At 33.2% G+C, this 121,896-nt stretch overlaps 11 protein-coding genes and 1 pseudogene across 12 annotated transcripts; 5 read left to right on the forward strand and 7 right to left on the reverse strand.

Annotated features, from left to right (window-relative positions):
- Positions 1-13,302: 13,302 nt before the first annotated feature.
- Positions 13,303-17,275, reverse strand: LOC128185601 (ficolin-2-like). Its single transcript, XM_052855190.1, has 4 exons — positions 15,294-17,275; positions 14,863-14,959; positions 14,042-14,206; positions 13,303-13,780 (listed from the first exon to the last, which is right to left on the reverse strand). The coding sequence occupies exons 1-4, from the start codon at positions 15,417-15,419 to the stop codon at positions 13,509-13,511; spliced, it is 660 nt and encodes a 219-aa protein (XP_052711150.1). The 5' UTR covers positions 15,420-17,275; the 3' UTR covers positions 13,303-13,508.
- A 2,113-nt stretch (positions 17,276-19,388) lies between these two features.
- LOC128185787 (DNA ligase 1-like) lies at positions 19,389-23,264 on the forward strand. Its single transcript, XM_052855450.1, has 2 exons — positions 19,389-19,507; positions 20,669-23,264. Exon 2 carries the CDS (start codon positions 20,757-20,759, stop codon positions 23,037-23,039), a length of 2,283 nt encoding a protein of 760 aa, XP_052711410.1. The 5' UTR covers positions 19,389-19,507; positions 20,669-20,756; the 3' UTR covers positions 23,040-23,264.
- An 873-nt stretch (positions 23,265-24,137) lies between these two features.
- LOC128185788 (receptor-type tyrosine-protein phosphatase beta-like) lies at positions 24,138-37,040 on the reverse strand. Its single transcript, XM_052855451.1, has 21 exons — positions 36,952-37,040; positions 35,726-35,838; positions 35,232-35,301; positions 33,705-33,827; positions 33,425-33,559; positions 33,152-33,265; positions 32,853-32,942; positions 32,384-32,542; positions 31,341-31,439; positions 30,901-30,966; positions 29,976-30,069; positions 29,699-29,797; positions 29,446-29,521; positions 28,985-29,063; positions 28,816-28,889; positions 28,479-28,616; positions 26,292-26,399; positions 26,056-26,216; positions 25,746-25,881; positions 24,759-24,828; positions 24,138-24,322 (listed from the first exon to the last, which is right to left on the reverse strand). Exons 2-21 carry the CDS (start codon positions 35,792-35,794, stop codon positions 24,279-24,281), a joined length of 2,004 nt encoding a protein of 667 aa, XP_052711411.1. The 5' UTR covers positions 35,795-35,838; positions 36,952-37,040; the 3' UTR covers positions 24,138-24,278.
- Positions 37,041-40,533: 3,493 nt separating this feature from the next.
- On the forward strand, positions 40,534-42,380 carry LOC128182769 (hepatocyte growth factor-like). Its single transcript, XM_052851519.1, has 3 exons — positions 40,534-41,013; positions 41,381-41,632; positions 41,945-42,380. Exons 1-3 carry the CDS (start codon positions 40,908-40,910, stop codon positions 42,205-42,207), a joined length of 621 nt encoding a protein of 206 aa, XP_052707479.1. The 5' UTR covers positions 40,534-40,907; the 3' UTR covers positions 42,208-42,380.
- A 3,184-nt stretch (positions 42,381-45,564) lies between these two features.
- Positions 45,565-47,393, reverse strand: LOC128183992 (uncharacterized). The gene has a single exon (XM_052853258.1). It carries the CDS (start codon positions 46,958-46,960, stop codon positions 46,064-46,066), a length of 897 nt encoding a protein of 298 aa, XP_052709218.1. The 5' UTR covers positions 46,961-47,393; the 3' UTR covers positions 45,565-46,063.
- A 3,002-nt stretch (positions 47,394-50,395) lies between these two features.
- LOC128183637 (uncharacterized) lies at positions 50,396-73,238 on the forward strand (annotated as a pseudogene).
- A 3,574-nt stretch (positions 73,239-76,812) lies between these two features.
- On the reverse strand, positions 76,813-86,046 carry LOC128183997 (membrane-bound transcription factor site-2 protease-like). The gene is made up of 9 exons (XM_052853262.1): positions 85,654-86,046; positions 84,926-85,195; positions 84,337-84,440; positions 83,615-83,861; positions 82,871-83,051; positions 82,408-82,502; positions 81,235-81,430; positions 79,548-79,623; positions 76,813-79,025 (listed from the first exon to the last, which is right to left on the reverse strand). The coding sequence occupies exons 1-9, from the start codon at positions 85,726-85,728 to the stop codon at positions 78,806-78,808; spliced, it is 1,464 nt and encodes a 487-aa protein (XP_052709222.1). The 5' UTR covers positions 85,729-86,046; the 3' UTR covers positions 76,813-78,805.
- A 51-nt stretch (positions 86,047-86,097) lies between these two features.
- On the forward strand, positions 86,098-94,908 carry LOC128183998 (eukaryotic translation initiation factor 2 subunit 3, Y-linked-like). The gene is made up of 13 exons (XM_052853264.1): positions 86,098-86,229; positions 89,102-89,165; positions 89,601-89,662; positions 89,759-89,824; positions 90,128-90,249; positions 90,602-90,696; positions 91,197-91,355; positions 91,784-91,918; positions 92,268-92,362; positions 92,638-92,782; positions 93,348-93,517; positions 93,681-93,853; positions 94,594-94,908. Exons 1-13 carry the CDS (start codon positions 86,158-86,160, stop codon positions 94,655-94,657), a joined length of 1,422 nt encoding a protein of 473 aa, XP_052709224.1. The 5' UTR covers positions 86,098-86,157; the 3' UTR covers positions 94,658-94,908.
- A 1,092-nt stretch (positions 94,909-96,000) lies between these two features.
- Positions 96,001-106,300, reverse strand: LOC128183474 (vesicle transport protein SFT2B-like). The gene is made up of 7 exons (XM_052852460.1): positions 106,113-106,300; positions 102,670-102,756; positions 99,034-99,116; positions 98,739-98,820; positions 98,448-98,483; positions 98,196-98,284; positions 96,001-97,589 (listed from the first exon to the last, which is right to left on the reverse strand). Exons 1-7 carry the CDS (start codon positions 106,176-106,178, stop codon positions 97,550-97,552), a joined length of 483 nt encoding a protein of 160 aa, XP_052708420.1. The 5' UTR covers positions 106,179-106,300; the 3' UTR covers positions 96,001-97,549.
- Positions 106,301-106,342: 42 nt separating this feature from the next.
- Positions 106,343-111,353, forward strand: LOC128183473 (uncharacterized). Of its 2 annotated transcripts, none has more exons than XM_052852457.1 (4): positions 106,343-106,495; positions 106,752-107,213; positions 107,719-108,062; positions 110,186-111,353. In XM_052852457.1, the coding sequence occupies exons 2-4, from the start codon at positions 106,763-106,765 to the stop codon at positions 110,489-110,491; spliced, it is 1,101 nt and encodes a 366-aa protein (XP_052708417.1). In that variant the 5' UTR covers positions 106,343-106,495; positions 106,752-106,762; the 3' UTR covers positions 110,492-111,353. The 2 variants fall into 2 exon arrangements, with proteins under 2 accessions (XP_052708417.1, XP_052708418.1); XM_052852458.1 differs by lacking the exon at positions 106,343-106,495 and adding an exon at positions 106,510-106,641.
- A 461-nt stretch (positions 111,354-111,814) lies between these two features.
- LOC128182804 (uncharacterized) lies at positions 111,815-115,314 on the reverse strand. The gene is made up of 3 exons (XM_052851556.1): positions 114,981-115,314; positions 114,545-114,740; positions 111,815-114,357 (listed from the first exon to the last, which is right to left on the reverse strand). The coding sequence occupies exons 1-3, from the start codon at positions 115,104-115,106 to the stop codon at positions 113,306-113,308; spliced, it is 1,374 nt and encodes a 457-aa protein (XP_052707516.1). The 5' UTR covers positions 115,107-115,314; the 3' UTR covers positions 111,815-113,305.
- Positions 115,247-120,937, reverse strand: LOC128185486 (uncharacterized). The gene is made up of 6 exons (XM_052855070.1): positions 120,815-120,937; positions 120,250-120,302; positions 119,672-119,743; positions 119,066-119,134; positions 115,394-116,551; positions 115,247-115,258 (listed from the first exon to the last, which is right to left on the reverse strand). Exons 1-6 carry the CDS (start codon positions 120,864-120,866, stop codon positions 115,247-115,249), a joined length of 1,416 nt encoding a protein of 471 aa, XP_052711030.1. The 5' UTR covers positions 120,867-120,937.
- Between the last annotated feature and the right edge of the window lie 959 nt (positions 120,938-121,896).

A 121,896-nucleotide genomic window follows, 5' to 3' on the forward strand; every position in this document is an offset into this window, starting at 1 on the left:
TCTAGGGGATCTGAAATAGACTGATCTAAAAAAAAATTTGTTCGTTTTTAATAGCAGATTGATTATTTTTTATTCTCATACGTGGAGGCACTGTTTTTTTAAATGGAACAACGTAACCTTTTTTGATTGTATCCATATAAACTGATTTGCATCGATAGTTTTGCAAAATGTATAATGCCTACACAAACCTCCTTTAACTCCTTTACCAATATCAGGCAAGTTTTCAATAAACTTATCTTGTTGAACGTATGATTCAAACTAATCAGTAAAGACCGATTCACCCATAAAAAACATACTGATCATCGGAACTACTGCGTTGCTGAGCTTGTGTTGGGGTTGCCTGTTTTAGCTGAGGCTGTGCCTGACGACTTTCCAGTGTCCAAGCGTATGGAGAGGCATCCTTGCGCTTATAGGGACGAAAAGGACAATAAGAAGAAGGCCTGCCGTTGTAACGACGAAAAGTGACCCCTGTAGAATATTGACCCGGGGGTCAAATTTCTAACGAGAAAACTGACCCAGGGTCAGTATTCTATAATAAGTCTTTTGTACAGTAGAAAACAATTCCGGCCCTGTAGATCTACGACTCCCACACGTTGAAAACTGACCCCATCGAATTTTTAAAAACAACATCTAAAAGTTTTTACTTTTATTTTTAACAACGTAACCAGTGCATTGGAGTAGCAATTCTGAGAATGACTGTTTAAATGCATTATAACACGCTTGCTTGCGCTTTCTTTTTATATAATTAACAACGGTTATGATGCAACAACTCGCGTCTGCTCGTTCTGCTGAATAGACCCCGCTTTCATAGAAAATGATTTCGTAGACAGACCTATATAATGAGTGACCTATGTATGTACATGTATTGCATATTTTTTAGAAGAAAAAAAACAAGAAGACATGTGAAATTTCGACGAATAAAGCGGATTTTTTAAAATCAATATCGGTTCTATTTAGGTGTAGTTAATGCCTGACAACTGAACAAAACACAAACAGACTTTTATTACAGGTACACATTCACTTTTTGTGAATTAGGACTTTTGGTCTCAAATTTGTATTGGTGTCTACAAAAACTTTTGGCCTCAATTTTATATTCAAATTTCTTTTATATATTTGATTATTTTATTGATTTTAAGTTTAATACACATGAAACATCACATTAGATGGCTTTAGAAGTCTTAAAGTGATAGTCCTATTGAACATGTTTATGACTACAGATATGAGTGATTGATTCTACTAGATTTTGATCGCTAAGTCTGCGTTTAGATTACAGAGCAATTTATAAATGTAATACTGCCATTGTATTACCATGGGAAACTCAAACTGCTCTCAGGATCGGACAATACCTACATTAAATACTTGTTTGAGAAAAAAAGATTGCAGAGACCAACTACTATACTCCAACCAACACGAAAGGTCGCAAACTGATTTGCTTTGTTCAAATTCTGATATCAAAGCCCCACTCCCCCATAGGAGTAAACTTGTGTTTTCAAGATCCAAACAAAACGTGCAAAAAAACCTTATTCTAATCAAAAAGTACTGATTAACACATCGCTGAATCAAGTTATTGGAGGATGCAATGTTGCAGTGATTCACAAATGACATTATATTTTACTATTTACATTTAATATTTCACATTATAAAATATTGCTTAAGTTATTAAACATTATACGTGTATTAGACCGAATGCTTTTTACCTGACAGATCATACATTTTACCTCAAATTGTAAAGGACTTCCCTTTCCGATTGCTGTATGCAGTATGCAACATGTTGATGATGATTTCAGTTTTTGCTCATCAACAAACATATCTCAATAGATGATATACTTTATCAACACTCAGTTAAGAGTTCACTTTTTCAAGAATATTAATAAAATAACCACTGCTTTTTTTTCTAGATATTCTAGAACGAGTATAAATGTCTGGGACACTTACATGTTTGTGTTAAATCAAAGGAGAGTTTAATGTTAAGTCAGAATATGCCAATATTAATTGCTACATTCCAAATGTCGTTTATACATATAAGTACCGCGGTTGTATTCAATTGGAGTCAAAGTCAGTGCTACATGTAAAGCCCTTTTAAGTGTCATTGTTACTTTGCGATTTGCTATCACTGTTATATACCGAAGTTTTCAAGAACATTTTAATTTTGATAACGATAGAGATCGATTTCAAACTCACACAGATTCATCTATAAAGTATTCCGTTTCTTTTGTTCAATTCTAAATTCAAAGGTTTGGAATCTGTGACGTTTATAGTGTACTATTATATTATATCAAGCGTTTTATCTGTTTAACATATATTCTTCTTAGTAAACCTATTTTAACAAGAAAATAATTGTTCTTAGAAATATCAAAATGGGATGATGCATGCAATCGTCGATTTAAGGAGTGAGGGAATTCAAATTTTTTATATTCACTTATCAAATTGACCGATAATAGGCCTGGAACCCCCCCCCCCTTGGCAAATATAATTATCCCTCGGATCCCCCTCCCCCACCGATTTTTTCTTTCTGTTTTTTTTTCTCCATTAAATAAGGGCGTGTTTTATATTAATTCAGAATGATATTATACCTTTTCAGTCATGGTTTGACAATGTCATTCCTCCCTCCCCCAACCTTTTAGGATTTTTTTCTCCTAGATTTGTGCCTGTTTAAATTATCTATTTAAAATTCAGTTATTATCTATGGTCCGTCTTTTTCTTCTGTTGCCAAGATTTAATGTAAGGGACACAATTTTTATTCAATGTACTTTAATTAACTAAACATGACTATATCTTTCATTTTTTAACTTGAAAAATTAAATGACTGACTAAGATTACGATGATATGCAATAACAGGTGATCGGAAAAGCGTACTCAAGCTGGATATTCGAACAATTTAGTATCAAACAGGCAATGCCCCCCCCCTCCGGCCCAACACAAGCACCACCCCTGTATCCACCCTTAAGACAATATTAATAATTATATATATAGTCGAGATTCTACACGATCATTTTTCTACAACCTTAAAGGAGAATAATGACCCACAGATCATTATTCCTATGATTAAATTCAAGTATTTTACGACGGAGTGGGTCATTTTTCTACGTAGAAAAATGACCTCCGGTCAATATTCTATGGTGGTCACTTTTCGTCGTTACACCTGGAATTTATTAAACCCGTGCATTACGAAATTCATGCTCATTGCGCCGTGATTACATCACATGTATGAAATATTATTACTTATAACATTTATGAATAAGTTTTTTCGTTATGTCACAAATGAGATAATTTTATTATTATGCCCTTAAAATGGATGAATAACACCGGAAATTGTTATATTGTTCTCCCGGAAAATGTTATATTTCAATGGAAATGGTTATGGCCCTCCCGAAACTATTATATCATCCTGGCTTGCATTCATTCTGCATATTAATTATATCGGATTCGAAATTTAGTTAAGCAAACGTAAACAGTTCCTCGAAAATAAAATCTCATGACAGTGTCTTCGGTTAGAGAAACTTACTTTAATTGTTTCATTGAATAATTATGTTCTTTTTGAAAGCATCAATACACATTTTACAAGAAAATTGATTTGTAAGATATGAAGATGCATTAATAATTAGAAATACACATGTTTATATGGTATTTATATTCTTAAACAGATTTTTATTTTAAAAATGTAATATAACATATATTACATGTATTTTCGGGCGACCAAACCAGAATATTTGTCCCTCGGTGACAGGAAAGCCCTAAAGTGTCATGTCGCCCTCTGCCTTAGGCATCGGGCTACATAACACTCTAGGGCTTTCCTGTCACCTCGGGGAAAATATTCTGGTATGTTGCCCTCGAAGCCATGTAATATATGTGTAATATGATTTAATTAACTAAATATTTCAAATTTACAAAAGAAATTTTTGGAAGACGGAATGTGTGAATGTTATACGATAATTGCATCTTAATTTGATTTATCTGCTCAAGTATTTTTTTTGTTTCAAAATTTCTGCGTTACTTTTGAAAGGTCTTTCTTTATTAAAATTGTCTTCAAGGGGCATGGTCACAATCAAAAATTATTTTTCCGATTTTAATGCTTACAATGCTTTAGTGAGGCCTTTTTAATAGGCAACCAAAGTTCGAGTGTCATTTGATGAGATATAAGCGAGTTACAGAGCTTACAATTCTTCGCTATGAAAACAAAGCGTTTGTTTACATTTAGAATGTTGAAGTGAAAATTCCCGTTTTAGACCTAACATAAATGTTTAAATCGTTAGGAACTGTTTATTTATGCTTTGAATGAATAATTAGATAGACAAACCAGCAATAAAAGTTATTTTTTGTTATATTGAACCTATGTAAACAAAACAGGGCATTTTATAAAATTGTGATTGTGTCTAGATTCCAGATTGTTTGGGTTTTGATTTAGTTTACACCAACAGCTATATGATAAACTTTGAAGCTTCTTTCATACAACTCTTTAGATGTCAGTAAAGAAAACAGATTTCACGTTCAATGATTTTTGTTTTGACAAAACAGTTTTCACCATAGCAAGGTATCTGCATCATAGCTACACAGGTTGGCAAATCTGGAACTTGAAACTTTTGTCGCTGTAAATGTCAATAAAACTGAATATAAAATCACCTATTTGTTGAGGTTGCAACTTTTCCGTAGTTCTATACTCTCGGAGGCAGGACGCCCATGTACAACATCGTTTACATGAGTGTCATTAATTGGGTTAAAAATGATGTTCCTTTCGAAAAGATTTTGTTAAAATGTCCTCCATTACAACATGTAGATCTATACGAGTTGGGCATGATTCAAACAAATATGAAACTCGTATATAAGAAGATTCTTGGCTTTCATAAGTATCTTATATAAGTATTTATAATTTTTTAATACTTACTCATACCAGTCCTGGAAATAGCTGTTCACATCTCTCATGACGTAACCATCAGGGACTTTGTAGTTGATATAACCCAGAGGGTTATTCAAATAGGAGTTCCAGAAGCAATAACTGCAATTCTTATTTTACTGCTTCTGGCAATAAAAGACTAATAAAGCGATCTCAGTGAATTCTGCTCTCTATGACTAAATAAATGTCTGGTCATTAGACTTGTAAAGTTACCAACAACTGGTGACATGGAGATAATTCTTTCTGCCGCCTTGGCAAGATCCCGAGCTGTAAATTTTGGAAATCTGTCAAGAAGAACTTTCGTTGAATCATTAGTGTCGGCAATCCGTCTATGTGGTAAACTAAGCAAATATAACCTGGAGTCCCAGAACAGGCCTAGCCACTCTAAGCATTGAACAGGCTGAAAGATATACTTTTTCATATTTAAGAGCAAACCTGCTTGTGTAAGAGTACAAACTTTGATGCATTTGAACAAGTTTGTAAATCTCTACCAAAACTAAGACCATCATCTAAATACAAAACAATGTCAATCCCACTGTTTCTCCAGTATTTCACAATAGGTCTTAGACATTTTGTGAAAATGTACGGAGGAGATGTTAAATTGAACGGTAAAACGTTGAAGTAATAAAACTCATTCTTCTAACTTAATGAAAAGTAGGAAATTTGCTTTATACAAATGTCTATATGGCGATAGCCTGATTTCAGGTCAATTTTAAATAAGAAACAATTTTTATTTAAGAAATTAAGCGCGTCATTCCAATCTTCAAATTTGACTTTTCTCTTCTCTACAAATATGTTTCATTGGCTAAGGTCCAAGATAAGTCTCTTTTTACCAGACCCCTTATTTTCGGCAACACTGAGTGGACTAATTACGCAAAGCTTAAAAAGAAATTTCCTGCACACACCCACTGTCTAGGAGATCTGAAATAGACTGATCTACAAAATTTTGGTTCGTTTTTAATAGCAGATTGATTATTTTTTATTCTCATACGTGTAGGCACTGTTTTAAATGGAACAACGTAACCTTTTTTGATTGTATCCATATAAACTGATTTGCACCGATAGTTTTCCAAAATTAAAAATGCCTACAAAAACCTCCTGTAACTCCTTTACCAATATCAGGCAAGTTTTCAATAAACTTAACTTGCTGAACGTATGATTCAAATGGATCAGTATCGACCGATTCACCCATTAAAAACATACTGATCATCGGAACTACTGCGTTGCTGAGCTTGTGCTGGGGTTGTCTGTTTTAGATGAGGCTATGCCTGACAACTTTCCAGTGTCAGAGCGTATGGAGAGGCATCCTTGCGCTTATAGGGACGAAAAGGACGATAAGAAGAAGGCCTGCCGTTGTAACAACGAAAAGTGACATCTGTAGAATATTGACCCGGGGGTCAAATTTCTACCGAGAGAACTGACCCAGGGTAAGTATTCCATAACAGGTAGGGTTTTCTTTTGTACAGTAGAAAACAATTCCAGTCCTGTAGATCTACGACCCCCACACGTTGAAAACTGACCCCATCAAATTTTTAAAAACAACATCTAAAAGTTTTTACTTGATTTTTAACAACGTAACCAGTGTATTGGAGTAGCAATTCTGAGAATGACTGTTTAAATGCATTATACGCTCGATAGGGCTCACTTTTTACATAACTAACAACGGTTATGATACGACAACTCGTGTCTGCTCGTTCTGCTGAATAGACCCCACTATTAAAGAAAATGATTTCGTAGACAGACCTATATAATGAGTGACCTATGTATGTACATGTATTGCATATTATTTAGAAGGAAAAAAACAAGAGCACAGATTTGAAATTTCGACGAATAAAGCGGATTTTTTAAAATCAATATCTGTTCTATTTAGCTATAGATAATGCCTGACAACTGAACAAAACACTGTCACACCGACAGACTTATGTTACAGGTACACGTTCACTTTTTGTGAATTAGGACTTTTGGTCTTAAATTTGTATTGGTGTCTACAAAAACTTTTGGCCTCAATTCTATATTCAAATTTTCTTTACATATTTGATTATTTTATTGATTTTAAGTTCAATAAACATGAAACATCACACTAGATGGTTTTAGGAGTCTTAAAATTTAGGTCTATTGAGCATGTTTATGACTACAGATATAAGTGATTGATTCTACTAGATTTTGATCATTAAGTCTGCGTTTAGATTACAGTAATTTAAAAATGTAATACTGCCATTGTATTTGCATGGGTTTTTTTTAATGTACTTAACTCAAACTGCCCTCAGGATCGGACAATACCAACATTAAATACTTTTTTTGAGAAAAAAAAATAATTGCAGAGACCAATTAGTATATTCCAACCAACACGAAAGGACGCAAACTAGTTTGCTTTGTTCAAATTCTGATATCAAAGCCCCCCCCCCCCTCCCCCATAGGAGAAAACTTGTGTCCTCAAGATACAAACAGAACGTGCAAGAAACCTTATTCTAATCAAAAAGTACTGATTAACACATCGCTGAATGAAATTATTGAAGGATGCAATGTTGCAGTAATTCACAAATGACATATTTTACTATTTACATGTAATATTTCACATAATATAATATTGCTTAAATTATTAAACATTATACATGTATTAGACCGAATGCTTTGTACCTGACAGATCATACATTTTACCTCAAATAAATTGTAAAGGACTTCCCTTTCCGATTTCTGTATGCAGTATGCAACACGTTGATGATTTCATTTTCTACTTATCAACAAAGATATCTCAAAAGATGATATACTTTATTAACACTCAGTTAAGAGTTCACTTTTTTCAAGAATATTAATAAAATAACTGTTGCTTTTTTTTCTAGATATTCTAGAATGAGAATAAATGTCTGGGTCATTTACATGTTTGTGTTAAATCAAAGGAGAGTTTAATGTTAAGTCAGAATATGCCAATATTAATTGCTACATTCCAAATGTCGTTTATACATGTAAGTACCGCGGTTGTATTCAATCGGAGTCAAAGTCAGTACTACATACAAAGCCCTTTTTAGTGTCATTGTTATTTTGCGATTTGCTATCACTGTTATATACCAAAGTTTGCAAGTACATTTTAATTTTGATTACGATAGAGATCGATTTCAAACTCACACAGAATCATCTAGAAAGTATTCTGTTTCTTTTGTTCAATTCTAAATTCGAAGTTTTGGAATCTGTGACCATTATATTGTACTATTATAGTATATCAAGCATTGTATTTGTTTAACATATATTCTTCTTAGTAAACCTATTTTAACAAGAAAATAATTGTTCTTAGAAATATCAAAATTGGATGATGCATGCAGTCGTCGATTTAAGGAGTGAGGGAATTCAAACTTTTGGAATTCACTTATCAAATTGACCGATAATAGGCCTAAAGCCCCTCCCCCCCCCCTTTGGCAAATATAATTATCCCTCGGATCCCCCTCCCCCACCCATTTTTTTCTTTCTGTTTTTTTTCTGCATACAGAAAGGGCGTGTATTATATTCATTGAGAATGATATCATACCTTTTCAGTCATGGTTTGACATTGTTAACATACGTCATTTCTCCCTCCCCCAATCTTTTAATTTTTTTCTCCTAGATTTGCGCCTGTTTAAATTATCTACTTAAATTTCAGTTATTATCTATGGTACGTCTTTTTTCTTCTGTTGCCAAGATTTAATGTAAGGGACACAATTTTAAGTCAATGTACTTTAATTAACTAAGCACGACTATATCTTTCATTTTTTAATTTGAAAAATTAAATGACTAAGATAACGATGATAAGCAATAACAGGTGATCGGAAACGCGTACTCAAGCTGGTTATTCGAACAATTTAGTATCAAACAGGCAATCCCCCCCCCCCCTAGCACAGCACCAGCACCACCCCTGTATCCACCCTAAAGACAATATTAATAATTATATATAGTCGATATTCTGCACGATCATTTTTCTACAAGCCTTACGGGTGGTGGTCACTTTTTGTCGTTACACCGGGAATCTGTGAAACCCGTGCATTACAAAATTCATGCTCATTGTGCCGTAAATACATCACAATAAATATTACTATTTTTTGACATTTATGAATAAGTTTTTTCGTTACGTCACAAGTGAGTGCCCTGAAAATGGCTGAATAACACCGGAATAGTTATATTATCCTCCCGGAAAAGTTATATTTCACAGGAAATAGTTAAATTGCCTTCCCGAAACTGTTCCTCGAAAATTAAATTGTCATGACAGTGTCTCCTATTCAGAGAAACTAACTTTAATTGTTTTATTTAAATAAATATGTCTCAAAGCATCGATATACATTTTACAAGAAAATTGATTTGTAAGATATGAAGATGCATTAATAATTAAAAATACACATGTTTATATGGTTAATATATTCTTAAACAGATTTTTATTTTGGAAAATGTTAGATAACATATATTACATGCATTCTCAGGCGACCAAACCAGAATATTTGTCCCTCGATGACAAGAAAGCCCTAAAGTGTAATGTCGCCCTCTGCCCTCGGCATCGGGCTACATAACATTCTTGGGCTTTCCTGTCACCTCGAGGCAAATATTCTGGTATGTTCCCTCGGAGCCATGCAATTATGTATAATATGATTTAATTTACCAAATATTTCACAATTTACAAAAGACATTTTTGGAGGACGGAATGTGTGAATGTTATACGATAATTGCATCTTAATTTGATTTGTCTGCACAAATATTTTTCCGTTTCAAAATGTCTGCGTTATTTTTGAAAGGTCTTCCTTTATTAAAATTGTCTTAATAGGGCATGGTCACGATTTTTGTCACAAATTATTTTTTCGATTTTAATGTTTACAATGCTTAAGTGAGGCATTTTTAATAGGCAACAAAAGTTTGAGTGTCATTTGATGAGATATAGGCGAGTTACAGAGCTTACAATTCTTCGCTATGTAAACAAAGCGTTTGTTTACATTCTGAGTGTTGAATTGAAAATTCTAGTTTTAGACCTAAAACAAATGTGTAAATCGTTAGGAACTGTTTATTAATGCTTAAATGAATAATGAGATAGATAAACAAGCATTAAAAGGTTTTTTTTGGGGGTATATTGAACCTATGTAAACAAAAACAGGGCATTTTATAAAATTGTGATTGTGTCTAGATTCCATTTGTTTGGATTTTGATTAAGTTTACACCAACAGCTTTATGATAAACTTTGAAGCTTCTTTCATACAACTCTTTAGATGACAGTAAAGGAAACAGATTTCCAATTCAATTATTTTTATTTTGACAAAACAGTTTTCACCATAGCAAGGTATCTGCATCATAGCTATACAGATTGGCAAATCTGGAACTTGAAACTTCTGTCGCTGTAAAAGTCAATAAAACTGAATATAAAATCACCTATTTTTTGAGGTTGCAACGGTTCCCTAGTTCTATACTCTCGGAAGCAGGACACCCATGGACAACATCGTTTACATGAGTGACATTCATTGGGTTAAAAATGATGTTCCTTTCTGAAAGATTTTGTTAAAATGTCCTTCCATTGCAACATGTAGATCTATACGGGTTGGGCATGATTCAAACAAATATGAATCTCGTACATATCTTGGCTTTCATAAGTATTTTCTATATGTATTTATAAGTATTTAATACTTACTCATACCAGTCCTGGAAATAGCTGTTCACACCTCTCATGACGTAACCATCAGGGACTTTGTATTTGATATAACCCATAGGGTTATTCAAATAGGAGTTTCAGTAGCAGTTTTGGAGGTTCAGTCCTTCAAAAAAAATGCTACTTCTTTAGCATCTTTTAATCACAATTAAAAAATGTTTTTAAATAAATTTTGTTTTGTTAAAGTGTCTAAAAATGAAAGTAGCAAAAATAATCTACCTGACGGAGGAAAACAACATCTGAACTTGAAGGTTCTGTCATAATGCCAATCGTGGTAAATACTACACATGCCATTTATATAGCCTTGGTTTGGACAGATGTAGTGGTCTATGGACATCATTGACATAGCCTGTATAATACATTATATATACATATTATCAAAACATAAACAAAAATTATTTAATGTTTACATATTCGTTATTTTGTTATTACCAAAATCAGGAAAAAAGGATCATCCGTAGACAATTTGGAGATTAATAAAGACCTAACAATAAGTATAAAATACGTCAGTCGGCATATGATCTAGCAGAATATTGTACGTGCTGACAAGGTCGTTGTATTGACCACATAACTTAAGGATTAATGACTTCAATGGAGAATGTCGATATTCTTGTTTCATTAATTTGTTTTGTCACTTAAATCGTTTTAAAAATTATGCATACGTAGAGTATGCCCTTGCGTATCGAAACAACTGAGAGACAAAAACCTTTCATGTGCAGGGTGATGAAGGTATATTGCGATACATTTACATCTACGAAGTATGATTCCCTCTATTTCTCACGCAAACTTATAGTTAATTCATAGCTCTATAGAAACAGCAAGACTGAAATCTACACGCCTCATTTATCGATTGATCGAAATCTACAGCTGCTGAAACTGACAAGAAAATAACAGGACAGATATCGACACGCCCTGTTTATCGATTGGTCCAAACCTATAGTGACCTAGGAAAAATCACGCACTGCATGAAATGACCATGACGATGTCAGACTCAAAATCTCACAGGAGACGATTTGGCTGTTTCTTTTAGCTAACTTACTTACATACATTAACAGTAATTCAGTGAATTTTACATACTTTTCCTAATCAATTTATCAATTAGCTTAAAAAGCAATGTTGTTATAAACAATAAAATGCTTTCTTTGATGATTCATTCGGGTTATGAAGGTAGTGATCATTGCCGAAATTTTGTTTTGTTTTAATAAGTAAGGAAGGTTGACGATTGAACACGTAGAGAATCACGTTTATCATAAAGTTTTGCTTTTAGGTTACCATTAATGTATTTTCTAGTAAAATATATAAGTATAATACAGATGACTATGACTTTTTTGTATCTTTAATCACCATCCCGAGAAATGTCATTTTTCATTTTTCTGTTTTCATAAATGATTTTTCTAACTTTACTTCGGTCATTTCTATTTCTCATTAATGCATACAAAAAGACGTAAGACAAAATCAACACTGCATACATAAAAGGCTATGTAAAAGTAAAGTCATCCTGTGTATAAAAGTGAAATCAATATCGTAAAAACCAGATTGGGATGCAGTCCGATATTCAAATTACCCTAACAGTACTATTACGAAAGCAAAGGCATACCTTGTACCACAAAAAGTATCTTTTATACGCCGTTTCTGTAACTGATTAATCTAATTTTTAAATCTTTTTGAACACGTAAATTGGCTAACGATCATCAATGGCTAATTGTGCTGGCCGATATTATATGTTATATTTTTTTCAAATTGGCAACATGCACAGAGAGAGAGAGAGAGAGAGAGAGAGAGAGAGAGAGAGAAAGAGAGAGAGAGAGAGAGAAAGAGAGAGTAAATTAAAGTACGGCTGTTCTAATCCTAGACTACTCATTCCAATATTAGATGAACCCGTCATGCATATTTAAACGTCTTATCATCAATCAAGATCATATAAGTCTAAATTCAATATATTTGCAAAGCAGTGAGGGGGTTTAAACAACATATTATTTTATTGTAACCACTATGACAAAAATTCTTGATTGGAAATTAGCATGTTCTTAATTGCGTATCGAATTAACTAAGAGCAAGAAAACTCCATATGCAAGTGATGAAGGTATATTGCTACACAAATAAGGAAAGCTGACTATACAAACATACAGTTATCACATTTGTCGTAAAGTTTTGATCTTAGCTAGGTTACCACCAATGTCCCTTTCCAGTAAACTATTCAAATATGAAACAAATGACGCAGGCTCTGTGGTATGTTTTATTTCAAGTTCACTGGGATATGTCGAGATAAGTATAGAAGAAAGAATTGTTAATTGATAATACGTCGTCGATATACTGGAATATTGATTTTTTCACGTACAAATTTTTGAATCAATTCTGCTTCACATGAATACAAAAATAAGTCTGCTAACGATGAGGTGCAATTGGTCCCCATGGGAATTCCAATAGATAGTTGGAAGACCTGATTTCCAAAACCTACAAAGATGTTCTCTATCAGAAACACAAGCATCTTTTTAATGTAAACATTAAAATACTGGTGTGCATAATCCGATTGGCTTTTAACAAAATAATTTTGCAAACGACCGATGTTTAAATCACATGATCCATTTTATTTTCTCTCTCTCTCTCTCTCTCTCTCTCTCTCTCAAATATTAAAAAAAAAATAATGAATATTTTTTTTATTTTATTAGATAAAGAAGTATTGACATTTAGACCACATACTCAGTAATTTTTCTAACATTGTATCAATACAAAATATAAAAAAGGTGTTGCCTGTCTTCAAAAAACACAATCAAATCATAATGGGAACTAATGTACTTTGTTTATAATAGAAGTCTTTTTTCATAAAATGAATGAAAATAACACTCAAAACAAAATTAAACCTTATTTAAATAATGGTATCAAAATATATCAATTATATAAAAACTGTAAAAGATACTTTATAACAAATCAAAAATCATCGCCAGTATTGATGATGTGATCCAGTGTCTAGGCAACTCGTCTTACCATGAACCGAGTTGACTTAAGCGAATAGAACTTAGTCCGCCAATGATGATAAGTTACTCCTACATTGGACAGAGTGGTTTCCCCTGCCAGGTACCGGCCGTTAGGATTTGCACAGTTACAGGCGCTGTGCCACCACCCAGATTTCTTTAAAGCAGCACAGCTACCCGTAAACAAAGAGTCGTTGTCTTCATCCCATGTGGAAAACTTAGTGTTGTTCATATTATTATTAGTGGTTGAACTTGTGAAACAGTCCTCTATAAAAACAATTAATACAGTCCAAAGAACTATTTTTAAAATTCTACAACGAATCGGTTAAATGATTATTGTTTTGTAGTGTTATTCTTTATTTGAATGTCACATCTCAAAACATTATCATTAGAATAAAACAAAAACATACGACATTATATCCACGATTTGAGTCTAAAAAATGAACATATCGACAATAATTGTAAAAATAGAGCATAAAAAACCTGAATCGGGAAAAGTTTTTGACACATGAAAGAAAAAAATCTCACCAACGTTCCCGGAGAATCCTGATATCGTGACGATGTACTTGGTTGATTCGTTTCCTACGTTAAAACTGGTGTATTTGACGTAACGTGTCTGGTTGTCAAAGTCCTCCATGTCCATCCTCATTTCATACCTTCCTTGGCTCAGCAGATGGTGTAGTTTCTCATTACCTGTAATAGCAGCGAAAAAAATAATAAACCTTCAATGATTAGAATTGCAATGAAATATGCAGGAAACTGGAATTGTTTAACCCTACATCCTGATCACTTAAAAATAAGATAACTGATGTTTAACTTTTCATTTTTTGTACATATTTAGTTTTCTTAAAAATTGACCAGTCCTTTAACATTTTAAGTACCAGTCCACATAAAATTCAGACAAAAGGTGATACATGTAGGCTCTCAGATTTTGATGATATTTCACAAACTAGTTTTTGATGGTCCAAATATAGTGTATGTAAAATAAAAATTAAATTCATGAAACGTTACTATGGAAATCAGTTAAAGATAGTTTCCTTAGCAACGGAGTCGAATTTGCTCAATGGTTTCGGTAAACTATCACAATTTCAGATGTTAAAATTTAATCTTGAAGAATCAATTTGATTAAACAAAACCTGATATCTTAAAGACATTATATTATACACTATAATCATCACCAAAATAGATAAAATAGATAAAGGAATTTATTTCTACCGATCCTCAAAAGATAGGTAATTTTCAAATTTTGCTGAATCAGTTTACAATCAGTTCATACATCAGTTTAAAAAATGTAATATAAGACCTTCTAATTAAAGTAATCTGAATTTCAAAAAATGTCAAAATAATACCAAGCCAAAACTCAGATCTCAGATTCCCAAATCCGTTCTTGTACTCAATCCATGGTCTGTAAAAATCCACAGAACCATCTTGTCGTTTCTGAAACACCTTTAAAGAGTAAAAGGTGATACAATATCACGGGAAAATAACACGAGAAATCTATATGATAAACAATATCAAATATTGTGCTACATTTTTGAAATTCACAATAAGTTTTTAGTTGTGATTTACTTGGATTTTCATATGCTTTTCTCTCAGACACAAAACGTATTTTGTGTAATCAAAAATAGTAAATAAAATAGTATCGTGTTGTTAAAAAACTGTTTAATGATAATAAAAATAATAATAATAATAATACTTATTATAATGATAATAATAATGAAAATAATCAAAATAATAGTGACAATGGAGATGATGATGATAATGATTGATCTGGCCGTACTGTCCAGCCGCCGCCATCAGTCTCCATGTCACAGAAAACGGACACGTGACCTAGGAACGGTAGCTTTATTCTGTATAGTCCACTATTTAGACCACAGTTAATGTTGTGAAGGGATGTACAATCCATCGGACTGTCATTTTCTGGAAAGAAATAATTCCGTCAAAAATGAATGATAAAAATGAATGTATTCTCTCAAAGCATTTATTAGTTTTTTTATTCTAATTATCTTTTTTTCTTTATATGTTTATTCTGTTATTCATATATTAACATTTTAAGACCACATCTCGAGCCGTTAAAATGTCTGCAAGAAAATGTGGACACATGAGTTACGGCCTATAATGGAGTAACAAAGATAGAAACCGTCGCTTTTTTCAACTTCAATGGACCTGTATACCACGCGGCTATTTTTTTTTCTCTCTTAAAGATATCACCCTCTTCAAACATTGTTTACCTTTTATTATTTTGACAATAGGCGACCATGTGAAAATTATTATTTGATATAATATTTTCCAAAATATACAAATTAGCCGTAAAGTTGGGTGGTACATTAAACTAAATTTTTTGATGATATTGTCTCCCCACTAATATGGCAAAATATAACGGACAGTTGTTCTGTGCATATTTCAAAGATTCTATCGGGAAAAAATTGGGTAGGTGTTTTCCTTTCCTGGCCGTATGATGAGCCATGTATGACTTTTTGGATAAAAACGATAAAAGGTCAGCCTCGACTTTGCAATTGTGTTTGTCAACTACAACTCAATAACGCATGAACTAGCAGCAGCTAAGAATAAAGTAAAAGGAGACATGTTGATTATCACATATTAAAAGAACCTATTGAATCCAAACTGTATAATGAGCCATCAGCATATTCTGATATTTGAAACCACAGTGCGATGTTATCGGGGCTTATGTTACTCGCCTCACCATAGTCTCGGGGATCTAAATACTTGGGGCGGGGGATGGAAGGGGGGGTTGGTCCTATTCTCAATCACCTGTGGTAGGAACTATAAATTCATATAAGAAAATAAATAAATCGATTATAAAATTTGTCGCTGACATTATCGAAAACTCATGTTGGCGAACTTGTATAGTTTCAGATGTGTAATTGTTGTTAACCTAATGTATATTGGAACTGCATTAGAGAATAATATATTACCTCCCAAAAATAACATCTGAATACCTTTTATGTTGCTTAGAATAAATCAATCTGACACGTGAAGTTATCACTTTCTGTTATATTCCTATGTTTCAGGTTTTTTAAATACGATCTATTTTTTTTCTGAACGACAGTGTTATATCTTACATAAATACCCTTTTTACAAAAAGATTATTTTTTACATAATTTGGTTCTAGTTATTAAAACATAACATTATGCAAAATTACACTTTACTATGAGATTAACAAAATTGAAATATATTTCACAATACAGCCAATTATATAAAACTAACTTTCTCAAATGTACCGAAATGCGAAATCATGTTGAACTTTGTGCAGAGGTGAACTCTTTCTGCTGTTAAGCACACATTCATTTTATGTGATATTCTCATAGGAGGGGGTGATTTAGAAGAAATTTCACTTTTCTAACTTATCGTATTTGAATGTTTATCATTGTAGGTTTCCAGTGATAGATATATTACTCTTAACTATTTCACATTCAGTTAAAATTGATTCCGTGCCAAATCAGCAAACTTCGATATAATACATGTATTGAAAATAGCGTACCACCAAAACAATATCCGAGAGAACTGGGTTTTTTTTAAATCGAGAGAACGAATTAATAATCTGTGGTAACGAGTTAGTAATTTTTACTAACGGATTTTCAATTCCAGAAAACGAGTTGATAATCTGTTGGAACGAGTTGTGTAATTTGAGATCTCGAATTACTTTTTGTTTTGTTTTTTTAAATCAAGATGTCCCTTCAAGGCTTCCGTATCTGATTATATGTATCTCAAAAGTTTTATATTGTCTACTTCTTTTTTATAAAGTTGATAATACTTGGGCATTATTTGAGCTTTGCAATTTTATATTTAAAGGGGCATGGTCACGATTTTGTTCAAATTTTATTTTAATGTTTTTATTATTTACAATGCTTTAAAAATGCATTTCTAATGATCAAATTAAATTTGAGAGTCATTCGTAGAGTTATAAGCAAGATACAGGGCTCACAATTCTTTGTCATGTAAACAAGGCTCGTGCCCTGTTTCTGTTTACATAGGGTCAATATACCAGCTTATTTGTCTATCTTTTTATTTATTTTAAGCATAGATAAACAGTTCCTAATGTTTATCACATTCATTTTAGGTTTAAAACTGATATTTTACCTCAACGTTCAAAATGTAATCAAACGCTTTGTTGACATAGCGAAGAATTTTAAGCTCTGTAACTCGCTTATAACTCAACAAATGCCACTCAAATTTCAGTTGCCTATTAAAAATGCCTTTCGTAAGCATTGTAAATATTGAAATCGGAAAAATAATTTTTGACCAAAATCGTGACCACTTTAATGATGGTCAGCGTTCGCGAACCTCGCAAAATTTTCTCGCACGCAAATAAGACTGTATACCGAACGTGTCAACCATACGTTGGCCTGAATTTTGAAACTCTAACTCATGCTCGCAGTTATGGGAGGCAAAAATTATATAAAGTGGTGACATAATTTTATTCTTGTCAGACCTTCTCCATCCCTGAGGGAACCCATATTTGCTTACGTTTTTTATGAATAAAGTAGTATCGCATAAAATAATTACGCAATTTGTATTGCTAAGTATTCATTGTTAGGTAAGAACGTTAAACACAGTGAGTATAATGTAACCTAACAGAAAAATGTATAGCAGTCTTGTCCATAATGATAGCTTCAAAACAGTAACTACTTAAGTGTAAGAGATTTTTGCTGCATGCATTTGTTACTAACTATAGGACCAATATTCAACAATATGAATATACCTTAAGTTAAACTCTCTGTTTTCTAGAAAAATCAGTCGTGTTTCAGATAAACCCTTATTTTTCTCATTTTTAAACTTTTCTTTGTATATTATTTTATGAAAATCAAATGTTATAAAATTTTGAAATGAAAAAACAAAAAATCGTAGAAAAAAGTTTGCATGAATTTTTATTTAATCCACGAAAATGTGAATCTAAACCCTAAAAAAATATTTTAGGCAAACTGCGAAATGAAATAATCACTTAAGACTAAAAAAAGTATAAACTATATTTATGGGTTAATAGGACGAACCCCAAAAAGTTGAGTGGAATTGAAAAATCAATTGAAATACTGAACTATCACAAAAATATTGGTATGAAAGGTCCTCTGTAAGAGTTATCTTTCTCTATTTTACATGGTCTGAAATATCTTGGTACCAATTTCGTGATAAATATAGTCTTGAAGAAAAATAAAAAACGAAAAAGTCCAGGCTAAATATGTAGATATACAGTGCTGCTTATAAAATTGTTTGAAACTGACAAATTATATTTTTGATAATCGTATTATACTTGCGTATACATTCAACTCCATTAACAGTTAAATTGCCATTTCCTTTTGTATGTACAAACGGTAATAAAAACAGCCTCGGGCATATCAACAGATACATTAGTTGCCCTTACACATGCACGTGTGAAAATGAAAAACATGCCCTTTCCCTTCTCGAAATCCTGTTGATCCCCCATTTGGCCTGCAAATTGCCACTGCTGTTGCTACCTATAATGTTTTGAATAAGATACATTAATTTAATTCTAAACATAATATTGCTTTTTGAATGACTTCTAATGCAAATCCAATCTTTCACTACAAATGTTTCAATTACATTTGGACAGTTAGGATAAATATTCATGAGAGAATTATCACATATAAATTAAAGTTGAAGTTAAGATGCCATGTCTGCTTACCTTTATCATGAGTCATGTGTGCATGTTTGGTTGCTGTTACTGCAGAGATGACCAGTGTACTGTCAATAGCAGGCACATAGTAAACAAATTCGCGTTTTCCGCACATATAGCTGATAATCAATGTTACTAAAAAGCTTGATTTGCTAATAAATTTTTCATACTTTCTAAGCGTTTTGATCATTTCATTCTTATCTCATCTCCCACGTGAAAAGAGTCCAATAAACGGTGCTTAACTATTTTATACCACGATAGAATGTTATCAATCCGGAACAAAATTGCATGGATGTCAGACATGTTGTCCACCTTCAACATAAAATAGCCGCCAAAACCGGGTTAGTATCTATTTGGTGTAACTTTTATGGTATGAAAAACATGTTTGATTCGATTGTAAAATGCTTTCTAAATATTCATGTAACAAATATATGTAACCACACCTCTTCCCTAAAATTGCTGATTTTTTTAAAATGACGAATAGATAACCTTGCCTTTTATACTCGAGGTAAAACCTCATGAATGTATAATTTCAAAAGAAAGAAGGGAAAAAGGACAGAAGGAAAAAATTGTTATTAACTTTGAAAATTAAAGTAGTTCTGATCAAATCTGTCAATCCAATTTTTTCAAAGTGTGATACAGCTTAATTCTAATTTTGGCTAAATATGAAACACAGTTAATTTGAAATACTTAAACTATAGCCTTTGATAAACAAAAAACTTATTATTCCGATAAGAACATTCCTAACGATATATATTTCAACATGTTTCACCTTTCGTCGAGGCCACCTAGGCCCTCACAGTTGAATGTTACGACATTTAAACTCGCATAACCTAGATAAGTATATATCTGTGTAAACAAGATGACAATGGAGCTGATAAGAGAGTAGAATGGCGTACAATTCAATCTACTTTGAAAAGAAAATTGTCGTCATTTTCGTGCGACTTTAAAAACAAAGCATAGGACACTTGCATTTAAAATACCTATAGGTTTCTTTATGTGCAACGTTTCAGCACGCTTAAAATTATGTTTTAAAAATTCCATGGTGAAATAGCAGGGCTTGTTTTACGGTCCCAGGAGGGTGTTTGTTATTCATATGTTGAGAGCAGTTTAAATTCAATACATGGCTCGAATACAAGCAACCTACTACTTTGCGTCAGAATTATATATATATATATATATATATATATATATATATATATATATATATATATATATATATATATATATAACAAATGTCTGAAAGCCTTTTTGACGATATCCAAACGTTATTTTTTCTGATAATTAGCCCTTGTCATGACTTTAATTTTTCTGTTTATTATTCTATAGAATAAATTGTTACTCCCATATCAGTATAATTATCTTAAGGTAGCACGCAAATCTGTAGAGAATCGACCCAATTGCGTTAAAGCCATTTAAATTTTGCACTCAGTGCAAACATTACCGCTCGATTTTTAGATTCTCAAGAACCGACCAACTGAATAGATTTTGTCTTTTGCTAGACTTGTCACTGCGCGACCAAAGTATTGTGTTCATTGGAAACCAAACCCGGAGGTATAAATACAAGGCATACATACTGATATTTCTGGTATGTCGGACACAGAGTCATCTGCAAGGAATTCCGATGATTCAGATGAAGAGGTAGAGGAAGACGAGGACGAGGAAGAAGATGATGAAGAAGAAGAAGAGTCCGAGGAGGTGGAGGAGGAGGACGAAGAAGAAGAAGAAGACATCGACGATGAAAACGCTGATAGTGACACAAACGGTGAGAATGATGAAAACGATGAAAACGATGATAGTGATGATAGTGATGATAGTGATCATGATAAAAGTGACTCAGAAAGTGATTCAGAGAAAACATCAACTGAAAGTGAATCAGACGACGATTCTGATGGTGACAAAAAGAAAATGAGGGGACCAGCGGTTAAAACCAAAACAAAAACACAGCCTGAAGTCATATCAGAGAAAGAAGAAACAAAAGAGTTACAACAGAAAAACAAATCAGACGACGAACAAGGAAGTGAAGAGGAATTGAAAGGCCTAGAGCAAAAAATCGAAACAGAAGACAGCAAAAAGAAAACCAAAATACACCCACAACATGTTGAAGATAAATCAGTCAAAATAGACTCACCGGTGTTAAAACGAAAACGCGACGCGGACGATGATTTTACAAGTAATTCTAAAAGAGACGAACAAAAAAGTAATGATACAGTAGAAGACCTAGCAGCAAAAACCGGAAATAAAGAAAACAAAGAGGAAATCAAAATTAAGGCACAACATGTTGAATCAGTAAGAGAAGAATCACTTGCGTTGCAACAGAAAAGCCATTTACCTAAAGATTCTAACGATAATGACAATTCTAAAAGTGACCAACAAGAAAATGGGAGGAAAGTGATAGGCGATGCGCCTCAAATGGAAAATAAAGAAAGCGAAAAGGAAACTGAAATAAACGTGCAACCTGTTAAATCAGTGAGAACAGTATCACCAGAATTACAACAGAAAAGCCACTCAGCCAAAGGTTCTAAAGGTAATGACACTTTGAAAAGTGACAAACAAGAAATGAAAGACATAGCAGCTAATACTGAAAGTAAAGAGAGTAAAGATTCTAAAGGTAATGACACTTTTAAAAGTGACAAACAAGAAATGAAAGACATAGCAGCTAAAACTGAAAGTAAAGAGAGCAAAAACAAAACCAAAATAATCGCGGCACAACCTGTTGAAGATAAATCATTGAAAAAAGAATTATCAGAGTTACAACGGATTAGCGACTCATCCGACAATTATAAAAGTAACAAACAAGTGATGGAAGTTAAAGTCCCAGCGGCTAAAACTGAAATAAATGAAAGCAAAAAAGAAACTAAAATAAATACACAACCTGTTGAAGCTGAATCAGTACGAAAACAATCCTCCGACCAAGCAAATAAAGCATTACCTACTGAGAAAAAGGAAGCAAAGAGGGAAGATTTTTCGCAAACTACAGGAGTCCCAGGCACATACGTTCAGGTCGACAGGTGTGATGTTATATCAACAAGACGAGTGGGAACACAAACAAAACTGAAACATTATAATGTATGCACATTTACTAGTGGGCTGATAAAAAAGGTAAATATGCAAACGTATACATCAGGCCTGATTTCAAAATCCGACCACAGCACAAATACTATTCAAGAAAGAAGGAAAGACAAGAAGACTCAAACCAAAGATAAAAACGTACTAGAGAGACACCTCATAGTCAAAGATAACGATTCATCGGAGAAAAAGACAACAGATAGTAAAGACACAACTAAAAAATCAGATGAAAATGAAAATGAAACATCCGTTCAATTAAAACGTAGAAAAGTAAAAGTCCCATTATTAAAATTATCACCCGAAGAAGAATCAAATTCAGCCAACTCGACCGAAAGTACGGAGGATAGACCGCCACAGCCTGATTCACTCTCAAAGAAAGCAAAAGACATAAAAAGCATTCAAAAACTTCAAAAAACACCCATTGAATCATCTGGAGTATACACCGATAAGGAATATGATAAAAAGACCAGAAAGGAAAAGGAAAACATTCGTAGAAGGGGGCGGAGAAGACCACAGTTATGCAATTTTTCAAAACGTCATCCATCGAGAGAATATATACCAAAACCCTCCAAGAATAAAACATTACATTTCCGACGTCCAACCTCAGCAGGCCCTGTTTATAAAAGGGAATTGATAAACCCCATACATCGTCCAGGAGACTCAAAGAATAAAATATTACTTGTTCGCCCAAACTCAGCAGGTCCAGTTCATAAAAGGCAGTCTAAACAACCAGAAGGAACTGCTTTATCTATGGCCCAATACAGAATGTTATACCACCACCGCTGGGCAGACATTTCATGCTGAATATCTCAGTTTTAAATGATATATGCACTGAGCTCTAATATATGTGAAGTATTGATGTATTGGTTATTGGAATTTGATCTGCGGCAGACGAAAAATACTCAGAAACAAATTTCTTTTTTGTAATAGAAAAGCGAAACTATATAAATAATATGAGTTATAAAATAAAACTATTTACAAGACGTTTTGAATGTCATTGTATTGTCGAAATGCAACAAAAAGGGTTTAAGAAAAAATACATATGAATTTATTCATTAAAAATTGATAAAAATACACAAATCTTGTTAAAAAAATGGGTTCAACGTATCACAGTTTGTATCGTTCAAATGATATAAACCTTGCTAAGAAATATACAACGGTCATAAAATGAAGTGTCCATTACCACAATTACCTTCCAAGATTCCATGTCAATAAAAACGTAGAGCAGAGGAAGAGAAACACATGTTTTAAAATTGATAGCGGTTATTTCTTAGTTTTTGTGCAATTATATGATTTATATAATCGTTATCTTTTTTGCTTACACAAGCACATTTGAAACAAGCGAATAGCAAAAAAATCAAGACAAATGGCAATAATAGAACTTTCACACACAGTCTCTGCATGAATACCAATCAACATTGATTACACTTAAGGCACGCCATACTAATACAATAGTTCGCATCCCTGCAAATTACTGGTGGCACGTGGTTTATAATTTGACATTTTCGTTTTTGCCGTTAAAATTGCGACAAAAAGTTTATCGTGTTTATAGATTAGTTAAAAAAATATATTGAACATATATAGATTTAAAAACTTTCTTGTCGTTTATGGGTAAAACTGAGTTCTTCTGACAATATAATTCTCTTACTGTTAGCGATTTAGTAGTGAGTGCCAATCCCCAGCTTACCTAAACGAACAGAGTATGCTTATTTAATTTTTCATTTCGGCGGTTATTTTCCGATAGAAAAATATTTGTTTAATATTAAAAATATACATTTAGCATTAAATTCTTGGAGATGCCTAAGTCTATTTAGGATAAGCAAACAATAAGAACAAATAAGCAGAAACAATACACGACAGAAAACATTTTATATTTTGTGATGAAAAGACAAAAACACAAAACAGTTTTATACAATTAATCGTATACCTTACTATATGCTACTAAAAATAAAAGAATAACCAACTTTCACCATTACTATTGACAATAAATCAGTGAGCTTGATAATACACAGAATTGAAACATGAACGTATTCCCGATATTTTTTAAAATTCTCTGCCATTTGTAAGCCTCTCGTACGAATGGTCATCTGCAAAGAAGCATTTGTAGTTATTATTTGTTTAAAACAACCTTAATTTTATTTGATTGTTTCACGACATCAAAAAAACTATAAATAAAAAGGAATGAGGGTTCTAAAAAAGAGAATATAGGTTCTTTATAAGAAATAATTTACACTACGTTTAGGTATAATTTTACCATTAGCAATATATAGTCATAATATAATTATCGTATATCACTTAATTACATGTATAGTGGGTTTTTTTCATTAAGAATAAATGTCAAATACATATCAAAATGGATTGGTTTGTGAAAAACAAGATCCTGATTTTAGTCTTAAACCAACCCAAATTCAGGACATCGATCTTTCGAAAAACACAAGTATAATTTTAACAACGGATTGTATTTACCAAAGACATCGACATTATTGTATATAAATACATTGTATTTTTTCAATCAATACTTACTGTTGAGGGATTCCGAACGGAGATTAGCAAGATATTTATCCAGACAATTGTGAATAAATCTGAATTGTTCCTTATTAGAAAATAAGATTGTAAAATTTTAATGGCACTCTATTCCAAAGTAGATGACTAATGGTATCACTTAGCATAGACGCCCCCTTTCTTTGCCTGAGCCAGAATTAACAAAATATTAAGGCAGTCATTTTTTCTTGTAATTGGTTTATGGTCATGTTTTTGTGAATAAGCCTTACTTATATTATCAAACTTGATTTTCCTGATTTTTTAAATTTACTGTCTGTGTGCTTCCTAAATACTGCTTACTCGTTGATATTTTATTGGACATTGAATATTTCCCCGCCCCAAAACTATGTGCCTGGAAAACGTACGATTTTTTTACGAAGTATTTCAAACAAAACGAAGCACTCATAAAAAGAAATGTCAACATGTTTTGCAAAGAACATGTTCCATCATTAGGTATCTTTCTTAGTTTAAATAATGCTTTTAATGCCTCTTCGGTTCAGATTTTTATTATATAAGTGTAATAAAGTGTTATAAAATGTATGATCTCTTACACTTAAAGACATACAAACTCCTTAATACCGTAAAATTTAAATGAATTTTTGCATGATGAGTAATTTTATTGGTCTTTGCGACAAATCTATCATAATGGGCGTTAACATTTTACTATTTATAACACGTATACTACATATAAATGTAAAAAATCAGATTAAAGATAAAACAATGTTTTGCGGTCCTTTTCAGTAAATGACAAATTATAAATCAATTAATACAATACCTTCTCTAGACAAAGAAGACTCAGATGGAAGCTATATATATTTAATCTTAATTAACCATAAGTCAAGCTGCAAGTGATTTTTACTTTGCCAAAATGTCATTTATAATAATTTGTATTTTGTAGTAAGTTTTAAGGGTAAAATAATTGATGTATTATTTATCATTAAGTCTCATTCAGTAAATAGATTTAATTACCAGGGTCCTGACCATCTGTGGTCTGTTATTTCTGAGAGATAGCACAACATCACGGATGTCAATGGAGTTTTTACTCAAAACTTGGCGTAGAAGCAAATCAAGGGCGATAAAAACACCTGTAAGTCCACTTCCATCGCTTAAAAAAATAAAACGACTCGTCGAGCTGCTGCATACTATTGACACACACGCAAAAATTAATACAAAATGTCATGAATTGAAAAGCAAATAATCTGCACAACCCTGAGGGCAATGCAGAGGGACACCGTAAGTGTTCAAATACAGCATGCACAAAACACACATAAACATTTACCTGCAGTGAACCAGCAAAGGCGCGTTAAATTTCTTGAGACATTCTCTGAAAGACCGCACCGCCATGAGAAAATCCACAAACTCGGCTGTTGCTGACATTACATTTGCTGATGTTCGGATGAAAAACTGAAACTCTGTAACCGTCTTAGTTTCTCCGTTATCCTGGAAAAAAATCTCACGTTCTAACTGAATATTTTAAATCTGCAAATAAAAGTGTGTATTATTGCATGCACTCACGTTAGCGATTAAAATCTCCCTTGACATTCGAGTTTTGAACAAGGATTTAGACTGTTCTTGGACAAGCAGAGATCCAAACCATTTCGATGTTTTACTGCACAGACCATTCTATTAAAGAATGTGTATACATCTTAAATGGCTTGAGAGTTTAAAACACACACAAAAAGAAGTCAATTAGAATTAAAAAAAAAAAAAAAAAAAACTGTGAAGTTGTAATTTAATATTTGTTGATTTTTATTTACACATTCTTGTTTTTTTTCTTTATTTCTAAGCAAATTGCATTCAACCAGACTTAAGTTGCAAAAAGCATGTTCATGAAAATTGCTTTAAATTTTCAATTTCAAGGAGAATCGTGAATCTTTCATTTATGACAGGTAATAAAAAGCTCTGGTAAGACCATGGGTAACGGCTCAATATTTAACAACAATATCGTAACTGATTTAGTCATTGTTATTTTTTATTCATTTATTGTAGTATTTGATGATAAAATTCGATTTTACCGAACATATTAAATAGCTTAAAGTTTCATAACCTATACTCATATAAACCGGGTCTGAAAAGTTCATTCGTTTTTATCGACCTCTTTTCGGTTGAAAAAGCATTATCAGTTCAGTCTAGATTTTGAATTTACTCCAATACACAAATTCTAACTAATAGCATTTTCTATGCCTTAATGTCATAGTGTTAATTTTTTTGTTTCGCACTTCATCACTACAGGCTACGCTTTTATGTAGATTTAACAAACAATTGTATCTGTTTGCTTAAGATTTTTTGTCAGTAGTGCAGTTACCTTTTATAATTGAGGCCCCTATTTAACTTCTTTAATTGAATATAATTTCAGACATCTTTTTTTATAATATCAGCAAAGGAATTCATTCTTTCAAAATACAACATAAATATACATTATGGTATATAAAAATATTATCGCATAGCCCACTAACTCCGTCACTACCCTAACTCCGTCACTTTCGGGAAACTCCTCGCCGTTTGAAATCAAGTACGAGTATGACGTCATTTTTTACATGTCAAAAATCTTTAATCAAATATCAACAATTTGCAACGGTTAAATTTAAGAATGTGTCAAAATATATCAGAATTAAACCTTGTTCATTTTTTGCACCATTAATTGTGTGAAATCAGCTAAAACTTTTTCACAGGAGCAATAAAAAATATCGTTATTTCTGACATGTGGGCCCATTCGATCATTTACGGTGGTCAGTCATTTTTAATGAGGTCAAGATGAAACATTTCACATGTAATACATTTTTGATTACGGTAATTAATACATTTTTTTTCAGTCCGCAATAGCCTTTATGCACTTCTCTTGATGATAACGTCAAATCGCCCATGCCGATACTTTTGCCTTATACAGGGTATAGATTTATCCGATATATCGCTATTTAGAATATGCTACATTTCTAAAATTGTAATAAATAAATAATATAATAAGTAATATATTAATTAATGATATAAAATATTTGAAATATGTAAGAATATAAATCAAACGGCATCCATACATTCTGAAAAGGCCATTTTGATTGTTGTTACATGGACCCATTTTTTATTCTGGCGATTATTTCATTTCGATGAAATAAAATACAATTTAAATTGTATGCACCATTTTTACTTATCGTAACTTGGCCTAAATACAAATGGAGTTTTAACTTAATTGTTAACGTGTTTTCATTCCCTGCCATATCATAGAGCATGTGGGTGACGGAGTTAGGTTCATAAGATATAATAAGCACGCGTGATAAACGTCGTATTCAGAGGGCTTGTTTAAATAAAAATTAAAATATTTTTGTTCATAATTTTATAAATTACATTGTTTCAGATTATATTTAGTGATTGCAAATGATAAAAACCATAGAAAATAATTTACAGAGAAATGCGGGAATTTTTCTGCTTATGGTGACGGAGTTTGGGTACTCGGGGATATTTGAAACCATTTAGAGACGAGATTTGTAAAACTCTGAAACATCAGTACTGCAGTACTCATTAAAAAGTAGAAGCGTTGGAGAAATTAAATGTTGACATGTAGGTATTGAATTGATTCGGTGTGAATTTAAAGCTATTTTTTAAGGTTTAAATGTCTTTAAGTAAAACTTTTAAGATGATTTTACTTTTGGGTCTTTTGGATTTTTTTCTTCGGAGGGGGAGGGAGGGGGCAGTTTTCTACGACTTAACCCTTGATTTTCCGTTTCCGTCACAAAGAGTAACAATGAGTTGCACATCCTGTTCCCAGACCATCCTCCAGAAGTTGAACAGACCGAATGAAAGGATTGGGTCAGCAGCAGCTATGTACTCTCTGTCAGACTCTATCCCCTATGATAAATTATCGGTTACTCGTACATTTTTCCATAACTAAAACACCAGACAATTTATATATTTACATGTTAATTTAAACACCAACTGTTTGGAAGTATTTGAATTAAATTAAACAAAAAACTTTTGTTAAATATTTGAGCCACATTTTTTTTCTGTGATGCATTAACAATATCGTGAATAAACTGAATGAACTCACGGGTATAAAACTTACATTGATGTAATCCGATTCGTTCTCATAAGTTTTCATTAAAATTACTCGACTTCGGTCATCTTAAATGTTTTTTGAAAGGACATATATTAGTGGAACTCAACTTAAAATACAATTCTTAGTGATAAACACAACACATATAAACAAATGTTCGTACAAGCCTGGATGTCGCTGAAAAGTTCTCTCTGCTTTGTTGCTATTTCAGAAGAATAAATCTGACTGGAACTTTTAATCTCCTATACGAATATTAACACTTTACATGATAATTATTCTAAGGTAGCATATTTGCATAAGGTTAAATTATACATGTCTTTGATAGACTAATATGGAGGAAATTTTATAACCACTTTTGTATTTGATGGGTTTTACTTGTCCGTCGATATACAGTTTTATAAAGGAGATACTAACAAAAATAGCCTCTGAATATTTATTGTAGGAAATGTTTATTGTGAAGATAAATAAATCAAACAAGGTATTTTCTGTAAACGTTACGAAAAGTTATTTCTATTAAAATTTTAATGATTAATTTAATTTTCTAATGTTAAACACTCATTTAAAAATAGAATTGGATTACATTTAGACCTGCTAGAAGATTTCTTTAAATGATTGTTAACCTACCTCGAAAATATTTTCTAGCATATTGTACTCACTAGCCAATTTCAGATACGATGAAAACTCTGCAACAGGTATTTTGCTGAATAAAATAATGCAAAACTTAATAAACAGATTTTTTCCTTATTCATTTTTTAAAAGTTCATTTGTGGCTTAATTTGCTGTCACTAAAAACAAAATAACCCTTTACTGTGTCTGTAAAACAAACATACTTACATGCAGTATTCTAATTTTAAGAACAAGTTGATATTCTGTATACCTGTTTTGTCGCGATTTGGCTTCTTTCATTTCTGATATATAGCCATATTCATGGCGACTGACGACACTCTCAAAACTTTTTCTTCGAGACTTTATCGCCCTTTGAAGTAGGATTGTTTTTAATAAGTCATGACTTTTTTATTCATTGGTGTATCGGTTCTTTTATATGTGGACATATTTTACAATTATCGAGATTAAGTTATAACTAAGATGGGTTCTTTGTCCACTTAAAAAAAATACTGAAAATTAAGGTTGATCAACTATACTGTAGATCTCACCGCTGTTTCTTCATCCTTAAGCTCATTATCACAGCCACAACCAAAACCAGACACAAGACTAAGGCTCCCGACACTATATACACATATCTGAAATCTTTCAGGTAAACTATTTCCTTAGAAATTATTATTGTATTTTGAGTAATTTCTATGAAACTTTGATATTAACGTAACATTTTTTAATCGAATTTTTTTATGACACTACGACCGTTCAAAAATGTTTCACTTATATAACACGATTCATCATTAAACAAGACCATTGGATGGTCTATCTTACTCTCATTAACCGTATGTAAAACAGGCTGTAGTTTTTCTTCGATGACGACTCGTTAAAGGGGCATGGTCACGATTTTGGTCAAAATTTTATTTTTCTGTTTTTATTTTTTTACAATGCTTCAAGAATGCATTTCTAATGATCAAATGAATTTTAAGAGTCAATCCTAGAGTTATAAGCAAGATACAGGGCTCACAACTCGTGCCCTGATTTAGTTTACATATGTTAAATATACCAGTAAAAATCTTCTTCAAACTGATTTTTCTATGTTCTTATTCATTTTAAGCATAAACAAAAAGTTCGTAACGTTTAACAAATTATTTTTGGTCTAAAACTGTAATTTTTACTTCAACATTCAAAATGTAAACAAAGGCTTTGTTTACATAGCAAAGAATTGTAAGATCTGTAACTCGCTTATAACTTAACCAATGACACTCACATTTTGGTTGCAAATTAAAAATGCCTTGCTGAAGCATTGTAAACATTAAAATCGAAGAAATAATTTTTAACCAAAATCGTGACCATGCCCCTTTAAAGTTATCTTCGACCAATATCAATATGTATTTATTTTCCTCGTAGTATTTACAAACATTGAAAAGTTAGAAGTCTGACATCTATTGGTTAAAACGTATTAAAATAGATTCAAATACTTACAATCCATTTTGTCTTCTGCTTGTGATGAATTTGCTGTAACGTTTATTTCTTGTGCTATTGTTGTGACTAAAATAAAGCAAATTATGTTTAGTAAGTGCCCTCTTTATACTTATTAATAGCTGTTAAAATTCAATAAATTTTCATTGAAAAACTATAAGTATTTTCATGGGCACTTTAAAATATTTTAAAATCTTGAAATAATTTCATTTTACATTTTTTAGCAAACATTTTCTTGAAAAACAGGACTAACCTTTGCAGTGGTCTAAAACAACCAACAGTTTGTATCTATAAAAAAAACTACTCACATTTGTTTTCTGATGTTGACTATTTAACCATAGCTTTATTTAAAAATGATTTATGACATGGAAGGAGTTGTAACTAAAATTGTCTTAATTTTACGTCATATAAAGTATATAAATCTCGTTCATGGATGTGCCTACAGCTTGGAGATGTTGAAGGGCTAAGAATGATGGTAGGCGTTCGCCTCGTTGATTGTTTTACCAGACCATCTTCTGTTTCCCTATTGTTCGTTGTTGCATCTAAAAAGATAGTTAAAAAAAGAAACTGTTACTCTGAAAATAAATTAAAAAGAAAAACAATATTTCTTTTTGATATCTATATAGAATTCCATACCAACATTTGCAAAATGGAAATTTCGTCATATTAAAAGATGATTCCTTATTCCTTAAGGAGGCATGGTCACGATTTTGGTCAAATTCAATTTTTTGTTTTAATTGTTTACAATGCTTTAGGAATGCAAAAACTCGTGTCGTTCTAAATGTTTAACTATGCATTTCAATGTTGTTTATTTAGAGTCAGCATTGTTCAAACATATTATGAAAAAAGAATCAAATGGTTTATGCCTGATCATTTGACGATTGTATCTATTTGTTTCTTGTTTAGCTTTAATATATGCATGATAAACGTGGATTCTTCCTTGTTCGTGTTGACATAATATATGTCGATTAAATGGATAATACTCTTTATTCGCATTATACGCGATAGAAATAATTTTATTACTTTGACGAAACGACCATTTTCCACTTTAATCAGTAATAGTGTTACAGCACTCACTGTAATAAAGTAATAATAATAAAGAGATGGTTTCAGAGTATTTAAAAGCGCATTCCATTTCGAATTTCGTTTTGTAGTGTACACTTCATTTTATATTTATATATTTTGTACCCTACAAAAGATATGACATAATTGAAAATTTTCGTTGTGTCTGTAAACTCGTTAAAAAACCTACAGCAATTGTTTTCCATGTTATATTCAACTTTAATATTGTGATACTTTTTCCCATATTCTTTTTGTTTCTGAACATCCATATATTAAATGTTCAATATTTTCAATTTGTTCACAACTAACACAGTTTTTCCAACATCTTTATCCCATTTATTTACATTATACTTACATTGTACATTAATACATGTATATTTCATTTTAAGTTCATTTTTTATCACATGTAATTAAGTATAAATACCATTTGTTGTAGTTTCTAAATTTGCAGTTTCGGCAATCACTGAAGATGGTTTAGTGGTGGTCGCACTAGATTCTGGAAGTTCTGTTGTTGGTTTTGAAATAGTAATTGTAGGTGAGGCCCTCTTTATTGTGTACAGATTACTAAGGTAATGCCATGTAGCTTAAACACAAAAGTTAACATGTTTATATAATCATGTACTAAGTATTCAAACTTATATTCTCTTTTGATTCCACTATTATGAAAATAACACCAATAAAAAAACACAAAAAAACATGTATGTGCAGTAGTTATTTCAAACTCATAAACTTGATATATAAATTTTTCGAATTGGGAATGCAAACACAAAAAGGTTACAATGGCAGCTGTATGACATTTCAAATTTTAATTGCGACCATGCGTGTCCATACATATTTAAATTTAGGTTGTTGTACATTTTTTATTTTTTTAACAGAATGTATAAAACATTTACCATTTTCTTTTGACGCTTTAGTGACTAGTATTGTGCCAACGCCCACATTGTTTTGTGTAATTTGATCGCTCGTTACAGTAGTCGATTTTGCTGTTCGAAATAAAAAGATTTAGTTAAGAACAGTTTATATGCAAGAAAGTTACTTTAACAATCCATGTTTATTTGTAATATTTTATTTCATTAATTTTATAACAGAAGCGTTTTCATTAAAACAGATAAAAATATATTTAATCAAACAAGTGTTTGCAATTTATGTATTGATTGACACATTTGTTACGATATTGTGTATCAAAGCATACCCTGGACACAAAGGATGGATGTATCATTCAAGCTGCAAGTGCATGATTCATTTAAACAAACAAGATCATCAACACAATCCTCAGCTACGTCGCACGAAAACCCCAAAGGTTTCTCTTTGAACGAGTAAAGTAAGTACATGATATCATAAACGTTACCTTGGTATATCTTATGTGAAAATTAATAAAAAGAAAATTGGTCTTATTATCTGTTATCGTAATAAAAGAAAATACGTACGTCAAATAAAGGATTTTGGTACTAAACTCGTAACTTACTGTGTGTGCAGCCATACGTTTTCTCCGTATGCACAAAGTTTGTGTTGTTTATTTTGCAAACACATGCAGAACCTTTGCATACAAGACCCTCAAAGCACTGCATGTCATGTTCACACGAAGAATTGTATTGTTTTTCTACAAAACGTGTGAATATCAAAATGGGTAACAAGTACGTTAACAAAGATACGATCAAACTTTTTCGTTTTAATTCATGGCAATGATTTTATCGTCTTCACATATTTTTGGCAAACACATTTACGCATAAAAACAATTAAAATACTTTTTTTGCACCCTTCCTGACCATCAAAGTAAGTGTCTGTGTCTAAACAGGAGCATTTCATCTCAATGCATCGAAATCCTCTGGCGCATTCGTCACTCGAAGTACAGTTCCCATTGTAACCAACTACATTTAGAAAATCATGCATTTTGTTGTAAGAAAATAGTAGAATGATGCTTAACATTTTCATAACCAATTAAGGTCAAGACGTGGTAAACAAGTTAAGCTTACAGTTTAATGAAATGTAAGATAGGAATTCTCTAAAGAATGCTTTCTAACAAAATTATATTAAAAATAGGTGCATCCGAAATGAATTTTCATTGAATTATAACAAAAAATATCAGGTTTAAATCTCTTAGTATTCTTTTCCATTACTTACAAATGAAATATACTCAGAATACAGAAGTCTCTCAAAAACGACATTCTGCGATATATTTACCTGAATAAAGTGAAATGAAAATCCGGATTACTTTGTACATAATATCAAAAAAATATTTAAAAAAAAATATTTATTTTCTATATAGTTCCTTAATGTTAATACATTTGTGATATGATTTTTTTTTCAATAAACTTTATAACAATAGCTTTGTTTAATAAGGTGTATCCAAAATGAATGTTTTGGTAAAGAGGTTGAAAATTTGTGTCTTAAACCGTCACTCTCAAGGACTAATAAAAACAATTTAAAGAAAAAGTCAAGGATTTTCTATTTTTGGACAAATTATATTTATTCAGAATTCTGCAGTCTTTCGTAAAACAGTATCTAAGTGTTGAACAAATTCTTTAATATCCCAGTAATATTAAATTAGATTTGTATATCCGGATTACTTTTTACATGATACGAATGGAACATCAAGAAGCTGTTTTATATTTTACATAGTTCCATTTTCAAAAGGCATTAACTGTATTTCGCTTTTTGCTCAATATTTCGATTACCATAAAAAAAAACTTTGGCCGAAGCTACATTCATTCAATTGAATTTTTAAAAGGCAAGTTTTCTGTTTTGAAACTCTGCTCTAACGCTTCATGTTTCAATAAACATCCAATAATAAAAAGTCTACAGAGTTTTGCAAAGCAAACAAAATGAAAAGTACCCGGATGATAACGTTGATAAATTGTTCGATTAGTACGGAGAATTTCCGAATAAAAGATAAAACATTTTCCATTATAAATTCCTTCAAGAAATGTATTTTTGTTCGTGTCAATTTTTCCATAAATCTTGGAATATTTTGAGGAGACTCGAACACAAGCCCAAACACATTTACTCTTTTTTGAAATATAATTATATTTTGTGATGTTAAAATATTGTCCAAGGCTTTAACCCTATGGTTGAAATTGTGCAATTAAAATGGTTTCCACTTATTTTTAAAAATGTAAATGCTATATATATTTCATACTGGCTTAAAATTTCCTACATGAAACAGCAAATGATTTCCCAAATCAAAAAGCTTTGTTAGTAGATAAATAATATATGACAATGATGATGCAATACTGAAAAAGGGTCGATCAAAGTGTAAAAATTGTTTACGTTACCTCGAATTTGGAACGGTTGGTTGCTCTGTGAAACATTGGTCTCTCCTCTGGCAAAGTGCAGTAAGATATGCTAAAAACATTAGGAAATTGTAAATATATGAATTTGTTAAAGATAATATAAGCTTTCAAAATACAATGTATATATAACTTTCAGCTAAGTTGATATTTCAGATTAAATTTTGTACGGCGTCCGTAATTGTCGCTGTCAAGGAAGTATCGTTTCTATCACAATCCATACGACCCAACCAATAATTGGGGAAACGGGAGGAATGCATAATAAATGTCATGAATGGTTTTAAAGGTTTATCTTTTAACACATTCCCGGAGAGCAATGAGACCCCGGGCGCTATGGCTATAAAACTTGCGAGCAGAGTTCACGTTTTATAATTTAAATAAAAGGGTTCTGGACAAAGAGAAAGATCATCTATCCTATGGCACTAGGGTCCAAACGGATTTCAAAACTCTTCATTGATTCTTTTCAACATTTAACTTACCGAAACTAGCACACTGGTCATATATAGTTGTCTCTGTGTTCCAAGGAATTCCAGGGGAAAATTCTGCATAATTAGCTATCCTAATAGTATATGTAAGGGGGTCTTTTTAGGTTCTGGAAAAATCATTGAAACATTGCAGAAAGTCAAAAAAATATAGTAAATGTACAAATTGTACCGTATTGTTTGGATTTTTTTTTTTACAAAAAAACCATACGGTTTATGTGTTTAAAGTACATACTTAAATTATTTGTACAATAAATGCATAGAAATGTGAGTCATCACAAGCTTTACTTAGACTTCGGGATAGTGATGTTTCAATAATGCATGTATAATATACGATGCTGTAATTAACTATGATAAAATGAATAACGAACAACATTTGTAATGGGTTTTTTTATAATAGAGAGGATAATCTCTAAAAACGTATTTTCATATAGAGGTCAGGCGGTTTTGGTCTTTTTAGATTACTGTGAAATCATTAGATTTTGAGGTGCCTCAATTTCCGGGAATTCGTGGGTACTTCTCATCCATGAATAAACATCCTCCATGAATAAATAAGTTAAAGTTTTAATGTCATATTTTCTAATATTGGTACATATGTTAAGTGAATACATGAAATTACATGAAATCCCCACAAACCTGAGAATTTAAGGAATCCACATAAATTAGCCCCCATGAATTTAATTGATTTTACAATGTATTAATTTGAAAAGAAGAGCTTCGGTAAAGGTCTAGGAAAATATTCAAATTTTTAGGTGGTGTGGGTCATCTGTTGATATCAATGTGGCTGAAGGTATATTATAGTTAAAATACTTATATCGAATTCGTGACTCACAGATTCTTAGTTAAGAAAAAAATCTTGAAATTATACTTATTTGATTGTTTATTTCGATAATAAAGTACGTCACAATATGGAGGTGTCACATGATACCTTAAAGCGGAAATATGTAGAATTTTTCTTTCCACAATAATAGTTTTAGCTTCAAAGCTCATATAAAGATATCTAAGATATAATTTTATAATTAATTATTTGATCAACAATCTGCTCAATTTAAAGATATTCATATATGTTTACCTAATATTGAGCCCTATCACAACTTCCTGGTTCATCAAATAGAAGAAATAATTGAACTGCATTCAATGTTATCAAAATAAGTAATACAACAATCTAACAAATTGTGATCCTAACTTGTTAAAAAAAGACTTCAAACATTTGTGTCTCTTACCTTTCAGTAAACTAGTACTTAAAAACTATCCGTTATTTATCGCCGTTTCAATTACTTATATGTATTGATTTCCTCGACTATGATTTGATTTGAGAGGACCGAAATGTTCTTTAAGGTCCCTAAATATCTCAGTTGTCTGGTCTCCTTCGCGTATTTCTTTTACCATTGAGATTAAAGGTGTTGACAAATCCAGTTTTGCAAACCCAAATTTTTAAAGATGTGTTTTCCCAAACAAGATACACATAAAGTACAGTAGATTATTATGAATGTTTAATCAAGTTGTGTATAGTTGATTGCTTGTTGCTTCATAATTATTAATTATGTATATTACTTAAGGATTACGTTTACTCAGGGTTTGAGATTTCAAAAAACTATTTTTACAAAGTTCAATACCTGAAGTCAAAAGTTGTTTCAAAATCACAAAATAATAATGTCATTAAAAAAATCGATATTGATATCCATGTTTTTTTTTTTAATTGAGGAAGATATGCTACGATAAAGGTAGATTAAAATTGAAACAGAGGAAATTCGGACTTTTTTTATTTTCTTATTTTCCCTAATTTTTGCAAAAGTTAAGTTTCTACATGTTTTTTCCTATTATTTTACATATTTTATTGTATTATCTTGTATATATTTTATATCACTGTCTGGCACGCGATCGGAAAAATCTTTAAAATACCCAAAATTAATTCTATATCAAATATCTCGAAAATTTGATCATTGACCCTATATAATGTTAATTTAAACAGAATACAGACAATAAAAGTAGTTTTAGGCAACCAATGGTTTGGAGCTCCTATTAGTCAGGTTTTTTTAAACTCGATGCAAAATGGGTACAAATTTGAAAATTGATAGAGGAAATTTGGACTAAATTAAATATAAAATATGAGCTTAAAACAATTCATTGAAATATGAAATTAGTAAGGCTATTCGTATTTAATCAGCTTTTAACTAACAATTTCTTTATCATTTCTTATAATTGCAAAATGAAGAAACCCTTGGAAGGGTGGACAATTTTGACAAATTTTTCAATAAACATTAAATGTCACTAGCATAAAAAGTAGGTCATTGACCTAGTTTTTCGAAAATGAAAAACAGCACCATAATAGGAGGGCTACAATGTACAATAAGTAGTTTTTCGTTTCTATTAGTGGAATTTTTTCACTCCTGAGTAAACGTAATCCTTAAGTTTGTTTTATTAAAAATAGTGATACATTTTGAAAATAAAAGTACTGGTGACTAAGTTTACAACGAATTAAATCATATATCAGCAAGCTAACAAAATACATATATATATATATATATATATATATATATATATATATATATATATATATATATATATATATATATTAGAGCAAATGTTTTGAAATACGATACTAACAAACAATTTGTTGGAACCAGAATATCAAGAGCCTGATCGATTAAAATTATCCTTACGCAAGTTCTATGGTCGATCCAATGACCTTGTCAGGAAGTGCAATGTTTCATTAAGACACATACTGACTGATATTTTTCATACTTGTTCGACCATTATTTATACACTGGACTGCCTACGGGTTTCTTCTGTTTTTCATGATCTTGACAATGAGGACATGGAGGGTGCGACCGGTCGGTAGGGGATGCTTACTCCTCCTAGGCACCTGATCCCACCTCTATCTTTTTAGAGGTCCGTGTTGCTCTAGATCTGCTTTGAGTTTGTGTGTCGCTTTATGGATTTTTTAAGATGGTTGACAGTTTGTTATTGTCATTTTTCATGTACATAAAATTAAACAATTTATTGTGAGAAATAATGTACAATGTAATAGCAAACATTACGAGAAAAGCACATTGTTGAATTTCATGACCTATAGTTGTATTTGTGAAGACGGAATGTGTGTGGGTATATAAATAGATTTGTATGTGTGACAACTAGTATTTATGTAGCTTTTGTGGGTTTTTCTTCATACAGAACAGAAATTACAGGATTAAAAAATTCAGTCAGTCAACAACAATATAAACACGCTCTGGTATCATCTGCCATAGATATGGACATTTATTAGGAGTAAATTATTATCATTATGATGCACTGGTTTCATATTCTGTCCGTGCTGTTGCATAGGTAATTAAGTTAATACGAATTCAACCCTCCAGTAATCTGTTCAATTCATGAAACTGATATGTTTTCACAGATCACAAATCATGACTGTTGTAACACTCTTTTATTCGACATCTGTTCATTTTAACATAACTCACAGTTTGTTTGATGTACTTGCGATAAAAAATAAGGAATGTCAACTATTGATTGATCAGAATTAACTCAATGTTAAATGTATGTAAATGTACTTTACAGCCGTGGTTTTAATGAATGTGTGAAAGTTTATAGAGTACATGTGTATATCGTCCAGTTAATGTGTTTAACTACTTAAAAACAAATCTTTACATGACTACACCATCAATTTAAAACTATTTAATTAAAGAATGGTCTCAACGAGAATAGTACAAATTATTAACATACCAATATCAATAATTAGTAAATGGGTGCTTTTAAAGGGACCTGGACACGATTTCAGATGAAATTTTTTTTTTGATCTATGTATAATTTAGTTTTCTTTTGTATTTTGAATGATTCATCAAACTTTGAATGTTAGAAGTCATGTTACAAGCGTGATACAGAGGAGTTATTATGTAAACAAAGCTCGAGTCTTATAAGTATGTTTACAAATACTGTAAACTAAAGAAATTGCCATTTCTTTATCAAAATGACTTGTGGAGACAAGATAGACTGATTCAGTGGGTTCATTAATAATTTCATCACAACAAACAGCAACATTAGATTGAACCTTATACTAATACAAGAAATATGTGACATTAACAGGACTCGAGCTTTGTTAACAAAACAAAGAATTCTACCTCTGTAACTCGCTTGTAATTCAATATTTGACTTTCAAATTTTGTTAAAGCGTTGAAAACACCTATATCTATCAACAATTCCATATATAAAAATTGAAAAAATAAATTTTGAAAATTTTTAGCTCAAATCGTGTCCAAGTCCCTTTAATTTTTTATTTCAATTCATCATATGTTCTGATTGTTTATATATTTACTTTTTACTTGAGCTAGATTACTTATCTAGCAATTTAATGTGAAATATAAATGTTCCAAATTTTGCTATCGGTTATATTATTAAGATGAAAAAAAATCAATTTTATTTCTTATCCTCACAATCTTTGATTTATCTTGGTCAATCTTAAAATATTTTAAATCTTCAACAAACCTTGAAACCTCTAACCAAAAATAGATTTTTATGGACAGTTGTATGAATAAACTAAGTATAAATGTGTGACCTACTCCGCCTCCTCAAAAATCTGTGCATTCTAGAAATGTAATTCTGCGAAATATTGAAGCTGAGTAATTTGTCATAAAATGACAAATATTTTAGAAACTTCAATGGATAACATGTGCGTCAACATCGGTGCACTTGTCTATAAAGTCACGTGTGTTTTTAATATCATGTTAGAGAGAACAAAAACATAAAGGTAGGATACATTATCTATCTATCTATCTATCTATCTATCTATCTATATATATATATATATATGTTTGTAAATCAAATACTTGTAGATGTACTCGTGTATAAGCGGGTTAGATTGTTCTTTACAAGAAAAAATATTTCTTATGCAAATGTATCCTTTATTCGAAAGCATGATTTTATTGTTAAGTTCATAATTTTTTCAGAATTATGAATGAAAGCCACTTGTAACCAGTAACAAGCGGGTTACATGTTACAAATCATTAGGGAAACAAAGTTTATGTTACTCCAACTTGTTCTCGCAATTTCATCAGCTATATTTTGTTTACATTTAGCAAATTTTATTGAATTGTTAAACATATTGTCAAAATTGTAACCATTTTTATATTACAAATGAGTCATTTCTTAGTTTTTAAAAAATAATTTTGCTTTTCTTAGTGCAGAAATGAAGACTATTACCTTTATATTTGCGTGGCTTGGCACTATGTCTTTGTGTAGAGCAGATCAACGCCCAGGTTGTGCATCAACTAATCCGTATAATGTGTTACTAAGTAAGAACAACGACTATACTAGTTCTTTTTTAATTGGGTTTTTCCTTAATTTTCATTCTTTTGGGGTTCTTTCGTGGGGGGCTTTGGGTTTTGGTTTGTTTTGTTTTATTTTGTTTCTTTTGGGGGAGGGGGTGGGGGTTCTATAAACTTTCTTATGGGATCAAGGATTGCAATTTTCTAAACTTAACTATAACAATAGTAAAGTTAACCATAACAATACAATGTTATATTTATGTTTAGAAACTTTGATCTTAAACGTTTATGTAACTGCAAGTGTCCTTTTACATGTACCAATATGCGAAAGGTTTGCAAGAGAACACAGAAGCAAATATGTGACGCAAATTTGTAACAGTGGGTCTATTTTTAGATTACTATTGCAAGACCATAGAGTCGGGGGGAGACTACATAGGAACTATTGCTCGGACCGTGTCTGGTCGGACTTGTCAGAGATGGGAGGTGCAATTCCCCCATAAACACGAGTTCGGGGAAGAACTTCCTGGCTCCGCAGCGGCGCACCGGAACTACTGCCGTAACCCTGGCAACAAGATGGCCGGTGGTCCTTGGTGTTTTACCACTGATCCCTCTATGGAGTGGGAGTACTGCGAAATTCCAATGTGTCGTAAGTATTAAGAATTTTTTTTATTATCAAAGGGTGGAAGTGCTCTTTCCATATGCAATCTAGATTGCCCCTTTTGTATAGCATACATTGCAGAACATTTGACAGTTATAACAATTTACCTTCACACTCTTCACGTACTATATAGTAGTTATTTAAACAATAAAATGCTTTCTTTGGTGATTTATGCGGGATATGAAGATGGCGACATTGCAGAAAAAATAACCTGCGTTAGCGGGTTATATAATTTTTTTCTGCAGTGTTCGCTACTTTCATAACCTTCCTTCATAATACTTTCTGCGTTTTCCTCCCCAGAATATGATTGTTTATACACTAAGAAAGGGAGAGAATACATTGGAAGGAACTCCACCACAAAGTCAGGGAGAGAGTGTCAGCGCTGGGACAGCGTACAGCCCCACAAGATCCCCTCTGTCCTCACCAGTCGGATCAGCGGCCCTTCCTCATGTCACGAGAACTTCTGTCGAAACCATGGCAACGCCGCCAGACCATGGTGCTACACAACGGACCCGGAAGTTGAAATGGAATTTTGCGATATTGATCCCTGTGTTGAAAAGTAGCAAACTTATCAAGTTTTATTTTTTTTAAAATAATTTTAATATGGTCTTTTTGTGACAATGATTGATTAAAAAATGACATAAAACTGAGTAAATATTTCATTTTAATTCTGAAAATAAATCACATCCTAATTTTCATAAATGCATGATTATATTTTTTAAATGTAGTCTTTCATTCAGACAGAAGAATTTATAACAAAAGTTTATTGTTAGTGTTGCTATCAGTGGTAATCTCTTTTTACAAAAACTGTTGTTGACTCAATAAAGTTTTCACAAGTTAATAGATACATGTAAAAAACATTCCTTTGTTGCATTTGAGGTAGACCCAGTGGTTTTCATGTCTGGTCCTTTTTTTAAACAGGATGATACATTTCCGGTTATAGTTTTTTACACATCAATAATCATTTAAGATATATGTATTTGATTTAAAGTATTGAGCAAGTATGATAGGGTGGCTTCAGATATATCAAATATATTGCTATTTTTTTTTCAAAAGAAGAGGGGAAAAAACACTTGGTGGTTAATTACTTACTGAAAGGGGGATACTACTGCATTTTTTTCTACGGTTTTGCCAGCTAAATCTAAAATTTAATATTTATTATACAGTTTTGATTGAGTATATACTTTTAAGAGAAAAAATGACAATAACAAACCGTGAACCATCTCAAAAATCCATAAAACGAAATACAAATTCAAAGCAGAGCAACACGGACGTCCAAAAAGATAGAGGTAGGATCAGGTGCCTAGGAGGAGTGAGCATCCCCTGCTGACCGGTCACACCCGCCGTGTGATCTTTGTCGTAATCGGGAAAAAATCGGGAAAGTCTGTAGACAATTAGGTGATTAATTATGGTCTAACAATTAGTATGAAAAACGTCAGTAAGCATGCGACCCAGTGGAAGATTGTATTTGCTGACAAGGTCGTCGTATCGACCATAAAACGAAAAGATGACTTCAAGTGAGACTGTTGATTGTCCTGTTTTATCAACTTGTTTGTCAGTAGCTTGCTTCGTCTTAAAAACTGTTCATACTAAGAGCATGCCCTTGCGTATCGAATCAACTGAGAGACAAAAACACCATATGCAGGTGATGAAGGCATATTGTTACATACGTAAGGAAAGTTGGCTATTGAAAAATTGAAGTCATCGCGTTTATCATAAAGTTTTGTTGTTAAGGTTACCATCAATGTCCATGTCCAGTAAAATATCCAAATATGAAACAGATGAAGCAGACTCTGTGGTATCTTTTATTTCAAGTTCACTGGGATATATCGAGTCGACATAAGTATGGAAATAACAATTGTTAATTGATAATACGTCGTCGATATACCTGAATGTTGAGTTGAAGGCCACAGCGAGTGATTTATTTTTTTCACGTACAAGTTTAATTTGAATAAATTCTGCTTCATAAGAATACAAAAATAGATCTGATAACAACGGGGCACAATTGGTACCCATGGGAATTCAAACAGATTGTTGGAAAAACTTGATTTCTAAAAAATACATAGATGTTGTCTATCAGAAACTCAAGCATCTTTTTAATGTCAACTTCAGAGTACTTGTGTGTGCAATGAGAATGTTTTTAACAAAATCATTTTTTTAGATTTCCAAGACAAGGTAAGCATTTTTACGACTTCCATTTTTATTGAACAAAAACAACTGTCGATGATATCACAAAGCCTAGATTTTAATTTGTCTTTGGGAATGGTTGTATAAAGCGTTGAAAAATCGTACGTTTTGATGCTATTTATTTTGGTAAGATTTTGTGACCTCAAAGTTTCTAATAATTCTTTAGAGTTTTTTAATATCCACATCTGATTCACACCACTTCTTGAGTATATTGTTGTGCAGTACTCTTGAAGTTTCTCCTTCACTCCAAGTAAGGAGTAACGAGAGAGGTTTGGTAGAACATTTACTGCTATATATCTCTGTTTTTAAGGACTTTTGTAAAGATTTGTAATCCAGTACAAATAAGGTAAATCAAACTCATTTTGTGTACTGGGGATATTAAAGATATCCATTACAGAGACTGTTAGATTATGTTTAATTGGAACAATTAAATTTTTTGCAATGTTTAAAAAAATAATAATAAAAGAAATCTTGTAAAACTAGTATAACTAAATATACAACTCTTAATAAATGTTTAACAAAAACAGTGTGTAAAATTTTGAGAAATTTCCAATAATATGAAATTTGTGAATTTGTTTGGAAGGTTGTGTGAAGAATAAATGTAATATATTTTGTATATTTTCTATAGAAAATCAATAAGACTTTTTTCATTTAACGACTTTTATATATACGATTTTGTTAAATTATAACCTAATATAATGTTTTGGTGCATAATTTTATAAATAATGAGATCATGCTTCATTGTTTTTAAATTTGGCTGTTGAATGTTTGGACCTTTTGTGCTGATGCTCATTGTAGAAAAATAAACGTGCAAAAGTATAAATATCTTGGCCTCTTTAGTAAGTTTTTAAGTTGTTTTAACTGTTCAGAATAAAAAAAGGTTTGGTTGGACACAAATTTCTAATACACTGGGTCTAGCATAAGATTTTGCATCATTTATTTTTCCTAACGTTTTTCATTAAGTGCATGATCTTGGCTTATATTTTTTTCAATATTATCTTAGCTACCAAGTTTGTGTTTTCTGACTTGGTCTACATTGATTTGTCATTCTATAAGTATTATATTTTTTGACGTAAAATCAGATGTAGCCTTTGCTGAACCAATACATATTCATGATGCTTTATTTTTAAAAAAAGAAGAAGAAGAAGAAAGAAAATAGATAGAAATCTGAAGATATTCATTAATTATGTCTTATTTGTATATGTTTTGGTATTAAGGAGAAACATTTGTAACTTATATTACTTTTTATCTCAGAATCCTTGTTCGTTTTTGACATGTTATTTATCATTGTTCTCAATAAACTATAGACTTTGTGTAAAGATTTCAATATCCTTTAAATGGACATTTATGAGTGTTGATTTTTTTTGTTCTTTTCTCTCCTTCGCTTTAAAGCAATCATACGGTATAAATTTTCTGTTCCTTAAGGTATCGATTTAAAAAAAAACAATAAAACTGAAACATACAAAGTAAGCGTATTTGATTGAATCCCATCCGCTTGTTGTTGTTTTTTTTTTTTAGAAAAAAAGTTTACTCCATTGTGTGGTATTTTTAGCCGGACCTTGTCGTTGAATGATAGATTATTGGTACAGTAGCTATTCAACAATTGTTTATTCTGTACTGATCATATTTCAAATACATGTGGTACGATAAAATGGCTCAAACTCCTTGAACAAAATCGCTTCAATATAAAATTGCACGTTCATTATCATAAAAACATAAATTAAGATGAGAACTTGAAATTTGACTATTTTATTGGGTTTTTTAACTTTCATTAAGCAACTTGCTTCGAATTCATGTCAATGCTGTTTTGTTGCACCTTCCTTTTTTGTAAATTTTGGTGAATACAAGATATACTGAGATACATGTACAACATTAATTTAATATCACAGATAGCTTTACAAAACTCACGAATACATACACTAGTATACATGCGTAGGTTTATTTTCAATTCATGTACAATAAAGACAAAGTATATTTAGTCTGACACTTAAACATTTCCAAGCGGTACCCACAAAAAATTGACTCATGAGGCCTTTATAACATAACGAAATGCTGATAAAAGTTTATATGAAATGGTCAGACCAGTTTAGAGGGGTTTGTTGCTGACGACGATGGACGTGACCTTTCGTGAAATCTGTTTATCTAAATCAGGGCGAAATTCGTCAAAATGCACTGTTTTTCTATGAACTCCAAGTAATATTCATAGCTGGGGCTTTGTAGGTGATATCTCTTTTAATTCCTAGACGATCCAAACAATGATTTTGTGGACTTATCGCTTGCGTAGCCCGGCGGAGGAATGTGAACATTTTTATGCCAGAATTCATGGAACTGTGTCAGTCCTCCGGAATCTATCATTTTATCAATGTCAGCTTCAGCTATTGCTCGTTCCATTTCATCTGTCGGGGTGTATTCCCATAAACGCAGAATCGGTTTCTCATTGGACAAATGTAAACAAAGCACACACATTCTCAAGAAATTTGGATCCGCCAAACCATTCTGAACGATTAGTGTTTTGCAAAAGGCTAGTTCAGCGAGGTCAAGGGGTCGAAGGGTATCCATTCCGGTGACCTTTACTGCGACTGCGCACATACAACCGTCTCGCTGACACAGGGCATCCACTTGGCCACTGAGAACACGCACAAAGTTCGAAACCTTTACGTGTCCAGTTAATTTTACTGCTGCAGCTTCGAACCCCTCAAACCAACTACATATCTTTTTCTCAAAGAGACGACAGAGATGGTTACAGAATCCTGAAAGAGAGTCACTTCCAATTTCTTTCACGTGACCAAATGGGTCGGCTGCGCCGTTTCTGTAGAAGAGGGACATCATTGATGCATGAAATTGTCTCCCTTGGTCCTCTCGAGATACTTTGTGGAGGAAATCTTGGTACTTCTGTCGGATTTTCTCGTGCTTGTTAAGATCCAGACGACACGCTTCCTTCCGGAGTAGGAAGGTATCCCAGCATTCCCTCTTGTCGGGGTTGTACGTAGCGCAGACTCTATCCTCTCCCAGCGATTCCACTGTCATGAAAATCTTCATTGTCGAGAAGTCATATATTCTTGACAGCTTTTCGAGACGTTTTTTGATTTCGTCTTCATAACGGAGAATTGAGGACCCCATTATCGACATACTGAATTTCACAACAATCCCCTATACTGTCTCTGGGTTTAATTAAAGATGTCCAACTAAATGTTTCCGCTTTTTAAATAGGATGTCACCCGAACGAACTCCATTCTGTTCAATTTATCAATAACCATGTCTCTCCTATTAGATTTACTGTACAAGTTTCGATTTAGGGGCGCTAGGTATCCAAATAAACACACACGATTCCTCACTCGGTGCACTTGATATTCCACCTGTGGTCCGGAATATAGCGTTATCGATCTGAGTTCATGTTATTCCAATATCTCCCTAGTTCGATCACCGGATGACGGAGCGTGTTCAGACACCTGTACTTTGTCATTTACCTATATCGGTGATCGAATGCGGCTCTCGGGTCCCCTTCCGTGCTTTGACAGACATAGATTAAAATGCTAAGCAGGGGTAGACAGTGTTAGCTGTGACATTTACAGACCCCTCTCCGCGGAGAGAGATTTAAATCCCGGGGTATGCCAAGGAATTCTTAATGGCGTTCATTTTTATTGTTGTTTGGGTTTTTTTAATGAAATCTTGCGTTTTAAATGTTAATGTCAGTTCGATTGCAAAGGTTAGTTCCATCTTGTTAAGCACATGTTTCCATAGAAAGAGGCGTGGTCGATCCGCAGCATTGATTGGAGTCAAAAATTGTTTTTCATAATACATTCAATCAAATTCAATCTCTCATGAATATGATTTCTCATAAGCACACGGTGTGTTCATTCGATCAATATTCTATAATAAATCAATGTACGCATGCAGGTTGTGGTTCAAGAAATCCCATTTCGGGTAGAAAAATTAGATATTTTTAAAAGGTGTAAGAACCTTTGTTACAATTTCAAGGTTTTTTTTTTTTTTTTTACTTTTTAAATTGATTTTATATCTACAAAATCTTCAAACAAAAAGTCTGAATGCATTGATAAAGTGAAGATAACACGAATAAGAAGTTTCCAATGTCAAAATCAAAGAATAAAAGGAGAACATCACAAAGTTATCAAAAGTGGTTTCGAGACTCTCTCGAAAGTTGTGAGCGCTATATTGATCATTTAACAAAGCTACATGTAGATCGGTCGATCATTCAAAGGGAAGGAACGAGGTGTTGGTAAAAGTTGATCGGGGATGGTGGGTAGCAATTCTTTGAATACGGTATTTTTTTTATAAATCAACTTTACTTGGGGTTAATTCCAATTCGACTATTTTGTATTTTTTTTTATATAAAAGTTTTTTATTTCAATCATTTTTTAAATGTTTTTGAAACGATTTTCCAAGGAAGTTGTGTACATCTTAAGGATTTATATTTTCTATTGTTGGTTAGTTGTTTCCAGGACTTCGAATATATTTCCCATATCAGAAATATATACATACGAATTTGTAAGTGTACGTACAGGAATAAAACAGGAAGTTTAAAAGTAGTAACTTTTACTTTTTATTGGCAGGCGTTTGGAGCTGTATACAATTAAGTTTATAATATGATACCTTGCAGATGTCATGCTATCAATATTAAAAAATGTATTATTTATCCACAAATGTTCACATGCATTGCAACAATTAAAAGGTATCAAATTATGTAGTGTAAAGAAAATTGGTGACCATGCCGGAAAATTTAGCGGTTTTTTTTTTTTTAAATAGCGATTTTAATTCCACATTCGACATGACAAATTATTTAATATCAGGGCCCAAAAGCCCTGATCTCAATTTACAGTCGGTCAAAAAATGAAAAATTATCAATACACATGCAATTTTCTAAGTCTCTGTGGTATAATGTTTCTCTATATTCAGGCCTAGGCCTTTAAAAGATGTCAATCACTTATCGTTTCTTATCTTATAGCTATGACGTTTCACTATACAATTCAGTAAATTAATTATACTTCGGTATTTTGACATTTTATCGCACAAAAATATCAACAATATTGGAATCGATCAATATTTTTTTTTAAATCAAACGTCCATTTAATTGTGAATTCAAGTAAAAAATCGTTATAAATAAAATTGTTTATAAATGTTCTTTTTAAAGTTTGGGGCCCCCTTTAACAGAGAATGTAGCATTCATGCAGTTGGAAAATTTGTAAGTAGAATATTTGCATTTTGAAATCACATCGCCACCTCGAAAAGAAAAAGTGTATATATATATATATATATATATATATATATATATATATATATATATATATATATATACTAACTTTGTTATGAATCTTAAATTATGTGTTTTATTTTTAACATATGATATTCATTCTCGTTAGATGAATAAATAGATCTACAAGCATTAGGTGTTCTCCCTATCAAGAAAGAATTTTTTACTTATTTAATATTTATTTCAATGTGATCATGTTAAAAAAATATATCTAACACATTCACAAGTCTTCTTTCAATAAAATTATAGGATAATTTATCCTCTCTCTCTCTCTCTCTCTCTCTCTCTCTCTCTCTCTCTCTCTCTCTCTCTCTCTCTCATCAACCATTGTTTTTCGGCATGGTAAATTATGGAAGGATAAATATGAATGGCTCGCAGGTTTGTTTTAATCAAGAATTTTTGAAAGGGTGTCTGAAGTTTGAAGAGTTTTTATTAAATATCTTTATAGACTAGTTTATATCGCAATAAGCCAAATTAAGAAATTAGGAGGGATGAGGCATTGGGGAAAAATCAACTTTGAGATAATACCAGGACCAACTCAAATAGGTGACATTTTTTAAATCACTATTTTGGTGACTCATACGAAAAATGAGTTATCTTTCTTTCTATCATCCCTATGAACAGTTAAAGAACATATGTTAAATTAAAAGATTTCTAAACTTATCTATATAACAATAAAAAATATATTTTAAAAACTCTAGTAAAATCATCTGCTTTATCAACTAAAAAATTATATTAAAATTAAAACTACTGATGTACATGTAGATCTTGTTAAAATATGGGTAGAATGTAAACAAGAAGAAAATACCTGGTCTCCCCCAGAGAGAGAGAGAGAGAGAGAGAGAGAGAGAGAGAGAGAGAGAGAGAGAGATGTACTTTTAGTACTGTGATTTGGGTAGCTTTTCGTGGTAGTCCTTGGAAGAAATATTATAGTGGTCACAAACTTGCGACTTTCTGGCTTTTTTTTTTAAATTTATATAACCATTTTTCAGGGATAAACTACATATGTAATAAAAAAAACTTTACTTAGCTATTATGAATTGTTTAATAAAGCTACATTGTATACTTAGCCAATTCAAGCCATATAGTTAGCGGGTCTGTTAGAACTATAAAGGTGTTTTTTTTAAATATATATAAAGTTTATTCTGTGTAGGTTTAATCCTTTATGACGTTCAGAGATTTCATGCTTTGTGTAAACTTGGTTAATTTTTCCCCCTCTTTCAACAGGTAGTAGTAAATGGTTACACTCATATCTTTATCTAAAGGGAAAAAACCTTCGGCCCACAACGTGCTTTCTCGCATAACAAAGCGGGCCGCCTCCTTAAATATTTACCTGTGCTGTTTCCGCAAGGTGTCTTACGCCCCGTAAAAAACAATAAGTTAGTTATCGCTTTTTGCTTCCCCAATGATCGATCTACAGGTGTATTAATGGACATTGTCTACCTGACCACTTGGGTGCGTTATTCAATATTACAGATTATATTAGTCGCGCGCGAAAACGGTTTCACGTCAAAACAATTGATTTTTTGTCTCCCCTCGGGGGCGCCTCGCTGAACAGCCGTTAACAGTTCCCAAACATTCATTTGAATATGGCGAAACTGGCCAGGTATGATGTGGGGGATATACGCTAACTGTGAATTTGGAGTGTGTCAGAAAATGTGAATTCACTTGGATTGTCATGTGTAAATCATGCCTCTGGGAGAACGTATTGTTACACCCATAAATTTGGGCAGGTCCCCCATAAAGATTGACCATGGGGACAGGAGGAACCTCCACCAGGCGGTGGCCTCTAACGCCCTCGTGGGCATCCTCCATCAGCTGGCCAGCGTGGTACGGCTAGCAGACGACATCTTCTGTGACATTTCCGAGGAATGCCAGAAAGTGTTCGAAAAGACAGAACGCATCAGTCGAAAGATCTCATTTGTGGAACAGTTTGTCAAAGACTTGGATGCCAAAACGGTCACCATTCGTAAGTTTTACAAAGTTCTATTTATAATCGGGATTCCCAAACAGAAATTAAGTTCACAGAAAATTAGAATAGACAAGGAGGTTAGAGGGGGAAGGGGTTGTGTTTCAGTTACTTTTGGCGTTGGTATTGAGGACTCGATTACCTGTGTGTAATCAGTTTGGCACAATCTCTACGGTGGACAAGCAGTAGTCCAATACACAATAGCAGTGAACAAAATGTACGAGATCTAGATAAGGCGATATAGGCACGGGGCTGGGAATACACAATGCAAAACAGAAACGTCCAGCCTTGTGATAAAAATCTAAATCAGGGACCTGAGTAGACCCGGTAACAAAGCTCACCTCACTTATATTGTAGATAGCCCTGTCATACACTGTCCTGCTGCTTTATCAGCAGATAACGCAAAGTCAATATTGATTTGTGTTTTAGGTAGGGTCATGATTATTAATTTATGGGTATTCAAGAATTCACCCCAATCTGGAAAGGGGGTATGTAAACTGTTGGTTTCATGTCTCTTGTCACCTACACACTATATATCAACTATCAACCAGTTCGAAAGTGCAGAATTCTACCCCTATGATTTCAAATCTTTGATATAGAAGGACTTTTTTATGAAAGAAATCTTTTCTTTTTTTACTGCAATCCTGGAATGCTTAAACCATAGTCTCTTTCCATGCTGTAGCACCTGCTGTTAATTATTTTTCTAAAAAAGCACACCTGTGGTTTAAGGTAAACATCAACAGTAGGAGTCATCAAGAATTACAGCTTGGGTGATACCTGAGCCATTGGGATATGTAATAATGTAGAAAGCTGATGATTATGACCAATAACTTTCTTTTGATCTCGATCTTAAGGACAGGTGTTGCATTGGCCATATATCAGTCCAATGCCAGCAATGGCCTCATTTTCGGTGGACCTCTAAAGTAATTGACATAGACCACCCAGTTGTTTGGTGCAAATCGTACTAATGTCTATTAATAATGGAGACCCATTGAAATCAATTCCTTAAGACAGAGGTTTATCGGGTGGTGCATGCTCCCTGCATTTAGGTTCACAGAGCGAACCGTTCAATGCAAAGACTCGAGATTGGATCAGATTTGAGTAGCATTAGATTTTCAGATATGAAAAAGAAGTGGTGACTAATTTAGCCTTGATCTTCAGAGTTTATCAGCATGATTTAAGTGTATAATGTTTTTTAATCAAGGGCTGGCATGCCCAATCAAGACAACATATTTCACTGGGTTCTGTATATATACACAAAAGAGGCTTAGTCTAAATAGAAGTTAATTAATTTCAAGGTATGCACTTTACAAAATGCCTTGGAGTCAGGTAAAAAAATTTCTGCAAAATGATCTTAGAAGAGGAATATTTAGTGAAATATTTATATACCAAACAAGGCACATTATGATATGAACGGAAGCCCAGTGGAGAGAAAAAGGGAAGATACTTTATAAGGGAACAATCTCATTATGTAGCAAATGACATGCGCTAATATATAGAATCATTCATAGAAAGTCAAAGATTCAATGGAGAGAAAAAACCCAATAACATTGATGGTATCAATTAATGACCTCATATAACAAACATCTTGGCCATGGTGTAGACTTATAAACTGTCTCCTCTTTTGTGATCTTTCAAAATTAAAAGATGTATCTTGTTTAATGGCATTAGATTTAAGAGTCTGTGGTTTAGTGAAAGTGCCACAGATTTGTCAATAAGATGTATTAGTCCTAGAAGAAAAAAAATACCTCTGGTTTTGTCTTTGATGTTGTGGTATGCCACAAGGTAAAATAAATTGTTACGGGAAGTTATAACTTTAAGTCGTAAAAGGAATGGTTGCATCCTATCATTAGCCTCAACTCTAGTAAAACGCCGGAATTGTGTCACCCCCTAGCTGGCAATTATAGCTCATTGTTCACAAAGTCTGCCATATTATTTGCTCTGCCCCAATTTTTATCTCTCCCAAACACCTTAGCAACAAATCCCCAACAATTTTTTTTTATAAATTGAAATTTAAAGTTTTATTTCCTTGTTTGAACTCAATTTTTGTCCGATTTGTGACCTGTTATAGGCTGCCCTAAATTTTGGTTATGTGGAAAGATTGGGTGAGTCATCTAAAAACATGAGGTGCTTGAAGCTCTGAACATTTCCTTTTCACCCCATGTTTCAGGGTTTTGGAGTGTTTTGTCATTTTTGTAAACCAACCCTTTCAATGCTTTGAAATATTGTCCCTCTTAGATATTGAACTCTTGAGCACACTTCTTTTTATGAGAAATTCCTTGAGTAAATATTTTGTCATTGTGAAGGGGCATCTTATATTGTACACATTTAATAATTTGCAAAGGTGTATGTTAAATTTCTCATATTTATATTTCTTTCAAATATTGGCATATTAGATCATAGTTTTTAATGAACACAAATATTTCATATTCAGTTCACAGATAAGTCCTTTTATTAGAGATAGTATGCAGCATAGTCATTAATTTAATTTGAAACCTATAATTCTCAGGTTTTTTAGATAACTCAAAAAATAAAATATCCAACACATATGAGCAGGCCCACTGGGATTCTTGATCTATTTATTTTTACTTGAAATGACAGAAAACTTTTTATTCTTGTATGAACTGTGCTTGTTGAATTGAACTGGATTGAAAGATTAACGCGAAAAACTGCATGATTAATTAGATTTACAAATTTCATTGAGTAATAATAGTTTTCAGAAAAATACGATTAAACTCCACGATCAAGTTTTATATTGTATAAAAACAACATAGTAATATTGCTTCAAAATTTTTAATGAATTGTGGAATTGCCATTTCATTATGTATATCCCATTTGATGAAACATTGAAATTTAAATAAGAACATCTATTCGAAATCTCCCTATAAAAGAATCATCAAAGACTAGCTTACGCATTCAATTACGGTAGAAGTTTATTTTTTACATCTAAGATAGTACATAACATTTACTAACCATGCAACCTCAAATTCAGCTGAGTGGCTTTGTGTTTAATTTACCAAAATTCAATATATACCATACATTTTTTTTATGTAAAAGAGTAGATGAGGTATTTTAATCCACAAAAATGTTCGAAGTTTAATTTTGTATCAAAAGAATATTCAGTTTGAATTGATTTTTCTAGGGATTGGTGCATCAATGGAAACCATTGATATCTTCCATTAAAATTGCTAGCATTCCAAAAATCAGACTCAGATACATGTACAATGTATTTATAATTCAAAAATCATACAGGCATCAAAGATTGAAAAGGTTGATTAATATGCATTCCCAAAATAGAATACTTACATGATGAATAAATTAGTATATGGTTATAAAAATACATGTAACATCTTGACCTGGTTATTCCTGGTCACTAATTGACAGTTACTTTGTCAGTGTCATAATGACAGGATTTGACACTCTCCGTCATTATTTCCTCTTGGTTTGTCACCTTTGACCTATTGTAATCAGGTGACATAATCCTCACACTGTCCATCATCAATAAAAGTTAGAACAGTTGAAGACTTTGGTCAGAATTCTTAAGCTTCTTGTATTAATGGCATAATTCTTGTGGACTAAATGGGTAATTGATTTGGGATCATTTATTTGATGTCTTTTTATCAGGGGCTTATAGTTACAGGATTGATAATAGAAAGTTAAAGTAGCCTGAAGCTGTAATTTTACGATGGTTGTTTATCGAATTGCCTTAAAAATTATCTAGATTATGTTATAACTGAATATAAACTAAAACGAAAAATCTTTAAAGTTGTTAATTAAATTGAATGAGGATGAATTAAATGTGGCTATATATTTCCCCATTAGTTGATTTAATTTTCTCATATTTTTCAAATAATATTTTAATATTTCGGAATTTGTGAGATGAATGGATGGTAATCCATTAGAGCATGGTTAGACTTCATTAATTAACCTCATGACAGCCCAGACTGGCGTTATGATTAAGGAGGACTCTCCTCAGGACACTTTTATCTGTACTTTCTTCCGCTGTGTTTGATACAATATCACCTTTTATTTACATATAAGGTAGATATAATGATATATACACCTGTAAATACCTGACCAGGTATGTCATTCTCTGATTCACACTTTCTGAACAACATCATGTTTGTAATCAAGGGATTAAGGCAGTTTATGAGTGGCCAGGGAACAGGGGAGCCTTGTGTCTGCCCATTAAAAAGGGAAAGCTTTCACAGTGTTTTGTCAAGTTTTTATCAGTTCACCCGAGCATGGCAGAGTGATGAGGATATGTAGTGGAGAGGATTGGAGGCAGTATTTGGAACAAATTCGTGTAATTACCATGATTACTAGCCATTAGAACATTTGAGAAATGAATGTTTTAAGATTTAAGCCCTTTTTAGAACTGACAAGCAGTCATGCACATGAACCCCCCCTCTCTCTCTCTCTCTCTCTCTCTCTCTCCAAAATATATGTAGACAATTCCAGTCCTCAAGTTTGAGAACAGAGTTAAATACAATTGGAGGCAGCTATATACTTATAATTCAGAGCAAATTTTTGTAATTACATGTACTAGCTTTTTTTAGAACCCTCATGCACCCATCTCTCTCTCTCTCTCTCTCTCTCTCTCTCTCTCTCTCTCTCTCTCTCTCTCTCTCTCTCTCTCTCCAATATATTCATACATGTATACACTTTCAATCCATTTGAGAACACGGTATGAAACATATGATACCGATAATATCAACAATAATTTGATATGTTACAGAAAGTTAACTTTTAAATATGTTCATAACCTGATCGTTATCAAATAATTGTTGAATGACGTGTTTGGAGTTGCCCAGTTACACTTAGAGGCATCATCAATCAGTACCCAACACACATGCTAATTAATGTCACCCAAGATAGACAAGATCAAGAAAAGTTCTTTTAAAAAGGAATCCAAAGATTTTGGAATAAGATTGTTGAGAGACTTTTGATCTTCTTAAAGATATTTGAATAATTAGGAATGACATCAAGTTTAAAATCAAATTTTTAAACTAAAAATATACAGACTTTTAGGCTGAGTGCTTCAATGGACACCATGGAAATGCATGTAGATAATGAGTCTGTGAAAAATGATATATAAAGCACACAATCAGATGTATTGCTGTGATCACTGGTTTTAAGGTGGTATGGGACACCTATCGATATTAATGTGGATTAAAAGTAAATTAAAATCAAAACACTTTTTCTGGTTAAAAATTCAAAAATTGTACAACATTTGTCCAAAAATATGTTTTGATAACTTTGGGAAAGTTAAAAATAATAAAAGCACTAGCAGGATTCGAACTCACGACCTACAGATTCATAGTTAACGCTCTTAACCATTAATTGAGCTACGATGTTAAGTAACAAATCTGGGAAAGAAAACATTTGTAAAGGACTATATATGATAAGGGCCTAAAATGGCCCCCTAAAATGAACATCATCATTTCACTGTCATTCTTTGTTTTCTTAGTACAGATATGTATGTGATGTGTTTACATGATATTCATTTTGGTTCAAGTGCCCACAATTTAGAAATATGACATTGTAAAGACAACCTTTTCCCGCCATTTTTTGCATTTTTAGCGTAAAACAGCTTGTTTTCAAGCAGTTTTTCCTTCCGAAAACATAGAGCGCATTCTTGAACAAATAAAATATTTTAATCAGAGATGTATCTAGCCAAGACTGATAAGTGACAAAAAAATTGTCCTTGTTCAAGCATGCGCTCTATATTTCCCATTCGTAAAAAGTTAAGAAAAAAGTCAATTTTTGGCTGATTTTGATTGAATTATAGAAATGGCGTCACTTCTGACGTCATATACTGCCAGTGAGTGCAAATAAATCAAATAAATAGATGAAAAATGTATTTTATATCAACTCTTCTAAAAAATTAGTTAACATTTTATTGTACCCGAAACACTTAAAAAATGGCAAATTATGGGGGCCAAATTGAACTCTTATCATATATAGTTCTTTATACTTAATTTTATTTTTTTTAATAGGAAATTCATTACAATATGGAGTTGTCTCATACCACCTTAAGAACCCTGAATTCAAAATTTGATGACTTACCAGTATTTATTGATAGTTACAATTTATCAAGGTCTGAAACTGTCATAGGAACATATATTTTTTTTATTTTCATTATATACGAAAACTAACTATATCACTGATTCACTCAGGTATACGTCAACAAAAAAGAGTAATATATAAATAGTGCCTGTTTGGGAGGGTAACAGTTGAAATTGGCACCCCGAGGAAACCATTGTCAACCGACGCGAAGCGGAGGTTGACAATGGTTTTCGAGGGGTGTCAATATCAACTGTTATCCTCCCAAACAGGCACTATTTATTTTATTATACTGAATGTCATAATTTTCAAGAATTTGTTACTACTTTTATATAGAAATGACATGAATTCTACGGCGAACCGAGGAAACCATTGTCAACCGACGCGAAGCGGAGGTTGACAATGGTTTTCGAGGGGTGTCAATTTCAACTGTTATCCTCCCAAACAGGCACTATTTATTTTATTATACTGAATGTCATAATTTTAGAGAATTTGTTACTACTTTTATATAGAAATGACATGAATTCTACGGCGAACAGTATGCGCATGATTTACGCGCATGTAACAATTCGTTGTGTTACCCGTTGCTAAGTGTGTTGCTAACGCTGAGGGTAATAGAACGGATTATCAACTGCATCTAAACCAATCAGATTTCAGTATTTAACATGAAAATATAATAATATGAATTGTTACATTTGTAAATGAGGGAGGATGAGGAGAGAGGCGCGAGGAGAGAACCTTGGTTATCTAATGACTATTTTGTAATTGTTCTGCCCACAGCATTAGATATATTACTTGTGTTATGTCTGGACCTGATTGACCCACCTGATTAAGAGCTTTAGTCATTCACAGGGGATTATAAATATATCTCGTAGAATGAAACTTTGTGTAAAGAACTTCTCAGGATATGTTTCTTTAATGCCTGACTTTGAATTCAGGTTGAGAAATGAGCAAGCAAATGTTGGGTTCTAAGCGGATTAAAATCTATTTCCCACTTTGGACCACAAACTTTCTATATGATTGTTATTAATGCAATTGTTCAACTCTCGTGATAGAAAATCCCTCAAGCAGTGTTTAATGTTTTTGTAATAAAATTCCAATTTCAGTGAAAAGGACAGAGTATTATACCATATGAGTGCTTGACAGCCAGATGCAATGAATTTGCACTGATTGAATCTGAAACATGCCACGGAAATAAAGAAATCTACAATCAAATACGAAATCCTTATCAAAATGTCACACTCCTAGCACTCTGATTGGCAGACAGAAAAATTGTTCAGGTGATTTGACATTTGCGTGGACATTCCTTGCTATTTGCTTTTTCACCTGAGCTACAGCACTGAAAGATAAGACTTAATCTGTAGCGATCTCGGGACAAAATCTCATTATCTCGGCCCCGGACAAACAACAAAAGCTCCCCATCCATCTGACCCCTAGTCCAACTCCTCTATTAGTTACCATGACAATATGGAAATTCATATGAGCTATGTTTTTAATTTGACTTAAGACCCCATAAGAAGGGGCTGGACTTCCTAAATAAAGACTGGATCTTGAGTAAATAGTCATGAATGCTGGGTAGGAACTGGTTGTTTAGGTTCAGATTGTTAGAGACTGATAGTACAGGTACTATAGGCTAGTGTAATTTGAGACTTTGTACTCAGTGTGTTTCAGGGGCCATTTCATTAGTCTCTTGTGGTCACAAAGACAACACGTAGTAGAAGGTGTCTGTCAAACTGTAGCATGTGTCAGTTTATGTACTAATTAATTAGTACAGTGATAAATGACAGGAGATACTCAGTGTCAGAATATCAGTGGACCTAGTCAATAGTACTATACAGTCATGTAGATGACCATTTATACCCCTCAAGTGCTTAAGGTTTAGTGTAAACATGGGAATCATTGTTAATGGTTATGGAACATATATGCTTATGATAGAATAGATCATTTAAGGAATTGATGTGACAATCGTTACCCATAATCATCATTACTCCATTTTTATTTTCATCTAGTGGTCTGAAATGAAGAAGAAATAAGTGATTAATTTTATTCGTTTTATTGAACACATTAAAAGAGGATTGTGTCAATCTGTCTATTTGTTCACTGTTCATTGACGAAAACATTTGAATGTTAAAAATTAAATGTTTTAAGTTGTAAGTGATCTTTATAAATGCATTAAGATTGTGAAGTCGCTGGTGATTGCTTTGAAGTTTGAGGTCAAAAGGGCCTTTGAAGTAGCAAAGAACATATATGTCTTGTTTTGTCTGAATTTGAAAAGCCATAAAAGAATTATCAGACGAACATCTTCAAAATACAAGGCATTGAATTTCAAAACAACAAAAAGACGACCCTAATGTCGTGACAGATCAAAAACTTTGTATAGAACAAACCTACGAATATTTTTAACTCCAACGTTATAGCTGACATCCGTGCCAACGAGAGATATTAATATAAGTTGTAGAACTTGTTTATCAATCGTTGTAAAATAAATAAAGTTTAGTTTAAAGTTTAGTTTAGTTTTAGACAATAATATGTCGTCAATTCACCCAAGATTCATGTAAGATATCATGTATATTTTGGACAGGCGGTATATCTATTACAAAGAATGCTGAAATGCGTACAACAAATATTTATAAAAAATTAAGATTTATATAATCTCAGATTGACATAGTTTGGTTTGTTTTAAATGGAGACTGTCCTTTTCAAGATCTTAATTCAAAGAATGTGTTTTTTGTCAGGATGCCCAGATTTAGTGTCAATATATATCTCAACACCTTTTGTCAACAAGAAAAAATCTACTAGTACTTTGGAATGCTCACCTTGATAAAACACATATATATCGATATCAAAAATCTACTTTGGAATGATCAGCTTGCTAAAACATCAATTTAAAGGGATTTAAGTGAACTGTGCTACGTCAACTACAATATATACTAGCTAAGTAATCTTAAAAGGGGTGTCTTGCTCAACATATCTTTCTAAATGTTGCATAACTGTAAAATCCATTAAGACACTGGCTTGTCTTGGTGTACACATGTATTGATGTTGGGTGTACTACCATTAAGGCAGCTAAGCCGTGCATTTACCCTCATGTTTATTTGTCAAACACTGATTTTAAAGAGCAGAAATGGATCATTAAGGCTCTCTAAGTTAATAACAAAAATGTGGAAAGAAAATTTAAAAATATTTAATTAAAGACCCACTGTTGTAAATGGACTTTCATTCCCATTAAACCTTAAATTTCGGAAGACATTGTTAACATTTCGTAATCGTTGACCCTAGTTATCTCGCTGTTTCCTTTCAATTCTTTGTTAGAACAGCGTGCTGGCAGTAAATAAATATTGGCTTCTCCTGACCTAAGGAAACCCTGTTAAGACCCGTTCCAGTATTTACTTAGGAGTATAAACACAATCCTTATTCTCTCTGAGCCTGTTTTAAAGACATATATGCTACACAATGAGAATTTTGAGAGTGAAATTATTACTGATATTGATTTGTTGAAAATTGAATGAGAAATTTTAAAAGATTATATTGAATTTCAGTCTCATAATGTCCTCTCACAAAGAATAAGATGTCATGAAAATTTAGGCTTGAGCTATCATTTGTGGGTTAAGACAAGGGGGTCTACTCTGTCAAAAATTGTTAATGTTAATACACGAGAGCAAAGAGAGGAGACTTCGGGACTATAAACTCTTTACAGAAATATTGTAAACTCGATTGAGAATTGCTAAATGAATATTGAAGGTTATAACTTTTCATTCAGCAGCCAAATTATTTTAAAATGATCCCCTTTAATCATAAATGTTGTAGGGGCCTGAGATTTAGGTCTCCCATTCTATTTTATGATTTGATCAATTTCATATGGAATTAAATTAAACTTTACTTCTAACTAATAACAGGTATGCTTTTTGGGCTCTTAATAATTCAGAACTTATATTTTACTTGATTATACACTTTGGTGCTTTTAATTCATTCGGGTGGAATAAAGCCCCAGCTCATATCAATGGAGAATTACGAAGAGGGAGGTGTGCACTCGCAATCATCAATCAAAGTACTGAAAGTACTGAGAGACGGAGGCATCATTGCGGAGGAGATTAATCTAATAATTCCAAGTATTGAAGTACCGACGGGAGTTGATTTCATCGATTGACATTTATCTTAAAATCAACGATATGTAATTTCGCATGCCAAGTAGAGTCTTATCCGTAATTGAATCACGCATATTTTCATGATATGAATTTTCGGGCTTTTCCGACAATTTTAAGAATTCTAAGAAAAAAATCATATGAATCATGTTGCGTAATATTTTAGGATAGAATAAATTCCATCAAACTATGTTTCAGTAATGTAAATATTTCTGGAAAATTATATGGATCCAAGCAATATTTAACTATAATAATATTTAATGCTTCAGAATGCATTACATTGAATCTATCGATTATTTTCGAGAACAAGGTCTTGTCAGCGGCGATGATCTGTGGTTAGGTCCAAACACAGTTAAAATAATTTTACTTCCGGTTTGCCAGAGTAAATGCATAGGAGAGTTGATAAAAATCAACTACCAAAAATAATAATGGGTTTTTTTTCTTCAAATTTTAAGGTATAGAAGGTTTAGAGTATCAATTAAGAGTTTGCAATATTAAATACTACAGGACAGAAACTACTTTGCTAATAATTCATGCTCTTTTATGGAATATGCAAAAACAAATTACAAACAAAAAATATTTTGTTAGTTAGTACTATACCTAATGATTCACAATATATACTAAAATCAATGATATATAATCAATAAAAACTTCTGAACAGTGAACTTTTTTCATATGAAAAAAAATCGTTCATGCTTAAAAACCCTTAATGTTACATGAAGGTAATACATGCATGATCTCAATCTCGCATAGTTGTTGTTCTTTTCCTTTTGCAGAATGTACGATTCGATTGTAGAGTGATATATTTCTAAGCATTTCAAAAAGTTATGGAAATGAAATACTCATATATAAGAGACGCTACAGCTCATTTTGCTCAATTTTGCTCAAAATTACCGTTGATTTCATCATTTCAGGCAGTCCAAAAAGTAAATATTGCTAGCTCAGCCTTTTGATCAACAGCTTAGCGCATCAACTGTAAACATTTCATCGTGACTTTCTGCAAGGGATGAAAATATTACGAATTTATACAGATTTTACATGTGGTGTAAACAAAATTTTAGAGATATAAATTTAGAATTTCGGAGAAATATTTAACACGCAATTGCGAGTTTTTTTTGCTGTGAAAAGATTCAATCTTTCTGTATATGCACGACTTCTATTCTTTTATCTAACTATGTTTAAAAAGGGAAATATCCAAGATGAAGAGAATTCGCTGTAATATCTCTTTAAAGCTAAATTTAAAATAATATACCGCGGTAGATCTTGTTATACCCCGTACTTCACTTTTAAAAGAAAATATGTACATTCTGTAAAATGTTTTTACACTTTTTTCACGCGAAATTCTCTCATCAGCTTGCAAAAACACACTGACTTCCCAACTTACTTTGAAATCGACAGCGCTGGCCAGACAATGCAGGATTAATCAAGCTTCACAGCACGTGGCCTGGGTACTCTACCTATGCACACACTAAATGTGTGTGTGTGTGTGTGTGGGGGGGGGGGGGTTGCATTAAAGGGTGTAATCTGGATATGTTTAATTTATTTGTTTCACTATCCTTATAGTAGGTAAAGTATACATGCCAAGTAAAGCTAAACTAAAATGTGGCATGCTATGATCACGGTTGTCTGTACTTAATTGGGAGAATACTCAAGTTCACATAGCAGTGGTTCAACTTGTTAAATAATCATTTTATTGGATCGATGCCGGGGGCGGGAGTGTAGCTATACATAGAAAGATATATCTCCACAGGAGATTAATTGATAATTAATGCGCAAGTAATATACGATACAGACTAAAAACCACGCCGTGTTTATCCATTGAATCTTTTAATTATTCAATATTTCGGTCAATACAAGATGGTTCTTGAGGAATCCTCATTATTTGACGTCACGGACAGGAAGCTGTATAAAAAGTATAAATAGCCACTAAACGATTACACACCATTGTCCATTGCTATTCTTAAACTCATGCATATTCATACTTACTTGGAATTTGACATATAAACTAACATTTTCGAGAGAAATTATGTTTATTGATCGCAATATGTATAGTTCTATTTATTGTTATTTCAGATAAGATATTTATTTCAATAATAATACTGAAATATGAATCCCAAACGAATATTGCAATTTTTGCCGCTAGGTGGTGTCCGTCAAATCCACTATCGACGTCACATGTGAGCTGACCGGTAGCAATAGAGGAGGCTCATAGAGCCTCCGTCTAAAAATTAGGAGATTTTTATTCATACACTGTACATAGTGTCTGAATCAAAATCAGACATGTCTAATTAAGGTAGAACTGTACAAAGATGAATGAAAGAAAAGTCTGTACGTATAGAAATATACTCAAAAATCCGTGAGAGAGTTTAATGAGACATCTAACCACCATTGAAATGTTGCAGCTGATAACTACCCCAATTCAGAAGGGCTGCAGAATGCAGGCTGTTATTTTGAGGACACCCTATAATTTTGTCCTATCTCTCTCTTTGTCATTATGTAAATGATCCAACAGAAGCAGTAATTTCATTTATTTATGGCTCTTCATCCAGCAGTGTTGCATGTTCTAGCTGCATCTGATAAAAGGGTCCAAAAGCAGCAGCCAGGGTTATTTGTTATCAACCGAAAAGCTGCATAACAAATATGCTATATTGATAGCATTGAATCTTTTGTGTTCACAACAGTACCATAAGAATTAAAAACAAGAAAGATATTACCGGGTATATGTAAACTCTGCAGTAAAACAAGGAATGCATTACTCAGTACCAAGGAACTTGGTATATAAAATCTTGATTTTTTAGTGAGATATATGCCCTGCAGACTTTGCAATTAAATGAGAGTAGATGGTATACTTATAAGGAAACTCAGTCCTAGAAGATATTGCAACCTTGATTCAAAAGATTAAATTTTATCTTTTCCCATGCAACCTTCATACAATAACAGTTTCTTTTTATGAATATAAATGAATCTTGTTTATAAGGATGAAAAATTCATTCATCTTGGGACTGCACTAAGGTTTTACAGAACTGTATATATTATACATATAGAGTTCCTTAAAATTCATCTAAAGCTGGTTTGAGTTGAAATTTTATTAGGCTCCAAATGTAATGCACAGACAATTTCATGATGAAAAGATTTAATTTTTGGTCATAGAAACTGAGGAATATGATATTGAATGAACTTTAAGAAGCATGTGTACGTTGCTAGCAGCTGGTTGTGAATGGGATCTATTTATGGATCCCAGGGATTACATCGGGAGCCTAGCTGTCATCATCATTTATATACCCAGCAAGGATGCCTCTGTGACAGCAAAGTTTAAAAACACTGAAAATTCAATAAGCTTCATTGAAAAGTGACAAAAGCAGCTCAAATGACAGAGTTATAGGTTCTGCTTCATCTATTATCAATGAGGAGGCCATTACTGATAGTCAAAGCGTGTAATTTCCAATCAAAGCATCACAAAATAATTATTGATCTATTTTGCATAAAAAATAAGGAAACAGGAAAGTTAGACATATGGTGCGTAATGCATTGAAACCATTTACAAGTCCTACAAATTTGAAACTGAAAAGCAGGCAGTTCTGGTTTAAAATTCTCTGTTGCAGTTCTTTCATGAATTTCCTTTGATCTTGTAACAAAAATCAGAAATCTATATGTTAAATGTACAAAAAAATCATTAATTTTAGGGTCATCTTGCAATAATTATAATGTACGTTACATGGCAGCATTCTTTTTCAAGTTTGATTTTGGTTTTTAAAGAAAAACCTTTGATAATTATTACAGAACTCTCTGAGCCAGCAAGTAAGTAGTGACACCCACATATCACACAAGGCTTTCATTCAAAACCAAAGTATAGCCCCTAAAATGTAGTTTGGAATAGGTACAGTAAACCAACTTTTTATGTGACTATACTTTATTTTGTGAATTTCCAGTGATACATAATTATTATGTTTTTGAGAACTTAATATTTGCAATGTTTATCATATCAAATAAATGAAAAACATTTAAGGTCCAGTTTGCTTTAAGAAATATTGGTGATTTTTTTTCCATAAAAAAGTTGGTTTATGGCTTCTATTCATTAAATTCAAAAACTTAAATTTTTGCATTCAAAATTTGATCCTCTGGAATTGTGTAAAATAGACTTACATAATTGCATAGAAAGATTTTTATTCAGAAGTTAATTTTTGACATTAATTAACAGATGGAGTTCTAGACGGGGCATTGTATGGTGTGTGCATTTCATCAGCAAACCTTGTTAAGGGTACAACAGTGTGTGTGAACAATTTGTACCCTTTCATAATTAATCCTTTATATCCACTGAAACTAATTTTGAGTCACTGAATATCATTAATTCAATCAAGCACATATTTAATATTCATAATTCAATCTGTTCCAATTTGTACTACCACACTTAATTAAGACCATCTCTAATTGATTTTATGAAATGATAAAAGGAGGTGGAGGTGTTTGTTATTTACGATAAAAACAATGTGTTCATAATAAAATTTTGAAAGAATGGCAAAAGATGTTAAGCTAGGGACACTATTTTGTCAGTTCTGTGAATATCGATTCTAAAGACCACAGCCCTTTGTTAAAATGTGTGGCACTTTTCATCAGGTGCTCCTAGTCCAGTGAAAAATGACAGGGCACAAGTTTAGGTCAAATCAATAAGGGGCCTCGTGAGGGGGAAAAATCCCTTTAACAACCCTCTGACTAATTAACATGGCTTATTTGTTTTCATACTTCTATGTAAACTTTGAAAAATATGTATACCACGAAAACATTCCTGTAGGCGTAACGGATTAAAAGGTGACATTAATCATAAGCCGTAAAAAGCGTGGTCTGGTCGTGGGTTAAGTGAGCAAGCCGCTAACAAGACAGACCCCAATATATATAAAGGAACATATTTTTGTCACCTGAAAGGTAGCAGAAAAAAGCATGCAAACTCCTAAACAAATACTCCTGTGTGTGAAATATGAGGGGCGCTGTTTGTATTGAATTTTTAAGAACTCGATATTGCTCTGTATCATGCAAGGCCATAGAATTCCGATATTTTTGTGTGAATTAGAAACTTTTGGGTAGTTCACTTTTATGCGTTTTTAATTTGCAAGTTTAGTTTACTGTATAGGACATTTCTGACATATTATATTAATTTTTTTTAAGGCACTGCAATGAACTTTGCCTACGAGTTGGGTTGGTTTTTCATTTGACGTATAGAATTTACAATGAAAAATCAAATGACTAAGAAGTTAATGCGTCTGTAAATTTTTTTTAAAAGTTTAGTTCAAAGTAAGGAGTATTTAACAAAAGTAATGGATTTTTTCAAAGTACACATGTATAACTATATCAATTTATCTTGTGTGGTCCTGGGTGAATTTCACTAATTCAGCTTTGTTCACATAACTGTCTCTATGAATAACTTTCATCAGGGGTTTAATACCATACAGACATGACAGTTCATTTATATCAGTGTTCTCTGGCACATTCACATTCCGTATTAATATGTCTTCTTTTGGAGTTTTGTGTTATTAAACACCAGAGTTGCATATCTTACGTATATTAATCAGGCTTTAAACTTAGTCATTAACAAGGGTGAGACCTGTATTTCCAACAATAGACAAAAGTAATAACAAAATTTATGATCCAAGAATTATCTTAAAAAAAGAAATGTATTTGAAAGTTCCAACAATAAATGTGCCATAATCAAGGTTCTCTTTTGAGATTTTTTATACATTTCATAAAACAATGCTAATTTTGTATGGTGTATGTCTATAAGATTTTTTTGGCATTTTCTAGAACATTGCTTTTAATATTATTTTTGTTTTTTGCTTAATCAGCTGTTGGTGACTTGACAAAGTTCAGCCATTGCCACGATCATCATGTTGCCAAGCATGGCTTTGACTGCGACCTCTTCACCTCAGACAGCCGGCCGCACTGTATACAGGATCACTACGTACTGTCCGAGACCTCCCCCTCCAAGATCATGCGGGGAGCAGATATGTACAGGAAGGACGGACTCTGTACCTCCAGATTGTTCAAACTGTGGCCGGTTGCCCTCAATGAACCCAAGATCTCATCCCCAGATTTCAATCTGCCTAGGAGGGTAAGGGTATAAAATTTACACCCCTGAGAAGCTTCCCCCCGTCCCATCAAATTCTGAGCCAACTTTACAAATCCCATAGAGAAAAAACTTTGCTAATCATATTGCATGGAGCAGAATATATAGGGTTTCAGAGAATCGTTAATGCTAGAATGTCAAACAAAAGATATGTTTTTTCCATTTGTTGCAAGACAGACCAACAAATTTATTAACATGAAATGATTACAATAGCAATTACTATATATGAATATAGAGATCCAGAGAATCCATGAAATTCAATATTAACACAGTCCATATTTTCAATATTTGACATTTCAGCTACTAAAATACTGTAACCGGTAATTGATAAAAAAATGGGTTTCATATGGACATTAGTCAATTAGTTAAAAAAACAGAATAAATTGTATTGCCATTATGATTGATGTACATGTATCACTATTTGTGTAGTTCTGACTATCCCTGTATGGTGTACTCTATTGGTATGTGTGTTTTTAAGCAACAAATCAAGAGTGTTGGAATGCAAGTGAAACATAAAAATAATGTATACCGGTATACATTTTATAAAGGATGAATTGGATCGTAATTATGGTTTGGATTGCGGATGTATCTTACATCCACAATTGAATATATGAGACTTTTGTGAATATAAACTTATTCAAGAATTTTTTTTACATGAATGACCAAAATTTTCAATGAGAATTGATTCTTATATTATGTTTTTTCTTTTCAGTCGCAAAACGTGTTCACCTTTGAGAAGAGATACAAGAAGTTAAAGGAACGGCGGAAAACAATTCATATCACTTGTGAAGTTTTTCCGGAGGAGAAAAAAGACAAAACAAAGGAGGACCAAAAGGAGAATGAAGCCACAGAGATCGTGGTTCCTCCGTCGGAGATCATCAAAATCGACACCTCGGGGACAGGGTTCCATCGCATGCAGGCTCTCCGGAAAGTCCTGGCCAGGGTGGAGTATGAGGATACAAAGAAGAAGAAGAGACGGCATACTCTGTCTGGGGTTTCCGATAGCATTATGCAGGAAATCGAACGGTTTGAGAAAAAACGTATGAGTACAAATGGACGTGATCATGTGAGGGACTATAACTTCGAGGATTTGGACGTTATTGAACTAGAACCACCTAGAGATGAAGAAATGGCCAAATATCTGGATGAAATTGATGGTAAAATAGAGGAGAGAAAAGAAGATGAGAGAATGCTGAAAGAGCCTAAAATTATGAAATTCTTCCCATGTAGGAGATCAAAATCTCTTCCAAGATGTGCCAAGTTGAATTCCGCAAAGGCTTTAATTGAAAGAAGATCTCACATAGCTGGGCTAAATGACAGTGAGTTAAGTCTAAATAGTAACCATTCTAATGAAAGTAGACATTCTCGCCTCTCGAAACGTGGCAGTATGATTGGCAACAAAATTCGGTCACTGGTGCGGAGTAGTAGCGGGAACAGACTGGTGGAGAAAATCCACAAGCCTCGCCCCAAGTCTCTGGATCTCGATGCTATAGACTTTGAGGTCCCAGCGGGCCACTCTAACCTGGCCAAGATGCCCAGTATGCCCGATGGTATGCTGACCCGTAAGGAGATGAATATGAGGGTGGGTCCCGGCACGTACTATGGTTTTGAGACGGAGAGTAATACATTACCCAGGCGGAACGTCAAACGGAACGAGTTTCCTTGGGAGTCATTGCCAAAAGACTGGACAACCTCTGTCAAGTTACGGGAGATCTCAAAACGGCATTCCAGCTATACAGATAGGCAGTCTTCCTCAGGTAAGAGATCAAACAATGAAGACAATGTTAACATTGCATTCATAACATTGCAGGTGGCTCCTCAAAAATCTGGTTTCCTGTTTGGTTTACATGTATGAATACTAATGGTTGTAAGATATGCATAGTTAATGATGATAGCATAGAACTTGTGATTCATAAACAGTCCTAGCAGTTGATAAATTATTCTCATATGCAAATAGTGTAGTGAGTGAGCATTGTCCCTACAGCAACTTCCAGGAATATGGCCTTGAAATCTATTTGTTTTATGAATGCATCAAATTTTTTTAAAAATTAATTAATTCAATGAAAATAAATTTTGTTTCGAAGAAATTACAAAATAATAGACCTTCAATCATTTGACTGTATATGTATCAATAACATTTAATTTGCGGCTGTGGGTTCTAATGGAACGGCAACATGCAATGTGCATTTGTGTGTTTTTGCCTTTGCTGTGAGATAATTTTTCAGCAGTATGGTTAACACCAACTGGTGCCTGGATCAATGATAGCTAGTCCGTGTATCTCGGTGTTTTATGTCCACAAGTCGAGTCGTTAGGACCTGGTTAATGTGTTAATCCGATACAACGGACAATGTCGACAATTTCCTGAACAGCTCGTATTATGTCAATACAGCCAATCTAGAATCAATATACTACTTATTTAGCCATAATGTCTTAGGGTCATGGTACCAAAAAACATCAAGAAAACCAATTACTTTAAGTTAATACCAGAAAAATTGACTTAACCGCCTTCTCAGAAAAAGTCAAATAAAGGTAATGATCACTGAAATTAGTCCATATTTGCCTCCATTTATGTGCATTAAGTGGGTTTTTTTCTGCACCTTATGACATTTAGCTTAGAAAATAAAATGTTTACCTATTAATAATAATTATTCAATGATGATTTTGACTCTTTTGATATTATTGAGCAACTTGGGTAAATATAGCTTCAGAAATTGATGTGTGTCTGTTTGCATTTGTTACTGTTTCTTTAAGTACAATGCTGTGGTTTCATCAATATTAGTTATGAATAAATACTTAATATTAGTTGAGTTGATCCTTGAAATAAATTGTTCATTGATGTGCATTTTCTAATAACTGCCACAAATTCCTTGATACTTTGATTTTCATTACATCCTAGAAAATCGATGCCTATGAATATTGATAAAACCACAGTATATACCGGTAGTACTTGTGACCTTGACCTTGTATTTGTAGGTCACTGGAGTGGTTGTAGCAGTAACCGTCATTCTCTGGACAGTGACCATGTTGTCAAGGCGGAGACCAATCCAGCATCCACCTCCCAGTGTTCCCTTGGCAATGACTCGGGGCGAGACTCCCCCATTCCCCCAGAAAGCAGGTAAAGTTATTACATAAATAGACACAGAGACGAAACACATCCAAAGCAAGCATAAGCAAAACTAAATATAAAATCGCAAATTCAGCATGTGCAACAAAAACTACTCAAAATCAGAACATCAATGTCAAAATAAGCAAATCCAAGCTTGTCAAAATCTTGCAAAAGCACTGTAAGCACACCTAAAATTACCAAACATCTATGTATTGATAGGGTTTTTTCAATTTGAAACATGGGGATAAACCTAAGAAAAACAGGCAGTCATTTCAAAAGGTGTGCGTAATGCTAAAAGCATGCTTCATTTTTTGAGGCAGTGATAAAGACAGTCATTATGAAATTGATAGATTTGGAAGTGAGAGGCTCTCTATTAAAGGATGTATAAACATCTCATATTTTTATTACATTTACCCAGACCAGGATAAAAATTCCCCACCTTGATTTCTCAGGTGTTGCACCTTTAATTTGTCAGGTGTCTATCATCATATATGGATATTAAATCTACCTTACCTATTCTTAAATAGTTTTAAATTGCTCCCTATGATCTTTAGACAAATTGAAATTCAGCCCAAAACTGAAAATGGTTATAATAAGGTATCAAGTTACTGGGTACTAGTGTTTCGCTAATTCAGTACCAGTATATCACTGATGAATTTTAAAAAGTGTGTAATTCTTTGATACTTCAGACCGTGATGTGGATTTTGTAATTTACATCACTTTTATGAAAAAGAAACGTAACATTGAAACCCTATTAAATAAATTGCCCTCCGCAGCTTTACTCAGATTTACATGTACATTCATCTACCGAGTGAAACACTAGAAGTAACAGTATCTTACTACAACTATATCTGACAGGCAATAGATGGTCAAGTTCACACCAGTCAAAGGTGTATTCAAGAGAATTGCTGATATGCTCTGTAGAGTTATCCCCCTTTATCAGATTTTTTGTTTTTGGTATATTTCTTTATTTTTTTGTCTTAATGACTGACAAAATAATCTTGTTTAGTAAATTTGATTTCATATAATTCAATGTATCTTTTAAAAAACTTTTATGGAGAGTAATTTTTAAAAAAACTACCGATATATCCTATAGGTATCTTGCATTGAAATTAGTGTTACCTTATGTATTATGTTTATTTTAAAACAGACTTTGTTGTTTTGTTGCAGATGTGGGACGGAATCAACAGGAGGCTACACAGGAGATGATACCAGCACATTAGCAGGGGATGACAACTCTGTCATCAATGCCAAACTGGACACAGAGACCTGGCTGAAGAGCTTGGCGGTGCGTGCCCTGGGGAGGGAGGAAGTGATGTCAAGTAGTGCCGAAACTCTCTCCTCCCTCACTCGACTGACCAAGAAAAACATCATGGCACTGGACCTCATGATGTCCTCCCCTCAGAAGAGACCCCCACCCTTCGACGATGGGGAGTGTTCCGAGTACTCAGTCGACCAGGAGGGATTCTACACGTCTTTCCACAATGACAGTGGACTACGGAAGAGTAACGGTACACTGGTGGATGAAGAGGAAGAGGAAGAGTTGTCCCTTAGTAAAGACTCGCACAGTCTGTGCAGTGTTGACAGCGTGATTCATAACCCTCAGGGGGCAGGAGAGAAGTTTGCTGGAACGAAGGCAAGCAGTGGGAAGATCCTCAATAAAGTGACTCCTCCTGCTCCTCCCAAGAGGACCAGTTCATGTTCTGAGGGGGGTCCCAAGTCTCCTCAGGATTCATCCTCGTTCTCCGACACTGATCAGGAAGCCATGTCTTCCAGGGTGATTTCTAAGACTCAGATTTCTAACACAACCATTCCCTCTATGTGTCTTGTTCTCAGTGATGAGGATAGTTCACTCAGTAGACAGACTTCAATGGAAGGAGACCCCTCCTTCAACAAGTGTTCCAGTGAAAATGTGGCTGATGCAAATCAATCACAGGAAAATTCCCCAACAAACCCTTCCCAACTTTCTCATTTCGATGGGAAGGGTGCATTAGATCACTCTAACATTTCAGAAGACAATAGTCATTTCCAGACATTACCAAAAACTTTCCATGCCAAATCAAAAGAATCCCAACCATATGATTACACAAAGTCATGGCCAAGATGCATGAACAAAAAGTCTAGCGAGGAACATCCAAAGTGTGGAATATTGAAAAACACAGACCGTTCCTTAAGTGGTCCCAAAACTCCAAAGTCCCTGAACTTTTCACCTGTCATCAACATGTTCAACCCAGGAACACCTCTGTCCCTCCAGCTTCCCCTCGTGTCTTCTCCAACCTCTGATGAAGATGGGGGAAAAGAAAGCAAGATTGCTAACTTATCAGAGGAAGGGATCTACAAACTGACAGTCCAAGAGGAAAGGAAAGACCTTCCACTCAAGTATCACCCAACTCTTGTTGTAAAACCTGGTGCACGATCACAGTCGTCCGAAAGGAAATCTTCCCAGGAGTTTGAAAATTTGCCTTGTGAAAAAGACACAGAAAAACCACCTTCCTGTTCATCGTTTACAGGAAACAATACACAAACATTTGGTTCCCATCAAAATGGTGCTCTCTCAAATCAAACCACACCAGATTCATCTGTGACATTTGCAGGAGCACATAGCCTTAGTTCTTTTGGCAGCATCAACTCTTTGGAATCAGCAGGGTCTATTTCTTTAAACAACAGTTTAACATTTGTGACAATGCCCAGTTCATGTAGTTCTCCAAATCTATCCAACCTTGATGTCCCAATGATGAACACTCCAACTGGGTCATTTGAATCGCTCTCTGAGCCATCTACATTCTCTTCTACAAGTCTTCCAAACCAAACCAGTAATACTACTGACAATTCTAATTTGAGTTCCACAATTGAAACCATAGCAATAACTACAAATTCTCTGGACTTGTTCAGTGAAACACCGACAGAAAATCGATCCTTCCGGACATTTTCAGGGCCACCTATGTCAACGTCAACTCCTCACTCCTCTGTGTCCAGGCTTGGAAACCAGTCCAGAATTCACAACCCCCCTCCTCCTCCTCCACAACGAAACAAGTATTCAGCAGCTACTTATTCAGAGCCCGCACACAAAGTGGAAGAGAGAGGGAGAAGGAGAGTGAGACAAGAGACTGTTGTGCCTCAAGAACCGGAGAGAAAATTGAAATCTTCAAAATCTCTCCCAGAAAATGTGGTCAGTTATACTAGCACCAAATATCAAGAGAGAACCAGAAACTATAAACCGACGAAGGAGGTTCCAACAAGCAATAGAAAGAGAGGTGCAGTAGTGAATGTTATGAACTTGAATCATAATGGACCTAGTTACCAAGAAGAGTCCACCAACAGAACAGATTCTTACAGAGTAGCCACTGCAGAACCAACCAATGAAAGACAGTCTCACAAAGGCTTTCCTTCTGAACAATCCAGTCGTACAGATTCATACAGAGTGGCTATGGCAGACAGCAACAATTGTCGCACAGGATCATACAGAGTTGCAATGAAAGAGAGTTTAAGTTGTCCATCCTTCCAACCAAAACCTAGTAACCCACCTCCTTTGACCAATCAAAATTCTTCATACAATGGCATTACAGACCATTACAACAACTCACCATCTAGTTCCAATGAATACCTTCTTGACTGTACAAGAACAGACTCGTACAGAGTGGCTGTGAGGAACACACAGGGAGTGGTGAATAATGACGCGGTACAGAGAAACTCTTCATACAGAGTAGCAGTGGACGAGATGCAACCCTTCATGCTGGACTCCAGGATGAACGGTCTGAACTCTGGGGGAGACCTGGCCAGTGGAAGGGACTCCAGACGGATGGGGATAACCAACATTGATCAAGTCAAAGAAATACCTGGAAATCAGGGCGGTAAGATAATTGGAGGGGTGGATGTTTCCAAAATTGACACCAGCAAAGTGGTCAGGCGTCGTCAGAAATCAGATGTTGATCCAATATCGGTTATCTCCAGTCGGGATGCAAGTAAAAATGCGAACAGGAGTCATAAAAGCAGCAATAAACGACATAGCAACTCCTCAACATACATAAAGTTTGATCCCATCTTTGAGTTGGGCGAGGATATGATGCTTTCCATGGAATCCCTGAAAACCGGATCCAACTCTTCCCTTAAAATGAGTCCCTCAGACTTTACTGACCATGGGTATGGATTCAACAAGGAACCAATGAAAATCAGTGGTAGTGGAGGCCAAAAGTATCCTAGTGAAAAAAGTAGCTCCTCCTTAATTGGCTCAATCAAAAGTACTTTCAAATCCAAGTCTAGTAGTTCAAAACAAAACAATTCTGCCAACGATGACGACTGGAGATTCTCAATGGTTTAAATCAAAATTCACTTTTTGAGAGTTGTTTTTTTTTCTAAGCCCCTCCCTCGCTCCAATGTTTACATCCTGTGATAACAAATGTTTTTCCATGACAAAAACTTGTGGTTGATGTTATAATATTTTTTTGATTGTAAAGGAAAAAAGAGTGCCATATGCAATAATATTTGTAGAGTTTTAAGAATTATTCAGTTTTAACATTTTTTTTCTTCACATTTTTACATCTGCATGCACATGCATAGTGAACATTCCAAATTTATTTTTAACTCATCATTACGTGCAAAAGTTTAAATTAATTGAATCAATTAAATGACATACTGTGTATGCTGTAAATGTATATTTTATTGTTTTATACACTAGTTTGTACATGTAGATTTTCACCGATATAGATGAGTGATTTTAGTTAGTTTTTTTTAAGTCATCCATCACCATACATTTTTTGGTTTTTATCATCAGAAGTGCTTGCCATTCATCTATTTTTATATCCCCAATTTATCACCTTTTTCCATATCAAATATCACGAAATGTATATAAAATTACATGATCATAATTCATTCAACAAAAACATCCATAATATTTATTCATTACATTGTAAATTATTGAATATGCAAAAAATGGCAGCATTTTACATGTGACTCATCGATGTCAATTAATCCATTTTTCATATATATATGTATAGCGTATTTTTTTGTCATGCATTCAAGATGTTCATGTTTTTATGAAAATTAAAAACTTCTGATTTCAATAACATTTCATTTATTTAAGATAACATTCCATACAATTTTTTTTCTCAGATTCTTGTTAAAAATACCAGCTTTATAGATGTGCAGATATTTTTTAATTCCAAATTTCCAAACTGCATTATTACTTTTTGTTGGATTTTTTCACATACCACAATGAATGTCACATGAAAGCCAAAATGGTTGTTTGAAGTGCTTGAGTGTTAACATAGAAACACCACTCCATCTTGTAGTGCAATTTACATCTGTTCTACAGATTTCTGTAGCCAAATAAAGTATTCTAGCAACAAAATAGACTTAATTCTTTTATTGCCAGTAGATACTGGCCACGTGTAGCGGTAGTGGAGCCTCATTATCTCTGACATAACTGTATACAGGGTAATATTCGCCCCTGTTTTGATTTGACAACATATTTTATTATGCAAATGTACATTTACATAAATGGATTAGGCAGCAGGCAATGCCTATGTAAGCCTTATCCATAAGGTGCAAGGTAATACATATAAAGAATTGTATGATGAAGCATAAAGATATATGCATAAAAATATATATTCAGATGGGTTGGAAAAAAAAGGGTTGGTAAAAACCAGTTTGTGGAAAGAGAAAGAGAAAAAAAAATCAAAAAACTGTTTTATCCTTGCCCCCTTTTGTCCTGATTTGTTCGTGGGGGCATTCAAGACTGGGCTAATTGAAAGTCTCATACATGTGTTATCAACCATGAAACAAAACTGTGTCGGGGCGAATTCAAGACTGAGCAAACCTAATTGCAAGTGTTGAAGGGCGAAAATTAAATGGGGCGAAAATAACCCTGTATACAGTATTTCATTTCCTATTATAATGATCAAGATTAATGAAATAAATAAAATGAAGCATTCAGATAAATAAACCACCATAATCAGAAGTCTTGAGTTTTCCCATTCTTACAAAAAAGCATGTAGTCCTACACATTAATAATCCATCAACAGATGGAATACATGCTGTAAAAACATAAATATTCATCTGCAGTAATATTTCAAATCCTTCTCTCCAATAAGAAATGGAAAACAGAGGTATCAAAGACTTGAATGATATAATTAATGCAGCCATATATATTCCGGTAATAAATTCAGGACTCAGTGTTTAAGTAAAAATCAGTAATTACTCATTTGTAGTGTCTGTCGTTGTATTAGCTTGCACCAGCTCATGCAGCTATCATAAATGCCTACATGTGCTCTTTGGTTTATACCCTTGCATTAAAGAAGGAAGGAGATTTCATCAAATAGTTTGTACATCTTTTATTTTTCAGTAGCAATTATTGCAGTTTTTTATCACAAGGTTTCTTTATAATGCTTACAAGTTGCTATCTCCATTACATGTATTACATGTATAAAGGGCACTTGCACCAACAATAGAGTAGTTCATTTCATAGATATTTTTCATTACATCATATATTGCATTTATTGTTGTTATAACTAAAGAATTTACAGAAATAAATCTGTCAATGTGTTATAGTGCATTGAAAGATAAATTAATACATGTATACAAATGAGATTAAAGGAGAGATAACTCCAATTCAACAACAACTAATTTTTTTCATTAAAAAAAATATTTTTCTAAGAGTAAATTTAAGAAGTTATCTAAAAGTGCTCAGTGAATAGAGGATATTCTTTTATACATTTTGGCTTATCTCTTAAATGAAAAAAAAAAATTGCTTGATCGAGAGGCATCCATTAAAAAAAATGTCTGATTGCCTCAGCTCTCCTGATGCTGTATATAAAACATTGGCATGTAGGTAGGGAAATCAATTTTCTTCTTTTTTTTCAAAGTTGCACACAAATGAAATTTGATAATTAATATGCAAAATAATTTACCAAATTATATATATTTACATGTTGTTTATAAAAATACCTTGAGTTTTGTACTTTTTGATCAGTTGGTCATGAGAGAGCAAGCTAACATTTTTTAAGGTGGCTTGACCCTAGATATCAGGCATAGGGGATTAAAAACAAGAATTTGATAGGTAGTACAATTTGTGAGATTCTCCTGGTCATGTTGTTAAATTTAATTGTATATAAACACTAATCACTTACAAATAATGAAAGAAAATAAGGTAGTCCTTGTCTTTTAAATACTAGAACATTAAATATGGTATCTTAAAATATCAGTATGGGTCTTTCAATAGAATAGTGATTAATTTGTGCTGTAAATGGAAAATTCAGTGCAGAATCCTTTAAACCATTTTGGGTAACATACAGTGAGATATGATTTGAAATACATCCTTTATATCAGTTACAAAATATTCATAGATTCTGAACTATATTAAGCAATGCAGTTGGTGAACAATATAAAAAAAATGAAATTTTGCTGCAAATACATGTAATGATTTACAGCACAAGATGGATAAAGAAGTGTGAACAATATTTTCTTCAATGATTCAATGATCCTATCAAATGTTTGATTTAATAAACAAAGATCACAAGTCATAATCCATATCAATTTGATATGTTACAACTATTACAGTTAGAGAAACCATCCTATACCAACACTAGAGATTTGCTATGCTGTCCATTTCCATTTCATTTCCAGTTCCAAAATTTATAAATTCATTAGAAACATTCAACAATGCCTACCGGTACTTCTTCAACACTGTCTACTTTCCAACACAACAAAACTCATCTCTTTTCAGTGCATCCAAGTGTAGATTGAATGGTTTCACTGTAACTGTGTACATGTTAACATGTTGCTAACATTTACATGAGATCAACTAAGCGTATCTACAGAGAAAATGGCACCCACACAAGTTTTAAAAATTTCTACAAAGAGACAGATTACATATGGACCCAAGAAGTGTTATACATCTTAAATGGTAGTTGTAAACCAATAACAACTAAATTTTCATCACATGTGTGGTATTTGTTGACAACATATAAACAGAAACTCAACTGTAGACTCAACACATTGTAACCAACAAACATGTATAAATATAACATATCCCCACCCATATACATGTCCCTATATGTATTTCATAATTTATGTGATTGGTCAGACATCTCTGTTTTTCCCTTGTGACAAAAACATTACATAAAAAATAATCTATTCATGAATCGTTTGCTGAACACGAGCCGATTTATTCTACTCAACACATTTTTACAAAAAAAGTATACCCCGGTAGTTCAAACACAGCTATATTCTCTCTCTCTCTCTCTCTCTCTCTCTCACACACACTCACACACACATACATACACACAAACACACACATGCACACACCCTTTATCACGTAAACAACATCCACATGGCCAGGATCACATTGACTAAGAGTAAAGCAGTCCCGTACAAGATTATCACAGAGTATATGAGTCCCCGTATCTCACGGTCCGGAATGACTGATGTCAGACTCAGCTCAATGAAGGAGTGGCAGATCCACTGTCCGTCCAAGGCGTAACACGGCACCACATTCAGGATGACCAGAGCCCCAGACAGGGAAATTAGGTATCTACACCAGGTCAAGGTTTAAATCACATAAGTTATTTAAAGGTATTTTTTTTCTTTCCTGTATCTTTTAAGAAATAAACTGACTCAAATTTTTTTTTCCGTAACATAAAATCAATGGTTTTATGCTACAGAATTTTTTCTGGCGGAAGGAAGGAGTCTGAGGGATATCTTAGTTTGCGGGGGTTGGAGGTCTGAGGCATATTTTTTGCAATTTTACTATGTTAATGGTTACCAATACATGTACTTCTCCCAAACATAACAAACATTTTTCTTTCTGAATCAATAATATTTTACATGATGTTCTGAAAAGTGACATTTTGTACATAACTGTATGTGAGATAGCTAGGGAGTAAATTGCCAGATCTAATATGTTCAATACAATACCAGTATGGTCTTGCTGAATGTGGGTTTTTGTGTCTGATGTGTTCATAACATTTACATTTATTATACTATAAAGAACCCAATGACACACCACCTGTTTAACATCAATATTTGTGTAACTACACATATGGAAAAAGGATACTTGCTGAATGTCTCCAGGACATAAGGTAGATTGAGAGGAATTATGGAAGATTTAGGAACATAGTTACTCAGCACCACTGTAAAACAAAACACAACAAGTATCAGAATGTGGTATGCATGTCTTGTGAAAAAAAGTCATTTAAATAGACTACCTTGTCTGTGCCAAAAGTTTTCCATGATCAATACATTGATGTTAGACCAAATATCATTAAAGGAAGTGAACATGAAAAAATTATCAAGGGCTCAAATTTGTCTGTTTGATGTGTATAATGATATCTGAAAACCGTTTAGACAGAGCTTTCCTCAGTAAAAAGATATACCACTTAGAATAACTAATTCTTGCAATCCATGAGCGCTGCCATATTGTTAAAATCATTACCTCCCTGCTGGGTTATCTCTAAGCATCTAAGAGAGGGCAGCACTGATGCTGCCGTCAGTGAGACACATTGCATTTTTACACACGTGTAGTAACAGGGATAACATGCCATCATCAAAATGTGAATGGAAACTTGAAAGGAATGTAAAGAGTTGTCATTTTAAACAGTGTTTATGGAGGAAGATTTTGGATCTCAGAATGATGCATTCCCACCAGCAGTTAATGTGACATGTAACTAGAATGGAATGTCCGTGGATCAGTGTTATTGTGACCTATTTTTTTTTGCACTCGGGAATTTCTTGTTTATGAGTTTGAACATTATGTGTGCTACATAAATGAGCACACAAGGTGCATTGCACAGCATCCTGACTTTTACAAAGTGTCTTAGTCCTGTTATTCTTCTGACAGCATAAACAGAACCGGCGTACATATCATCAAGATCTTATGAATAAAAAGAAAACAAATCAGAAAAATTTCCAGGGCATTTAAATAAAAAGTAACGGTAAGAAACCCCACATGGAAAATGGAATTACAATTTTATATTAATTTAAATTGAAATCTAAAAACAGCATTTTATATATGTAACACTGACTGCCACATGCATCTCCGTACAAACATCTGGAATGTGATGGTCTTACATTTCACAAATTAATTTTATATCTATATTCATTTTTTGTACAAATCATAAATAGTTATCTGAGGTTCATTTATAGAAATGTACTAAATCCTTGTCTTCTAATGACAGTACACAAAATTTTTCTTTACATCAAGGCATAATTTTTCTCCTCAACTTTTATCAACTCTGTACATAAACACGGGCCTAGTTCCAACATTAAACCAGTCACCAGCAGCAATGTGGCTCATCTACGTCAGAGAACAGATGCATGCTGGGGAATAATGGATTACCTCCATAAACCTTTCACTGAGAGTGTTAAATTGATAAAATCTCTTGATAGAAATAAACAAATAGGTAACAGACCTCATTTTTAAGTTTCAAAAGGCTTTTATAATTTATTAAGCAACAATTATTTTTTTCATGTTCACTTCCTTTAATGCAAAAAAACATTTTCCTCTATTTGGTACTTTATTTGGTCTTTTTTTTTTAATCCATCTTTCAGAAATTGTAGCCAAGTGCAACCCAGTGACAGAAACAACTACCCATCACGTGCACTTGTTCTACAGTTGACCAAAAATGAAAATTTTGTCCAAAATAAAACATGCTTGTACCGGTAATTCATATGATACATATGATTACCGATTCCCCTTCCTTCTAATGCTTGGTTCTCCAAGAGCAGGTAAAACCCTCACCTACCTGAGTAATGAAGATCCAGGGGGTGGCCCAGGAAGAGTAGCGGGGGTTTGCGGCCGTGGAACACCTGTAGAAGTTTGGTCAAGTTGTCCAGGGCGGGGTATACACAGACCATGTCAGCCTTTGGAATGTAACAGTCACTCTGATATTTACACATGGGTCGATCTGTTGTCATTCTCGCAGGAAGGCAGGCGTATTTCTACAATATATTAGCAGAAACATTATAAGGTAAACATTGCTGAAATCTCTCAAACTGGATTTGATGCTGGTTATTTTCCTATTTATGGTATACCTTTGATTGCAATCCTACACAATACATTGCTGACACAATAACTTCTACAAAACCATATACATACTTACAAAGTATTTAGTGATTTAGGCATACTTCTATGCTTAGAGGTGCCTTTAAATTTTACTTCCGTTTAAATTTGAAACAACCTTCTTTTCATATGGTATTATAAACAATAGTGGGAAATAGTAAAGATGATTTTATACTACATGTGCTAAAACTAAAATCATCCCAATCAATATCAAGTTATCAAAAACTGCATACTACATACATTCCACAAGTTAATACCAGGACAAAGCAAAAAACAACAATAAGCAAACAAATATGGAGACTGTTGTAATAAAATAGAAAAAACAAATTCCCCACCATGAAGACCTTGCCACTCAAACTCACTAGTCTATATCAATTAAACTATGGTCTACAGTCCCTCAGTTAATACCGCGTAAAAAGATGTCTCCCTCCAACAAGACAGAGTGTCCGTAATGTAGGACACATTCTCCTAGCAGCCCAAAATCAGAAATCAGGTCAGATGGCAGCCATAGAATTAATTTATTTTGTTATGCGAAATGTTAGCTTGGATATCAAAGATGCTTGTGATATTCAATGCACATTTTTGTATTACAAAACTGAAAATACTCAATAAACAAAAATGTTTACTTGAAAATTATATTGACTTACAACAAAGAAAACAATAATTTGTATGAAAAGCATGATGTGCTTTAAATGACTTTTACTGTTAATTACTGATATTTATCTGGCAAGGAAACTCTATGTTTAAAAATTACACTCATAACTTTAAAGGAAACACATACAAAATAATCAGGTTCCATGCATTGATTTCTTCTACAAGTATATAAACAGGATTTACAACAAAATGGTGGACTTACATCCTGGGACTTGCTTTTGATGTGGTACTTGAAGCAGAGGTGTGTACTACTGGTACTATTACAGCAGTCGACCGCTTTAGCTACATCAGTCAGGTCTGACAAAAACAGAAAATAGTGATGCAATGAATAAATGTTTATTATGAAAATACATGTGCATATGTTCATTTCAGACTTTAAATCTACAGAGTGGAATTTCATGTATATCATAAAGAATTTTCATCATTCAATATCAAGTACACACATCTTGACTCTTCCTGCTTTAAAAGCTGAGAAATAAAATGCAAAAAAAAAAAAAAATATGGTATGTACAGAGGCACATATTTGCTAGTGCATAAAACGTGACCTGTTAAAGGATGACCATCTTTAGGAAGTTGAGCTAGTGTGATAAATTGGCTCAAAGAGTGACCTACTTTTGGATCTGGCAACTATTGTATAAAATTAGCCTTGTTAAGGAGTGACCTACTTTTGGGTGTGGCGTCCAGTTCGGAGATTTTCTCCCTGGACAGGCAGTGTCCAATGGACTCCTCCTTGATGCTGTGGGTCACGCATGCATGCCAGTCCTCGATGTCGGTCACCCTACAGCCACTGATGCTGGTGACCGGGTCCCCCACAGCTAGCCCCCGGGGCCCAGACACTGCAGAATTCTACAACAACAGAAGGAACAGAATTTACATGATAAACAAAAAATTTAATAAAATTATTCAAAATATACCCAACCTATGTCTACTGTTACTCTACATGATAACGTTAAATTGCATTTTTGAAACCAGCAGATCAAATAATCCTATTAAAGCAAGATGGTACGATTGGCACAAATATTTTCTGCATGAAATCAAAACTCTTTTTCGTTCTTTGAAATCAAAACTCTTTTTCGTTCTTTAAAATACAATGCAACAAAATAGCGGAAAGTTTCACTTTAGATTAAAGAGATGAAAGTTATCTAGAGTGATACGTCACAAGAGTACCTGTTATATCCGGTAATTTTCACGATGACTAATTTTTTGCTTTTTCCGCGATCTCTTTCAAATCACAAGATATTAAATATGCAGAAATTATATCCTGTATTATTTTCTATTTGAAATTTTAAAATCGCCAAAAATGACTTATGCAATATTAAAAATGCTACATATTTTCCCCATATTTGCAAATTTTGCGAAATGCGAAAAAAAATTGGATATATGGTATTTCTGATTTATAACAATGATACCTCCGACACTTGTGTGATGACGACGGCACTTCCTGTGGAGTAGAACGGAATGAGGAGGATGGGAAGGATGAAGATGACGATTAACGCAAAGATGACAATGACAAAATTGTGCCAGACTCCAGCGCAATAGATCCGCAACTGTCGTAAAGGGGAGACAACTTGGAGATGTTCTGAAGACAGGTCGACATAGGCTCCAGGGTACAGAATTAAAAGGAACAGTCCAAAGCCATTCACTCGCACATTTTCCCTGTAAATGTTATGCATGTTAATTAGAGTCAGATGCATGTTGGAAGTGAATAAGAAAATACTTGTATGTTCATCTTTGAAGTTTAATACATCTGGTGTTAATTTAGCTTTGTGAAACTTTTCTATATTTGAGTTTACCATACAATCTACAAGTACAAGTGAACTGACAGTCTGAAGAAAATCAGATTTCAAATTCAAGTACCGGTACTTCTTATTTTCATATTCAAGTATTTTAAAAACCAAATACTTTTTGTATATAGTAGTTTTTTTTCATAATTTTAATTCAACATTTGAACTTTTCATTTATAATGCAAATAACACCTTAAAATTATTAGTGTCCTTAGTTCAGTTTTATTCATACATTTCATCTATTAAAACCTTCTCTCTCTCTCTCTCTCTCTCTCTCTCTCTCTCTCTCTCTCTCTCTCTCTCTCTCTCTCTCTCATTTAATGTGAAATCCTTTAATTAACACTTACCTGACAGCAGCGATGGCATGACCCATTTCATGCAGGATTCCACAGACCAGCAGGGTAAGTAGGTAGTAGGACAGATGACTGGTGGGGAGGTTTACCCCCGGCATCTACAGCACACAACAAAATCTAGGGCTGAGTATCTCAATGAACAAGGCCATCAATAATTGGGCCATAATAATGTGATAAATCATTTAAATTTTCCAATCTTCATCCCTTGCAATTACGATAATATATCTTTTATGAATATCTGAATAAAGAATATTATCATAAATATACAAAATTTATGAACATGATGAAGCGTCATACATAATTTATATTAAATTACTCTACAGTGCTGTACAATATAAAAGTTTTCGCAGAAGAACCAAGAACATAAAGATTATACCTAAATACACTAAATTAAAAACTACTATACATACCGGTAAATATATGTAGCACAAATTATGTTTACATGTAAAAATCAATGCTTTGCTGTCTTTGTACTCAATAAAATAAAGTTTAAAATGCGTAAAAAAAAAAATCTATGCTGTTCTGTATGACCCTAAGGATATATTATGAATAAATGATAAATGACTTAAAATGCAAAACACACCACCGGGGTGAGGACTTGCTGCTCCACTGGTTCCTTACGGAGCGTGTTGATGACCAGGAGAGTCAGCAGACAGACAGACAATAGCATTGCCACCAATCCAAACAGGACTCCAACCGTGAACCACAGGCGTAACAATCGGGGCCTCCATTGACCTATCCTCACAAAGCTCCGATTGAAGAGAGTGGAGTACCAGCGGCACTGACATATCGAGATCGAGAACCCAGTCCGCTCAAGGAACTTAAAGTAATGCCTGCTGTATGTCTTGTGACTCTGAAATTTTAATTCAGAAGAAAAGGTTTTAATTGGGATTATCTTATAATACTGAATAAAATCTCAAATGCATATGACTTAAGGCCAAATGATTGCATGATCTATTAAAATGATCTATTATAATCTAAATTGAGTATTAAAATTGATTCAATGATGAATATCTATAAAATATGGGCTACTATTGTTTCACCTCAAAGTCAATAGCCCCATAATTCTTAATGCAAAAAAAATATTTTTCAAGTTGACCAAAATGTGTTTTTTTTTATTTTTTGAGTGCTATTAAAATGGAATTGATGCTTCCATCATATTGACCTTTTCAACACTATATTTATTTATTTTATTTATTTATTTATTTATTATTACTTTAATAACAAAAGCTTGCAATAAATAACAAAATATGAGACCCCAAGGACCCACTTCACAGCTATTAAACATGTTTAAGTCCCTCAACAAATTACCTTCAAATATGCATCCAGGAGATAAAGAGATGACCAAAAACCCAAAATGAGCGCTATCCATGTGGTCTGTAGCATTGTACTGCACCAGGATCACCTAAGATTTTTCTTGGTCATTATTTCCTTTTTTTTTTAAATTCGATAGTCCCAATGCAACATGTGCTCTCAGATCAATAATAACTTCATAGTGCCGGATTAATGTCCAAAATAATAATGATTCATGAAATGTCACGATTTCTAAATTCCGTCAAAATACTTAAATCTTTTTTTTTATCTTTTCTGCATACCTATTCATCACAGAATTTGTAAAATCTGTTATTAACAACGATAAAAACATTGCTAAGACATCCTATTATTTTTCTCCTAAATGAACTCTTCAACATTGAAGTACAAAAGGGTCCGAAATTAAAGTTAAGAAGAAAAATACGTATTGAGGTTTCATTGGATGATTTACTCATTTCTAAACCGGAAGTTCCAGATATAGATCAACTACTTGCATCAGAAAGCATGGCTGGCGAAGAAGAGGAACAGACTAAAACGCTCCAACCCCACTTATCAAAACAGGATGTAAAAACTCTGGTATGTAAACAAGATTCTACATCAACTTCTCTTTATAGTTACATAAAACAATCCCTCAAATATGAATTCTTTATATCGCAATTTTAGTTGATTTTATAGGACATATGTCAGTGCCGGCTCTATATTGTCATCTCGAATTTCCTCAGTTTTATTTTTCATTCATATTTTAAGAGACATAAATAACAGAGATTGGCAACTGGTTGAAATCTGAAATCTCGCGGTCCCTATTTTAAAGTATTCCCAGTTGAAATCAGGATATCTTTCTATAATAAACATATAATATAATAAACATATTATATCGAAATAATATGTTTTATGGTGCTACCGTTGTGGCAAGAATTACACATATACTCTCTTCTCATTATATCGCGGGTTCCGTTGTATCACGGTACGTTCCAAAAAATAGGATTCCATTTTTTTCCGTGATTTTCCTCAATGAGTTTATGCACCAGCTTCAGGATGAGTGCAAAGAAGGTTGTCAAATATATCGGCAAATAAACATTTTCTCACAAATAAAAATTTTTCCGGAGAGAAAGCAAGTTCAAAAGTTCACAATTTATCTGATGAAAAAAACTAAATAAAATGCATAATAGAATGTATATTTCATTCCCTAACCAGTGTAAGTGACTTTGCTCTCATAAAGAATCATATTTTATTTTTAAAAACTAAAAACTGTCCGTTATAACTGAACTAGGCTTCTAGATTTCCAATGCCGCGATACAATAGAACTCTCTAATTTTGAAGGTGAATACAACTTGTGATTTAAAAAAAGCATACAAAATAAACTACATAAGTTGGAAAATTGATGTTCCTCAGAAAAGTTAATCTAATACAAGCTTTTTGAACAGCACTAATGACATGTGAAAATGATAACTTGGTATATCTTTTTTCAGGGGAAAAAATAAGTACCGCGATATTATGAGACACCAGTATACATTGCATCATTTCAACTGAGTGTTATTTAGTTATCAACTAATATCAAAGAATTTGAGAGACAGACAGACAGAGAGAATTATAAGATTTCTAAGTTTAAAAATTCTTACAAAATGCATATACTTGCATCCACCTAAAACCATTCTTTACTATTGGAGAGAATTGATCAGTCTGTAAAAGCCGCTAGCGAAGTAGAACGAATAATCTTACCATGACCAGGCTACACTCAGAATTCGTCCAATATACCTGCAATGTAAGCTGCCAAGCGGATCTGCTTTGCGTCACTTTTAAGTCTGTTAAAAATAATCTGCAGGAGAAAAACACATTTTTACACATTACAAACCTTTTTGAACATGAAATGTAGTTAAGTCTACAAAATCTCCATTTAGTGAGTACCGAGGCATTTTGTTAATACACTCGTTTGAATTTGCCATTTTGTCGGAAATTGCACTTGGAATGTCTCGGATTTTTCATTAACATGGTGACCGTAAACAGCAAATTTTCAAACGTGATGTTAAAAGTGGCAGTGATTTCATTGCAAAAACAGTCAGTGTGGTAAAATGGGATATAAAAGAGCAACATTGCAGGTATTTGAGACCAATCATATTAAAATTAAGGTGAGATACAGTGTGATATAATTTCTTTCATTTGCTACTAAGCGAGTATATGGGACAAATTTTATCATTAAACCGGGTCTGTAGGACATCTTTCATTTAAATGATAGAATATTCTATCTACTAGCAATGATGCCAGTGAAATCAATAGTGAGAAATGTAAATGTGCTTCACCTTTCTAATGGTCGCCCTGTAAAACATATCATGTATTATAATGCAACCGTTGCGGTGAGTGCAGCATAATTTTAATATTAAATACACACAGGTACGTGTTTCATAATAATGAATTATGTAGTGTGGTTTATCAAATGGATGCATCAAGGTGATGAAACAAAATTGAATAAAAATTTTATGCTCCAGTATACTTGTATAAACGTTTGTGTTTTACATTGTGGTTGTTTGGATTACAATTTTACAACCTTATTCAATGGAAACATGCATAATTGGATCCGCTTTTCTATTTATTCATTCCGCTAAAGTTTGCGTGTGCAGTCAAGACATTGTGATGTCATGTAATAGAGCAGACATTACTATAAAATTTCTGTCAAAGTAACAATGCTCTGAACAATTTGCCAAGAAAATAGATTAAAACAACTAGTTGCATTTTTAGAATCAGCAGTTTTATTTATTTTATTACTATGTAACATTCTTAAAATACGTTTTTACCTGTTCTCGCATGAACATGACATTCGTCATTGGTATCCATATGCAATTTACACAGAATTGTAGGTGCAATTCTGACAACAGAGTGTATAACAAAGAGGAGCAATAGTCCAAATTTTCTCTTTGCCTGGTGTTGTCGATAGAGCTCGCAGTGCTTGCCGGTGCTTTGAGCACGCTATGATAGTTACTCAGGGTTGTCTCTAAGACCCCGCTTAAAGTGACATAATTACCCAGCTAATATTGCATTTCAAACACAATCTAGCTATAAGCTAGACCCCCAGAACCCCTTCTACTTTTTTTATTTCTCCCTTCTACTTCAATTTTTAGAGACAACCCTGGTTACTGTATATATGTACCTGGTACCATCATCTGTGCAAAATTTTCCTTAAACTAAACATGAACCTGAATAACCATCTGATGAAATTTTAATAGCTGTTGGTAAACTTCAGTAATGAATGATGTGAAATATAAGATAACCCAAATGTTTTTGTAGAGCAGTGTCTAGGGTTGTGTGACATGCAAAAGTGATTTATGAATTAAATTTTCTTTTTAGATTGCATACTGACTATATTTATAATACATGTATATACTTCCATGATCATTCAGAGTTGTTATTTTGCTATAATTAATGGTATATTAATCACATATATTCTCCCTTTTAGAACATCGACAGATTGACCCCTCTCACAGCAGAGGTCATCAGTAGACAGGCCACCATTAACATCGGTATGGTATATATTTTTGGCATGAAGAGAAATCAGTACATCATTCAAGAGATTGAAACTGCAACATCCTTCAAAAAATTGAGTTTAAAAAAAAAATTAAAATGGAGATCACATTTACTAATTAATAAAACAAAGGCAATTGACTAATTTTGTTAATTGTAGCAAGCAAAAGTACTGTTACATGTATTGCATAACTTTGATATGTATTATATTTTGTGTACTCCTATGATCCCATTTAATACTAGACTTAAAAATATTATACATTTTATGTACACGTAAACTTATCTCAGTCATTGTGTAATATGTTGCATTTTCACCAATAATAACCTGACTTTTTACTTACAGGTAATGTAAGATTTATAATTCTCTACTTAATGCAGTTAAAGTTATTTTTCTTTCATCCACACTCTTAAAAAGTACATTTCTATTGTCACAGGCACCATTGGTCATGTAGCCCATGGAAAATCAACAGTAGTGAAGGCCATATCTGGGGTTCAGGTTAGACGAGAGTTTACATTTATCCATGTGTACAGTATTTCTGTAAAGTAACTATGTCAGCATAAATTCTACACATGCATGTGTCTTCCTTTTCAGACTGTCAGATTTAAAAACGAGTTGGTCAGGAACATTACCATTAAACTAGGATACGCTAATGCAAAGGTAAACATGACTTATTGTAGGTTTGAATTTCATGAATTTAGAACAGTTAATATGGTGCAATAATCATTATTTGTTATGGCTGTGGTTTTGTTTATATTTGTGGGTATTGTTTTTTGGAGAATAATTAATTTGTTGAAAAAATAATTGAAAAATATTGTTATATCATTACCACTTTGATAGACCTTTGATTTTCTGGAATGACTAAAGCAAAAATGAAATGAAGCCATCTCATGGTATTGAACACTGTTTTCTAAATGATCACTAGTTTTAAAGCTAATAAGAGGGAGGTTTTTTTATTTACAGATATATAAATGCAACAATGATTCGTGTCCCCGTCCCGGTTGCTACAGATCGTGTGGGAGTTCCAAGGAAGACAACTTCCCATGTGACAGACCAGGATGTTCTGGGCGATTTCAGGTCCAACGGTAAAAGGCTTTCAAATTCTTTTACTGGTCTGAATTCTTAAAGTAAAGAAAAATCTTATTTCATTTCCAAGTAAATGGTTTGACATGTAATAAGTTCACAAATCACTCCTAAGACTATGCAGTTTTTCACTTTGTCTAACTTTAATTTAATACTCTAATTATTTGGTTTAATTAAAAAAAAATCCAATTAAACAAAATGAATTTGTATGTGAATTCCATTTCACAAATCTCATCTAAACTTATGCAGCTTTTCACTTTGTCTACTTTGATAATTATTTGGTTTAATAAAAAAATTCTCTGATAATAAACAAAATGAGATTCCATATGTATTTACTTGTTGATTTTTTACCAGACATGTATCGTTTGTGGACTGTCCCGGTCACGACATTCTTATGGCCACCATGTTGAATGGAGCTGCTGTCATGGATGCTGCATTACTATTAATAGGTAACAACACCTCATCTGTCTCATATTTTACATATTTTATTTTTAAAAAATTTATAGATTGGAATTTAAAAAACTTTTATAGAGTGTCAAATATAAAACAAGTCACTAAATTAGTACTGCCCTAGTATTAAGTCTCTTTTCTCTTTTGATGGGAATGAATCTTATCCCCAAGCAGCCTTCTACTGTAAATTCCTTATATTATGCGAGTACTTAATTCCGCAATCCCGCTGGTTTGTATCAAATCGCGAGAGTATAAAATCGCGAACGCTGAACTTTTCTCCTTATTTCTTTTAGTTTTCAAATCTCAGAAAATAAATGTGAGATTTTAAAATCCGCGAAGGATGCTTCTCGCGATTTTACGTGGATATTAATTCCTCGCGTTTAATTAGGAATTTACACTAATTCATTTTATGAACCACCATTCTTATCTAACGTGTCTAGAATATCACTGAATAAATGGCACGAATGACTTATTAATCTTTTGAACCCTTTTTCTGTAGCTGGGAATGAATCATGTCCCCAGCCCCAGACCTCTGAGCATCTGGCAGCAGTGGAGATCATGAAACTGAAGCACATCCTGATCCTACAGAACAAGATTGACCTGGTCAAGGAGAGCCAGGCCAAGGAGCAGTACGAGCAGATCCTGGCCTTTGTCAAAGGTGGGCGTGGGAATAGTACATCACTTCGTTTTAGTTTTTGTTAGTGGGAAAGAATTGCCTAAAACCACGATTACATTGACATAATAGCTAGAATTTCTTGTTATAAATTTTTTTTTTTAATTTCCCCCTAGCTCCAGTTAAACATTATTACAAGGAACATATGTAGAATGTATAACAAACTGGTGCTTACAGTGAAGTCAGTTTCATTCCTAAATTTGTATTATATAAGCTCATCAGCGATAATGAATTATAGCTGTATGTTTGTAAAAAATCAAAAATGCTTATCTCTGATTGAAGGTTCTTCCCTGTTTTGCTTTATACATTAGTGCAATATTTAAAGTTTAATCTCCCAGAATATTTTCATTATGATAGTAAAGTGATTAGAATCACAATTTTAAAGCTATGGGTTTTTTTTTTTGTCTTTTCAGGAACCATCGCAGAAGGAGCACCTATTATACCCATCTCAGCTCAGCTAAAGTACAACATAGATGTCATTTGTGAATACATTATCAAAAAGATCCCTGTGCCTCTCAGAGATTTCACATCAGAGCCCAGACTCATTGGTAGGTTGTTTAATATAACGTGAATTATGGAGGTCTAGCAATTACTGAGTTGCCATTACTTCCTTTTTAGTTCAGCATCATAAATGGCAAGAAAATGTTCACTTTGAAAAATTAAGTAATAATATAGGAATAAATGTCTTAACCAATATAAATATAATATGCATCAACACAATCTGTTTAAAATCAGCTGTTCTGATATGCTACCGCTTTTGAGAAGGAGTAGCATATCGGAACTGCTTATATATTCTGATTGGCATTGAAGGTTTAGTATTCTTCAGTAGGATGAATGTGAAACATGAAGTACAATACATTTATCTACTTTTTATTCAATAACAACATCATCTTTCAGTTATAAGATCTTTTGACGTCAACAAACCTGGAAGTGAGGTGGATGACCTAAAAGGGGGCGTGGCTGGAGGAAGTATTCTGAAGGGTGTACTAAAGGTAAGTGTAGAAACAATATTGGGGTGGTAGAAATTTAGCAGGGAAAAACCATTTCTATTTATATTCTTAACTTCATGCAATCTGTTGATAATCTGAATGTTTTTCAGCTGCTTTTATGTGTAGCTTTCATTTAACGTAATCTATAGGACGCAATGCTCACACTGAAGTTTATTTCCCACATGCTTATGCAAGATGCTGCTAACTGTATATCCTTCTTTCATTAATAAATGATCGAATATCATCGCATGCAAATGTATTGACTAATGTATTTTCAGGTTGGTCAAGAAATTGAGGTAAGACCAGGTATTGTGGCTAAAGACCAGGATGGTAAATGGGCGTGTAAACCCATAAGGTCAAGGATTCTGTCACTGCTGGCTGAACAGAACGATTTACAGTATGCTGTGCCTGGTGGACTAATTGGTGAGTTGTAGGCCTACACTGGGATTACTGTAACAGTGTTAATTGCGCCCTGTGTTATTTTAGCCATTTTTCACTTGCAAATGGTTTCGATCCGTCTTTAATTTGCCCAAACATAGTTGTGTTTGAAGAGAAATAATTTGTGACATTGGAATTTGTCCAGTCTTAAATTTTTCCAATGACAATGAGGGCAAAAAGGGAGAAAATGAAACGAGGGCAAATACTTACCTGTATACAGTAGCTTCCTTACAGACATTGAAAGTAAAAATTGAGAAAATAATGGTAGCAGTCTGAGAGATTTTCCACATGAATGAACTTTGGCCGTTTCATAATGAAAATTGCTGTTAGATTTGTTTCTTATACAAGTATGTTTTGCCCTCAGTGTGAGGCAAAATGCCCCTCATTGTGTTTGAGTCTTGTATTTTGTATAGCTTAATGGTTATTTATAAAAAGACAGTGTAAATTTAAGCCAGACCAAAAGCAATGTACAGGTACCCACTTTCCCTTCAATCTTCATAACTGGGACATTTTATTATATGTACATGAATATTATTTTTTTTCTCAACAGGAGTTGGCACAAAGATTGACCCCATGCTCTGCAGGGCTGACCGAATGGTGGGACAGGTTCTAGGGGCAGTCAGTGCTCTACCGGACATCTACACAGAAATCACCATCTCTTTCTTCTTACTCAGGAGACTCCTGGGAGTCAAGACAGAGGGGGACAAGAAGGGGGCTAAGGTAAAATTATAACTTGTATTGTGTTTTTTGTTCAAGGAGAGGATGTTAAAAAATATTTGTTTGGCTTATGGAGCAATTCGAATAAATTATATACATGTCTCATCAGTCACTGGATGGAAAAATATGGTAGTACATGTATCTAAAATTTACCTTGAATTTACAGGTCCAGAAATTGTCAAAGAATGAAGTGTTGATGGTGAATATTGGCTCCTTATCAACCGGAGGCCGCGTTATTGCAGTAAAGGCTGATTTAGCTAAAGTCGGACTAACTAATCCTGTCTGTACAGAGATTGGAGAAAAAATAGCACTAAGTAGACGTGTAGAAAAACATTGGAGGTATGTGCCAAAGAATCATAAAGTAAAAAATCATTAGAGACAAGAATTTGATTCAAAATTCTCAATCTGTAGCACAGTTTATCATGTAAAAGTTTGACTTTTTTTAATACTGTAAACCAACTCTTGTGCAAGAAAATTTCATGAAATTCATAACATAGCTCCTGCAGTTGCAAATAATTCTCTCTGCAAATTTTTTTTTTTCACATCTCTTACATGTATATTGCATCCCAAAAATTAATCTTTGTGAACCAGTAAAGCAGTGTTAAATGGCAAAGTAAAATTTGGCTTACCAGTATATCAGTAATTGATGCTTAAAAAGTAGATGGGGGATTTTGATAGCTTACTTAAGGAATAAGGAATCATTTTTCGAGTATTATGAGGTGATAATTTTGGTTGGGGCGTGGTCAAATCCAATAAAGCCCAAAGGGCTTTATGATAGATTTGACCACGCTGCAACCGAAATTATCACCTCATAATATTCAACGAATGATTCCTTATTACTTGTATTTATATCATTTCCAATTTCTTCACTTTGAATCAACATTTTAGAACCAGTTTTTTTCATGCAGCACATGCTATGTATAATACGTGGCACAGCCAATACTGTTCTTTGGTTATGCCATTAGACATGCCCATTTTGTGTTGCTCATCTTATATGAAATTATTTGGCTGTAGGCATCAAGATTGATTCATAATGTTATCACAAAGACAGTTTCTAGTACCTTATTTTTTCTCTTCAGATTGATTGGCTGGGGACAAATTCGACAAGGGATTAAAGTTAATCCTATTGGACAAGATGACTGATAATCTGATGCTAACAATAATTCTATTACTTTGGACAACAAAAAGCATTACATGTAGCTTCAGGGATGGCTTCACTTTGATCCACTTTATGTCCTCTGAAATGACTTCAAAGCGATTTGCGTATGCCATACTTCAGCTAAAATTGACAGAATCACAATGTACTGCATGGTGCATTGTTAAGTTATTTACTGGAACTCTTGATATATCTGTTGTAAAATACTGTAAATGTATTAAAAATACAAATGCAATAACTGGTGGGTTGTTTTATTTCTGTGCATCTAAAAGGCTTTCATTAAAGTGGGAGGAAATACAGCTTTTATTTATACATGTACACAGTTCTTCATTATTACCCCCCCCCCCCCCCCAAACAAAGTATGGGCCCAGAGGGTTTATAGGTATTGCCTCCTGTGCAATCGAGTCCTGTCCACATCTTTCTAATGGAGAAACATTTATGCTTATGACGTTAGGATATGTCATAATTTTGACCAAATGTCATTTGAGCAAGTTCAAGGTCACTGGAAGGAAAAGTGCATTCTGTGGAATCATTAAAATTAGTGGGGGTCAGTTTTCGTGGATTGCTTAAATTTTACATGTTCGTGGAGGAGTGATTTCATGTATTCTCATACTTATAAAGGAAAATATGACTTTAAAATATCTCTTATTAATTCGTGGCAGATGTTAATTCGTGGATGAGAGGTACCCACGAAATCTAATGATTCCACTATAGTTTATGTCTGTTTTATCTTTCTTATGAAGAAACATAAGAAGTTCCTACCTCACACAGACTTCTTATAACCTAAAGGTGTATCATGACTTTGACCCAAGGTCATTTAAGCAAGTTCAAAGTCACTGGAAGGAAAAGTGCATAATTTGTGTGCAGTCTATATCTTTCTTATGGAGAAATATTGGAAGTCCCTACTTCACTCAAAGATTGCTTATGACCTGAGAAAGTTTCATTATCTTGCCTTATGTCATTTGTTCAAGGTCATTGTTTTAAAAAAATGCAAAATTTCTGGGCCATATCTTGTAACGGAAAATGAGTAGAAGCTAAAACTTGACACTAATATCACCTGTGACCTGAAAATATGTCTTTACCTTGAGCTTTAGTCATTTGTGCATGTTAAATTTCACTCGAAGAAAAAAGGTTTATCCATTACCCAATACTTTCCAATTGAGAAATATTTTGAGTTATAATATTTTCTAAGCTGGGGTAGGAGAGTGGGGGAGAGGGTATAATTAGTAAGTTTGCTCACAGTACCTCTGGTTGACCTCGCAGTATGTGTTGAACTGGATATACATGTATGAAAATTTGATTGAAAAAAAAAATTCTTGAAAGTGCACAATTATTTACTTTTTCATCATCATATTTATTCATGATGGAAATTGCCTGACAGTTTCATAATATCCAGTACATTTACTTACATAAGACAAATAATGTATATCATGAGAAAATATACAGTATGTTAAAGAATTGATAAAAAGCACTTGTCTCACATTGAGATGTACAGGTGTGAATAAGGTTTAGAAGACAGAATTCGACAACATACAAAATATTTCTTTTGTTGAGGCACTGCATGGCAAAGAAAGGCAAAAGATCAGTACAAACTGAGAGGTGTTCATTACAATGTAGCCCTTATCCTGCCAGTAAATTCAAAAATAATATTTTTTGTTAAAAACTAGCATTTGTTCAAAGAAATATACATATTTATGAAGAAAATCTTTTACATGTACCTTAATGATGCCATTGTTCTGCATTCAATGAAATACTGTTACATATAGATACTACCATTTACCAGTATACAATATGGTATGTTCTTGCATGAAGAAGATGTTTTCAAGTTTTTTAGTATTATGTAAAAGGCAATTCACATTCAACAGATGCCATAAGATAGTGCAACATCATACATGTATAATGTTTATTTTACAGTGTCATGTATGTAAACACCTATTACATACATATTAGAAAATAAAAATTCTGACAAAATAGTTGATCTAACCTTCAAAATACTGAGGCTTTTATAGTTCAATACAAACATAGTAAAAGCCAGAATCTTCAGAGAGAAATGAGGCTCGTTTTCCCTGATATTCTTAGTTGACAAAACTTCCATATTTGTGCTGTTGAATGATAATCTAAAAATGCTATATTCTCTTACAACATTGATTTGATTGAATACAACACACTGACAAAATGAGCGCTAGCACCTTCATAACAAACAGAGTAAAAGACAATAAAAATATATATCATTCTTCTGGAGGAATCAATGTATCATATGATAACAAAATGAACTGACTTGGGCGATGAGACAAAATTATGAATGCTTTAACTTATATGTTTGGTACTTATTTTTTTTCAATATTTATGTGGAGGAATACATTTACAAAGATTTGACTAACTTGAAGAATGATGCAAAATACAAAGAAACATACTGAAAAGCCTTTGACCAAATATCCCACTTATCAATATTTCTTGATATAAAGACTATAGTTGAATACATGAAATTACAAATGGCAAATCAGTAAAAATAGTACTTGTACCAGCAAAAGTGAAATTGGGATATTAAACTTTGATGGATTGTAGAGTGGATCATCACCAAACATGATATCTAAATGTTGAATGGAATTTACAGTGTTTTACTTTCCTTATTTAAAATCAGCACTACTTTCTACAAACATTCATAAAAAATAATTCCTCTTTTTTCAAAAATAGAATACCAGGCCTCCTATGACTTTATAGTTTGTAAACAATACCATTCATAAATATACATAATGAAAATACAAAACCTCTGATTTTAGCACTGAAATACATGGGACACAATGGCAAATTAACAATAAATATCTCTGACACCATAGATGTCCACCAAAAAATGCAGAGGGCTGCTGGAAATTGGTACTTCATTCTAAACATGCTCCAAAACATTTCTTTGCAGCATCCCTGAAAACAAAAAGAAAATGCACTTTAATAAAAAAAAATCTTCATGGCCAATTAACATTTTCATTTCATCATGAATTACCTGAGCATTAACCATAGTACTAAATGTCTCAATAATTTCAAAACAGTCCTTATATATAAGTAATTTGTTGAATATGGTGCTTTGATAGTGTATTAAGATAAACCTGCACAGAATTGAAAATCTATGGTCTTACACAAGGAACTTTTGCCTTGACCCTACTATACATTTTTTATGTCAATAAGATGTGTTCCTCTTTTATATTGACCTTCAGGTTTATATAATTTGATATGTCTATATCTTTTGATACTCAAAATACTAGAATGATCACATTTATTGTACAGCTTAAATACAGCTTTTTCCTTTACAATACATGTATCTGAAGTGCATTGAATTTTACAGAGTTAATGTAATAACAATTGACCACACAACCAATGACAAATCCTTCTAAATGAACAAACAAATCCTTCCACAGATAGAACTTGCTCATGATCTGTTACTTCCCACTCACCATGCCCTGTTATGTGTGATGCACAAAGGGGATAAGAATATAAATACCCCCCCCCCCCCCCCATTCTCTTTTGACTTACCTTGCGAATGGAATATATGATAAGGAGTACCATGTTAAAGCTAAGAACTGTAGGATACAACAAACCAGAGTGAGGGCTGGGTTCTTCAGCTGTAATAAATAGTGATTGGAACATAAGGGAAGAAAGAGAGGTTAGTGTATCATTTCATTGTCAATTTTATCTCATCTTACAAAATCTGTGGATAGTTTGCCCACATAAAATATTTCTTTTATCTTTGATACAAAGATTTAGTATATAAGAGTATGTACTTACTGCAAATGCACAGACTAAAGTTAGCACAAACATCACCTAAAATTTAAAAAAATGCTGCATGTAAAATGTTTATCAATGGAAACATATGGTATATCAATGCCTGTAAATCTTATACTACATATAGATGAAATTGCATGTAGAAGTGGTTGCATTTTTGTTTTATTTTCCTCATAAACCTCACAAACACTTAGCTTGTCCTCTAAGGGAAGAATAATATTTTATCCAAGATATAAATTGGTTTTGTTCAAATAAAAGGTCTTGCAGTTTTAATAGACAATGTACAAGTCTTACCAAGACTAAAATGGTGGCTATAATTCTTGTTTTAGCGAACATTTTCTTCAGTTGATTCATTGGTCCCATTAGGAAACATGTGCTGAAAAGTGTGTTCATTGCAAGCATTAGAACATTATTAACTACAAATAAATTAGTATTATATTCAATACATGTGACAGTTTACTTTATGGCATTAAATATCATTTTTTTTCTCAAATTTTAACAGTTTGACTATCAGATAGAATTATTTTATATACATAATCTCTATCATTCATCAAACTACAAAAGATTAACTCGATATTGGCTTTGTTACCTTGCAAGTGACAAAACATTTCCAAAAGTGTAGAAAACAGCAAACAGGACAAGTCCATTTTTGAACCACAGTAAGATGCTTCCCTGCAATGGTAATATATACACAGTAACTGTTAATGACACTAAAATTCAGTCAGTCAGTTATAGACAAAGTACCTTAATGATACATGCACAATTCTTATTGTTAAAATAAGCCATATATAGGAGCAGATGCCCTCCATTTCTACATGATGTGTCATTGGTAGTGAACTACCTTTCAGAAATCCAAGGGCTAAATTCATTACACCCTACATTATTCCCAGTAATATATCAAACATGAGCACTGCAAAACGGACCATCCCCTCGCGAAATGAAATATTGTGTGGATAAAAGCATTATATACATGTAATTGAAGAGACAAAATATTTTTCTTCTTAAAACCACTTTGAATTAAAATATTACATTAATTCTTACCCCCCATGAACACTCTGGGGTGTATCCATGGGGGATGGGGGGGGGGGGGGCATTTACATGGTTGTATAATTCTTCCCATTACTAGCGAAAACACCCAAAATTCAGCTCAGAGAACTGCTTGTTTTGATTAAATTGGAATGAACTTAATCTCCTGCTCGCATCATTTTTTTTCACTTTGGACATCCTTTCCTGCTCCCCATTTGTTTCTTAACTTTACAATGTCTAAATTCAACAAATTATCATGTTGTTGATTTGAAATGCTTACTTTAATGAACCAGAAATGTCTATTATTTTAAGTCGTACATAAAAAAAATTTCTATCTGAATCATTAATATTTCAATAACTGTTTCACAGAATTCCTTAATATGAAAAGGGTTTGTGCTTTACCCATGCTTATAAAGTGTGAGAAGTTTGATTCACATACCTGATACATGCGAGGGTTTTCTTATAAATAGTATTACTGTGGTTTCATTAATTTTCGAGGGTATCAATTTTCGTTGATAAAGGGAAAATCACAGTTTCAAGGACATAAAAATTTGTGGTTGATGATCCTGTCACTACAAAACGTTAGTATATAAAAAGTGCCTGTTTGGGAGGGTAACAGTTGAAATTGACACCCCGAGGAAACCATTGTCAACCGACGCGAAGCGGAGGTTGACAATGGTTTTCAAGGGGTGTCAATTTCAACTGTTATCTTCCCAAACAGGCACTATTTATTTTATTATGCTGAATGTCTTAATTTTAGAGAATTTTTTACTGCTTTAAGTGAATTTTACGGCAAACCGTACACGCATAATTTACGCGCATGTAACAATTCGTTGTGTTTCCCGTTGCTAAGTGTGTTGCTAACGCTGAGGGTAATAGTAAATAAATAGTGCCTGTTTGGGAGGGTAACAGTTGAACTGTTATCCTCCCAAACAGGCACTCTTTATTTTGTTATACTGAATGTCTTAATTTTAAAGAAAACATCACTGCTTTAAGATAGGAATAATGTGAATTCTAAGGCGAACTGTACGAACATGATTTTCGCGCATGTAACAATTCGTAATGTTACCCTGTCCTAAGTGCGTTGCTTACGCTGAGGGTAATAGAACAGATTATGAACTGCATCTAAACCAATCAGATTTCAGTATTCAACATGAAAGTATAACAAAACTGATTATCAACTGCGTCTAAACCAATCAGCTTTAAGTATTTAACATGAAAGTATAATATTAGAAATTGTGCTTCAAAGCACATGTAACTTCGTGGATCAACTTAAAACCGAAATCCACAAAAATTCAATGAATATTGACGAAACCACAGTACATACATTATACACACACACACAGCAGTGATGCTATATCTCCTTCGCAACAAATTGCACGGGGGGGGGGGGGGGGGGGGTTTACCACAGTGACTGATACTGTAGTGATGTATTAATGTCAAAACTTAGATTTTGATACTAGAATTGAATCATATATCATTCAACTTTTCCCTGGTTTATGAATATTCCAAGTTGGTTAGCAACAAGTTGCAAGAGGGGATAATTACCACAGTGGCCGATATTGTAGTATATCAAATTACCACAGAGACTGATATTGTAGTGACGTATCAATGTTAAAACTCAGATTTTGATACTAGTACTGGATCCAATATCATTAAACTTTTTCCTGGTTTATAAATAAATAAATAATCCATTTCCTGATCCGATTTGCTCCTCCTTCACTTTTTAAATAAACATTAAGTTCTGTAGATTCCTTCTTTTCAACGAGTACTTAATTACACGATACCACCATTGTGTATCAAATCACAAGAATATAAAATGAAAACAAAGAATTTTTATCATAATCCCTTTTAACTCTCAGAAAATAATTACCGTATGGCATGATTTTAAAATGCACGAGGGGTGCTTCTTGCAATTCTACGTGAATAATAATTCCGCGGGGGTGTTAAGGAAGCATATGGAATCTGAGTTACATGTAATTCCGTGAAATCACAAATCTTAGTTATTACATGCGCGGATCTAGAGGGGGGGTCGGGGGGGTCGGGGGGGTCCCGACCCCCCCTGGAAAATGAAAATTTATTAATTTTACATAGTAAAATTATCGCGAAAATATGCCTCGGACCCCCCCTGGCAAACACAATTATCCTTCGGACCCCCCCTGGAAAAATTTTCTGGATCCGCACATGGTTATTATGTACATATTCAAATATATAAGCAACGAAACGTAGACCAAAAACAAATAAAAGATACTGAAGACAATTTTTGCCAGAAATTAGTTTGTATTACGTAGATTTACACATTGATGACGTCATGACTAAAAGTTGAATGCCGTGTGAATTTGATCGGAAAGCATTGTAAACAAATTCAAAATATAACTAATCTAAGAACTCTAATAAAGTATTGTGGTGTGATTTATTGAGAATTGAACATAAGAATACTGGGGGAGATGTTAGTTTCATCAATCATTCGCTAAAAGGTATGTAAATTTGCTTTTATTTCTCGGCCAGGCTTTCCTCTGTCGTTGTTTACGATATAAAAATCCGACTAGAACAACACTACCCCGTGTATATTGAACTTGAAATTTTATACGTATCGTTAGTTTGATCAATGCTTAAATTGAAAAGTGCTGCTAGAATCCCATGTTGTGTGTTGTTTTAATGCAATTTGCCGTTTTCCGTGCAAACTTTATAAATGTTGGGAAGGTTTTACGAGAACCGGATGAATAACTTTTTAATAAGGAAATACATAGGATTCTAGCAGCGGTTTTGATTAAACGGAGATGTTTTGCCTTCACTTGGTATGTTTATTTTATTTTGGAAACCGCGGGGTAGTGTTGTTCTATCTCATTTTATGTTAAGGAATATACGTAAGCTATTTATAGTTGTCACGTGATAATGCACCAATGTGGCAGTGATGTACTACCCGATTTTATTGCACTGACATCTATTTTAAAGGATAATACTAAGTTTTTGATCTTATTCAAAATAATTATTTAATTTCACGATTTTGAATACAACAGTCAAAATAAGACGGCAAATTTCCCATATGCTTCCTTAACACCCCCGCGTCCTGACGTTTAATTGGGAATCTACAGTACATGTATTCTGATTTAAAATGGATATCAGACATTTTATTACAGTACATGGCCCAGTTCTTTACATCAATCTTGCTTATCAAGATGGATAGAGTCTTACTTACCAAGATTGATAGGGACACGCCCAGCACAAAACAGATGGCAAATCCTTTGACTCTTGTTGACCAGCTCAGAGTGGTAGAGCTAGAAATCTATAAATCAAAATCATCAATAAACATTAACAAAATGACATCAAGTGTATTCCCCTATCCCTATATAAAAAATAAGGCATATTTTTCAAAACAAATAACACAAAAAAGATTGCTAAGAAACAACTGATATTTAAATTTTCACAAAATTTCTGTATAATTTTATTAAATTTGGTTTTTATCTGATGACTTCTTAATTGTTATTATCATGTTTAAAGTATCAATATATGTATTGTTTGGTAGTTGTTACACTGTTAACATTGTCATTAAACATGATTAAAATATTAACAGGTATACGTCAATACAGTGTATTTTGATTTTGATAAAAAATTACATTTGTTACACCAATTACTAAGGTACAGTACTGCAGTACATATTTCTATCTTACAACTTCACTAAACAAAATACTTGTAAAAGTTTACAAATAATTATTCAGTGTTTTAAGAAAAACTTTAAAAGGATGTATATTCAAATTAGAACTATCCAAGAAGAATAAATGTCCCCCACAAGACCTCTTGTCCAAACAGAATGTGACCTTGACTTTGATTCATGACCTTAGACAGACAGGGTCATGACACATCCTTATTTTATGAAAATAGTACCTAACCAAGTATGAGTCTCTGTATTTATTTTTATGAAAAATTATGGAAAAGACATGACAGAGGAATATGACACATGGTTGTTAAGACGAACCGAGGGGTTGAGCAGATGGGCGTATTATGGGTATAGTATACACCCTCTCCTAAACTTATGTATCAGGATGAGAGTCTTAGGTATATCATGTAATAAAAAAATCTTTTTTTGATTATCACATAGACCACACATAAGGTTGTATAGTTATCTAAAAACAGATATCATATTTTCCAAAACATGACATCCTGAATGATCCATGAAATGCAGTTAAAGATTAACGTCAAACTTTAATCACTATAATAGATTGTGTGCTTTGCTGTCTGCAGAGAATGTAATGTAGTATACATGAAAAGGTGTAATGCAATTGTTTAAATGTCAATTCACTACTGGTAGTAGCAAAATGGAAGTTATATGAGAGGAACAATAGAGGAAATGGAAAACTGGTACTTTAATTATGAAAATAAATTGCAACAAAGACTGTAAACCTGTATATTTTACATGAGCTATTTAGTGTATTATCTACAGAAATGGAATGGTTATCTATACACTTACATTTATTAAGAAATGAACGCAATGTCTACCCAAGTTATAGTCATATAACCTGGGTTGGGGCAATTTACGCTTTATAATCCGCGAAGCGGATTATAAAAAAGCGTTAATTGCTCCAACCCAGGTTATACGAGTATAACTTGGGTAGATATTGAGTTCATTCCTTATAATTTAATTTTCTGGAATTTGCTGTACAAATTGAGTCCGTTTTACTTTTAAAAATGATATAAATCTGTTCAAAATTCAAACGTAACGTCAAGTGAATTAGTACGTTGGTGCATTGTGACGTCACGGTGTCTTGTGACGTGCAAACCAGGTTATACAAATTTAACTAAATTTTTCTATCCAATCAAATGCCGCGTTACAACCAGAATTAAATTATAGTCTTATAAGTCAACTCTGTCAATGGATTTGCTGTTCAAGGAACATTCGTTGGGGTACACTGTCTAATTTCACAGACTCTCTTTGTGATACATGTAATGAGATTTCCAGATTGGAAAGGACATGGGCGGTGGCTTGAGATAAGATGGAATCTAAGAACACAGTTTTTGGACCTTATGTACAAAGAAAATATAACTTGTTAAAATTCTTTACAAGTCTCATCCTTCCCAGCTTCTCATATTTTGTCTATTTTGTTGATAAAAGGGTTATTGTAGCAAAATGTTTTTTATCCACTGTCTTTAGATGTACAGTCACTGATGTAATATTGTGGATACTTAATGTCTTTCAAGACTGTCACATTCTTTATAATACAAAGTTTTTGTTGATCTTCTTCCTCTGAGCCTCAAAATTGCCATCTTTCAAGAACTTAATTGAATTTTCTTCTAAAAGAGCATTTTTCACTTGAACTTTGTGTTTCTGTGTGTAAGAGAAAAGAGAGATTCTGAGAAAAAGAAAAAATTAATATAATATTTTCATATAGATAGAAATATATATACAATACATATTTTCTCGCTAAGAAGTTCGAAAACATCAATTGTTTCTTTTTTAACCTAATAAGTAGATGCCCGAAATGTTCCAAATAATTAAAACACACCGCATAAGCCGAAATCTCATTGGTCAATACTTAGAGATTAACAAATCAGATGCAATGACATTACGGCGGGGAAATTGATGTTGATCACAATGCCACTGAATAAAACTGATGAAATTCCTCCCGCACCAGGATAATTGACCAGAGTCTGTGAAAAAGTAGACAAGTGGCAGTTGATATGAATTTAATAACAACAAAGAGGTTTATGCTGAAAGGAACGCTGATCCTGAACGTAAATTAAATGATAGTGTCGACAAAGAAACAGAGAAAACTCAGAAGGATTCCAATGACGGCACTTAGTCTGTCTCTTAGTATGGTCATATAGAATTGGAGTTTGAATGTAGCTTGTCTGATGTTCATGTTCTTTGTGGAATAAAATAATGACATTGTTTTCAGCTTGGGACTTATGGACATGATTAAGAGGGGTCCTCTGGACCCATAAACACCATTTTCAAAATGAATCACTGCCTTAAAATAGTTGAACTTCAATATCTCGAACACTGACATCTCGAATACAATGGATATCTCGATATCTTGAATATTTGGATATCTCAAAGTTTTTAAACAATCCTATCTAGTTCGAGATAACAAAGTTTGACTGTAGTTCGATTCATAATCTTAAACTTAATGAATGATATTTCATAAAATTATGTTAAATATTGTTAAAAGGGGATATTTCGATCTATTCAATGGGTATTTTGGTAAATCACTAACATTTCGGTGATTCTAGTTTCTATATTACAAATATACTTAGTTTACTGTGAATCCATTACAATATTTATGCCTTACCACTCTCAAAGAGCTCCATATATAAATGCCTATCTTTACACAGCGCTGTGTTTATATTAATCTAATTTTTGTCCTATAAAAGGTTGAAAAAACTTCGTGACGAGCCCCTGTGATTGAACTGAATTTATCTTTATTATATGGACCTAAAATTTATACTTCCCCATCCGCAAAGCAAAATTTGCGGGTTTTCATAACAACATCAATTAGAAAAGTATCATATTATATTCATTAAATTAATAAAAGCTGTGCAAGTGGATTGCTCAATCTTTAAACCACATGACACATCATTCACAATCATTTCTATTTCTGCAAAATTAATAAATGACAACATCCAAAGATAAGATTTTCTCTTGACCTGTGTTACAATTCCAGACTCTTCGTCGTCGTCATCTCCGCTGAGCGCTTTCTTTAATTTATCCATTGACTGAGAATGAAATTTCCAAACAGAATAATGCGAAACACTGTGCAACAAGTGGTTTGCGTATCTGATCCGATCTCCCCAGTTCTACCCAAAACAACACCACTTCCGGTACAAACCGCCATCTGGTGATAAACCGAACTGTTACGGATATCTTCCGGAAATTGCCGAATCAGAAATCAACAAGGAGGGTTTGTGTATTGGCAGCCAGCTGAAATTTTGCCCAATAACAACTTTATTTATGTCTACATTCGCTACCAGTGAAAAATATTGATCTGATACGATCATTTGACGTTCTTTAACATCGTTACTCTGCATTTGTAAGTAGTGTTTTGTAGCAGTAAGACAACAACTGTCAAAATAGTGTATATTTTGATACGCTTGATTGACTATCTATAAATAGCACAACAGCTGACTTTTGTAAACAAGACCACGTATTGCTGTGACGGATTGGTGATATCGAGAGGTTAAAATTTTTAGGATTAAAAAATATATGATTTTAAATTTTGTAGAGATTTTATTGGATTTGCCCATATCCTATAGATTTTTACTATTTCAAAATTCCATCTTTTCAAGCTAACTTAAACATGCCAGGTCAGGGGCCACCGTTCTTCTATCACGACTATTTCCAAAACCAGAGACTGCCGGGAGTCATGGATGACCGCCTCCACCACCCCCCTCAGGGACCAGCTATTCCAGGCCACCACATGCCCATAATGGCACCACCTTATGCAAACCAGTATTCATTCAGACCACCACTCTGGGGACCACCAGCTTTCAACTATCATAATAACAATATCTACCACAACAACAACCTCAGGAATCTCCAACCAGTTCAAAGGAATCTCAATGCAGCACAATCACAACCAAGCAATGAAAGGGAGAAAACTTGTTTTATTTGTCAAGATGCTTTGCAGAATTCTGAAGAGAGGGGTATTCACCTTTGTGACGGCGGGCTTAAAGAAAAAGATACAAGCAAAGAGACAACCTCAGCTGATGAGTTAAACGTTGATATAAAGGATATGGATGCCCGTCTTGGTATAAATTAAACTGAATTTGGAGCATATTTACACTAAATTGTATATAATTGCTAGCTGTAAATTCAATATCTATGATAGAATATATTTTTAAATAGTTTTAGATTTTTAAAAGAGTTGTGGTATTTGAAACCATTAGGGATGAGGGCAGGGGACCGGGACTGTAGATTAATGGATAGAATAAATTGTACACCCCACATGTGCAACATCAACTCTCTCTCTCTCTCTCTCTCTCTCTCTCTCTCTCTCTCTCTCTCTCTCTCTCTCTCAGCTAGCTCTCTCTCTCTCACACACACAAACACACATGAGTGTTTAACCAAAAATCCTCAGATATTGCATAGTATTTATAATAAAGCTCATGTTGCCAATTAACTTCATTGTCTAAAAACAATTTTTTTTCGTTTTAATTTTTTCAAAAATCATACTACGTACGGTATAATATTGATTACATGTATCACTGGTAACTCAAGAATTATATAATCATTGAATTTTTTTTTCAATTTCAGAGAAATTGCTTTTGGAACTAAAGGGCTGTCTTAGGAACAAATATGAGAGTGTTACAGAAACCTTAGAAAACTATGTCTCATCTCGGGTCAGCGAGATAGAAACCATCCATCAAGATGTCCTCGAGGAGAAATCACACCTAGAAAACCTACAGACAGAGCTGAAAACAAAGACACAGGCATTGGAAGAGAGAGAGAAGGTGCTGAGGGAAAAGGAGACCCAGCTTAACAAAGATAAGGAGAAATTCGAGAAGGAGGTTCACAAAGAAAAGGAGGAAATCTGTCGACAATGGCAGCAGCTCCGAGACGAAATCTCCAGAATGGAAAAACTTCATGAAGTGCAAAAGGTATACAGGTTACTGATCAGCAGTCATCCTGTACTTGGCACAGGGTGGTTTATAAAGGGACCTCCATGATGAAGGGCTAGAGTGATGGTTTAAATCCAGTTATCTCCCTTGATTCACTCCTTTGGAATTATTTTCTAAAGAGTTAGTGCCTTGGATATCTCTTGAAAATATCAGAATGGGTGTTATACAAAAGTGTGTGTCGGTGAATATTATATTCTTCCTGAGATAAAGCTCTTGAATTCTCTCAACACAATTACCGTAATGTCTCCTCCGACCTAATTTGAAACAGATCGATGTACAAGCAGTTCATCTTGCAACTGTTTTACTTAGAAATGACAGGAAAACATTGGTCGACACATGCACAGAGTTTTGGGAGTATTTTGCTGAACCCTGATTTAAAAGACCCCCATAAGGGTCTCAAGTACTCAACATTTAATCTAAACTTTAAATTTAAGAAAGTTCTGACCAAGTACATGCAGATATAAAAACAGTTGAGTTTGTGTTCATTTACTTCTTTCTTTCTTTTTTGTCATATGACATAAACAATTCAAAGGTAAGTATACCCTAAACTTCTGACAGAATAGAATCTCTTAATGCAAGAAACTTCAGAACTTATATGGATTGATCTTTTAATGGCACAAATAATCTGTAAAAGTCATTTGAAAACTATGAATATTTATAACAATCCACCTCCAATAGAATAAAGCATTCTGGGTAGTATACTCATACCAGTCACAAAATAAGTTGACGTCATGGCAACATGCACATGCTTTACCCAGTATTTCTTACATTTCTATGAGTTGGATTGAAGAGAAATGGGGATTCACACAGATTATGTCTAAAACTTGAAATATTTCATTAAAAAGATTAAAAGTTTCCCTTCACTATTGGGTCCAATTCCAGTCAATTTTAAAATGCCACCTTGTTCTTTAGTCAATTAGATACTCTGCTAGTCATGTGAATACCCCATCTCGACTTACGGTGTATCGATTGTAAATATTTTATAAACTGTGACATGTGTTTTCTCCTAACCATTTCTTTGCAGGCGGTGAAGTGTATAATTGGGTGAATAGTATAGGATAAGGTACATATAGTTCAGTCACTATTCCGCGACTAAAATCCGATATGTTTCCGACAGACCATGCGACAGCCCAAGTCAATTATGACTTCCACAGGTTTCTATATCTGTTTCTTCTATCCTCACTAATAAATCAATTTCTATCCATTCTTATGGCGTAACAAGCAACCAGAACAGAACTGAGTTCTTCAAATCTACTTTTATAATGTCACATAAATTAAGCAGCCTTTAGAGTTTTTATGCAATGCCTTATTAAAACAAAAATCCAAATCAATTCAATCTATATTATTACTTATGTACATATGTACAAGCATCGATCATTCACGTTTAAATTGTTGAAGATATTTATGATATTGCTTTTGTTATGCTCTGTAATCTACCGATCTTGTAAACTTGTTGTATGCTAGTTGTTTTGTTTTTTTTGTACTGATATATAGGTATTCATGCCGTTATAATGCCAAGACAAAACAGCTTTATATTTCTGCAAGAGTTATCTCCTCAAGCGAATAGGTGAAAAAAATAATTTCACCCATTTACACCTGCTTAAACGAAGATTAAAATAAGTCCAATTGGGAAGGTAAATCTGGTATACGATGGTAGAGTATTTCCTCATTATAACATTCATTTCATTGCAAGGTGTTCCAGCGTTTACCCTTGATCAGTGAGATGGTAGACTAGAATAAAAATTAATTGGTCTCGATCAATTTGTGTGTCATCCATTAGGCATACATACTGACTTGCTGTAGTGATTGAGATATATATAGTAGATCTGTCCTGATTATTGGAGTACAATATAAAAATATTTCATTATTTTCTACAATGGACATTGATTAAAACATTGTTAAATATTAAATTGATGTAAAATAAAGTTTTAATGTTTATAACATCGTATTTTGATAAGAGAAAAATATACTATATGTGTAATATATACTGTAGCAAAGTAAAACTGATGTGCAATTAATTTGATAAAAATTTATTTTAAATCAAAAGTGATATTTGCATAACTTCATTTTTAATAACATATATTTTATGGATGATATTTTAGGGTAGGATCAAGCTGGATATTGGGGGTGTGAACTTTACCACATCGAGATTGACCTTGACACGAGATTCCGAGTCCATGCTTGCAGCCATGTTTAGTGGTCGCCATGATATCCGAGTGGAGGATGATGGGACAATTTTCATCGACCGGGATGGCACACATTTCCGGCACATCCTGAACTATCTGCGTGATGGTGGAGTCAAGCTGGATGCTCTGCCTCGAAACAGACAAGTTCTCCGAGAGCTGAGAAATGAAGCTGTGTTCTATCAACTGCATGGGCTTGTCCAGCAGATTGAAAAACTCATATGAGACCTCAGAACTCCCATATGAAGTAAGAGTCCATCCTCTCTATGCTGTTGATGATAAGTGCTAAGATTAAGGTGTTACGGCTATAAGCACCTAACGTTAAGTTACGGTCCATTATATGCTGGCCCAAGAATGATGAGATATGTATAGAGGGCCATTCAAGTCAAATATATGTAGCTTTTGCAATGTTCAGTCAAAGATATGGTGTGCCCAAATTTACTATCAATTAAGGAATATTATAATTGCATTTTTAAAATTATGTTTTGTTCATCTGCGTAAAAATGCAAAAATGATATTCATAAGCTGTTATAGTGACCAAGAAAAACTGAATGAAAGAATTTAAATAACAAGCAAGAAATTAAACCAGGGTAAGTTGCAGAAAAATAAAGAATATCGGTGTCTACATGATTATCAAATTGCTAATAAGTACCCATTCAGAGTAAATTCTCTATTTCTTGTTTTTAGTAGATAGTAGAATAAATATTTTGCCATCACCAATATACATGTATAACCTAGCTTGGATTCCCTTTAATGCTTCCCTGGTTCGTTTTGTCACACCCATTCTTTGTAACTTCGGTTTGTGTTTTCACTATACTTTTGCATGCCTACTGTGTAATAAAGATTGATCTAAAGCATATATTTATTGATCACATAAGTCAAAGAAAAATTTTTAACGTTACCGGTATGAAGGAGAATAGAGTTTATATTTGTATAGTTCGATGCAGATTTAAAATTATGTGCATGGTTATGGAGGAATATTTGTGATTAAATGTGAAGGATTTATATTTTATTTTGAATGTCTATATGAGTGTGTGATTAAGCATATCTAATTATATACTTAGTCTAATAAATATATATAATAAAACATTCTTGTTATTTTAATTCTTGAATCCAGAATGTGCACTTAGAATGGAAACGTCAATATTATCGGATAGGCCTTTGGTGGAATGGGACAGGTATCTGTTGATATTATTGTGGATTAAAGTACTGGTACATTATAATTAGAATACTTTCACCAGTTTAGAATTTCCAAATTTTACGATATTTGACCTAAATATATCTTTTAAAAATCTTTGGAAATGTAAAAGTTTTAAGTACCGCTATTTGTAAGAACCAGGCAGGGGGTGATTCATGACCAACTCAGATTTCTATGAAATTTTAATATGAAGTTTTATGGACCACCAGAACATCATTGGAGATGATGACTTTTTTGTTCAACCTTTGTTGCCATGGTAACGTGGCACCATGTAAATGTACCTGAACAGCAAACACCAAACACATACTATTTTGAATTAATCTCTTACTTTTGGCAATTAAAAAAAAAAATTAAACAAAACTATACAAATTTTATTTTTGTTTCTGTAAATATGGCCCAATATATTCACTGTTAATCATAATAACAATATTATTCTACCTTTCCAACAAATGGTAAAAATAAGTTAAAAACATGTTGTTTTTTAAGAAATCGTCATTAAGGTTTTTCCTCAGAATCAAACATTTTCAAGGGCATAATACGTAAAAATGCCACATGTGCCAAAATTTTGAGCACAGAGGATAAAAAGTACACATCCCTTACAAAACACTTTTAAGATAAAATTCATGGGTTTTTAAATACATAATGTGTTACCATGGCGATGAAACTACATGAAAATTCAAATTTTACATATACACTACCTATCATCATATTTTGGAAAGATGTTGTGGAAAAATAACACTTGTCAAAGAAATCTTAATACCTAAAATAGAAAGTACACACCCTGAACATTTAAAACTTAAGATAAAACCGATGGGTTTTTAAAAAGCATTTGGTAACCATGTCAATAAAATTTCCCAAAATATCGTTTTCATCAAAAAACCAAAAATTGTTACATTTTGTGGACATACTGCTAATAATAAATACAAGTTTAAAAAGAAATAGAGCATATAAGATAGAAAGTACACATCCTAAAAATGACAAAATACAGATAAAACTGGTGACTTATTAACTATCAAACTGTTACTATGGCAACGAAATATCCAAAAAATTGCCTTTAAAAATACAACTTAAATTTTTACACTTTGGGAGCATATTTCAGTTAGCCGCACAAGTTTAAAAAATTTTGAGCATATACATGTAGCAAGGAAAATACATATCTTAAACTTGAATTAAAGCATTTGGAATCTTAGTAATACTCTTTTACCTTAGCAACAAAAAATATCATCACAATCTGTATTTGAGTAAAATAAAATTTTGTCAAATATTTAAAAGATCAAACTGATATATTAAACGAAACATTCATTAATTTCAAATATACAGAATTGAGAATGCCAATCCTCAGAATTCAAAATTTAGATAAATTGTAAATTTCTGTTACCATGGCAGCATAATGACTACAGAAAGAGTTGAAGCAGAAATGACTTTTCACGTGTATATCTATATATAAATCAAAGTAAAGTCCTGTGCTAATATGTTTCAACAAGGAATATTTCAAAATCACAAAGAGTCTATTAGCTAGTAATTATGACTGTGAGCAAATTAAAGTTTAGCTTTTTTTCATTTTAATTCTTTAAAATTGATAAAAATTAATACAAAAAAATAACCCACATGTATATTTCCTTTCTTTTGAAATCTACTTTTTAGATATCTATGCATTATCACAACTGTTATTTCCATGACAACCACAGAAGCTGAAAGAATACATATAAAAATACACCTAGGTTTTGCCACATATCATTTATGATTCCATGCATGTTAGATGTACATACAGACATTATCTAAACAAACCAACAATCATTGAAAGACAGCACCAATATTTCTACATTTACAAGTTTAAACAATCATATTGGACTGTCAAGTTCTAAGGTCATGGCATCTCTAATGCTGTCTCTTTCTTCTTCCTCATATATTGACTGCAGTATTTCTCGCAGATGGTCATCTTCTTCTGGTTCATCCTTGATATCCTTGGCTTTTGCATTCAGAGAAAGTCTTGAAAAAAAGGAGTTAATCTGAGAAGGCTGCAGCCATTCATCGGGATTGAAAAACTTCTCTCCAGTGCTGTTTCGCAAAGATTTCATACGTTGAGATACTTCAACAGGAATTGCTTTCCTACCTGATTCTTCGCCCTCTTGAAAAACTCTATGGAGAAAATCTTTCACTTTGGAAGAGAAGCATGCAAATTTCCTTGTTTTTTTCAGTGCCCATCCTTGTTGAAGCTTCTCTACTGATGAATTCTTCACAAGGGTATGGTGATCTCTGCCTATTTGCACCAGCTGTTTAGAAATGAACAAATTGGAATTACACAACTCGGACCAATGATGTCGTAGAGCATCATAAGTTGATGTTTTCTCTTGAACATGTCTATCCAGAAGAACATGCTCTTGAAGTATTTGGTATGAGGAAAACTGCTGATTACAGCCTAATTCAGAACAGTGGAAAATACTGGTTGGTGTAACTGAACAGTTTTTTATGTGAGAGATCACACCATAGTTTTTTGATGGTTCTTCAAAGTCAGACAGTATGATGAGTCCTGTGTCAAGCTGCTCACTTTTCAAGACATCTTCTCTTTTTATCTTGATACCAATACCAATACTAAAACTGTGCCAGGCAATGATATCATCTCCTTCAAAGGCAAGATTATTAATGTTGGTGATTCCCTTGATGCAATGACTAGTCATTGTCTGGTTTCTCCTGTCAACTTCCACAACTGCACATTGACATCCTGCTACACCACTTCCATCCATTATTGCCTTCTTCATGTCAAATGGTGTTGTTACATTTTCTCCAGATGAAACAAACATCCTTAATTTGGATCGCATATGGGCAATTTTGGCATCGCAATAACTTTTTCCTGCCTGAGGTTCACTGAAGTCATAGCGTACAATGCTGATACCTGAAAAAAAAGTTATTAAAACCTTATAAACACTACTTTCATCATTTGCACAAATTCTGCCAAAAAGTCTATGATGCAATCATAAACCAATGTTTGTTTAAAATAAAACAACAAAAAATATCATGGTTTCCTTTTATACCCAAATATAACAATAAAGAAAAATCATTTCAGGCAATTGAAATCTCACCTGTTCTTTCACTAATTCCATGCATGCTCAGCCAGAGGCACCCACAGTGATAGCAACCTGCATTGTCACTTCGTAAAAAAACTTCTTCAATTCCAGGCATTTGTACTCTTATACTCTTTAGGATGTGCTCGATGGCTGATGCAACAGCAAACCAATCTTGCCTCACTGCTCCAAAAATGTGATTGAATGTCTTGTGCTATGAATGCAAAGTTGGATTTATCATTTTCATACCTATACATGCATAATCAATATGCTGTATACTACTACAGATTGTTTTCTCTCTATTAAATTAAAAGACAATCTAATTCCATCTTATTCAAATGCGTCCAATTAGTCAATGTCTTATGTATATCATTTGTATATAGAGTTCTCAATCTTTATATCATTGATATATTAAAAATGTGTGACATTGTCTGAATAATATCTTGAAAGGTACCTTCAAAGATCCATCTTCTGCTCTAAATATAGCAACAGAAACATGCCAGCTCATGCCTTTTTGTCCAAAAAAATCTGACTGCTTTTCTCTATAAAGTGCAGGAAGGAACTTCATTGCCCAGTCCATAATAATCAGAAGTTGGTGTGGCTGCAGCTCTTCTAATGCTCTATATCTACCCTCTTCTTGGTTCTGAGTCCTTAGTATGTGGGCTTTCCAATCTGATATTTTCTCAAGAGCTTTCTCTGCTGTTAATGCTAACTCTTCTGCTACGTCAGATGCTGTGAACAAAAAATGGGAATGTTAAAATACATGTTAAATGAAGTGCTTTGTTGCGAATATAAAATAGCTAAGCTCTAATTCTAAAAAATTGTTAAAAAAATTGAAATATTGCTCTGCAAAAAAAAATTACTTACTTCTGATACTGTATTTTGGATTTCATTAAACAAGGCACTGTTTATTTCATTGAGGATGTTGCATTTTCCACAAATTTCTTCATGGGAATGATCACATTCTTCCTGCAACAGCACATTGGTTGGGTGACTCAAAGCAAACTTCAAACAATGATCTTGGCATCCACTAGATAGTCCCACGCTAAATTTATATTCTGACTTGAGGTACATCTTTAGGGATTTTAAGGCAGTGGTGAGATTGGCAACTGTATTTGTTTCAGATCCTAATCCTTTAAATTGGTCACACATTTTTATTAGGTCATCTACAGCTGCAGCACCATCAGTGGCAATGTTGTCTAGACCTGTTAGGTTGGTTCTCTTACTTGCAGAGCATGTAGACAGAATTTTGTAGAGAGTAGAATCTGACAAAGGAACAAAACCTGTTTCAGAGCAGTATGACTTGTACATTTGTAGGAGAGAGGAGTGGCATGTTGTTCTCACTACTTGGGGTATGGTGACAGTCTGTCCATTGTCACAATGCAAATCTTTTGTTCCATATGAACAAATTTGATGAAATTTTGGATCCAAGAAAAAAGATAAAGCATGCTCCAGCTTTTCTTTGTTCATGCGATTCTGGTATCCTGGTTCCATAGGTCCTGGTAAAGAACCTGCTCCATGAGATGCAGCATGTGCTCGACTTTGATCAATTTCCCACTTTGTAAGTCCTGGAATGAGTTTCTGAAGTTTCGATTTACTATGTGCATTCGGCAAGGACAGCAGGGACAGAAGTTGACGTTTGAGAGCATTGTTTTCAGCTTCACAATAGAGTTGAAGAATTGTATCAGTGATTTCAAGTTCTGTTTTATCACTTTGCTCTGTATCCTCATGACAGTTGTCTTCATAAAGTAACTGGAACATATCACTGGATTGTCCTGGAGCCAAATGATTGAGAACTGTATGCACTACCTCCTTGGCCTTCCTTTTTAAATATCTTCTTGTGCTAGACTGGACCTCCCTCAATGGAGTTTTCAGCTGAAACTTTATTGGGCTTACTTGGCCACCACTTAGAGACATCAAGGTGTTGTTCAGATTTTCTATTCCATCTGTGAGGTGTATTTGTCCTTCTAAGGAAGTGCTCCAGCTAGATTCTTGTGACAAAGTATATGTTGTCGATTCATCTGTCTGTGAAAAAAAATTGAAATGATTAGTAAAAACAATTTTCCATCAAGTGAATTTTAAGATTTTGAGGGAGGTTGGGGTTTAGAAGCTGTACAACTAAATACAAGTGAAAAGCTGTCAATGTGACAGCAAACCAGGTTTTCTTTTATGTGAACTGTATCCATAATCCAAGTCAACCCGTATCCAGTGAAATGGAGTACCCTATATGCAATATTTTGCCAAAAAATGACTAAGTTCAAAAGCTGGTATTTTTTTCATAAATTATCGGAAATCAAAATCCTAGCAATATGCACACCTCTAATATACGTTCAATTGATCTGCAAAAGAACAATTACCTATCTTGAGAACTGTAGGAGGAGTTATCTGTACAATGAGGGTACCCTATATGCAATATTTTGCCCAAAAATGACTAAGTTCAAAAGCTGGTATTTTTTTTCATAAATTATCGGAAATCAAAATCCTAGCAAAATGCACACCTCTGATATATGTACAATTGATCTGCAAAAGAACAACTTCCTATCTTGAAAACTGTAGGAAGAGTTATCCGTACAATGAGGTATCCTTTTGGCAGCCGCCCGCCCGCCATTTTTCACCATTTTAATAACCAGATTTTTCCGTTGGAAAACCCGGTTAAAAAAATAAATATGCAAGGGATGTTTGAAAATTATTGAAACATTATGCTAAGGTTTCATTCCCACTCACTACTAAATTATTTTTAACAAAATTTACAATCATTATTATATACTAGTATTGAGCATTGCAGTTCTCGAAAAGATGATCAGACTTAAACAATTGTTTATTTATGGATTATGTGAATTATTCAGGAGCCAGAGTCAAAACAATTTTTAAACATAGGTAATCACAGATTACAAAGCTCACCGAGACGATGTATCACCATTATGAGACCACCTTTATCATATTATATGAAAATCATGATTTTGACAAATTTTAATCTACACTATCTGAACTGACTAAAGTAAGAGCTTTTCTAGAAAAATTGTGTTAAAATAAAAGATGATTTTTAAAAATTTTTCTCTATATATTCCTAAGTAAAAATTTGACATCCCCCCCCCTTTTGTGGCCCCACCCTACCCACAGGGATTACGTTTTGAACCAACTTGAATCTACCCTATCTGAGGATGCTTTCAAACGATTAATAGCTTTTCTGGCTGATCAGTTTCTGAGAAGAAGAATTTTCCTTCTACATTCCTATGTAAAAATTCAACATCCCCATTGTGGCCCCACCCTACCCCTGGAAATCATGATTTGAACAAATTTGAATCTACACTACCTGAGGATGCTTCCACACAAGTTTCACCTTTTTGGCCAAATGGTTTTTGAGAAGATTTTTAAAAAATACCAACAAATTTTCAATGATTTTTAATTATCTCCCCTTGAATGAAGTGGCCCTCCATTTTAACAAATTTTAATAGTGGTTCTGGAGAAGAAGTCAAAAATGTAAAAAGTTAACGTACATACAAACAGATAGATGGACGCTGGACTAAAAGTGATCATAAAAGCTAGCTAAAAAGTGGCCACGCTCACATACCCCACTCTCCCACATTAATTGACATTTATTGTACACAAAATGAATGTCTGGTAAGTGGTAATGTATAAATACTGCACATAATTTAATTTCATAAAGAAGCACAAGTTCCGAAATATCATCACATCACATGCACATCTTTAACAACAAAATTCTATATGCAAGTTGTTGCGAGAGGTGTATTTAAGCCATATGAAAAAAATAAAGCTTCTATAATTATGATGATTGTGTGATTTAGCATAAATTGATATAGTTTATTTGCTTGACAAGTCTAGTGAGTATTAACACCATTTCAACTCACTGGATAAATCATATTAAAAAATCACAAAATTTACAAATCCTCTTTATATATATATATATATATATATATATATATATATATATGTCCAGTCTTCAATTTTTACAGGACAGTATCTAAGACAACTTTACATATGAAACACCACTAGACATCATTGAGATGCCCTGTTTTTACAAAAGTGTTACAGGGAATTCTGCTTTGACCTTAACCTCTACTAAATTTGGGTCAAGATCATTGCACATCCCTTAATTAAACAAGTACTCTATGGGCAATGAATAAACTTGATTCATGCTCACCTCACAGCCAATACCTACTGGCAGTCTTCTGGTCTAGTCTGAGATTCATTGGGTCAGAGAGAGAGAGAGAGAGAGAGAGAGAGAGAGAGAGAGAGAGAGAGAGAGCAAAGTCAAGACAAGGATTTTGACAAATAAAGGTCTGCTAGTCCCTTAAGGTTGATATAAAAACTTGATTCAAGGTCACTACACAAGTCAACCTTTACCAGAAGGCACTTTGTCTGTGAAGTATTTGCCAGATTGGGCCAAGGGAAGAGAAAATATGCCCCAGATAAGTGATACCAGAAAGACAGATGGATGGACGGACAGACAGACTGATCCCTATTGGGTGCCGGCTAGGAGGATACAATTTTTAGGGAATCAAGTATCAAAGCAAATACCTGTGACAAAGTCTCTGAATGGCACTGTTCAGCGGAATTCTCTGTACTTGTTTGGAGGTTCCTGGACTGCTGAAAATGTATATATATTTATAAGTAAAAGATCAAACTCATACAGGTTTTATTTTAAAATGCAATTTTTTTAAAACTGTTTGGTCCAATTCTTTGCTCATTACAGTATTTCTGTAAATAATTTTTCATCCCAATCAATTCTCCAAAAATTTATAATATTTTTTCAAATTACCCAAGCAATATTCATCTCTTTTCAAAGAGATAAATTCAGAAATATTCAAATTTTAAAAAAAAAGAAGGTTTATAACAGGTTAAAGAAGAAACATATGTACAATGTGCATGTGACATGGAAATTGTATAAACAAAACAAAATCATTTGAAAACACAATCATTTGACTTTGTCCAAATTTGAGAGTTGATCGATTTACTGTACTTTTATGCATCATTAAAACAAACTTTAGAAAGTTTCTGACAAGTTGTACACACAACTATCTTCAGGATTTTATTACAATTAGCCTCATATTTTATAAGCACATGAAATTAGTGCATAAAATAAAACTGTTTGAAGACTAGTGAGAGACAAATTGATAACATTACCTGTAAGGTTGCTTCAGGGGTGTCATCCGAGGTATTTTTGCAAATTTGAGCAGAAGATGCATCTTTACAGCACTGAAATTATGTCATATATTAAAATTTAGCTTGACAAAATAGTTTGTTACTCCAAAATAATCACTAAAACGAGACACAAATGCATTTGAACTCTAACTTGGCCATGCAGCGATATAAATTTTTTATCTTATAAATGCCGATCCCGATTGTTTTTAGTTTAATTTGTGTATGACGTGCGATTCCGATAAAGTCAATATCATAATCATATTGATTATAGACATGATCAAACAGATAAATACATTGCCTTTATTCTAAGCAAATTTAAATACATTTTGTTAAAAATGCAGCCAAATTATTTTTAGAGTTTTATATACTAGGTATTATGTACTTTAAAATAGCATACAGAAATAAGTTTTTTATGTGTGTGTGTCACTGTGTGTGTGTGTGTGTGTGTGCTCATCTATTCCCATAATCAATCATGTATATCATACATGTATAAGTTATTTAATAGCATTCAATTCATTGTTTTATTTGTTTTAAAATAAAACATAAAAATTATTTCTTACCTCGCACCATTTCATTTCCTGGGTTACATTTTTTCTACATCTACTGTACAAGCCTAAAAATGTATTTTAAATTATGCATAAAAGACATAGAAGCTAAAATATGTTCCTTTATTGTGAGTTAATTTAATAGAATTTTTTAAAAGGCATTCAATGAAGATACAAGAGTGATATCTCAGAGACATAAATAACATAATAAATGTTATTTATGTCTCTGGATATATTAATTGTGGCATTTCGCACATAATTATAGGTGCTCCCTATTTAAATCAATATAACATTTTTTTTTTTATCTCCATATAACCTACTACTTCTATAAAATGTTATAGAATAAAAATTTTATACATTGATTAAGATGGGTTTTAGTGCCTATGTCAGAGACATAAATAACAGAGATTGTTATTTATGTTGATCCCTGCCTAGTGATATGTTTTAATTCTGAAATCTATCCTGTTCTCAATATTATATAAATTGATATGTGTCTGCATTTTTAACATGTATGCAAAATCTATTCATTGACATGATATATGCAACTTCCACTACACAAATACAATACATATATATATACCTGAGCCAATAGGGACAATATATCCATATACTGTATGAAGGTGCCGAGACATAGACAAAGTTATGCTCCTCCCAACCTCTGCCTTTGCCGTTGTACTGTGACTCGGGTGTGAGCAGGATGACTTCTTCTTCGATCGTATCCCAAGGGAGTATCGATGAAATGGACAGATGGTATAGTCCCCAAATAGCGAAAAAACACCAGCACGGTAACATATCAAATGTCCCTCAGAAGCTATATCTCCTATGTTACATGATTTGAGGTGGTTTTTTATGTTTCTCCTACAGTTTTTCACGTACACTAAACTGTTTTCATTTGGGAAATAAGGTGATGTGGTACACTTGCTTTTATCAGGTAAAAATGAAGAAAAACTGCATACAAGACTACTTTCCATGGATTCTAATATTTCCTAATATGAAATATATTAACTACATGTTCAATATATTACTTAATTTCAAATAAAACTACATTTTCTTTCCTGCATAATCCTCACCTTCCATGACCTTCTACACACGGAAGAGCATCACTGTACCCTTTTCAACTCCAACACTGAAGAGCGACAAAGGGAGATAACTAGATTTTGATGAAATTGCATAATTTCTAATCGTAATATTTATTCATAGTTTGAATAACCCATGGAATTTTCAGTTGATATAAATTCTGCATAATCAATTAAACACAGTTTTGTTTTCCATATACCTGGAAAATGTAGGATTTTTAGAAACAAACCTTAAATGTGTAACCACTATACAATAGAGACTGTAGACTGAATCAGCAACTATGGTGTTTGTTGAGTTCATTTTTTTTTAAACCAGTGCACAGAATCAAATTATATTTAAGAAAAAATATTCATATAGATGTATTTTAATGTGTTTGTACCAATTTTTACAAACAAATTTACTATCATGAATCAGTCATCTATGTTTCTGCCTGGTTCTTACAAATAGCTGTACTTAAAAACCCTTGCGGAATTCGAATTCATGACTTACAGATTGAATGACGACTCAAACTCTCTAACCCACTGCGCTAAGCTGTTACTTAGTGTTCTATTTTGGGGAAAACTCTTGCACTTGATTTTATTTCAA

Source organism: Crassostrea angulata, chromosome 5 (genome assembly GCF_025612915.1).
Source record: "Crassostrea angulata isolate pt1a10 chromosome 5, ASM2561291v2, whole genome shotgun sequence".
Lineage (NCBI taxonomy): Eukaryota > Metazoa > Mollusca > Bivalvia > Ostreida > Ostreidae > Magallana > Magallana angulata.

What these genes read in the sequence shown, in the direction of transcription:
- LOC128185787 (XM_052855450.1), top strand. Translation starts at nt 20,757, where the DNA reads ATGTCGGACACAGAGTCATCTGCAAGGAATTCCGATGATTCAGATGAA.
- LOC128183473 (XM_052852457.1), top strand. Translation starts at nt 106,763, where the DNA reads ATGCCAGGTCAGGGGCCACCGTTCTTCTATCACGACTATTTCCAAAAC. An exon ending in GGATATGGATGCCCGTCTTG is followed by an intron (nt 107,214 to 107,718) that starts GTATAAATTAAA and finishes TTTCAATTTCAG; the next exon opens with AGAAATTGCTTTTGGAACTA. An exon ending in AACTTCATGAAGTGCAAAAG is followed by an intron (nt 108,063 to 110,185) that starts GTATACAGGTTA and finishes ATGATATTTTAG; the next exon opens with GGTAGGATCAAGCTGGATAT.
- LOC128183997 (XM_052853262.1), bottom strand. Translation starts at nt 85,728, where the DNA reads ATGCTACAGACCACATGGATAGCGCTCATTTTGGGTTTTTGGTCATCT. An exon ending in CATGCCATCGCTGCTGTCAG is followed by an intron (nt 83,862 to 84,336) that starts GTAAGTGTTAAT and finishes TAACATTTACAG; the next exon opens with GGAAAATGTGCGAGTGAATG. An exon ending in ACTGGACGCCACACCCAAAA is followed by an intron (nt 82,503 to 82,870) that starts GTAGGTCACTCC and finishes TGTTTTTGTCAG; the next exon opens with ACCTGACTGATGTAGCTAAA.
- LOC128183474 (XM_052852460.1), bottom strand. Translation starts at nt 106,178, where the DNA reads ATGGATAAATTAAAGAAAGCGCTCAGCGGAGATGACGACGACGAAGAG. An exon ending in AGTCTGGAATTGTAACACAG is followed by an intron (nt 102,757 to 106,112) that starts GTCAAGAGAAAA and finishes TTTGATTTATAG; the next exon opens with ATTTCTAGCTCTACCACTCT. An exon ending in TAGCCACCATTTTAGTCTTG is followed by an intron (nt 98,484 to 98,738) that starts GTAAGACTTGTA and finishes TTTAAATTTTAG; the next exon opens with GTGATGTTTGTGCTAACTTT.
- LOC128182804 (XM_052851556.1), bottom strand. Translation starts at nt 115,106, where the DNA reads ATGGACTGGGCAATGAAGTTCCTTCCTGCACTTTATAGAGAAAAGCAG. An exon ending in CAGAAGATGGATCTTTGAAG is followed by an intron (nt 114,741 to 114,980) that starts GTACCTTTCAAG and finishes TTGCATTCATAG; the next exon opens with CACAAGACATTCAATCACAT. An exon ending in TGGAATTAGTGAAAGAACAG is followed by an intron (nt 114,358 to 114,544) that starts GTGAGATTTCAA and finishes CTTTTTTTTCAG; the next exon opens with GTATCAGCATTGTACGCTAT.
- LOC128185486 (XM_052855070.1), bottom strand. Translation starts at nt 120,866, where the DNA reads ATGTCTCGGCACCTTCATACAGTATATGGATATATTGTCCCTATTGGC. An exon ending in AGGAAATGAAATGGTGCGAG is followed by an intron (nt 119,744 to 120,249) that starts GTAAGAAATAAT and finishes ACATAATTTCAG; the next exon opens with TGCTGTAAAGATGCATCTTC. An exon ending in ATTCAGAGACTTTGTCACAG is followed by an intron (nt 116,552 to 119,065) that starts GTATTTGCTTTG and finishes TTTTTTTCACAG; the next exon opens with ACAGATGAATCGACAACATA.
- LOC128182769 (XM_052851519.1), top strand. Translation starts at nt 40,908, where the DNA reads ATGAAGACTATTACCTTTATATTTGCGTGGCTTGGCACTATGTCTTTG. An exon ending in TCCGTATAATGTGTTACTAA is followed by an intron (nt 41,014 to 41,380) that starts GTAAGAACAACG and finishes GTCTATTTTTAG; the next exon opens with ATTACTATTGCAAGACCATA. An exon ending in CTGCGAAATTCCAATGTGTC is followed by an intron (nt 41,633 to 41,944) that starts GTAAGTATTAAG and finishes TTTCCTCCCCAG; the next exon opens with AATATGATTGTTTATACACT.
- LOC128183998 (XM_052853264.1), top strand. Translation starts at nt 86,158, where the DNA reads ATGGCTGGCGAAGAAGAGGAACAGACTAAAACGCTCCAACCCCACTTA. An exon ending in TGTGCCTGGTGGACTAATTG is followed by an intron (nt 92,783 to 93,347) that starts GTGAGTTGTAGG and finishes TTTTCTCAACAG; the next exon opens with GAGTTGGCACAAAGATTGAC. An exon ending in CGTGTAGAAAAACATTGGAG is followed by an intron (nt 93,854 to 94,593) that starts GTATGTGCCAAA and finishes TTTTCTCTTCAG; the next exon opens with ATTGATTGGCTGGGGACAAA.
- LOC128185788 (XM_052855451.1), bottom strand. Translation starts at nt 35,794, where the DNA reads ATGCAGAATTTTCCCCTGGAATTCCTTGGAACACAGAGACAACTATAT. An exon ending in CACAGATGGTCAGGACCCTG is followed by an intron (nt 24,829 to 25,745) that starts GTAATTAAATCT and finishes TTTTCTAATAAG; the next exon opens with GAACAATTCAGATTTATTCA. An exon ending in CCGTTCGGAATCCCTCAACA is followed by an intron (nt 24,323 to 24,758) that starts GTAAGTATTGAT and finishes GCTTCTTTGCAG; the next exon opens with ATGACCATTCGTACGAGAGG.
- LOC128185601 (XM_052855190.1), bottom strand. Translation starts at nt 15,419, where the DNA reads ATGGATTGTACATCCCTTCACAACATTAACTGTGGTCTAAATAGTGGA. An exon ending in CTGATGGCGGCGGCTGGACA is followed by an intron (nt 14,960 to 15,293) that starts GTACGGCCAGAT and finishes TACTCTTTAAAG; the next exon opens with GTGTTTCAGAAACGACAAGA. An exon ending in GAGATCTGAGTTTTGGCTTG is followed by an intron (nt 14,207 to 14,862) that starts GTATTATTTTGA and finishes CTGCTATTACAG; the next exon opens with GTAATGAGAAACTACACCAT.
- LOC128183992 (XM_052853258.1), bottom strand. Translation starts at nt 46,960, where the DNA reads ATGTCGATAATGGGGTCCTCAATTCTCCGTTATGAAGACGAAATCAAA.